Source organism: Carettochelys insculpta, chromosome 2, assembly GCF_033958435.1.
Source record: "Carettochelys insculpta isolate YL-2023 chromosome 2, ASM3395843v1, whole genome shotgun sequence".
Lineage (NCBI taxonomy): Eukaryota > Metazoa > Chordata > Testudines > Carettochelyidae > Carettochelys > Carettochelys insculpta.
This window is the reverse complement of record NC_134138.1, coordinates 217,171,107-217,294,568: the sequence shown is the minus strand read 5'-3', so window position 1 is coordinate 217,294,568 and position 123,462 is coordinate 217,171,107. Positions and strand designations below refer to the sequence as shown.

At 45.7% G+C, this 123,462-nt stretch overlaps 2 protein-coding genes across 2 annotated transcripts; both read right to left on the bottom strand.

The window, feature by feature from the left end:
- Nucleotides 1-7,575: 7,575 nt before the first annotated feature.
- SPMIP4 (sperm microtubule inner protein 4) lies at nucleotides 7,576-65,606 on the bottom strand. The gene is made up of 9 exons (XM_074986164.1): nucleotides 65,473-65,606; nucleotides 51,629-51,805; nucleotides 42,406-42,477; nucleotides 29,765-29,794; nucleotides 20,481-20,665; nucleotides 17,597-17,685; nucleotides 15,612-15,786; nucleotides 14,833-14,924; nucleotides 7,576-8,409 (listed from the first exon to the last, which is right to left on the bottom strand). Exons 1-9 carry the CDS (start codon nucleotides 65,604-65,606, stop codon nucleotides 7,576-7,578), a joined length of 1,788 nt encoding a protein of 595 aa, XP_074842265.1.
- A 17,293-nt stretch (nucleotides 65,607-82,899) lies between these two features.
- Nucleotides 82,900-91,506, bottom strand: NPVF (neuropeptide VF precursor). The gene is made up of 3 exons (XM_074986162.1): nucleotides 91,369-91,506; nucleotides 84,377-84,759; nucleotides 82,900-82,996 (listed from the first exon to the last, which is right to left on the bottom strand). The coding sequence occupies exons 1-3, from the start codon at nucleotides 91,504-91,506 to the stop codon at nucleotides 82,900-82,902; spliced, it is 618 nt and encodes a 205-aa protein (XP_074842263.1).
- Nucleotides 91,507-123,462: the final 31,956 nt, after the last annotated feature.

Genomic DNA, 123,462 nt, shown 5'->3' with positions numbered 1-123,462 from the left:
TCAACGCTTTTTGTTCCTTTAAAGTAAAGGTATTTAACGGTTTGTTACGTATCATGAGTTGTTTAAATTGTGCCTTGCAGTGTGCATAACGTGTCTCAATTAAATTTAATCAGCCTTTGTGTTGTCCAATTCATAGCGTGTTATATGCTACAGGAGTTCCTTACACTCATCCTTAGTCGTAACAGCTAATTTAGTCATCCCTTGTCTTAATAACCAAGGGCTCAATTTTCTCCATATGTAGGCAGTATGCATTTTAGGTTTTGCCCCTGCTCCCATGCACAAAGGGGCACAACGCATATTTTAATTGGACCCCTTTGTGCTTGCGAACAGAATAGCTGATAGGCTTCCTCAGGAAGGAGCCCGTTTAGGAAAACCCTGGAAAGAAAAGTCGAGTGAAATGTTGTCATCACACGGGGTTACAAATGTCCCAATTGCAGCCTTAGAGGCTAAGATGCCTGATCTTCAAGTGGTATACACTTTAGAAAAGGAAATAGTGGAAGTGATGCAGGAACTTTTGAGGCCTAATGGAGGGTGGCCCGAGTTAAACCCTCTGTACAGGAGGTTCTGACAGCACTTACAGGTCATAGAGGACGTCCTGTACACAGAAGGTCCTGTCCCTGTGTGTGTGGTCCCTAGCCCTTTAAGGAGGGAAATGATAAACATGGTCCATGACATTCCAACTGGGTGATACTAGAAGGTGGAGATCTGTGCATGGAAGGGGGCAGCACCAGGAAACACAATCCCTCTTGCAGTTGACCCCATCGAGTTCCATGGAGAACCCTGTGGAGTTCCCACACATAGATATTAAAAGTCCCTTTCTGTATTATCTTTCTGTCCCCATCCAGTGCCTAAGGCAGGGGTCCGCAACCAAAATAGTGAGAAGAGCCATTTTTTCAAATTCAGTTACAAAATCAATACCTCGAGAGTCACAATGTAGGTGAATACAAGACAGGCCTTAATAAACAAGGTCAAACCCTACTTTTGGTCACCCCTGTGTTAAGAACAGAGCACACACAATGATTTGTACCAGTTAGAAAGTGGTACCCCCGTCTCCAGGCTTTATTTGCTTCAGCCCCCAAATTTGTCCCCACATCCCCAAGCTTTACCACCATCCAGCAAACCCACCCCCATCCCCAGGCTTAACCCCCCTCAGTCCCAAACCCACCTACATCCCCAGGTTTAGCCTGCCTCAGACGATAAGCTCCATGTGCTGCTGCTGCTGCTCCTCTGTGGCTGCCACTTCCCCCTCCTTTTCATAGTGTGGCTGTGTGGCTCCAGCAGGGTCAGACTCAACTACTCCTTTGCCCTGCTCTCCTGCTCATTTTCCCTACCTGCTGTGCTGAAATAATGGAACTAAATTTAATTGGTTTAAGGGCTGGATCCCTCCCACCAGCCTGCTGGCTGTTAAACCAGTTAAAGTTAGTTCCATTATTTCAGCCACTGCTGGGCAGGGAGCTGCAAGAGGAGTGAGCAGCAGCAGCTTCCAGAACCACAAGTGGCTCCTCAAAGAGCCCCAGGAGGCTCCGGAGCCACAGGTTGCTGACCCCGGCCTAAGGAGAGTCCCAGGAGGAAGCTGCTAGGTGCATAAAGCCTTGGGCTGAGCTCATGTAGTCAGGGAGTGGGAAGGGAACATTGGGGGCACAGATTCTGATATTCTGCTAATCTCTGGCATCTGTTTGTGGGGAGCAAAGAGGCAATTCCTGCTCCTTCAGTGAAGCAGTTCAGCAGACTAAAGTGAAGAAAGCCTTGTGGCATTTCCACACTCCTTCATGTCCTCCTGGGGGCCTAATTTAATAACCCCTGTCTTAAATACCTAATTAAAAACCTGAACAGGGTTGTGTCATAAACAAATGTTGGCACTTTACAGATCCCAATCTGCCTCCTAGCTCCTTCATAAATTTACTGGGACCATAACTCAATACATACATAACTCAATAATTGGCACTGGAAAATCCTACTGTTTACCTCTCTCATCGCTCAGAATAGTAGTTCAGTTTTACATATTGGGTGCGTCTACACTAGCCGGCTACATCGAAGTAGCCGGCACAACGTCGAAATAGCACCCGTCGCGTGCACACGTGCCATGTGCTATTTCGACGTTGAAATCGACATTAGGTGGCGAGATGTCAAAATCGCTATTTCCATCCGAAGATGGGAATAGCACCCTACTTCAACGTTCAACATCGAAGTAGGGTGTGTGTAGATGATCCGTGTCCCGCTAGTTCGAAATAGCGGGGTTCTCCATGGCAGCCATCAGCTGAGGGGTTGAGATGCTCTGTCCAGCCCCTGTGGGGCTTTATGGTCGCCGCGCACAGCAGCCTTTAAAGCACCGTGGACCCGGATTTCCTGTGGCTGGAAGCTGAGAGCGTGCAGGCAGCAGCACATGCACGTGCTAGCCCTGCACGCCCTCGATAGGCCCCGACCCATCTACCTATGACCCATGGCATCAAACCAGCTCCCCAAGCGCCCCCAGGGCTCCCCTTCTGAGGGGCCCCAGGCACCCCCGGCAGCCAAATGGGGGCCAAAAAGAGGCGGGGCCCCTCCTGGTCAGAGGCCGAGATCCGAGACCTGCTGGGGCTCTGGGGTGAAGACTAGGTGCTCCACATGATGGGGAGCAAGCGGAAGAATGCAGAAGCATTCGCCCGACTGGCCGAGGGCCTGGCCGCCCGGGATCACCCTGCCCGCATTCCGGATCACGTCCAGAGTAAGGTGAAGGAGTTGCAGCAGGGGATCACCTGGGCCTGGGACTCGGCCAGCCGGTCTGGGTCTGCCCCCACCGCCTGCCCCTATTACAGGGAGCTCAGGGCCATCCTGGGCCCCCGGGACACCTCCTCCCCCCCAGCCACCCTTGACACCGCAGCTGATGAGCCCCAGCAGGCCTCGTAGCCAGAGTCCGGTCCGGAGGCCAGCCCCGCACCCTGGAACCTACCCGAGGAGCCCCCGCTCAGGACGGTGGAGGAGGGGTCCAGCAGCGAGGAGAGGAGGCTCCTCATAGACCGCCCCTCCCGGACCACCAGCTGGGCGTCCGACCACGGGGCTTCCCCCAACCGTGGCAGTGGATGGTCAGGTACTTACCCCACAGGGCACACACCCACGGGCCATGGGGCAGGGGCACCAGACACGACCGGGAGCCTCACACACCCCCAGCAGACCCCAACCCACAACTGCCCAGCCACAGCATGGTCCCAGGATGGCAGCACGGCCATCAGCACCCATCAGCACTTGCACCTATGGACAACACTGTGCCCTAACCCTGGCGGCAGGGGGACCATGCAATGGGGACAGCCAACAGGGACATCACACCGGCTGACGGGAATGGAGACCCAGCACCCAACAGGGTCCGGGGGGGAACAGGCCATGGGCCAGGGCACAGTACTAACAGACTTCCCCTCCCTCCCTCTTTGCAGCTGCACCATCCGACGCCCCCGGCAGCCAGGCACCCTCTGTCATCCCTGACAGCTCGCCGGAAGTCAGCCACTGCCAGCACCTGGAGACACCCCCAAGGCCAGCAGGATGGTCCCGCCACTGCTGTACCCTGGGGATGGCTCCTGTGGACACCCAGCTCCTGGCGGCTCTCTGGCGGCAAACGGAGGTGGTGGAGGAGGGACTCTGCTTTGACAGGGAGGAGTCCACCCGGCGGTGGGTGGCATGGGAGGATTTCATGGGGGTGTTCTAGGACATAGCTGGGTCAATCTTGGAGGCCGTTGCCTGGCTCCCACCATCCGCTGCTCTCTGGACCGCCCTCCCCGCCACTCCACCCGATGCCCCCCCTGCTGCGCCGCCTGCCGCCCCACCTGCCGCCCCACCTGCCTCCCCACCTGCTGTGCCGCCTGGAAGCTCCCCAGGACCAGAGCCCACTGGGGCTGAAGACTGGCCATTGGAGGCATCCCGGCCATACTGGCCGGTCCTCCCAGCCCCCAGCTGGCTGCACTGGGGACCGTGGACAAGGGGGGGGGGTTGCAAGTTGTACCCACCGGGGGTTGCGCCCCTCTACCCCCACCCTGGACTGATGGTCCAATGGCAGAGCCATCCACCGGGCCCCCATTTGCACTAGTTGTCCCCCTTGTTTATAGTAGTCCACCAGGTATATAGTTGTCCCACTTTGTACATTGGTTGCAGTTTCTGTTGTGCACAAAACAAAGTTAGCAGTTTTCAGAAAAAAAAAGGTTTTATTTTCCAAAGAACTGGAGACGTGTGCTTGTTGGGGGGGTAGCATGTGGGTGTTGGGAGCAGTGTGCGGGCAGTGCAGGCTGTGTGTGTGGGAGTCCTCTGGGGAAGGCCAGGGAGGTGCTCAGGGGTCTCCCTGATTGAAGTGAGCCTGCAGGGCCTCTCGGACCCATACTCCCTTGTGGTGGGCCTGGCGGCTGGGTGCGGTGGCCAGCTGGGGGAAGCCTGTGCCGGCGTCGACCGCCCACGCCTGGACGAAGGCCTCCCCCTTGCTCTCCACAATGTTGTGGAGTGTGCAGCACACGCCCGCAACCTGGGGGATGTTCTGAAGGCTGATGTCCAGGCAGGCCAGCAGGCACCACCAGCGGCCCTTCAGACGGAAGAAGGTCCTCTCCACCACCTGTTAGGTGTGGTTCAGGCGGGTGTTGAACTACTCCTGGCTGACGTTGAGGTGGCCGGTGTATGGGCGCATGAGCCAGGGCTGGAGGGGGTAGGCTGCGTCCACCACGAGGCAGAGGGGCATAGTGGTGTCCCCCAGAGGGATCTCCCTCTGGGGGATGTAGGTCCCCACCTCCAGCCGGCGGCACAGGCCTAAGTTCCTAAAAACACAGGCATTGTGTGTGCAGCCGGGCCAGCCCACGTACACGTCCTGGAAGCGGCCCTGACTGTCCACCATGACCTGCAGGACCATAGAGTGGTAGCCCTCCGCTGTGGTCCGGGGCACAGATGGGGATGGGGATCCCATCCAGCGCCCCAAAGCAGTTTGGGAGCCCCATGGCAGTGAATCTGGCGACGGCTGCGTCCAGGTCCCTGAGTCAGACGACCCTCTGGAGCAGCATGGCATTGAGCACACAGACCACCTGTGGGCAGGGAACACAGGCACCCATGAGGTTTGTGCAGGGTGCCCCAGGGCCCTCCCCACAGGTCCCCCTCCTGGGCACCTCCCCGGGTACCCCCCCGCCCAGCCTCTCAATCCCCAGCACCCCTCCCTCCCCAGCCCCCCACCACCCCCCCGACCCCCAGTGGATGCATGCCCAGGCCTCCTTACCTCCATGACGATGGCCCCGACCATGGCTTTTCCCAGTCCAAACTGGTGTCCCATGGAGCGGTAGCTGTCTGGAGTGGCCAGCTTCCAGACGGCTATTGCGACCCTCCTCTCGATGGGGAGGGCGCGCCACATCCAGGTGTCCTGCTGCCTCAGTGCAGGGGTGAGCCACTGGCAGAGCTCCAGGAAGGTCTGCCGGCTCATACGGAAGTTCCACAGCCACTGGTTGTCATCCCACTCCTGCATGACCAGCTGCTCCCGCCACTCAGAGCTGCTGGGGTAGCTCCACAGGCAGGGGAGCACCTGGTGGGGGTGGAAGAGGGGAGCCCGGTGGTCAGGGGCATCCCCGTCTGCCCCCGGGGAGGGCTCCTCTGGCAGGAACCACCGGGCAGCCTCCCAGGCAGCACCTAGCAGGGCACTTGCCTCCTGGATGACTACCTGGTGGGCCTCCTCCTGCTGCTGCTGCTGCTGCTGCTGCTGGGGGTCCATAGCTGCTGTGACTTGGTCTGCGAGAGTGTGGAGAGTATCCTGCGGACCTCGTGCTGTACAGGCCGGGTGTGTTTGGGAGGGGCCCTTTAAAGGAGCGGCTTGCTGTTGACCCAGAAGGGCTAGTCCAGCCTGTGACCCGGTCCATGGGCTTTCCTGGCCCCTTATTTCGACAGGGAGCGCTTGTGTGTGTGGACGCTCCACATTTCCTTCCGGGGTGGCTCCTTTAGACGTTCCCCGTCGCTACTTCAACATTGAATGTCGACAGCACCAGCCCTTGAGGACATGTAGATGATACTCATCGAAGCAGCCTATTTTGATGTTCTTACTTCGAAATAGGCTACTTCGACGTCGTGTGCTAGTGTAGATGTAGCCATTGTGTCCTTAGTATACAGCCAGTTCTTTACCCACCACAGGGCTTTACACAAAGTTTCTTTAGGGCCTCTCATTTTAAAGGAGGTGGGGAGGGTTCTGTTGAAGTACTTTAATGTTTAAATGTTTAAATGTATTCCGGTTAGTAGTTTGTCATTAACCTCTATTCTGCAAATGTTTCAATGGTTTCTAAAGCGGTAGTGAAGTGCAGTCCAGCCTTCCCACTTCAGTGCTGCTCTGTTTTGTACTCACAGTCCTTTGTACTTTTCTCAATCGTTTTTCCCACCACTAGCTAATTCCCTTAATCATCTTTAGGCCTGATTTTAAAAACAGCTACTATAGTGGCAGCTAGAAGTCCTTTGATGGTTGTACTTAATGGCAAATTACATATTTTACTTATTGGCTTACCTATTAAATCTATAAGAAGTCCTGTGGCACCTTATAGATTAACAGATATTTTGAAGCACAAGTTTCGTGGACGAAAACAACAAAAAATTTTCAAAAATATAACGCAAAGGGAAAGTTCAGAGCTGCAATTCATTTGCAAATTTGACTCCATCAACCAAGGATGGAACAGAGACTGGGAGTGACTGGCCCATTACAAAAGCAGCTTCCCCACTCTTGGTGTTCACACCTCCACATTGGCAACTGACAATGGGCCACATCCCTTCTGACTGAACTGACTTGATTTCGCCTCTCTTGATGTTCACAATTCCACATTAACTGCTGATAATGGGCCACATCCACCCTGACAGAATAAACCTTGTCAGCTCTGGCCCTCCCCTTTACTGAGACCCCCCACTCTTTAAATCCTCCTGTGAAACCCTCCCAGTGCATGCAGCTGATGAAGCAGGTCTTCGCCCACGAAAGCTTATGCTCCAAAATATCTGTTAGTCTACAAGGTGCCACAGGACTTCTTATTGTTTTTGAAAATACAGAGTAACTCAGCTACCCCTCTGATACTGTTAAATCTAGAGCTCCGTCAGAACCACTGGGTGAATGCAGTCCACCCCGGTAAGTCACTACAATTTAATTCTGTGTTCCATCCAGCAGTACCAATAGCTGCCACGGGCATAGGGGCAAGGTGGAAGGGGAGCCCAGCTCCTAACCCTGGATGGGGTGGGGTCAAGGCTGGGAGGGGAGGGGCTTAGAGCAGTCAGCTCTGGCCCTCCTCACGCTCACTCAGAGCCACATGCAGAGTGGCAGCACAGCAATCCATGATGTTTCAGAGGCGCAGCAGCAGTAGTGGGGCTCCAGGCCCCTTTGAAATGCCAGGTTTGGGGGCAACTGCCCCCTTAACCCCCTCATCAGAGGGCCTAGTTCCATCACCTTTGTTTTTTAAACATACCTGTATCTCAGACAATGGATATTCTTTTCATGATGTTACCAGTAAAATGGAGAGAAAAGAGTCCAAGCTGTAAGCCAGAAAACCTCAGATTGTAAATACAGAGAGAGGGTTTGAATGAGTCTTTTTAATTTTTAATTGACAGGGACAAAGGCACATGTCAGTTATAGAAATAAAATGAATTGAAGCCATAGAATGTGTGCCTTCTCCCTTCATGAATGTTATCCCGGAGGTCTTTTGCTTCCCCTTTAATAGAATTATGAAAACGTTGGTGTGCTCCTGTTTTAGAAAAGGAATCCTGAAGCTCAAGTAATGATGTCTGAGGTCGGGGCACCCCAGAATTAGGAATCCATTCAGGCAGTGCTACGGTGGGTGGGTAGCCCTCCATAGTCAGAGTACATTGGATTTCCTCTTGATCACAGTGCTCAAGTTGAAAAATACCACCTTCTCCACCAGTCTGACCCACTGGTAAGCCTGGCTTACTAAGACTAACAGGGTTGTGCCACACAATGTATTGGTCTAAGCGGCTGGGTTTCAGATCTTCATAATGAAGAGAATTCCAGGGTGGAGTGGGAGGATGTTCAGATTCAGGTCTGACTGCAAGCTGCCTTCTGTACAAAGCCTCTGTTTGCCACGTGTCTGTGATTTTCTGAAATTTGTTCACTGGAGATCTGTTATCCTGAATCTCACCTCTCTGGTACCATGCCTGAGGCAGATGAAGAGTCTGTAGTGAGACCTCCTCTCTTTTCTTGGCTTCATTTGCTGTATGTTTACATTGCTGATCCGGGTTTGTTGCTGTTTTCCTATTGTCAAGTACCATTTCTGAATAACTGGGCATGACAGCATGAACTGTGTAAAGAACTTGAGGCACAGGGAAGTCTGAGGAATCCTGTACTTGTAAAATTGATTTGTGGGGTTGCCGACCTTGCAGGACACGTGCAATGCGCCCTTCTAAGGGCCTTACTTGCGAGAGAGTAGGCAGAAATGTTTCTTTCTGTGGGAGAAAAAAATAGGATTAAGGCTGGTGTCTAAGCCAATGCATTTCACTAAGGAACAGTGCTCTATGGCTGATGGTTCTGATCACTGGGTTACTCTGCCAAAAGGGCCTGAGTGTGAGCTGTCATCCATAGCCCCGAGTTGGGGACAGTGTGGAGTCATACTGCCAGATATGGGCACAGAGTGAGGGGAAATATGGTCACACCACTGCTTTGAAAAGCCGTGTCTACACGTGCACGCTACTTCTAAGTAGCGGCACTAACTTCGAAATAGCGCCTGTCACGGCTACACGTGTTGGGCACTATTTCAACGTTAACATCGACGTTAGGCGGTGAGACGTCGAAGCCGCTAACCCCATGAGGGGATGGGAATAGCGCCCTACTTCGAAGTTGAACGTCGAAGTAGGGCACGTGTAGACGATCCACGTCCTGCAACATCGAAATAGCAGGGTCTGCCATGGTGGCCATCAGCTGAGGGGTTGAGAGACGCTCTCTGTCCAGCCCCTGCGGGGCTCTATGGTCACCGTGTGCAGCAGCCCTTAGCCCAGGGCTTCTGGCTGCTGCTGTTGCAGCTGGGGATCCATGCTGCATGCACAGGGTCTGCAACCAGTTGTCGGCTCTGTGGATCTTGTGTTGTTTAGTGCAACTGTGTCTGGGAGGGGCCCTTTAAGGGAGCGGCTTGCTGTTGAGTCCGCCCTGTGACCCTGTCTGCAGCTGTGCCTGGCACCCTTATTTCGATGTGTGCTACTTTGGCATGTAGACGTTCCCTCGCAGCACCTATTTCGATGTGGTGCTGCGCAACGTCGATATTGAACGTCGACGTTGCCAGTCCTGGAGGACGTGTAGATGTTATTCATCGAAATAGCCTATTTCGATGTCGCTACATCGAAATAAGCTACTTCGATGTAGGCTTCACGTGTAGACGTAGCCAAAGTGAGCAGTGAGTGCCAGCCAAGACAGTCCAACTCAGCTAGGTGAGGGAAGGAGCTGAGACCATAATTCTATCCCTGCACAGAGTATATTTGGAGACTAAACTCATAGACCTTGTGCTTGGAGGAGGCCAGTGAACATACTGTGCCCAATGTCTATATACAGGACACAAATGGGAGGTGGTTTCTTGTGCCCGCTTTCTATAGTTACTGTCTCTCTTGCTTGTGAATTTATGACATCCATGTTATAATGCTGACAAATGCATACATTAATATATACTTATCTTCTGTTAATATAATTTAGCAAGTGGAAACAATGAGATTCATTAACACCACATGGCCAGCAAAGTCTCTACTGACCATACTATGGAGAACACTGATCTATCTTCATTCATAATTATTTGTACTGCAATAGCACCAAGGAGCCATAACTAAGTCAAAGTCCATCCTTGCCGGGCACAGCTTGCAGCCTAAAAACGACTCAATAACCCAAATGTTTTATCTCTGGTATTTATTTTAAAGTGCTAAATGGAATAATATTTTTGGGTAAAACAGGTCTGGCTCTGAGTGGACCTTTTCCAAACACAAATTTTAAGGCCAGAGGGCAAGAGAGGCTGACCTGTGTTTGAATTAATGAGAACTGCCATTTGATTTTCTTTTCTATAAGCAAGTTGTTGAAGATACACTTTGAGGCTTTTTATACATTATAAAGGAGAGGAAAAGGGCCCAAACTATTTTTTCCAGGTCATCTTTGAGAGAAAACTGAGAAGCTTTTCTGTTTAAGATATGGGGTAAAATTTTTAGGACAGCCAAATGATTAACAAAATTAATCATGAGTAATTGCAGTTTTAATCTCACTGTTAATAACAGAATACCACTTTAAGTTTACTGTAAATATTTTAGATATTTTTCTACATTTTCAAGTATATTGATTTCAATTACAATGTAGAATGCAAAGTGCACAGTGCTTGCTTTATATTATTATTCTTGTTTACAACAATTTGCACTGTGGGAACAGATAAGCAATCTTCAAGTTTCAGAGAGGTAGCCGTGTTAGTCTGTAGCTTTGAGAACAACAAGAAGTCTTGTGGCACCTTATAGACTAACAGGTATTTTTGGAGCATAAGCTTTTGTGGGCAAAGACCCGCTTCATGAGATGCATCTGATGAAGCGGGTCTTTATCCATGAAAACTTATGCTCCAAGATATGTGTTAGTTGATAAGGTGCCACAAGACTTCTTGTTGTTCTTGAATCTTCAAGTTGAAATAGCAAGGGGTACACCACTGCTTAGCATATCTGGCAAATGAACACCTGGCAAGGCTGGCTACAAGAATGACATGGAAACACCTGTTCTCACTTTCAGGTGATATTGTAAATAAGTAGCAGATAGCATTATCTCCTGGAAATGTAGACAAATGTTTTTGTTTTAGCAACTGGCTCAACAGGAAGTTAACCTATCTATCTCAGAACTTGGAGGGACCCTCACAGGTCATCAAGTCCCGTCATCTGCACTCACAGTAGGACCTATCACCATCCTTGGCAGATCTTTTTTTTTAAACCTATTTTCCCCAGGGCCCTATATGGCTCCTTTAAGAACTGAACTCATCACCCAGGGTGTAGTAGGTCAATGCCCAGACCACTGAGTTATCCCTCCCTGTGTAGGGCTAAGTGAACTTGTGGGCTCTGCGTTTTACATCGTTTTGTTTTTGCGCTATGGGTTAAGATGTTATGGAGTACACTTATAGAAAAAATGGTTATTCTACATTTGTGTTGCGCTTTTATGATAAAAAAGAATGCGCTACATTATTTGTATGAGTTGAACTGAAAAATACAATACATATCTTTTTATGGCATAAATGTTTGTAATAACAATAATATAAAGTGGTCACTGTGCACTTTGTATTCAGTGATGTAATTGAAATCAATATATTTGAAAACATAGAGGGCATCCAAAATATTTATATGTTTGAATTGGTGTTCTACTAGGCTGTGTCTACACTTACTAAAAACTTCAAAATGGCCACATCGAAGAATACTAACAAGGCACTGAAATGCATATTCAGCACCTCATTAGCATGCCGCCGGCCACAGCACTTCGAAAGTGCTGCGATTCGCTTGCCTATGGCTCGTCTACATGGGGCTCCTTTTTGAAAGGACCCCGCCAACATCGAAATCCCCTTATTCCTATTTTGATGTTGGTGGGATCCTTTCAAAAAGGACCCCGTGTAGACGAGCCACAGGCGAGCGAACCATGGCACATTTGAAGTGCCGCGGCCGGCAGCACACTAACGAGGCGCTGACTATGCATTTCAGTGCCTTGTTAGTATTCTTCGTTTTGGCCATTAGCATGGCCATTTCAAAGTATGTAATAACTGTAGACGTAGCCCTGTTGTTTAATGAGGTGATTAAAACAATTGTGATTGAGTTACTTTGTTTTGACTTAATCGCTTGAGTTAACTGAAATTAACCGACAACTGCAAACATTTTCAAAAGCATCTAAGGACCTGTATTCAATCCCTAAATACTATCCCATCTGAGCCCTAAGTCTGCACGCAGGTGACTAAACCGTCCTGCTGCCTGTACCTAAGTGGCTAGCTCAAGCCAAACCAGTACATGGGTATCTACTTGAGCTAGAAATTACACTTCCAGTTGCAGTGTAGATATATACTAAATCAGTAAAGTGCCATTTTAAAAAGTGACATAGCCACTTAGATAATTAAATCCCACTGACTTTCACTTAGGCTACATCTGCACATCAGTATTATTTTGAAATAAGTCATTCCACAATAGCTGTTCCGAAATAGCATATTTCAAAATAACACAGCTACACACAAGAATGCATTTTGAAATAGCATGTCTGGACACAGAGTACGTGTGAGCAGTTTGCACCTGGGACTGAATGGCCTAGTGGCTAGGCCCCCTGGCTAGGGGCTGTCGGGTGGGTCTTCAGCCCCAACCGAGAGTCTATGGGTTAAGTTTGGGGCATGGCCCCGAAAGTGTAGTTCCCCCTTTGGTGGGAAAGGGGTTCCCCGGGGGGGGCGGTCCCCACTCCACTCAGTATTTCAGGGAGGGTCCTGGGCTGCACCCTCCAGTGGCTAACCGGGTGGCAGCTCTGGCCTGGGGCCTCCTGACTCAGAGCCACCTCCTGCCTCTTCGCTGGTCAGCCCCAAAGTGGACTGGCTTCCCACCCTTTATACCCCTCCAGGCCTGACACTGGCCACAGGTGAGCCGGGGCAGGGCTGATTGGGCCAACAGGCCTTGTTTATCCCCTGCCTTGCCTGGCCTCCCTCTCACACTCCTACAGTACCTATTTCAAAATAGGCATTATTCCTCCTGAAATGAGGTTTATAAAATTTGAAATGACATGCTTGGTATTTTGAATTTATTTCAAAATATGCTGTACGTAGAGTAGAGGCTTGCAAAATTATTTCAAAATAACTTATCTTGAAATAACTTTGCTGTGTGGCTTTTGCCTTAGGCTGTGGATAGACTAGCCTCCTCCTTTTGAAAGGGGCATAGTAATGAGCCACTTTGTCAAAACCAAATAGGAAGAAGGGGCTTCAGAAGCTCAATGTGTCCATTCAAAAGGCCCCTGGCTACATGGGTGGTGTGCTTTGCTAAAGCGGCTCTTTCAAAACACGCACAGCTGCCATTATGCTAATGAGGCGCTGCATATTCATGTCGCTGCCCTATTAGTATCTTCCTAACTGCCTCATTAACATGCCCCTCCAAAAGGAGCGGGCTCGTGTAGCCAGGCCTTTATGACTCAGTCCTCTTTTAAAATGGAATGAAGCTCTAGTAAATAAAATGCTTTTGAAAATGTTACCTGTTTCTACTCTGAAAACTGACTTTGTAAAAAAAAATGCTACCTTCTTACTTAACAGAGGTGTTTCTTATGCTATGCTTGTTCAACATCACCTGGATCGTTTAGTGACAAAAGGAGTCTGAATTAGTTTTATATTCCTACTAGCACTGCAGAACCATCACAGCTGTGGGAAACTGAAATGGAATCGATGCAGAAAGGTAGCGGTGTTAGTCTAGAATTGGTTCGTTCTTGTGCATTGTCAATGGAAGAGTTTACATAGTTCCAATCATTTACACCTGTGCAAACTTACTGAAGACTATGGGACTGCACAAGTGTCACCATGGGCAGAAACTGGCCTGCAGAACATTATGAATGATGCACAAGAAGAAAGTAATTCAGCTTGATTTTCATATCTGATGTTGAGTTTGCATGGCTGGCAGTTATGCAAACACATTTTCACTTGAATCAAGAGGACATTTATTGTTAAAATTATTAAGAGAAAATAACCTCCCACGGCCATTTTACCCTTTAAAGAGAGATGCATCTGATGAAGTGGCTCTTTGCCCACGAAAGCTTGTGCTCCAAAATATCTGTTAGTCTATAAGGTACCACAGGACTTCCCATTGGTTTTGGAGACACAGACTAGCACGGATACCCATCTGATACCTTTGAAGAGTAGAACTGCACTTTGAAATAGAATCAAAGAACTCTGAAGTAAAAGGCAAGTTACTTACATAAATGTAGCATAATGGATCATGCACAGTAATGAAAAACTATCTCAGAAACCTCAGCTGGCGGAGCTTTGTAGACAATAACCTGTGATGCTACAGGCACTTTTACCAAGGGGAAGCCATGTCAACATGTTAACAAAAACCATGAGTCTGATAAAGGCAATAGGCCAGCTCCTCAGCTGATGGCTTCAATGGAGCTATGCTGATTTACACTACAGGTTTAAGTTCTAGTCTGTCACTATCTCACTGGCAACATCCATAATCCAGCCTGATTTTAGATAGCCAGAGACCACTTATCATGGATGTGGCCAAGTTTCCCATGGTCCCATAAAGTTGTTCAGTCCCCAGTCCTGTCTCTCTATGTCTTGTGCTGTTATTTAGCTGTAATTTACCCTTAAGTGTCTTCTAAGAGCCCAGTAAGCAGTGGAAGTGTTGGTAATGCTGCTAGACAATATTGAAATTGTGTGGTCCGGCAAATTCTTTCATTGGGCACCAGTCCTGTCCCAAAGGTGCTGGACTAGATAGGTTCAACCTGTAGTTGAGGATCTGACCCCATGTTTTTCAGCCTCTGCACTGGTGCACCACTCACAAGAGACCTCCCTTCTGATTTTAAGGGTGGCATTACTAATGTTACTTGAGGCAAAAGGTACTGTTAAAGTGCTGTCAGAAACTGGTGACAGCTTTGAAAGGTGAGAGAGAAAATGCAATCAAGTATAGAGTCACAGTCAAGAAAATTAGTAACTGCACTCCTCTTTGATGTATTATACAATGTCTGTCAACAAAATAGACTATCACTGGTTTTCATTTGTGAATAGTTTATCTCCAGTTTAGGGTGAACCTGATCTTGTAAACACACATTATTAGAACTAGTGTTTACTACTGCAAGGCATATATACTCCACTTAATGGGAGCTATTTCCGGTTGCAGGCTGTGGTTCTTAGTAATTGTAGTACTTACAAGCTCCACGTCTTCCCCTAATTCTCCAGTTACTCTGCCAATTAGCTTCATGTCATAATCATCCAGTACCAAAGGGTTCATGGGACCTCTACCTTAAAAATAGAAAAATTATTTCCTTTCTTCTTTGATTAGACAAATGAGAAAAAAATGCTTAGTCACGTATATGGAAAAAAAACCCCTGATACCCTGTGTGACATTTAGCCTGTGGTTACAGTACAGACTCTGTCAACAGAAGTCACTGTCGGAAGAGATTTCCTGACAAAGCTTCTGTTCACAGAGTGTGGCCACACTCTAAAAGTGGATTGGAGGAGTGATCCACTCTGTCAACAGAGCAGCCGGACTGCCTGGCTGCTCTCGCAACAAAGCAGGCACCCGGAAGTGCAGCAGACAGAGCTGCCCATTGTTGTGGATGCGCCGTCTGCCCACAGAGGGCCCTCCAGAACATTCCCACAGCTTTACTGGCGACAGATTCTGTTGACAGTAGCGTTATGCCTCATGGCTGAGAGGCAGAACACTGCCGGTAAAAGTGCTGAGTTTTATTGAGAAACTGTCAACAAAACACATTTTGTGTGTGCATGCTCCCCAAGTTCTGTTGCCAAAACGGCGTTTTGCTGGCAGAACACACCAGTGTGACTGTAGCCTTATTGTATGGCTGCTTTTTAAAAATATCTCAAATTTTGAAATAGGACTCAAAATGGAAAAAAAATAAATCCACTGGATTAACGCTGACCTTGTGTTATCTTTTCTTCGTTAGCTCTATTAATTCACGCTAAAAATACCTGTGAAATCATGTCGATATGTTGTTATCCACTGGGCCTTCTCTACATTTTGTAGCATATTGGCTGTCCTTGGAGAAAGGTTAGCTTCCAGTGGGTTGCACATCGAGTTAGGAGCCACAGTCTTTGGTGGCTTGGGATAGTATATCTGACGGCTTCCCTCAACAAATTTAGGAAACTGGAGAAAAAAATAAAATAGATTAAGTATAAACATCTTGCTGCATCTCAGGGAGTGACTTTAAGACATGCGGCATTTGTGGGTAACTTAAAGGTCTGATACCAAAAAAGATAAGAAAATACGGGGTTTTTAAGTGGTAGCACAGGTGAACTGAACATATGTGTATTTCTGAAAGAGGCACCTATGCAGCCCTTACTCTTGTGAGCAATCCTTACTGATACAGCTCAGCATTAGCCATTTCCACGCTCTCCCTCCAGCTGTTTCTTTCTAGTAAGCTTATCTGATGGAATTACTCACAGGGATCGTTGGTACACTCTGTGCCACTAGAATTCAGTCCTGGATTGCAGTCTAATTAGAATATTTAATATCTGCATAATTCATCTGCAACAAGGCGCTTCATGGGAGGCTCTTCCTGGGTCTCACATTTTCAAGGGCACACCTATGTTGGACCCTATCCTCTATTTCTACACACTCATGTTAACAGCGTGCTTCAAAGGCATTGTCTAGTCTGGTGGCTTATATCATGCCATAGCTATAGAAAACTACCTCCTCCCAAACTGTATTTACTTCCTCCTTTTATTTCTCACTGGCTTCCCTTACACTCTTCATCTTGTCCTATGCATGTCTTTCAACTAACTTATGCTAAGCAGAGACCTTGTCTTTCTAGTCATTTGAAGACAAATAGCAGAAGCCTTTACAAGCCTGCCACAGGGATGAGGTGGGTTAAGGGACCGTGACCAGTGTTCCCTCTAAGTTTTTCCATCCATGTGGAGAATAAATTTTGTTATGTGCACTGCAGCATGTGTGGGTGCACACCACCAATAAAAACACACGCTGCCAGCTGCGGACACTCTGCTAATAAATGAATGGCATCTGAATCTCTTCTGGGTGGCTGCCCAAGTGCCCAGCTCAGAGGGAACACTGGCTATGACCCCATCACTTTTAAGAATGTGAGGGCTCATTTTACTGTCTGTACAGGCAATGACAAAGTAGAGAAGAGTGAGTGGGGGGACAGGGTCTTGGAGGGAAGAGATGTGACAAGGGTTTGAAGAAGGTGCAATGTGAGGGCAAAGGATTTTGGGAGTGTGTGCAGTGTGAGGGCAGGACATTGGGGGAAAGGGCGGTGCTGGGACTGGGGACATGATTTAGGTTCTTGTAGCCCTCAAGGAAGCCTTTGGCGCTCCTGAGCTTTAACATTTCAGGGCAAATCCATCTGCTTATTCTGTGTTCATGCGGGATGCCTGGCAATGGAGCCAGTGTGCTCCAGCTGTGTGAGGCAGAGCTGGATTCAGCCATCTGTCTACAGGATGTGCACTTCTAGAAAAACATGGAGAGGGAGAGGAGAGGGGTTCCCTGTAGGGCAACATGGGGACAGGACCAGAGCAAAGCCAGCAAGTGTCTCCTGCTGTACACATCCCCTGGTCATGAAGGGCTGCAAAACAGCAGCTCAGTAGCCATTGGCCACTTTGTTAATCTAGCACGAGAAATTCTTCCTCCTCCTTCGTGCCTCCTCAGGTAGTAGACTGGGCACTGGGAAAGAGATATTTATGCCTGAAGATGAAAAAGAGACATTACCTTGACAGCCTCTATCATCTTCTGGGCCTATTTACATATTTTTGAGGCAAATGAAAGATCTCCTCTCAAATGACAGAGGTTTGTTTTGATTACCCTGTGCTCTGTGCAGGGCTTGAATGGATCTGTAACACCATTCAGTCTGAAACACAGTCAGCCATCTTTATATCTTCAAAATCAGTTTTACAAGACACGATAAAAAAGGTGAATTTTCCTAATTGCAGTAATATCTACCTACGTGAAAGTAACCATGTTGTCCTGGCCAATGCAAGGCCTCCTTCTGGGAGTCATATGGAATGTTGATGAGTTCATGTCTATATGGATTACCTAAATGGTTCAGAAAAAACAATTAATAGGCTAATAATAACAATTAATAATATCTATCAGGCACAGCCAGGGACAGAAGGGAGAAAAGTTTATTGGGGGCAGAGGTATATACATAAATCATCCTCTTTAGGATAAGTTTTAAAGAGCTCTCACTTAATGCAAGGCAAGACTCACTGCATTCTTTCTGTGGAGTTTTACAAGCAATACTACAAAACACTGTAAGCATAAGTAAGATCTGGTGGATTGTAAATTTGCCCCTCTGCCAGAAAGCCCCTTCCAGATGTGGAACTGAATGGCTGTGATCAATGGAGTCGTCTAGCGGAAGTAGCTGAGCACAGGTCTGGAGCCCTGGTCTTAACTACAAACTTACGTTGCTGTAATTACATCACTCTGGGGTGTGGAAAATCCACATCCCTGAGTGATGCTGTTGTAGTGACTGTAGACAGAGGCATGTCAATGGGAGAGCTTGTCCCATCGAAGTAACTCCTGCCTCTCATGGGGGGTGGGGTGGGGTTAGAGTATCTGTGGGGACAGAAATTCTCCCGTTGGTGGAAGCAGCATCTTCACAAATGCTATGGCTGCACAGCTGCAGTGCTGTTCATGAAGACGAGGGGTTAGTTCAGAGTCTGGTTCTGCTGTATGGCCTCCCTGTCTCCATTTCCATCTCTGCAGAGAAAGGAATATTTACTCATTTCTACCTCATAGCAACTCTGCCAGGCTCAATCAATGAATGGCTGTGTACAGTGTTTCCTAAGATGAGCGCTTGTGCAGCTGCTCAAGAGACATTCACAGCTAGGTTTTGTGTTTCTATTGGTGGTGCGCCATTGCACATGCCTTGGTGCGCGTAAAACAATGTTTTGCACACTTGAAAAAAATCCACATATGGATGGAAAGATTAGCGGGAACATTGGCTGTAAAGCGCTTTGTAGATATAAAGTGCTATGTAAAGGCACGAAGTATGGGATTCATTTAGGTACACAGACACCTGAAGTCAAGCCACGGTAATGGGAGTTTTGTGCATAATACCTCTGTGAATCTCACACAAAGTATCCTTTTTGTCATTCAAGTGATAAAAGGTAAACAAGTTCAGTCTAGGTTACCTGAGCCCTCTGTCTAGATTTCCATCTCCCCAGATAAAAGCAAACTGGAGCAAACAGACCTGCCCACATAAGTTAGGTCAAGCAGAGGGAGCAATGAATGAAGTCAAAGAATTTTCAGTGCAGTTCATTTGCTGCTTCTAAAGTAATTCTTAGCCTGATGAACTTTGCTGGGAATAGACCATGGCCTCCTATGATACCTTGTTGAGTAAAGATAGGTTTTGCAAACCACCCCCACACATCTGATTAGGGTCATTTAACAGTAGAAAGCAGAAGAGAGAGCAAAAGTGCTTCCAATGTTACACATTAGGAGAAGGTTTTGTTTATGGCTGGTGAAAGTATCATACAGGCTTAGACATCACTGTTGAGCACAGGCACAGCGCATAGGGAAGGTGGCTGATTAACACAAATGGAGCCGCTGTTTAATGCCGTCAGAGTGTCCTGAAAAGCTTCTTCCACTCCAGCTGGATCTGGGCTCGGATCCAGCTCTTCCTCTGTTCTTTTAAGCACAGATTGCCAGACTGGGCCTGGCTAGCACAGACGGCAAGGACAGAAGTGCCGGCAACTACACCCAGAGTCTTGATATTCTGGAAGAGGAATGTGTACGCTCCCGTCCAACCTCCAGCCCCAGAAATTGTGTGTGGTGCTCACAACAATGTATGGGCTAGTAAACTCATACGGGAGAGCTGCCAAAAGCATACACGCTTCAGCAAGGAGATTGGGATCTGGAGAAACAGTGGGGGTGGGGTGGGGGATGCAGAGGCAGACCACTACATTTTACCGGTGTGCTGGGCCAGATTCTGATACCCTTACTCACAGTGAATACCATGGGGACCACTTGTGGAGTAAGATGCCACTCGATGTCAGTAATGAGTGTCAGTAATTTCCTGGTTCTCTGACCTGCATTGCTTTGCTGTTAGATACAATTTCACCTTGGTGGGGTAAAATGTGAGCACATTAGTGACTGTTGAAGCATACAGAAGTCATCTTCAAGCAATCAGTCTCTGGGCTTCACCTCAGCCCTGGCCTACACTACAAGCTTTGGTCAGCATAACCATGTCACTCATCTGCACCCCTAAGCAATGTAGTTACACCAACTGAACCCTCAGTGTAGACAGTGCTATGTTAGTGCCAGGGCTTAACCTGCTGACATCTCAGCTACTTTCCCTCAGGGAAGTGGAGTACCTACGGCAATGGGAGAACCTCTCCTGTTGGCTTAGGTAGTATCTTCACTAAGCACCACAGCAGCACAGTGCTGTAAGTGTAGATGAGTCCTTGGACTGCAAGGGGCCCAGAAAGGTTTGCCTCATGTTTTTGTACCCCATGACTTCTCAGTGCACATTCTCCCCTTTGTAAATGTCCGGTCTCATCTCTGGTATAGCTATCGTGGTCAGTGGATGAATTTATTTGGCCCAGGATTTGCAAACTTTGATCCCCGCCAGGGCTTTCTCTAGCCTTTCTCATTGCCTGTTATTATCAATGATTATTCCCATGCCTGGAAGACACTGTACAGTGAATTAGGTGCTTCAGCTCTGTAGGAAATCCAGAGCCATAATAGCAGTGTGCTTGGTACGAGCACAGGAGGCTCCAGCTTATGCCTCCGTTTGGTTCTGTCACTGTTGTTTTCACACACTGCCTTCATTTCAACAACATCACGGACATCTGAGAACAGCAAACAAATGCCCAGTGCTGCTTTACCTTTGGTCTTTCTCAAAACAATCATGTCATAAGCCTTTGTAGGGACGTTGGGATGAAAAGGCTGGTGGCTGCTTGCTTGGATGCCCGTGTCTTGATCCTCTGGTGATTTAAAATTGGGGAACATAGCATACCTAGAGATATGTGTCTGGTAGGGGTGTGAGACTGGAAATGGCAGGCATAGTTGTCTTGGATTGGATTCAGATGGAAAGAAGAGCAGAGAGAAACAAAGTTACCTTACTTTAAATACAAATTTGCCTTAACATTAAAACAACATATTCTCAGAGGGGTAGTTGTGTTAGTCTGTAGCTTCAAGAAAAAACAAGTAGTCCTGTAGTACCTTAAAGACTAACAGATTTATTTACTAGTTAATGAGCTTTTGTGGCTAAGACCAGAAGAAGTGGGTCTTATCCATGAAAGCTCATTACCTAACACATAAATCTGTTAATCTTTAAGGTGCTACAGGGCTGGTTTGTTGGTTTGTTTGTTTTTGTAAAACAATGTATTTTATATCCTACTGGGGCAACTTCACCCGTGAAATAAGTCTGCTGAAGTCATTGGAGTTACAGCTGGGAGGAGTGTGATCTGCTGTGTTTAAAACAGACATTGGATCATTGCGTGTCAGTCACTTGTGAGGAGGTGTAATAATTGCTCAGCCAAGAGGAGGCATGAGAAGCAAAGAGGGAGTCCTTTAGTCTCTCCTGCCCTTACCTGACCAAGAATTCCCCCCTGCTCACCCTCCGACATCTGAGGCCTTTTCCCCATTGCATCCCTTCTTCCTATAAAAATGATAAACTTCCTTTGTAGTTGTTGCAACCCTTGTGGCCAGCATTTGGGCCACAGAGGTGCCACTACCAGCAAAGGGGCATCTAATAAGCCTACAGAGTTTGCACATTTCTAGGACCAGCTCTGCAGCTCTGGCAGCATGAAGACCAAGACTAAAATCTGATCTCTACTCACTAATTGGAGATGGGCCGAAATCAAGAATTTTAGAGGGTGGTGGTGGTTGAAATCAGAGCACAGATCCAGATCAGAATTTTGTAAGAGGTCTCTATGAATATAATCTTCATGCTACCTACAACTCTACATGGGCCTATGCTGCCTTCTTTGTGGAGGTCATCCACAGCTTCAGCCTGTAGATTAATGCTATCCTTCCAGGCTCATGGACACATTGGCTACATCTACACTAGCACATTACGTCGAAGTAGCCTATTTCGACATAAGAACATCGGAATAGACTACTTTGATGTGTATCGTCTACACATCCTCCAGGGCTGGTGCCAATGACGTTCAACGTCGAAGTAGCAACAGAGAACATCGGAAGGAGCCGCCCCAGAAGGAAATGCGGAGCATCCACACACACATGCGCTCCCCATTGAAATAAGGGTCCAGCAAAGCCTCAAGCTGCTCCCTTAAAGAGCCCCTCCCGCACATACTTGCCCTGCACAGTGTGATGGAGTGGGGGGAGTGCATGTGTGAGACTCAGGCTGGATGTGTGTGAGACAAGCAGAGCAGCTCTCAGCGGCTAAGTATGACCCTGGGGCTATAACCCAGGCTGGCAGGTAACACCTCTGCCCTGAACAAAGAGAAGGGAGGAGCCGAGCTGGGTTTGATTCTGGGGTGGCAGTTAGAAGCTGGAGGGGAGAGGGAGCTGGAAGGCAGCCAGCCTGGCGAGGGGGGAAGCTACACCCCAGAGGGGCACCCCTCAGGCTCCTCTCCCCAGGACGGGTTGAAATGACTGCCTCTGACTGCTGCACTGACTCTTCTGTAAGAAACTGGGCCTCTGTCACCTAATAAACCTCCTGTTCTACCTGCTGAGTGAGAGTCACTCCTGCCTGCGGATGGGGTGCAGTGCATGGGGACCCCTGAACCCTATCACACACAGCACAAGATCCACAAAGCTGACAACCAGTTGCAGACTGTGTACACGCAGCATGGACCCCCAGCTGCAGCAGCAGCCAGAAGCCCTGGGCTAGGGGCTGCTGCACGTGGCGACCATAGAGCCCCGCAGGGGCTGGACAGAGCGTCTCTCAACCCCTCAGCTGATGGCCGCCATGGAGGACACTGCTATATCGTCGTAGTGGGACGCGGATCGTCTACACATGCCCTATTTCGACGTTGAACGTCAAAGTAGGGCGCTATTCCCATCTTTGGATAGGAATAGCGATTTTGACATCTCGCCGGCTAATGTCGATTTCCACATCGAAATAGCTCACGGCACATGCAGATGTGATGCGTACTATTTTGATGTTGTGCCAGCTACTTCGAAGTAGCCGGCTAGTGTAGACACACCCATAAACATATACTTACCCTCCCTTTAGAAACTAGCTCATGTTTCTATATTGGTAGATGACAGGAGGCTCTGCAGAGAGAGGTACCCACAATAGAGTGGGTAAAAGACTGAAGAACTCACAGTTCTGAGAAATTTTCAGGTACAGTATTTTCCTACATACTCAAGAACTGCCATAGGAGAAAGTGGAGTGGATGGAGGACAACATAACAAGACAAAAACGAGACAGAAGGAGCAGTGACAGAAAAAAATATGGAGGGAAGGAAAACAGAGAGGAGAAAATGAATTGCAACACAAATAGCTCCCTCCTGTCTCACAGACAAGTGAAAGCTTCAGAAAAGCAAACACAGGCAATAAGAAGTGTGGCACAGGAGGTGAGGTGGCATCTTATGTAGGAACATCAAAATCGATGGAGGTACTGTCAGACAGCCAAAAGAAGGATGAAAAAGAGGAGAGTAGGAAGTGAGACAGGGCCTGCTTAGTGGCCTGAGCTTTGTCAACATGGCAGGTTCTCTTCTTTTCTTTTCTTTTCACCTTACTTATTGAGACATTAGAACGTTGAAATAAGTAATGTTGGACAAGTGCGTTCGCACAGCCATGGCCTAGCAGAGTGGAGCATTCTCATTTACAGCCACCGTTCACAGCCACTGCATTGCTAAAGGAACCTTCGTGTGAGCCAATAATAGCTGTGCTTTGTGCACACCCATTCCTTTTCAACCTTGAAGGGGAGAGGGTAGCAAAAGTTGATTGCAGAGCTGGAGTAATTCTTTCCAGGGAAAAGTCTTCTTATCTCCAACTACCCTGCTTGGCTGTGTGAATGCTTCTGAATGGGTGGTGAAGGGGGAAAGTTCAGAAAAAAAGGTTTATTTCGAAGGAGAAACAACCAGTGTAGACAAGCCATAGTATAGTAGTAATGCACCTCTCCGACATTTGAGAGACCAAGGTTATATTTCCAGATGTAGGTCTGTATGTGGGAAAAAAAGGGGAATGTGTAATTGTGCCCTGAGATACGCGAGGGTTGTGTTCCACACAGCCTTTGTATACCTCAAATTTTGTGTTAGTTGGTGGGGGGGCATAGGTGGTGGGGTGGGGCATGGGAGGGGTAGGGGGGTTAAGCTTGGGGTGGGTTAGGGCTGCAGGGGGGCAGAGGGGTGGAGTTGAGATGGAGTGTAGGGGGTTGGAGCCGGGGTGTGGGGATTTGGGCGTGGTGTTGAGCTGGCTTCAGGGTTGGAGCCGGGCCCATGGGGGTGGTGGGCACAGGGTAGAAGCTGAGCCCCATGCATGCATGGGCAGTGGGGGGGCTGGAGCCTGAGCCCTGTGCATGGGTTGGAGCTGGAGCGCCCAGCGTGGCGGGGGGGGGCATGAGCTGGGGGTGGGGAGTTGAGCCTGGCGTGGCGGGGGAGGAAGAGGGTTTTATCTTCCCTAGCTACCTGCAGTGGCAGACAGCTATGTCAGCTAAAAGCCTTCCCCCACCTTCCCAGAGTGGTGCCTAGTGCTGGGAAGGCAGGGGGAAGGGGCTCTTACCCTGTGTAACTGCCTGCTGCTGTGGGAAGCGAGGCAGGCTGACAGCCCAGAAACGTCACGTTGTGTGAAACTCCCATTGAAGCGAGTTTCGCACACCGTGAAGACGCGTAAAGCGGGGGTTTATTGTACTTGTGTCTTTTGTTGGGCATGTGCTACTGCTTTCACCCCTTAGAGCACCATTATGCCCCGGTCCAACAAAGCTACGTGTCAGTAGTCCTGCTCAGGTAATTTTGCTGGTTCAAGGCATTGGTCAATACAGAAGAAACACCAAAGTGCTTCACTGCTTTGTTGGCTGCACACCTTAATGCTACAATTCAGCTGCAGGAATTGGCAGCTATTTTACTGGTGTAAAATAAAAAGGCATAAACAAAACTGAATGTGTGTTCTATAGTAATTTTGAACTGAGTACTGCAGAAAAGATCCTACACATTAGCAAGCAGAAGAAAGCTAGAAAATAACATGTTATAAAGACATGGAGGAACTCACATATGTATATAAAAAGGAATGAGGAGGTGCTGCTTCCTTACAGGCTATAGTGTTCTTTGGCTATGGCAATAAATGAACCTATGACTTCTAAATGCAAAGATCAAATCTTCTAAGTGCACGGACTTTGTACATAATGAGTCATGTTTACTAATGTTTATTTTTAGGTGGCAAATAGGAGCACATTTTATCCTCAGCTCCTAGCACAGATCCCACTTAAGCTAATGGATACCAGGCCTATGCATGTAAACTCAAAATTTGACCCAAAGAGAACATTCCTCTCTGTGTATGGGGTGCTAAGAGAGAGTGTCATCCTGCCAAGAACTGGGATTTCACTGAGTGCTTCTGATGTTGCTGGGGCTGCTATCTTCAGCTTTCAACTACAGAATGGTCTCAGAGGGGGAGCTATGTTAGTCTGTAGCTTCACAAAAAACAAGCAGTCCTGTAGCACCTAAAAGATTAACACATTTATTTGTTAGGTAATGAGCTTTTGTGGGTAAGATCCACTTCTTCAGAATGGTAAGGAAATCAAAGTACTAAATAAAAAATCCTAAAATATTATGGCTGTGGCAACACTATGCCTCCCTTTCGGAAGGGCACATTAATGAGGGAGTTTGGAAGATGCTAATGAGGTGCTGACATGAATACACAGTGCCTCATTAGCATAAAGGCATCTACACCCGATTTGAAAGTGCCACTTTCGGAATGCACCCCACCCGTGTAGCCGGGGGGCCTTTCAAAAGGACTACCTGGTTCTGAAAGCCCATCCTTCCTACTTGGTTTTAGGAAGAAGGGGCTTTCAGAGTCAGGGGGGCCTTTTGAAAGGCCCCCAGCTACCCAAGCGGCGCGCATTCCAAAAGTCGCACTTTCAAATTGCACGCATCTGTCATTATGCTAACGAGGAACTGCACACTCATGTCAGTGCCTCATTAGCATCTTCCTAGCTTGCTCACGACCATGCCCCTTCTGAAAGGGAGGGGCAGCGTGGCCACAGCCTATAAGCGAGATGACAGGGATCCAGGGATCTTTTCAGGGGAAAACAAACACTGGGATTTTCCTTCAATACATGAAAATAACATGATTTGGGTTCTCTAGAAAACTCAAATGTTTACAGCAGCTTACTGTGAGCAGACATATTTTCCAAACTGCTTTTAAGAAACACAGTCCACATACTATGCATAGGCCAAATTTACTGAAGTTGGATTCTACTAATCAAAATACCCATTATAAGCTGACAAAAAGTAGCTTAGCCAGGGGATCTCACAAAAAAATGTTGGTGGCCTCAGAGTACCATGGCCATGCTGGCAATTTTTCTTAAAATACTTAATTAATATTAGGAAAAAGGAATGAATAATGCACCTGCCCTCCTAATCATTATAATTTATTTATGTGGTTTTTTTGCAGGCTCAATTATAAAACTAATACGCAGTTGTCTCTATTCCTTAATGGACCTAAACAAAATACAAGCACGAATAAGGTTCCTTTCATGCTCTTGTCTTTTGTGTTGCTGTTTCTTTTGCTTTTTTTAAAAAAGACTTGTGAGCTAGTAAGCATGCTTCTGTGAATAGTGATACGTCTGTCAATACCACTTGTCACCACCTCCCAGCTAAATACCAATTACACAGTAAAAAGCCACTTTAATATAGCATACAAATCCCACCTTTCACAGCAGATTAACTCAGTCCTGACAAACCTGGGAACAAACCGAGCCTTGGATTGGGAAGTGGATAGGGATGCACTAGGGGCCAGGGCCAATGGGGAACCATAGCCTGACCCTGAAGCACTGAGAGGGTGAACAAAGGCCTGACCCCAAAATGTTGAGTCTGGGAGAATAGAACTCAAAGCTCTGTGGCCCATAGTCTAGGGCCAAAGGCCTGAGTCTGAAGCTGTGCAGCAGGAGAAGGAGCCTGCCACAACGGGGCAGGAGCCTGTTGCCCACTATCCCAGTGCAAAGTCCAATCCCACTTCCTCCATGAAGGTTGAGGAACTCACTAGCTGCCTCTTCCGTCAGCATTTGAGTCTCCAGAGTGGAGAAAGGCCCAACCCCTACTGGGGCTCTGGCTGCTGCTTCCCCTCCCCTCCCCTCCCCCCACCCCCTTTTTCATTGCCCAGGTGGCTGTGGCTACATGAAAAGTCCCTGGTGGTCGCATGTAGCCACAGTGGCTGCATTTGAGAAATGCTGGCTTAGACTTTCTGACCAAGCTCGGCTTTACCTAGGTCAGTGGTTTCCAATCTATTCATTAGTGTGGACCCCCAAACACCCTGCAAGCCCTTTGTGGACCCCCATCAACGCCACTTCTAGCTGCTTATGTACACTTCATTAAATGAAAAAGCAAACCACAGCATGGATTTTTAGACAGCAATTAATAACATTATTGGAAGATATTTAATTTAAAAATAACAATAGATTGTAACTTTGCAATTTATTTAAAATTTATTTTCTATCATTATTTTTATTTACCTTTTAATTTTTTTTCCCAGACCCCCTGCAATATTCTCACGGACTTATGGGGGTCCATGGGTCCCAGGTTGGCAACCACTGACTATGTACTTTCTGCACTAAATAGGACTTCCTCTCCTCCCTGCCCATATATCTATGGGGAGTAATGCAGTGTGGCCATAAAACCCTGGAAAAGGGTTCAATGTCAGACATCAGCTGACACACTCATTACACCTAATGCATTGCTGCCATGATATCTATCTATGAAGAGTGTCATGTAAGATATAAAATGAATGCTGGTGACACTCTGGTCATTAAAATCATCGTGAAATATGCGTCTTGACCCTATTGCTCCTGTGGGAATTCTGCATCCTGTCTAGGGAGCAGAATTCACCCCACCTGCAGATTTCTTGGCTCCCCTGCAGAAAAACTGGGGTGCAAATAAATTTGAGGGGAGCACACACTCCTTCTGCAGCAGCTCAGGAGCATCTGCTGGGAGTAGCCGGCAGCAGAGAGCAGATCGCGGGGTAGTGGGGGTTGTGGGAGTCGGAGGGAGGCTGGGCATGAGTGCATGTGTTCATGGAGAGACATTAAGAGGGCGTGGCTGGGCACCAGTTTGCATGCAAATAATCTCATAGGGTAGCTGTAGTAGTCTGTAGCTACACAAATAATCCCAAGCAATTCTGTAGCACCTTAAAGATTAACACATTTATTTAAAACAAACATTTATTTATTATCTAAAACCTGAAGAAATGGGCCTTACCCACGAAAGCTCATTACCTAATAAATGTATTTGTTAGCCTTGTGTGATGGGGTTCAGGGGTCCCTCTGCACTGCACCCCGTCCGCTGGCAGGAGTGACTCTCACTCAGCAGGTACAACAAGAGGTTTATTAGGCAACAGCTGCCCAGTTTCTCACAGAAGCGTCAGTACAGCAGTCAGAGACAGTCCTTCCAACCCGTCCTGGGGAGAAGACCCCGAGGGGTGCCCCTCTGGGGTGTAACTTTCCCCCTCCTCAGGCTGGCTGCCTTCCAGCTCTCTCTTCCCCTAGCCTCTAACTGCCGCGCCCCCCCACCCACCGATTCAAACCCAGCTCCGTCTCCTCCCTCCTCTTTGTTCAGGGCAGAGGTGTTACCTGCCAGTTGTAGCCCCAGGGTCATCCTTAGCCACTGGGAGCTGCTCTACTTGCCTCTCACATCCAGCCTGACTTACACATGCACTCCCCCCACTCCATCACACCTTGAGGGTGCTACAGGACTGCATGTTTTTTGTGCATGCAAATGAGTGAGAGAAACTCCTTCTGGCCTTGCTGTAGGTGCCTTCTGGGCTGGGGGGCTTAGGGCTTTGCAAAGCAAGCTCTGTCCCTGGGGTAGAGCAGAAATCTGACAATTAAAAGGGCAGGCTGCTAATGTGTGTTCATTGTTCCCATTCTTAGGCAATTAAGGCTCCTTTACCTTGCCAGAGTGATACAAAGGAACCTTATTGTAAATAACAGTAACAGGATCCTCAGCTAGGAAGGTGTATGTGCTTTCTGGCTATTTCTTCCTGTACCAGAAAGACACAATGCAGTCAGATTACACCCCAGGATCTATTTGATTTATCCGTTTTAAAAATGCAGGACACTCATTAGCAAAACAATATGACTTTCTTGTGTGAAAGTCTGAGGAATTTAAAGTGACATTCTAGTTTTCAGAGCACCGAACACCAAAACAAAAGTAATATAATTGGAATGAAAATCCAGGAATGGAAATGTAATGGAAAGTCTTGGCTACCAAGTATTTGTAACTTAACTTTCACGTGTTTCGGAAATGCTGATCAGCAGTGGTGCCCACAGCCACCATGGCCCCTGGGGCAAGGTGTGTGTGGGACCCAGCTCTGCGCCCAGGAAGCAGTGGGGCTCAGGGCAGAAGGGGCAGAGCTGATAACAGTTAGCCCGTGGCACTGCTTTGACTGTGGCACGCCTCCCCCACCAGCTCTCAGAGCAGCACAAAGCAGCACTCCAGTGGCAATTCAAAGGGGCCTGAGGCCCTAGCTGCTGCCACAGTAGCAGTGGTGGAGGCTGGGAGCTCCAGGTCCCTTTGAATCACCATGCCCCAGAGCAGGCAGGCCCCCAGCCCTGCCTCATGAATGTCTCTCCACGAATGGATGCACTCAGGTCCAGCCACCCTCCCCAGTCAGTGGGCTGCTGTACAGTTATTTTTTTTTCTGTGCAGTAGTTTAAATAAATTATCCTAAGTGAAACTGGACACTGTAATAAACTGTAATAAAAATAACATAAGGTGCTCACTGTACACTTCGCATCTAGCTCTTTGGTATCACTCACTCAGTATCACTCTGACGTGCAGAGAGGGTGGGGTGCTTTGGACAAACATGACTAAATTTAGCATTGTAAGGGTTCGTTCTGTAGTGAGATCTCTTTTTTCCTAATGCTGACTTCGATCTTATCCATTGTGAGAGTATTTCAGCTATTCAGTGTGGACATACAATAGAGCAACTGCCTTTCTTTGATGGCGTAAAGAAAAAACATAAAATGTAAGTGATATAAACTTACTTGAGTGAATGATCTGGCGGTTTAGGAAGCCTGTATTAGAGAAAAGGAAATATTAGGTGAATAATTTGGAGTGATCCATATTCATTGCGGTGCCCTTTCCCCTTTTTTTATCTAAATCAGTGAAATCAGCAAACATTAGTGATATGTAATTAGTGTAATGTAACATTAGTGATATGTAATAAACCTAGATGGATAATGCTCGCATTAATATCAGTCTCTGTCTGTGAAGCTTCTTTACATATATACATGTCAAAGTATGAACACTCCCCCTAAGCTGTGGGTGTATCATTTCAGAAGAATCAAGGAAAAATAATCCACCCTTAACACTTCCTTGTAACACGCTCTGCCTTAGTGAACATCGCTATACAGCAATGTGCCATCCATGGGCAGAATACATTTTGTTATGTGTGCCAAGGCGTGGACAGCTGTGCACCAGCAGTAGAATTGCATGCTGCCAGCTGTTGGTATTGTGTGTGCTCTGGTAATCAGCTGGGGGGCATTTGGCTCTCTCCTGGGTGCCCCCTCCCCACCCCACACACACAAGTGCTCAGCTTACAGGGAACACTGCTATACAGTACTTTTTAAAAAACAGAATCTTTCCTATCAAAAATGCAAAATGGAAATATCAGAAAATGCATCCACCCTATTGATGGTCGTAGTGGAGAAATTAGATATTAGTTTTCAAATGATAAATTAGTTATTCTGCATGGTAGAGGCTTATTTTTTACAGCAGTACAAAGGAGGACAACACTAATGTTGGAAAGCAATCGCTGAGTCTCTTGGTTCCACAGTCAAGCTAGGAGGAGTCCCTGGTTTATTCTGCAAGAATCAGAAAGCTTTCAAAACCTGAGAATGCACTATAACTATTTGACATAATCCAGCTGAGTGGTGATCCTTCTCCTGCCCCTTATGCTGACAAGCCTGGGCCCTGGTCACGCCCTCTTGAACATTCCTCAGTGCCCCCTCTAGGGGAGCAAACCCCACAGTTTGGAGACCTATGGTTTAAGTACATGCCATTTGGATTTCAATGGACAATTTATTAAGTTTTCAGGTCCTTGAAACAGTGTAAGTTGATTGTTCCCTATGTCTCGTAGGGGAGTATTGATCAGAATGAAGGCTGAGGACCAATGGGAGTTTTGTTGCTCACTCTGGGATGCTAATGAGCTACTTCAGTAGATGCTAATGAAGTGCTACCATGAATATTCAGTGTCTTATTAGCATAATGACAGCCACACGCATTTTGAAAGTGCCACTTTTGAAATGCACGCTACTTGTGTAGAGAAGGGCCTTTCGAAAGGACCCCCTGGATTTCAAAAGCCCCTTCTTCCTAAAACCAAATGAGAAGAAGGGGGTTTCGAAGTCCAGGGCTCCTTTAGAAAGGCCCCTGTCTACATGAGCAACGTGCGTTTCAAAAGTGGCACTTTCAAATTGCGTGAGGCTGCCATTATGTTAATGAGGCGTTGCATATTCATGACAGTGCCTCATTAGCATCTGCCAAAGTGGCTCATTAGCATCCCCCTTTCAAAAGGTGGCAGCTAATGTAGCTATGGCCTCTGTGGCCTGATGTTACCCTAGATACCAAGGAGACATTTGTCAGGCTAAACTCTTTTTCCAAACGGCTGTGCACAGCAGCAGCTTATTGTGATCAAAGCAAGTTTCAAAAATTCGTCCGCACTGGTGTGCTGGAACAGTTTGTAGAATGGTATGCTGAGAGCTATTGAACTGATGGAATATTTCTCAAGCTGGACGTGCAGTAGCGTTGTCGGCATGCCGAGTTCCTGCACCTGTGTCCACTTAGGAAGTCTGTCCCTTGGAAAAACGGAGAATGATTAAAGACTAACCAGGCTGGCTTCAGGTTGCAGTTAACTCCGCTGATGCTCATTAAATATGTTTCTTCTTGAGGGCAGGGGACTGGACTCGATGACCTCCCGAGGTCCCTTGCAGTTCTATGAGATGTGTGATGTGTAATATCATAAGAGAGGAAGCTCAGTGAATGCAGTGTGTTTAGGTTTCACATCCCAACTCTTGTACTTCTTCCAAAAGTAAGCAGAATGGATTCTCCCTTTTCTCTTGCTTTTTTTATCTTTTCTTTGTATTTTCTGACCCCTGTGACCTCCATTACTTTCTGACCGTACCATCTCTCCCCTTACATCTCCTTCTCACACTGTTTCTCTTTTGCTTCTCAGACATGATCCAAAGTCCACTGATGTCAAGAGAAAGAGTCCCTAGGGAGACAAGGCCCTGTGCTCCTGTGGTTGCAATGCCACACACAGGAGGAATGTCTTCACTACCCATCAGGGCTGATCTTTCGGGGTTCGATTTCATGTGCCTAGTGGGGACTCATGAAAATTAACTATCGGGGTCAACAGTTGACTCCTGTACTCCTCAGTCTTGCAAGGAGTAACAGAGATTGACGGGAGAGTTTCTCCTGTTGACCTCCCTCTGTGAGGACAGCCAGATAAGTCGATTGTAGATAAGTCAATTCCAGCTACACAAATGCCCTAGCTGGAATTGTGTATATACGATCGACTTTAAGGTCTAGTGCAGACTGGCCTTAGGCTTGGTCTACGCAACAGAGTTAAGTCAACATAAGGCAGCTTTTGTTGACCTGTGTCAATGTCTACACTACAGCCTTGTTCCCATCAGTGTAAGTGTCCTTCTACATTCACATCATAACTCCACCTCCACAGGCATATGTGGGTGTACTTAGGGTGACAAAGTGTGCAGACACTACCCCTTACATTGGCTGTTTGCAATCATTTATGTCAAATTCACAGTGCTGTGAAATCGACAGTGATGCAAGCTCCCAGCTGGGCAGCTGCTGGGTCTCCACTCCAAGTTGGGCTGCTACCCAGGCAGCTGGCTTGGGCTGGCCCCAGGTTTCCCCAATGTCAGCCCTGCTGTGCCCTGGCATCCTGGCTCTCCACTCCCTGCTGGGAGCACGGCAGCTGACTGGACCCCAGGCACAGCTCTCTCCACAAAGGCATCCTTCAGTCTGCATAGGCTATGGATCACACCCTTCATAACGCCATTTAAGATCGTCATTTGCAGTGTTGACTGTGACTGTGGAGGCCCACAAGAGAGTGACAGTCCTTGCTACATCTGCTGCATATGTAGTGGGTATCTGGCAGGTCCTTGCTGTCCTTTCTATGGGCTCGCTTCTCCTCTGCCAGCTGTCTGAAATTCATCTTGCCCTTTTGAAGACCCTTGTGTAGTTCCTGCTTCCAGCTGCTGCGGTTGTCTGCCAGCTCTTCCCAACTATCTGGGTCGAAGTCTACCTCCTTGAGGTCCCTCTTACAGATGTCTTTGTAGCGCAATTGGGGGCATCCAGGAGGTCTTTTGCCAGAGGCTACCTCACCATACAGGATGTCTTTTGGGATCCTTCCATCATTCATCCTGTGGACGTGGCCAAGCCAGCAGAGCCGCCACTGCCTGAGGAGGGTGTGCATGGTTGGAATTCCAGCTTGCTCAAGGACGGTGTTGTTGGGCACGCTGTCCTTCCATGATATCCCAAGAATGCGCCTGAGGCAGCTCAAGTGGAAGACATTCAGCCTCTTTTCCTGGCGGGCGTACAAGGTCCAAGACTCGCTGCCATAGAGGAGGGTGCTGAGGATGCAGGCTCTGGAGACTGGCATTTTGGTGTGAGTGTACAGCTTGTTGTTGTTCCATGCCCTCTTGCTAAGTCTGAACAGAGTTTTGGCTGCTTTTCCAATCCTGTTTAGCTCAGACTCCAGCGACAGGGTGTTGGTGATGGTGGACCTGAGGTAAGTAAACTCGTGGACGACCTCTAGTGTGTAATTGTCAGTGCTGATTGATGGAGGTTCAGCAATGTCCTGACCAAGTACATTTGTCTTCTCTAGGCTGATGGTAAGCCCGAAGTCCTTGCATGCTTTGGAGAACTGACCCAGCAGTTTTTGAAGCTGGCCTTTTGTGTGTGTCACTACAGCAGTGTCGTCTGCGAACAGCATGTCTCTAACGAGCAATTCCCACACCTTAAACTTAGCCTTCAGGCTTGCAAGGTTAAACAGTTTCCCGTCAGATCTTGTGTGCAAAAAGATGCCCTCTGCTGAGGATTAAAGGCACACTTCAGGAGGAGTGCAAAGAAGATCCTGAACAATGTTGGAGCAAGGATGCATCCTTGTTTGATGCCACTCCTGATGCTGAAGGCATCCAGTGATATGCTGTTATATTGGATGGTTCCTCTTGTGTCTTCGTGGAAAGACTGGATCATCTTGAGTAGCCGTGGTGGACAGCCTATCTTGTGGAGCAATTTAAACAGTCCATCCCCACTGACTGAGTTGAAAGCCTTGGTCAAGTTGATGAAGGCGACATAGAGTGGCTTCCTCTGCTCCCTGCATTTCTACCTGCAGCTGCCTCAGGGAGAAGATCATGTCAATGGTAGATTTATCGGCGCGGAATCTGCACTGGGATTCAGGATACACCCTCTCAGTGAGCTTCTGGAGTCTGCCGAGGATGACACGAGCAAACAATTTACCAGTGATACTTAGAAGGGCGATTCCACAGTAATTGTTGCAGTCACTTCTGTCTCTTTTGTTCTTAAACAAGGTTACAATGTTGGTGTCCCGCATATCCTGTGGAACCTCACCCTCTCTCCAGCACAGGCACAGCAGCTCATGTAGGGGTTCCAGGAGTGTGTCCAAGGCACACTTGATTACCTCTGGTGGAATACCATCCTGGCCTGGGGTCTTTCCTACTGCAGTGCTGTCGATAGCTTTCTTCAAATCAAGCACAGTTGGTTCCTGGTCCAGCTCGTCCATGACTGACAGGAGCTTGACAGTGTTGAGGGCTGTATCAACCACAATGTTCTCGCATGAGTACAGTTTGGAGTAGTACTCGACCCATTGCTCCATGTGTTTGGCTTTGTCAGTGATGACTTCACTAGATTTGGGTTTCAGAGGTGCTGTCTTGTTCTGGATGGGTCCCATTGCCTACTTTATGCCCTCGTACATTCCCTTGAGATTACCAGAGTCAGCACAGGTCTGGATACTGCTGCATAGCTTAACCCAGTAGTTGTTGGCACAGCACGTGGCTGTCTGCTGTACTATTTTTCTGGCTACTCTGAGTGCTTGCTGGGTACTCTGAATCGGTGAGCGTTTATACTCCAGAAGTGCTGTGCGCTTCTTTTCGATGACTGAAATCCTCTCATCAGAGTTAGCTTTGAACCAGTCGTTTGTGTTTCCAGCTCTTTTTCCAAACACTGACAAGGCCGTATTGTAGATTGTGTCCCTCAGATGCTGCCATCTGGATGTCGCATGAGTACCCCCAGGACTGCTGCGCAGATTCTCCTCAAGGGTCTCTCTGAACATTTCAGCTTTTTCTGAGTTTGCCGTCTTTCTGGCATCAATGCGGGGCCTTCCAGTTGGTTTAGAATGGTGCAGCCTCTTGAGTCTCAGCTTGAGCTTGGAGCAGACTAGCAAATGATCTGTATCACAGTCGGCACTATGGTAGCTGCGTGTCAGGAGGACATTTTTGATGTCGCATCTGGTGATGACCAGCTGTAGTTGGTGCCAGTGTTTTGAGCGTGGGTGTCTCCATGACACTGTGTGCTGTGACTTGGTTCGGAAAAATGTGTTTGTGATGCACAGATTGTGGTACGTGCAAAGTTCGAGGAGACGCTGTCCATTGTCATTCATTTTTCCCACACCGAAGTGACCTAGGCAAGAGGGCCATGAGTCATGATCGGTTCTAACTCTTGCATTGAAGTCACCCAAAAGGTACAATTGTTCACAAGCAGGTATTTGCACTATGGCAGCACTGATCTCGTCATAGAATTTGTCCTTTGCTTCTGGTGTGGTGTTCAGGGTTGGAGCGTAAGCATTGATCAGGTGGATGGGACTGGTGCAGGTTTGAAGTTTGACCTGAAGGAGTCTTTCTGATCTGCCCATGACTAGCTCCACCATTTGCAGAAGGGTGTTTCTGATGGGAAAGCCGACACCGTGCTTCCTGGGTTCCTCTTGGGCTTTGCCCTGCGAGAAAAAGGTGTAGTCCTTTTCCTTTAGGGATCCAGAAGCTGCGAGTCATGTCTCCTGCAAAGTGGTGATGTCAACTTGGAGCCTCTTCAGTTCCTCGTTGATGACAGCGGTCTTTCGGGTGTCGCTGATGTCCTGAAGATCTTCAGTCAAACTGGTCAACATGGTCCATACATTCCAACAAGCAAGCTTGAAACTTTGACGATTTCCTTTTCTTAATAATTTTCTCGTTGGTTTGTCTGGTGCTCATTTCAGTCACTTGTCAGGTTTGGGAACCTTAAGCCTCATGCACCCAGTGAGGCAAGTGAACTGTGGCGAGACAGTACCCTACTGGCTGGGGGCTACCCAGCTTAGGGCAGGCGGTGACTGTCCAATGAGATGTGATGATCTCTCCCACCATTGGAAGCAACCCCTGGCTCTCGTTCTCTACGCCGGTCGAGTAAGAGCTTCTAACCGGTATCTGTTACCTCCCATGTTGGTTCAACGCTGTTAAGCGATGCTGGAGTACCTCTCCAGGAGCGAGCCTGGGCAATTTGTATGGAGACCGTGGGCTGCCCAGACACCAAGCCCCCTCTCTCGGCTGTACTGATATAGTCCAAAGGAAAGGATAACCTCTACGTTTGGTACCAGCTCAGCTGCAGGAGTTGCTGGGACAGTGCCAGAAGTTGACACAGAACTGCCTTAGAACTCCACTCCAGATTTCCTGTCAGGATTTACTCCCTTAGCCTTGCTCCTTCCCAGGATAACCCACAAGGCAGTGGGGCATCTTCCTCCGCCTTCACAGGAGTTGTTGATTTGCAGCACCACACCTCCTGGTCCGCCGTTGAGACTGTGCATTAGAAGGGAGAAGGAACAAGTCCCTCCATAAGGTCGGTATGTGAGACAGACCAGACCCGCCTCACTGTGTTTCGCCTGAGAGCTGACGCAGTTGCCCGGGGGATGGTGTCGCTGTAATGCACAACAGCTGCTAGGAGCCAACAGTGAGAGTTGAGTGGTGGGTGAGGACCAATGCTTCCGTCCGCCTGAAAAGGTACAGCTGGCGGAGAGTCAAAGTTACTACCTCTACCCCAGACACCCCATATCCACCCAGATCTCCCCACAGGAGTTAGAAATCCCAGGAGGCTTTCCTCTATTCCTTGCTGGGAACAGGGAGGAGAGAAGTCCCAGGGGACAGATGGGTTCCCAGCGGTGAACTGAGCTCTAGCTCTCAGACCCCCACATTGGCCCTCTTCACTCAGTGGGAGTACTTCTGGGGAGGATGCACACCACCAACAGAAGGAAGGTAATGCGAACATCTGCCACCACAGTAATTACCGCGGTGGCTGTTAACTTAAGTGGACTTAAGACAGTAATGTAGACATGCCCTTACATATGCTACTGACACTGGCTCTTGTAATTAGATGGTGTGCCTGCTGTCCCACAGCTATGCCCTTACTTCACACAGTCACTAAGGGGGCACCCAAAGCTGTGTTCTGTTCCTGGCTCTGCCACTGGCTTGTTGGGTAACTTTGGGCAAGTCCCTGCACTTCTCTGTGCCTCAGTTTTCTCATCTGTAAAATGGACATAAGATACTGACTATTGTAGAATGCTGCGAGATATACTATAAAACACCATATGGGGTGCGTCTACATTAGGAACTAACAAGATAGGCACTCGTTTGAAGTAGCCAGCAGAGAGTCTACGCACATTTTTTTTTTCCCTTACTTTGAAGTTAACTTTGAAGTAAGGAGCACAACTTCGAAGTCCTTGCTCCATTCCTGGCAATGGAGTAGTGCCCTGCTTTGAAGTAGGGTGTGTGTAGACACTCAACTTCAATGTTGCTTACTTCGAACGTGTACTTCGAAGTAGGCAACTTTGAAGTTATTTTTATAGTGTAGACACAGCCCATGGAAGATATTATTATGAATTACTGCGTATTTAAATGAAGTACTGCCTGTCAGACAGTATAGGATAATCTAAATTGTACATTTGACTTTTGCATAGGGCTGCTGATCTCTGAAGCAGAAAAGGCTTAGAGAGAACACTGGCATATTATGAACAAAGCCCTGTACTAATGCAAAATTGATAGCCACTTCCACGCCTGCATCTGCAAGAATCAGTTGTGATTATCTATGGATGTGGATTTATGTGGACGGCAACCAGATATATGTGGATTTGCATGGCTCTTCTCATGAATTTCCTTGTGGTGCATGCATATACATGGGCATGTCTACCCAGAGGAGTTTCTGGAGGGATACCTGCTCTCTGGGCAAAAGAATCCCTTTTTTAGGGTTTTCTCCCTGCCCCAGAAACCCTGGGTTTCCATATTTCCCCTTATGAGGTAATCTTGGATTCCTGTTAAACATATGCATTGGAGAAGCATGTACATTTTCTTGTTAGTTCTGTTTCATAACTTCAATGCAAGGTCTGGTTATTATGAATCTGTTTTTAGGCCATTACACTTTTGATCACTGAATGTACAATGAGGGGAGGGGATTCTGTCACATGGTAACACTCAGTATAATCTCAGTGTGATTTGATATATTTCATCCTAAACTCTAACACTTGCCTTCATTAAAATGAACAAATTGCTTTTCTTTTTATATGTGATAGTTACAGATATCATAGGACTTCAACAAATGTCAAATTCTGACAATTATTCGTTTTTTATTTTTATTTACTGTTATTTTTGTTACCCCTTGGATTTTCAATCCTGTTGGTTACAACTCAGAGCCTAACACTGTGTCTGCCTTGAAAATCTAAGCAGCCACAGAAATAACTGTATTTACACAAATACAACTTTAAAATGTTTATTCATCCTATTAATACCTATATTTGGTTGCCTACCTCTTTGGTTAGATAAATTAATTTATTGACCACAGGCAGATAGAGTTGTGTAAACACCAGCACAGGGCTTGATTCTCCTTTCAAGTGCACTTATTTTACATGAGTGTAACTCCATTGGCTTCAAGGGAGCTATTTCTAATTCACACTCAGGTAAGCAAGAGGAGATTCAGTCCCGTATGTGCTATGGGGAGGGAGAATTATTTATTTGTAGAACTTCTATAGCACTCAGCACTGGAACATCTGAACTTTAGGTAGTAAGAAAGTAGCAGTAAACATGCCCTTTTAATACCAGGACATACTTTATAGAAGCTTTCAGGGCCTGTGCAAAAAGCTGCCAAAAAAAAGCCTGAACTCCACATATTCTAAAGCATCCACTAATTTTAAGTGCCTTCAATTTTCCAATTTCAAACTGGGGAGCCAAACACTGAAGACACTCAAAATTAATGGTGATTTTTGAAAGTATGAGCCAATGCCTTTAACTGGGAGGGAAAGGGAAAAATAATTGGGCCGGATTTGACTGTCACAATTCCACCAATATCATTACTGGAGCTGCTTTTGGTTAATGCTCATGTTCACAGGCATTGTAGCAGATTTGCACAGGTGTCACCATGACCAGAATTTGGCTTTATATGTACACGTCACATGTTCTAGTCTTTCTACTTAACCAGCTATATCAGAATATTAAAAGCAACCTGTGAAGAAGTGTATGGAGCGCCTACTTACTCACAACTTATAAGAGGGGAACAATGCATATGGTACAGTCAGTGTTTATGTGTAGTACATTTATGTGTTCATGGTGTTTATAGTCAGCCTAAACTTTCCTCTGGTCTGAAGTTTTGGTTTAATTTATTTCTCCTTTTTAAATTATAAGAGTGCAGAACTGAAGTTTTGTGGTTTCAGATTGCATAGACCATATACGCCACATATTTGTGCCGTCCACTCATCAGTGCATGTTACAATTCCCCTCCCTCTATGCTGTTTCAGCCCCCAAGTCACTGGGCTGGGCTCAAGTTGCAAAAACTGTGCTTGCTTTGTGTTTTTGTTGGTTGGTCATTTTTACAGCTCTAGAGCTCCTCAGTTCAATCCCTGATTTGTCAAACAGAGGCCGTCACACATGCACGGCAGTGAGCACGCAGGATTGCCACATCGATTTGTGTACATCTGGCACAGACTGTGGTTTCTTTTCAGAGGCAGTTAGTCTAGTCAAAGAATTGGCTTTGGATAGTTTTGCAAACCATAGCTCCTTCAGCGCCCTTCACTGTGGGGTGCGGTAGCTTAAAAGCGCAGAGGTACTGCTGGGGGACACAACTCCAAGACAGCTTCCTGGGATGTCTCCCCTCAACCTTCGTATGTATTTTGAGCACTTCTATAGAAACTGGGCTGTCTGGAGGCAATCAGCAGAGGGAGGCAGGAAGGGGTCAGGTTGTGGAGGGGGGAAGATGAACCTGAGGAATGGCGATCAGGAATGGTGCACTCCACCACTCTCGTATGCAAAGTCTATGGGGAGTATCTCAGAGGGGCAGCCCTGTTAGTCTATATCTTCACAAAACAAAAAAAGCAAGCAGACCTGTAGCACCTTAAAGACCAATAAGTAAAAACACCTAATTAATAAATGTGTTAGTCTCTAAGGTGCTACAGGACGGCTTGTTTTTTTGTAAACCTAAATATATTAGAAATGGTATTTACTCATCCTACACATTCAGTGAGCGCTTGCGAAGGATCACAGGTATGGCCTGCCAGTCAACAGTGCCACAACTGCAAGCTTGCGAGGCTGACACTGCAGTGGGGCAGGACCAGACAGGACAGCAGTTGGACATACCTTCATCTGGTGGGCCCTGGATCACTGGCTTGAGGAGAAGGATTTTCTACAAGGCTGACACGTATTATTGTGTTACCCGCCCTTCCACTGCATCCCTGATGGCCTCTTGGACTGGAGGGTGAATGTAGGTCTCTGGTGATATCTCAATGCTCAATTAGAGGTTGATTAGCCCTTCTCTGCACATTTTTTAATTGGGAGGGAAAATACAGGCTAGTGTTCATTCACTTTGAAAGACAGTTCATGTATATGTAAAACCATTCATTGTCATGCAAAACTACATAGGAATTTGTGGTTATGACAAAGTCACAGGAATCCCATTACAGCATACGACATTTAGTTACACAAATACAGTCACTTGGTTTCCATGACAGACTGTAATGATTCAAAAGAGCCAGCACAAGCTACAATGTCACTATGCTGAGTAGCAAGAGCTCCCAGATAGGTCTCCAGAGCAGCACTCAGCCAGTGACTTTCAACACACTTTGTGAGGCTATCACCATCACTTAGTTTGATACTGCAGGGAGTGTACTGAAAGCTACATAAATGTCTTCAGCGTGAATTGCAAGTGACTGTGAATGTAACAAATTTCCTATGCCTTTCTCATTTTAAAAGAGATCTGTTCTTCCCTTACAACATGCAGTGATATCATAACTCCTGCATGTCACTTGGCAGGGAGCTGTCACAACTGTAAGCTGTCTCTGTGTGCTGGCCCATCACCCTGCTGAGATAATAGCACAGGTGTAGTCAATAGGTGGACCACCAGCTAAACCTAGAGCCCCAGCTGCTTTTGAATGGACCTCAAAATCTTTTTTATTTACTTTTTTATTGTTGTTGTTGGACTTACTATTACTTTCTCTGGAGTCTAGACCATGATTAAACCTTGATCATGAAATTTGGACCTTAACAAAAAATAACTGACTCTCCCTGCTGAACCAGCTCCTTTCAGCCTTGGGGATGAGGAAGCAAGACAGACAGGCTCATCCAGCAGGGAAGGGAAGGGAATGGGGTATTGGAGGCAGAGGCTCCTGGAAGGGGACTGTAGTGGGGTTCCATCGACGACTGATGCTCCTGTGAGTAGGTGAGCTCATGAGTGTGGAGGCTGCGGCTCCTATCTAGATAACGGAAGAGGGCTGTGGCCATAGGGGTGGAGTATTAATTAGCTCCTGTTAGCACTAGGACCCTTCTTGTTGTTGCTGGTGGCATGGCCAAGGGCTAGTTTTTCTGAATGTTGGAGATGGCAACTCAGATTTACTGAGGATGAGTTACAGCGTCCAGATGATCAGGGGAAATCAATACAGCTTTAGCTCTCAGGTGCACATAACTGAGCATATAGGATATGCAGCATGGCTAAGTTAGTGTTGCTATAGAAAACTTAACATGTTCATTTCCTGACTTTGGAGTGTTTTAAACTCTCAACTTTAGACTCAACCTAAAGAGCCTGGGGTTTGAGCTGCATGTTTCAGTGTTTTCTTGGTGCCATCAAGTGGCAAAACGGTGTACCACAGGTTTAACCAGCAGCATTCAATCTGAAGCAAGCTTGCTACTTACTCTTTTAGATAGCAGCAGTGAAAAAAGGCAACAATATCTCACTCAAACCTCCTATTAAAATTCACTTAAAGATACCAGAGAAAACTTCATTATGATGCACACATGATATCATGGTTAGCCCAGTGCTATGCTCTAGTCTTTTACACTCTGCCCAGTAGGAGAGCCAATTTCTGAATGTCATGAACTGACACAGATTGACAAATCAATAAAACAAATTTCAATCTCTTTGCTTAAGAGATACTAAACTGAATGGGGCACTGATCTGTCATTCTTAACTTCCTTCCCAATTGTGTGTCTTTTCCATAGTCACTGATCAACCACACTTTATACAAAGCATCAGATTTGTATTTCATCATTAACACTAATCCACAACGTCATTACGGTGGAATGAATATTCAGCTTCTCCTTGCATTCACCACACTAAATAAATTATCCAGGTTTGCTGTAATGATACTCACAGATCATCATTCAAACGGACATCACTTTTTTTCAGCTGGGTTACATCATAATACTGCTCAATGGGAAGACCTCTGGATAAAGAGAGAAGAAACAAACACAAAGCAACATTTTACTCATTGGTTATGAAACTCCAGATAAACGCATTTGCTTTATCTTTTTCTTGTCAAAAATGGATTGTGTCTTTGTCTGTAAACCACAGACTGCTCTTACCACCACATTCAGAGATACTGGAAATTTGGGTAATTACTGTCTGCTTCAGACCTTAACATTTGAAGTACATAGGGCCTGATTTTCAGAAGTGCTGAGCACCTTTGCCCATGTCTTCTACTAGCACAGGATCAAGCCCTTGAGCCTTAGCCTATGAGCAGTTAAGCATTTTCTAGAACATGGTTTCCCAAACTGGAAGGCGTGAAGAAATTCCGGGGGGGGGGACATGAGGTGACCCAGCCCCCCCCATCATTCTCCCCACCCAAAGAAAGAGCTGGCCTTTGCTTCTGGTTCTCAGCCCCTGACATTTTATGTGGACGACCCAGCACAGCCGCTATAAGAACCAGGCAGCCAGCAAAGACCCACATGGAGCTAGCTGCCTACTGCAAAAGTGATTGAATGTGGGTTGGAGTGGGAGGGAGAGGAGGAGGAGGAGGAGCATGGGGTGAGATGGGGGGCTGGGGCTGGGATAAAAGCTGGGGCTAGTGGTGCCTGGCTTTGTGGGAGGGGAGGGGCTTAGGCAGGTGGCTCACAAGGCTTGTGGGGCTCAGGCTGGCAGGTGGGTGGCTGACCCTGACAGTACGGGGTGGCTTGGGCTGGCAGGCAAGCAACTGGCCCCAGCAGTGCGGGGCTTGGGCAACTGGCACATGGCTGGGGTGGGCGGCTGGTGGGCAGGCAGCTAGTCCTGGCAGTGTGGGGCTCGGGCAGGGGGGCAGGCGAGCAAGTGGCTCTGGCAGTGCAGCTCTCAGGGGGGGTGGACACCTGGAGTGGGCAACTCTGGCAGCTGGCATGGGGCTCAGGCACCCGCAAGGGCCCAAGAAAAACTATTTGTGCTTATTTTTAATTTTAAATAATATTTTATATCAAGTTTTTGGGTTTAGTTTAAATTACAAATTGAATTTTTTATTAAAGGGGGGTTGGATGATGGTAAAAAAGAGGTGGGGAGCATGAGGGTTTATCAAAAATCAAAAGGGGGCATGATGCAGAAAAGTTTGAGAACGACTGTTCTTGAAGATGGCGAAAATCCTCTACTGCCATCAACATCAATGGGCCTTTAGAGAGCAGAAGAAAGGACCTTTTGCAGTGATTCTTGTTGCTGCTGAAAAGACCCGCAACCTCTGAGTGAGATGACAACATCTTAGCTGCCTCGGATGGAACACATATTGGTTGGCAGCAGCTAACATGGGATAGTACAGAGAAAGGGAGAGTAAAAGGGGCAGCCCAATGGAAGAACACACAGGTAGAGTAACCAGTTTTAACGGGTAATGTTATCCATGGAATAAGAACAACCCGTGGGCTTCTGACCTGCACCTGCAAAGGCTTAGCTTGCACAGGTGCAGAGGAAACTAGGGCTGGAAGAAGAGACTGGAAGATGCTGGTTCAGAATGGCAGGGCATGTGATATGTTCTGCTTGGTTTAATATAGCATTTGGGATTGCTGGAGAGCTGACAGTCATTTCTCCATGAGTGTTTCTGTCACCATGTTGACTCCAGGGTATTAGAGGGACAAGGTGGGTGAGGTAATATCTTCTATTAGAAGTTGGTCCAGTGAAAGATATTACCTCACTTACCTTGTCTGCCTGGTAATCTGCCCATGACATTCAGAATACTCCTCACTGTTTCTTTCTTCTCCAAAACTAATCTGGATTGGGTTACTGTCTACCTCCATTTCACTTATCAGCCACTGCTGACATATGATGTCCATGTGAGACACCAGGATGCATGTTCCCCTCCAGCAATACCTTCAGTGCCATTGGTGGCATGCCCTCATGGGGAAGTCTTGTGGAGTGGTGATGCTTGCATAAGCTGCCCAACTACCTACAACCTTTCTCTGTTAATTGGCCAATTTGCACTCAGTATCCTGAGATACATTATAACTGGGCGCAGAGCTCAATGGCAACACCACACATAAACTATTTTCATAATGCAAATTCTCTTTTCAGTGTTAAAAATAAAAATGGAATGATGACCTGGAACTTCTCAGTTTTTGTCTAATTTATCCTTCCAAAATATTATGCTTCAAGGATGCATTTTTAGATATATGGACACAGCCACTGGAACTCCTCCAGAGGAGTGGAATAACTGTGTCACTAAATGAGGTATAGAGTTTGGGAATGAATGAACTTTGGTTCAGTGCGTCTGCAAGGAGTCATTAGTTTTGTCTCTCAGTGGGGACATTTGGCTTCTCACACATTTTGAAACAGTTGACAACTGAGCATTTTGCATTGGAAACTGCAAACTCCTTAGCAGTCACAGGATAATTTTAAATAATGCAACGCTTCCGAAAATGGTTTTCCCTGTATTATTAATGCACATTGCCATCTGCTGTTGAAAACTGCACATTACCTCAGGCTTTTTCCACATAAAATTTACTCTGCCAAAATATAATTTCTCAGAAACATAAACTTTCCTTAAGATGACTCCAGTTCATATATCAACTTCATCATGAGGTGTCACCCAGAATAAATTTAAAAGCCAGAAATTTGTTAGACAAGAGTGTGCTGGAAAACACTTTTTCAACCTTTTATCCTTCATAAACTTGATATTGAAAATTTATAAATTGGCCTGGAGAAATGAAGCAATGAAGCACTGGGTTATAACTGTAGATTTTGGAACTCCTGCACTTACACTGTTTATTGTGCTTCCTTATCAGTAGGCCGAACAAATGTACAGGCAATACCAAAGCAGAAGTATACTCACTTAAAAAACAAGTAAACCAACACCTAAATGTGGGATTTAAAAAAACAAAAAAAAATCAAGTGCTTTTGTGGTGGGTCTCATGACCAGACAAAGAGCTCCTCTACTAAAATTAATTATGTCAGATTCTAAATAAGTTTGGTTGGTATTTTAAATACAAAAGGCATATTTTTGTGTGTGTGCATATGTGCAAATAAATTCAGCCTTTTTGTACCTCTAAGAGGCATTCAGCCCATTATGAGCACAATCACAGATTTCTAAAGGACAGCTTTGCAATCCAAACAAAACTGAATTGCAATAATAACAGAGAGTAAGCTGTGCTAGTCTATACACTATCAAAACAAAAAGCAGTCAAGTAGGACTTTAAAGACTAGCAAAATAGTTTATTAGGCGAGCTTTCGTGGGACAGACCCACTTCTTCAGACCATAGCCAGACCAGAACAGACTCAATATTTAAGACACAGAGAACCAAAAACAGTAAGCAAGGAGGACAAATCAGAAAAAGATAATCAAGGTGAGCAAATCAGAGAGTGGAGGGGTGGGGGGGGAAGATCAAGAATTAGATTGAGTTAAGTATGCAGACGAGCCCCTATAGTGACTCAGAAAGTTCACATTCCGATTTAAACCATGTGTTAATGTTCCGAATTTGAATATAAATGTCAATTCGTCCACTTCCCTTTCTACAAAAGAGTGATAATTTCTTTTCAGTAACACACATATCTTGAGGTCATTGACAGAATGGCCCATTCCATTAAAATGTTGACTAACTGGTTTGTGGATCTGGAGTGTTTTAATGTCTGTTTTGTGCCCGTTGACCCTTTGTCTAAGGGAGTTAGAAGTCTGTCCAATATACAAAGCATCTGGGCATTGTTGGCACATGATGGCATATATGATGTTAGTAGAGGAGCATGAGAAAGTGCCCGTGATTCTGTGAGTAACCTGGTTAGGTCCAGTGATGGTATTTCCAGAGAAGATATGTGGACAAAGCTGGCAGCGGGCTTTGTTGCAGGGAAAGGTTCCAGGACTGGTGTTCCTGGGGTATAGACTGTGGCTGTTAGTGAGGATCCTCATGAGGTTGGGAGGTTGTCTGTAGGAGAGAACAGGCATGTCACCCAGGGTTTTCTGGAGTGTGGCATCCTGATTAAGAATAGGTTGTAGGTCTTTAATAATTCGTTGCAGTGGTCTGAGTTGGGAGCTGTAAGTGATGACCAGTGGTGTTCTGTTCTTGGCTTTTTTGGGCTGATCTTGGAGTAGCTGGTTTCTGGGTATGCGTCTGGCCCTGTTGATTTGTCTTTTTACCTCTCCTGGTGGGTAATTCAGGTTTATGAATATTTGGTAAAGTTCTTGTAGTTTTTGGTCTCTGTCAGTTGGATCAGAGCAAATGCGATTATACCTGAGAGTTTGACTGTAAACAATGGATCTAGTCACGTGTGCAGGATGGAAACTAGAAGGGTGTAGATAAGTATAGCGATCAGTAGGTTTTCCGTACAGTGTGGTACTGATCAGGCCATCCTTGATTAGTACTGTAGTGTCCAGGAAATGTCCCTCTCACGTGGAGTAATCGAGGCATAAGTTGATGGTGAGGTGTAGATTGTTAAAGTCTCTGGAATTCTTCTAGAGTGTCTATACCATGGGTCCAAATCATAAAGATGTCATCAATGTATCTTAAGTAGAGGAGTGGTAATAGGGGACGAGAGCTGAGGAATCATTGTTCCAGGTCAGCCATAAATATATTAGCACATTGTGGGGCCATGCGGGTGCCCATAGCAGTTCCACTAATCTGGAGGTATAAATTGTCCCCAAAATGGAAATGATTGTGTGTGAGAACAAAGTAACAGAGGTCAGACACCAGATTGGCTGTGGTGGCATCAGGGATGGTGTTCTTGATTGCTTGTAATCCGTCTTTATGTGGAATATTAGTATACAGAGCCTCTACATCCATTGTGGCAAGGATGGCGTTATCAGGAACTTTTCCGATGTTTTGTAATTTCCTCAGGAAGTCGGTGGTATCTCGGATATAGCTGGGAGCGTTGGTGGCATAGGGTTGGAGGAGGGAGTCCACTGTAGAGGCTCTGTACAAGTGAGCAGCAATAACCCCCCAAACCCCTAACTGATGTAGTCCCTGAATGTAGGGGAGCCAGCTCTATGGGCTCTGGGCAGGAAGGAGGGTGCAGGAGAGGTCTGGGGATGGGTGATCTGGGCTGTAGTGGGGTGCTGAAGTGGGCTGAGGGTGGGGGAATCCAGTCGAGATAAGAGTATAGGAGAGAGGTGGGTGTCTGGGCAGGGGACCAGGTGCAGGAGCAGGTCGGGGGTGTAGGTCTAGGGGTGAGGAAGAGTGCAGGAGGGTTTGAGGTGTGGGGTCTTGAAGGAAGGGGTCAGGGTGGAGGTGAGGGGTCTGTGAGGGAGGGGGCAGGAGCAGGGTGGGGTGGGCAGTCGGAGTGGAAGGGTGAGTGCAGGAAAGGGGTGGGTGGGTGGTCTGGATGGGAGGCAATGATGGAAAAGGGATGCTGGAGCAGTTGAGAGGCACAGGGTCTGGAAGACAGGTGTGCAGCTTACCTGCTTACCCCTGCATGTACATGGGTCTGTGCCCCCGCCCTCCGCTCCACAGCACCATACTCTGCTGCTCTCATTGGCTGGAATTCTGGCCTATCAGAGCAGCAGCATGAAGCCTCTGGTCAGCGTTGCCGAGGCTGCTGCTGCTTCCCCCACTCCCACATCCCCCGGCTAGGGACTGCATCTGGCCCTGACTTGCCTGATCTGGCCTGTGAGGCTTGGGCTCCAAAAACCTTCCATCCTGCCACAAGTGGGAAGCTATGGAGGGGAGCCCTGAGCCTTAGGGTCCAGATCCAGACCATGGGCTGGGGGCTCCCAACAGCTGCTGTAGGAAATTACCATCTTGCAGAGCCAAGTGAACGCACCAGTGCACGTTCTGAGCTTTGTTCAATTTCATCAGTCAGGGCTGAAAGTCAGCCCTGAAATATAGATAATGGGTTGCATTCTGGCAGTGCAAAGCAGCCAAAAAGCACACTTCCACAGCCACGTGGGTACTCCTTTTGCACTAAGGGGAATTCGTGGGCAGTAAGTAGTAGTGTAGCATTCTCCCCCTTCTCCACCTTGGGTGCAGGAGGCATGCCGATGGAAAGAGTCTATCCTTGGCTGCCAAAGTGGCCCCTGAGACTGGAAGAAGCTGGGTATAAATCAGAGGAGCTTTCAAAAAAATGTTCAGATCCTATAGTTCTCCCATCTTCCGTGGGATTTGTGGATGCTGGATCCTTCTGAAAAACCAGGCCGTAAGTGAGAATTACCTAAGGTCAGAGAGGACATTTAGGAGACTAGCTAACAAATACTACATGATTACTAAGCAAGAGGAGAAACTAACTAACTGCGGAGCTCAAAGGGCCAAGGGCATCAGTAAATACACCGACGGTGACTGTGTATTACAACTGAGGAACACTGCAGTCTAGAGCATGGTCCAAAATGGAGGCAAACTTAAAGTCTATCCCCAGAATGCAGATGATCTACACAGCTCTATCTGTATATTGTACCTATTGTATAAGGGGAAATAAAGACAACACGGGAAACTACAGGCCAGTGATCTTAACCTCTGTGCCAGGAACGATAATGCCATAAATCATTAAGGAATCACTCTGCAAATGTCTGGAAGATAATAAGGTAATGAGTAACAGCCAGCATGGATTTGTCAAGAACAGATCATGTCAAAACCACCTGATATTCTTTATAGGATAACAAGTCTTGTGGATAAGGGGAAAGTGGTAGATGTGGTATATCTAGACTTCAGTAAAACATTTGCTACAATCTTGCATGACCTTATCAATATAATACAACATAGACAAGGCTACTACTATAAGGTGGGTGGTGTGACAGTCAGTGTCACCCCCTAGGACACAGGCCTCTGCTCAGTCCACAGTCCTGCAGTATAGGGCCTGCTTTCCCTCCCCAGGGTTCAGGCTTTGGTACCTGTAGTTCGGCAGATTTACAGCCGTTGTGTCCTCATGGGTCTTTGGCTCTGTTGATGATAACCAGAAGGCTGCTTGTGTGTGTAAGTGAGTGTGTGCGCGTGTGTGTTCAATGAAGCAGGCCCACTGACTGCATATGAGGTTTCCCAAAAACCACAGACCAGGTAAGATCGAAGGCACCCAGCTGGGATTTATCACCAAGCAAGGTACAAGTAACAGTTGTTAGGTACATTACACTGTACTGATACTCTGTATATATGCACCTGCTGCACTGGACTGACATAAACTGAAAATTCCACTGTCCCCCTAGGTCAGACAAAGACAGTCCCCCCAAAACATCACGTTATATGCAGGTACAAACAAAGCACACCCTACTGCTGATGTTTCAGGTTTCCACCCTCTGACGCTGTCAGGTTACCACCTTCTGATGCTACTTAGATGCCACCCATCTCTCTGTACCTCCTGGTTCGGTTAGATCATCTCTATCCATCATGCTGTCATTTTAGACCCTTTCCTGACCCGGGCTCTGTATCTGTAAGGAGTAGGTACCGAGGTCTTATTTAATGAGCTGGTGAGACCTTGTGATTTCAACCAATTATTGTTCTGTCCTGGGCCAATTACCAATTGGTGTCCTGTACTCTTAGCCCTGTCTGTGCCAACTTCTGTTAGCAGAGGCCTGCCTCTTGCTCACAGCTTAGCTTTGCTTGGAGCCATGTTTTGTCCATTGTTGCTAGGTCTTAGGCCTCGCACCAGGCCTGTGCTGTCTGGGCTTAGGCCTTCCATGTTACTACAGCCCCTTGGCCCAAACGGCAGCAGGTAGAATCCCCCTGGTTTGATGGGGATGAGTGACCAGACCCATCCCTGACAGGCTCCAGGTAAGCCCTGGGGTTTACCAGGGGCAGGGAGCCCAAACAATCCCTGCAAGGGCTCCTCACTTCCTTTGCTGTCTCTGATGCTCTTCGTGTTCTGCTGGGTCACTTTCTAACACTGTACTTGTCCACTCTAAACTTTCCCCTTCTCTCCAACCTCATTCTCCTCTTTCTCCCCCCATCTCTGCTGTGAGAAGGCTTTTTAAAAGGCCTGTGGCAGCCTCAAGTGGGGACAACTGGCCCTTAATTGATCTATAGTAGCCTCTTCCCTGCTGCTTCCACCCTGACTATGCTGATACTTGATTCTCTGGGGCTGTTTCTGCTTTTTTTGAGCTGCCTCTGTCCTGACCCTGTCACAGTGGATACCTAGATGGATGACCGTTCTCTGAGAGTAGCTATCAGTAGTTCACAATTGTGCTGGAAGCACATAACAAGTGGGGTTTCACAGGGATCAGTCAAGGGGTTGGTTCTGTTCAATATCTTCACCAACGATTTAGATAATGGGCTAGAGAGTGCACTTATAGAGTTTGCAGATGATATGATGCTAGGAGGGGTTGCAAATTCTCCAGAAGATACGGTTGTTATTCAAAAGGATCTGTACAAACTGGAGAAATGGCAGTAAGTTCAATAAGGACAAATGCAAAGTACTTCACTTTAGGGAGGAACAATCAGTTTCATTCATACATACAGAATAGGAAGTGACTGTCTAGAAAGGAGTACTGCAGAAAGGGATTTAGGGGTCATAGTGGACCACAAGCTAAATATGAGTCAACAGTGTAATACTGTTACAAAAAAAGCAAACATAATTCTGGGATGCATTAACAGGAGAGTTGTAAGCAAGACATGAGCTGTATTCTTCTGCTCTACTCTGTGCTGATTAGACCTCAGTTGGAGTCCTGTGTCCAGTTCTCAATACCATATTTCAGGAAAGATGTGCAGAAATTGGAAATGGTTCAGAGAACAGCAGCAAAAACGATTAAAGGGCTAGAAAAAATGACCTAATAGAGACAACTGAAAGAATTGGGTTTGTTTAGTTTGGGAAAGAGACAACTGAGAGGGGACATGATAACAGCTTTCAAGTACCTTAGATGGTGTTACAAGGAAGAGGGAGAGAAATAATTCTCCTTAATTTCTAATGACAGGACAAGAAGCAATGGGCTTAAATTGCAGCAAGAGAGATTTAGGTTGGACATTAGGAAAAACTTCTTGTAAAGTTGTTTAAACACTGGAATAAATTGCCTCGGGAAGTTGTGGAATCTCTGTCATTGGGGATATTTAAGAACAGGTTAGATAAACATCTATCAGGGATGATGTAGGTGGTGCTTGATCCTGCTCTGAGTGCAGAAGAATTGACTGAATGACCTCTCAAGGTCTGTTCCAGTTCTAGTATTCAGTGACTGCATTCCATTAGCTGTTTCTGGATTACAATTCTTCAAAAACAAATCTGAGTGTGTGAAAATACCACTAACTTACCTTGGCCAGCAATCTCCACCATAACCATAATGTTGATGTCCTTTGGCAAACAAACATGGAGGCTCATTCTTTGGTCTATGATCTTCTGGCAGTGAAACCGGTGCAATTCCTCCATATTCTCTTTCACTTCCCCAGGGAAGCCTGCACCACTGAAGTGAATCTCTGAGCTCCTCATATCTGAAATAAAAAAGCGACATGCTTAAACAGCAGCAGTGATGATGCCTCAAATAATTTCATGGATGTCTTAAAAATGGAAACACTGGATTTATTATTCTCTTGGCTAGTAGCTACTCAGAACTTTTGACCAAAGCTGTCATAATGAACTGGATCCCACTGAAGTCAATGGGAGCAGAAGCAAGTCCAGTATGTTTTGATAGGCTGGAAGAAGAAGTTAGGTGAATGCATGTCTGACCTCCTGCAATTTACATTGAGTGCCTGATCTGCTGACACATGAATGATCCACTTTGTCCTGTAGGTGCTAAATCCCACCATACAAACTCACCTTTTCACAGAACCAAACGGCAGTGAACCATCCCATTCTCGCTGACTGTACTAATGAGCAACCTAAGCACAACTGTGCTTTTAAAAACCTTCCCTGACATCTCTAGAGAGTGGGCGAGAGATATCACTCTTCGGATATAGCTACTCCAGCAAGTTTTTTGAGAAATATTCTGTCAAACACCCAAAAGTCGACAACACAAAAATTTTCAAGGGGTGTTTACGCTTGATCCCTCTGTCAAAAGATCAGGTCCACACTGGGGGCATCATCATCCTCAGTGTGATCAATGCGTTATAGGTAGGTATCCCACAGCACAGTGATGTGAGAAGGCAAAGCTGAGGCCTGCACACCTTGGGATTCCCCCTGGGTTCTCCCAAAGCATCTTCAGCTGCTGGGAGTGGCATCATGAGTAGCACCATGAGCTCTCTGTGCTTAGGAATGTCAAAGCAGAACAGCAGCGTGCCCCTCTCCCTCTGCAGTAGCAGTGTGCCTGGGCTGCGGTCCTAGTGCAGGGCAGAACAGGAGCTCTCCAGCGATTTGTTTCTTCTTTGCTCCCCACATGGAACAGCTCACTCAGGTGTCAGATACTTCCCAGAGCTTTGAAAGGGGTGGGGCATATGCCGGGGAGGCAGCCGAAATTAAAACACTGAGCACAGCCATCAGGGCAGGCATTGCGGGACACTGGCGGAAGCCATTTCTTTTGACAAAACAAGCAGCAGAATCTACACTGGCTCTTTGTTGACAATAAAAGGAGAGGAAAAGAAAAAAGAAATCTCTCATGGACTACGTCTACCCCGGAGTTTTGTCAACCACACCGCGGTTCTGTTAACAAAACCCGTGGAGCGTCTACACACAAAATGCAATTTGTCAACGGTCAGTCGACAAAACTCAGCACTCCCATCGACAGCGTTCTGCCTCGCTGCAGTGAGGAATGACACCTTTGAGACAGCGTCTGTCAACAAAAAAAAGCCATGTAAATGCTCTGGGGGGGCCTCTGTTGACAGACAGGGCTTCTGGTTCACCAGGCAGCCTTGTTTGCTGAGCTTGCGGCTGGCTGTTCTGTTGAGAGAGTGGCTGGGCAGTCTGTCCGTTCTCTGTCAACAGAGTGGATCACTCTTTTGATTTGTTTTTGTGTGTGGACACGATCTGGCAACAGTTTTGGCAGAAGATCTCTTCCAATAGTAACTTCTCTTGACAGATCACTGTAGTGCAGATGTACCCACGGGATGGAAGTTTTTTGTCACAGAAACTGGGTCTTTTTCCCAACAAAAATTGCATTGCAGCGTGAACAAAACTTGGTAGTACCTGCTGCAGCCCGCCAAGGCATACAGGCTCTATCAGCTATGTTACAAGTTACTGCAAATAGTTTAACTGTTCCAGCATAATTTAGTGTATCCTTAGCACCAACACTTCTGCAGTACTTCAGGCTTCATTTACTTGGCTTGTTTCATGAAGACAAGCACCAGTGAACATTCTTCACAATTCCTTTTCCTCTTGTTGTTTGGCAGAGATTTCCCAGGTAAGAATACAGGCACAAAGCTGACCCTGTCATTCTTACTGGTGGGGAGAGGGGCTGCAAAAAATAGACTCAGTTTCCCCCAGGTATGGTGGTTTCTTCCAAAATCTCTCCATTTAACAGATCAATAAAAATACATCTGAAATAGCAGCAATGAATAAATCTGTATACTGGCGCTAGGAGTAGGAGTCCAGAGATTTCTCCCAAAAAGACTGGTTATGTTGCTGCGCTAAGGACAAGTCATCTTCGTATTTTGAGTGTCAGTTAAGTCAGAGAGACTGTTGTCTGGTTGGCAGGGCAGAGGACAAGGAGCCAACTGTCCTGGAGCCTCTTTCAAGCTCTGTTGCTAAGTGGGAAAGATTTTACTCTCACAAAAGCCACGTCTCCATGACAGACTTCTGCTAGCATGTTGGTTAGGGATATTATGTATGACTGGGATGGACTGACTCAAATCAAAGCAAATTAAATCACGATTAAATCACCAAGGGGAAAGCATGGATTTAAATGAACTTTTCCATTTGTACTTCAGTTACTTTCCAAAAAAAAAAAAAGGTGCATTCTCACGGGTTGATATAATCATTACAACACAGTGATCTACAACTGGATAGAGTCTTTACACTAAATTTGGTGCATCTTTGTGCTACCTAGGAAGGTACACAAGAAATATACATATATATATATATATATATTTAAGCAATTACGTAGCTTAATATTTACAGATGCTTATTACTTGGGTATTTTAGTATGTTACAAAATGATGAATGATCTCTTGCTTATTTACTAGATAATTAACTTTTTGCCCATGACTTTTGTCAAACTGTATTTGTGTGGTAACTGGAATCTATCTAATTAAATATAAAGAACAGCATAGTTTTTTTTTATTAAACAAAACAATGTAAAACATCTTGGATACATGAGCTTCTCTTGCCAAAATAAGTTTCACATGTATATATAAATGATATATTAAGCAGAGTGATTAACTGTAGTCAGTAAATTAAGTTGATTATTTCAGGTCAGCCTGGGAACATTTGCAAATAAGCATAAGTGAAGAGACTGGAGCTTGAGTTCCTATTTATCTGCAGGAATAACAGGAAGAATCCTGTGGCACCAACTCTCAGCACCCAGCCAACTGATTTGGATTCACGGTGCTTGAAAATTGTACTGGAGATGCTGGAGCCTGGGCTCTGAGAGACCTACCTCCCTCACAGGTTTTCAGAGGTCAGACTTCAGGCCAACTGTCTACACTGCAGTTTTCATCTGCAGGCCCCAGGCCCCGTGAGCCTGACTCAACTGCCCCAGCTCCACTTGAGCTTAAAAGATGCTATTTTCCCTCTGATTCTTTCTTTACATATGTCAGGGCTTGTCTGCACTAGCTCCCGACTTCGAAGGGAGGATGGTTAACTAGGGCGTTGGGAGTTTATGAATGAAGTCCTGCGCTGCATATGCAGCACTTCATTAAGCAAATTCCCCGCTACGGCAACTTCGAAGGGCTAAACTTCGCAGTGCTGGCTTGCGTGTAGCTGCGGCTCACCTGGGCACTTTGAAGTACCGGTGGGATAGCCACAGCTGCACGTGAGCCGGCGCTTCAGAGTTTAACACTTCAGAGTTGCCGTGCGGGGGGAGGGGAGGCCAGGAATTTGCTTAATGAAGTGCTGCATATGCACCACAGCACTTCATTAATAAACTCCCAACACCCTACTTAACCATCTTCCCTTCCAAGTAGGGGGGTAGTGTAGACAAGCCCTCAGAGAGGTAGTCGTGTTAGTCTGTATCTTCAAAAACAACAAGAAGTCCTGTGGCATGTTATAGACTACCACATATCTTGGAGCATAAGCTTTGGTGGGAACGAAAGCTTATGCTCCAAATATCTGGTAGTCTGTAAGGTGCCACAGCACTTCTTGTTGTTTTTGAAGATACAGACTAACAGCCATCTTCTTGTTTCTTTACATAGAAAGAAATATTTTATATAGAAATATTACCGTTAACTCCAAGATGTGAACAGAGATTCATAGTCAGCATATTTATTTTTTATTTAAATGTTCTAAGAAATAAGAATGAGTTTAGGCCTTAGCATATTTTGTGTTAAATTCAGATGCCACTGTAAGCAACTTTACTTTTTCAGAAGAAAAACTTCTTAAAATTTAAATAACAAAATTAAAAAAAATATTTCTTTAAAAAAATCTGATTGTTAATTTTTTCAAGAACAATCATTTATTTTTATCTACCCTGATCGTAACCCATATTGGATTGTGACTGACATTGCTGTCAGCTGGCCAAAGCCCTGATATAGATGAAGTTATACTTGCAAAACTGGCCTTTTGCCAGGATGGCTTATTTCTCTTAGGCTATGCAGTTATTTCAAAATAACTAACATGTCATCTACACTGTGCAAGTTATTTTGAAATAACTTTTCAAAATAACGTGCACATTATTCCATAATTGCTAACCCTCAGAATGGGAGGAATAGTGCATATTTCAAAACAGTAATTTCTAAATAAGTTCTGTTTAGATGGGGATTAAGGGGCCTCACTGGTCCTGCATCCCTCCCCCGGAGTCCTTAAAGGCACAAAGAGTGCAAGAGGCTGTGTGCAGCTGGCAGGCCCACAGCCAGCACACTGGTGCCAGCTAGCTCATGGCCCGACATGAGCCAGCATGGGAGTTCGGAGCTGTCTCCCATGGCTCTCCAGGAACCTGCGCTGGCCCCCCCAGGACGCTTCCTAGGCATGCAGGAGGCAGGTGCCTTCCTGGTTGGCTGCAGAGATCTGGGACCTGATTGAGGTTTGGGGGATGAGACCATCCTCCAGGATCTGCATGCCTGATTCAGGAACATGGCTGTCTATGGCCACATGGTGGACACTCTGGCCCCCAGGGCACATCTGCACCCAGGAGCAGATGCAGATGAAGATGAATGAGCTCTGCCAGGCCTACGCCTGGGCCAGGGAGGGGAAGTCCAGGTTGGGGGCAGTGCCCATGAGCTGCCCCCACTACCCAAACCTGAACTAGATCCTGAGGGGAAGGACTGTCCCATTCCCGCCCCGGTTGTTAACCCTGCCTTGACTCACCCTTCATCAACTTTGAGGCAGCCAGTGACAACGGAGTGGAGGAGGGGACCATGGGCAATGACTGGGAGACAGAAGAGGACAGCCAGTTGACTGAGGGGACCAGAAGGCTGATGACAGAGCCATCACCAGCATTGTCTGACGTGGGCAAGAAACCATCTGGTAAGTGCCATTACGGTCCCCTATACAGGGGGTGAGGGGACTGGCTGGGAGAGGGGGGCTGGGTGCTCCATGCTTGGCCTTTACCAGCCACAGAGCACACAGCAACCAGTGTGTTGGACCACGTGCTGTGCTGTTCCTGGGCATGTGGCCCAGGGAGGCTACCACAGAGGGCCCCTGGACTATGGGTCACAGGATGTCTAGAGAGGCCTGCCCTGTGTGGGACCACAGGGTGGGACATCCCTCTCCCCCACCCCCACAAGCCATCCAGAAACATAGCAGGGGAAAGTGTGACACACGCACACCCAGCAGTCCCACACATAGCACATGGGCATGCCCACAGTCTGGTGGTAGCCCCTAATTCTGGGGCCAGTCGGGGCCAGTGGCCAGAGTGCACATGGCCTGGCTCCCAGTACGGCTGCTACTGAGCAGAGAACCATTGCTCTTGTCTTGCAGGTGGGGCTGGGCCTCAGGAACTGTGTCCTTTGGGACGACTGGCCCTCCATTCTTGTTCTCCCAAGCCAGACCAGCTGCAATGTGGGGGCACCTCACGGTGCCCAGGACCACTGCCCAAACCTGGGAACACTACCAACACACCTGGACCCTGGAGGAACTGCACCGCCTCTACCTTGAAGAGCACCAGGCCATGACAGAGGTCCTCTGGGAGTGGGCACTGGAAAACCTGAGCCTCTGGTGGTGGAGTGTCAGGATGCAGGAGGCAGAGGTAGTGCACGGGGTGGCCCTGGGACATTAATGCCTTTATCTGGGCCACTGTGTCCTGCCCTGGTGCAGCCCTTGCCCCCCGCCACTGCTTTCTCCCCATCCTGCCACTCCCTCCACACACACCCCCCTTTGGGACACTGAGGACTCCGTACACAAGGCATATGACCTGTGGGGGCTGGTGCACCACACAGCCTGAGCCCTGAGCTTCCCCACCCCCTGACACCTTGTTGCAGCTGTCCCTCTCCACCATGGCTAAGAGCACCCCACTCCACCCTTTCCCCTACCACCCTGATTGCCTCCATGCCCCCTACCCATTTATCCTGACCTTCCCTTGTGAAAAAAGACCCTGTTTGTTTTCAAAACATGTCTTTTTATTGCATCTTTGGTACAGGAGGTAGTAGGATGGGAAGGATGGCAGGGCCAGGTGTAGCCGAAGCCCCCAGTGGGGCAGTCCAGGGGATAGTCTCACTGCTTTCCTGGGGAGAAGCTGTCCCTCAGGGCCTCCTGGATGCGTATGGCACCTCAATGGGCCTGCCGGATGGCAGCCATGCATGGCTGCTCATAGGCCCTGGCCAGGTGCCTTGGCCCCCCACCATGGGCGGGCAGGCCTATACCTTACATAGGTTATGCAGCACACAGTAGGCTGCCACCACCTATGAGATATGGTGCTCCCTGAGGTCCAGGTGGGTGAAGAGGCATCTGAGACATCCCTTGAGGTCAAGGGGTTGAGTTTGCCAGTGTAGGGCTTCATGAGCCACAGCACGAGGTGACAGGCCACATCCCCCATCAGGCAGACGGGCATGTACACATCCCTGATCCTGCTGGTTCAGCTGGGGAAGACAATCCTGGCATGCAGCTTGTGGTACATGCTGGAGTTCCAGAACACATGGGTGTCATGTGCCTTCCCCAAATACCCAACGCTGAGGTCCGTGAACTGTCCCTGATGGTTGGTCATGGCCTGCAGGACTACCCAAAAGTATCTCTTGTGGTTGATTTAGGTCAAGGCCCAGTGTTCTGGGGCATGGTTGGGGTTATGTGTCCCATTGGTGGCTCCCCACAGTTGGGGAAGCCTAGGATGCCAAATCCATTGATGATGGTGTCCACATCTGCCAGGCAAATGACTCTGCACAGCAGGATGCTATTGATGGCCCCATCCACCTGCGGGGGGAAGGGATGAGACAGGACTCAGCAGAGTGCCAGGAGGCCTGCTGGCTTCCCCCATCCCTCTTCCCCCCTCTTCACTGGGAGTAATCCCCTGCACTCACACCATCCTCACTCCCCCATCCTTCAGGGCCGCCCATCCCATCCTCCCTTCCCTCCACCCTCCAGTGTGGCCTGCTGGCCTAGGCGTGCCCTACCTCCATGAGCAGGACCCTGACAGTCAACCTCCCCACAACAAACTGGTTCCCCACAGATTGGTAACTGTCTGGCGTGATGAGTTTCCAGAGTACGATGGTGACCTGCTTCTGCAGGGGGGGATGTCAGGCGTGTTGCCTCAGAGCAGGGGTGAGCCACTTGCAGAGCTTGAGGAAGGTGGCCTTCATCATGCAAATGTTCTGGAGCCATTGGTCTTTGCATTGCTCCAGGGTGACATAGTCCCACCAGTCCACACTGGTGTCCAGACACTAGATGCAGCAGGGTATGGGGACTGGTCCCTGGCAGGCAGCCTCAAGCTGGTGTATCAGCTCCCACAGCTGCCCGTGTATGGTCTGCCACATAGGTACGGGGTGGGGTTGCAGCAGAACCTGGGAGTTGGCCTGCAGGAAGACCCAACAGAGGAGCATCAGGAGGTGGGGACCGGCCGGGGCCAGCTCCGGCTGCAAGGCAGGGAGTGCTGTGGTGTCCTGAGTCACTGTGGTCCCTTAAAGAGGTAGCCAAGTAAGAAGGGAAACGTGAGGAATGGCTGTCTGGGAGGGTCCCTTTAAGCACAAGCCTCAGATAGCCTCAGGCAGCAGCCACAAGAAGCAACTGCTGACCCAATGCCCTGATTTAACTCAGAGCTCATTTATAAGGGCCAAGTAATTAATGTTTATTAGTTATATTGTAAGCTTCTGATGACAACCACCACAGACATAAGGTTGAACCTCTCTAGTCCAGCACACTTTCATCCAGCAACATCCATAATACATCATGATTTTAGTTAGCTGGATGAACACTTAGCATGTGTGTAGCCAAGTTTCTTGTGGTCACTTAAAGTTTGTTTACAACCACCAGTCCTGGCTCTCAGTGTTCTGTGCTGTTATTTAGCTGACATTTACCCCTAAATGTCTTCTAAGGGCCCAGTGAGCAGTGGAAGTGTTGGTAATGCTGCTAGACAATATTGACTTCCCACGGTCTGGCAAATTCTCTCATCAGGTCCCAAGAGTGCCAAATTAAAATGATTCAACCTGTAGTAAAAACACAGCGCTGTGATTTGTTGATGGAATGCAATAAACAAACACAATGAGTAAAAAGCAATCAATGTTTACTACATGTGGGAGGTACATGCAAAGAGTTTTTAAATAATTCAGCTTTCCCCAATAAAGACAGGTTTGTACAGAACTGCCTTCAGATTTCTTCTGACATGCTTTGCAACAGGACTGATATTCTTCCCAAAGTACACAGGATTGCAGTGAAACCACTTAAAGTTCAGCAGGGGAATATGGAACCTTGTAATATAATGAGGGACAAATCGTCCTCTTGAATGTTTAAAGTGAGAGGAGATTTTGAGGCAGAAAAATTTCTGGCAGGATTTCCTTGCAGAAATTCCCTCAAATTATCTGATTAGCAAAGGCCACAGGGTGCTGACTGGAAGCCTGGAAGATTCCTGGAGGGGATCTCTGGGAGACCAGGGCCATCAATATGGACAGCCTTTGGTCTTTACCCTACAACATTCCTTGGCAGCCCAGCCCCATAGCATTAATAATTTCCCAGCATTTTTCATCTGTGTCGTGCCATAATGCTGTTGCAGTGCTACGTCATCCTCTTATGACATTGTGTCATGACATGATGCAACTTCATGAGGCAATGAACATGTCTTGCAAGACAAGCTAAAATAACCCTCTGGGCTTATCAGAACCCTGTGGGTTTATCAGAACATTTTCCTACATTTCAGTAGCTGAATAAATGTCATCATCTAATCTTAAACAGTTCTGTTTAAGGTTTTGTTTTTTTCCTGATGGTTAGAAGCCAGATATTGAACCATTGTGCATACCAGCGTTGTCAGTAAGCGGTAAGATAAACTGAAAAGAAAAAATGAATGATTCATGTAGACTCCAATCTACTGGTTACTAACATGCAGAATAACCACTTACCCCAAAACAGCAAGCAGTCCTGTGGCACCTTAAAGACTAACACATTTATTATCAGATGAAGTGGGTTTTACCCACAAAATCTCATGATCCAATAAATTATTTAGACTGTAAGGTGACACAGGACTGCTTGTTGTTCTGAAAGTAACAGACTAACACAGCTATCACTTTGAGACACTTAATTCAAGACAGGAAAGACAGCTGTGTTCAGCTCCTATTATTTACAGTCTTTCTCACAAAGGAAGAGTTATAACCAAAATTAATCCAATGAGATTGTGGTTTTCAAGGACACAAACAAAATGTGTCACTACAAGAGATTATGAAACTACAGCTAGACTGGACAAACTGCTGTCCAGATGTACTGTAGGAAAAAAGTCCTATACCAGCTACAAAATGAACTAGATGGCCTAACTAGGATTTTTCATCTGTAACTTCCATGATTCTAGAATTATGTTCACTTCAGAGGGCCAAGTTCTGGAAAAGTACCACTTCGAACTAAAAACTAATTTCCATCTTTTCATCACCTGAAGTTGCCAAGTGAGCCATCAGTTTGCTAATTTAAACTGTATGTTTTGCCAGCTAATTTTTCTTGCTTGCTGGTGTTCACACCAACAGTGTATGAATATTGAGCCACAGGCTGTGAGCTCATCAGATCTCAGAAACAAAACAGGTTCTGACGCGATCATTACTTGCAACTGCGTTCTCCAAAGGAAACCCAAGTGCTTCAAGAAGTTGTGTTGGTGGTGAGACTGGGGGCGGATTAGGGCCCTGAGTTAAACTCAGCACTGATTCCTAATTCAGTGGGCATAATTCTCCAGTAATGTGTGTGTCTTGCATCAATTTACAACAGTGTAAATCAGAAGGGAAGCATTTTATACCCACTTTCCACTGGTGAAAGGGAGAATCAGTACCTGGAGGTGCAAAAAACTGGTGTAACTTGCAGAGTGCTGTCTGAGGGGCATATACATTATGATACAGCTTGTGCTATGATGGGAAAACGAAGAGGCATTTGTAAGATCCATCAGAGGCCCCACAATGTCATGTCTGCACCAGATCCAATGCTCCCATTGCAGATTCCCAGGGCCTGATTTTGGACATCAGCAAGTGCGAGCCCTAAGAATGGTGGAATGAAGTAGCAAGTGTCCTGTGGAAGAAGCAGTATGTGACCATGTAAGCAAAGACTTCTCATTCCAGCTCCTCCCGCAAGCACCAAGCTCAGCCAATTTCAATCTCCAACCCAGCTCCTCATCCATTCAGAGACTTCCCCTAGCTCACAGTCCACTCTCTTGTGCCCAGCCTCCTTGCCCAGTCATTTCCAGACTCCCCACCTGCCCCAGCGCCTCAGTCTCCACCACCCCATCCACACTGGCTGTTCCCCACCCTGTAGCTGTCAGTCCTAGCATCCCTTCCCTCAGTCCAACGTCCTCTCCCCTCCAATATCTCCTTCCCTCATGGCAGGTCCCAGCTCCATTATTCTCTCTTTGCTGTGCTGCTCATCCCCTGGTGCTCCCTACATCTGAGTCAGTCTACCTTGGTGCTGGGGGACTGAGGGGATACTCTTATTTCCAATGCCCAGTACTTCAGCGCCAGCCAGGCAAGTCCAGCTCTGCCCCCCACTGTTCCTGGTGGAATATGCCAAGTACAGACAGAACCTTTGGAGAATTCAGCTGCCATCCTCTAATAAGTCTATACTGAGCATGTGCAAAGTGAAACTTTTCAAAGGCTTATCACTTGGCCAAATTTGATTTTTCCCCACTGTAGGAGCAGCAAATTGTATTTCTCTGGGACCCGTCTACCCAATGTCAAGATCCTGTCCAAGAACACGGCTATAATAGAGCTTCTGAAGGAAGTGACTTATTTAACATGAGCAAAACTTTCCATGTTCCCTAATCTGGCAAAAAAAGAAAAAAAATCATACTGAAGAAGACACCTTCACATGGAAAAGTTTAAACCAAATGGCTGAAGATGGACAGAGGCATAAATAACTAAGAATGAGGTCTTACAATAACAAGTGTCATGTAACCTTAACTATAGACAGCGCTACAAAGCTGTCCATAGAGACCCACTTAGTGTCCAATTAATTCTGACAACACTGAATTATTCTTCGGCTTTCCCCACCATGCTTCATACTCAATCTATGCGGATTGCTAACTCCTCCCAAGACTTGTGTAGTTGTAGGTTTCTTTGTTGATATTTCTGTAACTTTTTTTTTATGGAGAGGGTTGTTAACCCTAAGACAACCCCTTTGTCAAGCTCTCAAATGGAACCCACAAGGAAAATGCAAAAGAGGAAGACCTCAGACAACATGGAGAAGATCTGCTGAGCCTGAGAGACAAAGATTGGAGTACTCCTGAGGCCATCTAGAAGTTTTGTCCCAAGACAAAGTGAAATGGAGGAGACTTGTAGACGACCTGTGCTCCACCCTGAGTACAAGGGTTTAAGTCAAGTAAGTAAAGAATTATTATTATTATAATCCTATTGAATGCCCAGTACACTGTCACTGAAACTGATTATTTGATCACAAAAGGAAATCCTCAGGCTTTGGTTTCTAGGGGTAAATGAATTATCCCTTGATTAAGGTGTACATCAAGACACAGCTGTTCATTCTGTAGATGCAGTTTATAACCAGTATGCTAAAACTGTTGCACTCAGCTGCAATAGACATATAGTACATATATTCATATAGATGAAGTTAAATACAGTGAAGAATACACACTTCCTGTAATGGTTACTATGATTTAAACTAGTTGAGGCCAACTATTTTCTAATATTTTTTCTTGTCAGATGATATCTCTGCATATTTTTTAAAAACACCAAGATTACAACCCTGATGGATACCCAGGCTAAGATATATAATGCCTATAATGTTTGTAGCTCTGTGGTGGTCAGTGAAATCTGCATATTTAGCTTAGCAGAGAATTTTCTCCATGAGTGTGGCCATAACATAGATAAAACTATTTACAGAAACAAGAAAAAGACAAGTTATAACATGGCTGGCGTCACGATCATGGGCATCTATGTTTCAGTATTATAAAATTTTGCACTGGAGATGAAGTCTAACAATGGTGCTTATTTTTAAGAGTAAATGTTGCCTGCTTTTAGAGTATTTGTACCCTTTGATTTCTGGTCTTCTTTGTGCCCTGCCAATGCATCCAATTGCAGGGCAGAGACCAATCAAAGGGGGCTTTTGCTTTGAGCTCAGTGGGATTTTGACAAGACCTGCAATTCTCCCAGATTTCGAGTAGGTCAGCCATTTTAACTTCATATGCAGATTCACCTAACCTTTGATAATCTTACACACTCACAACACTAGCCATAAGGATAGTGAAACAGCCAGCACCTTGACTAAGCAAGGTACCTCAATCAGGTGAGTCGGCCAACAGTTTGACAGATAGGAGCGATTCAGTTACATAAAATATGCTTTTTCTGAAAACAAAATACGAGTCTGAGATCTAGTCTTCAAAGGACAAAATCTACGAAACCCAGTAAACCAGAAAGGTGTAAGTGGTACGGCGACTATGAATTTAGTTTCCTATTTCTGTAGATGACGTAGAGGAACAGTGGAGAACGTGAGACCTGCTGGAGAACTGCAGTGGGTGTAAAGTAAGAAATTTGGATCTGAAAACGATCACTTCCTAGTTAATGAGCAGCTGAGTTGTGCGGCTTTCCAGAGTTATAGAGTCACATTCTGTCTTGTGTGATACCTCAAGCAGGGCTGCCAATGGGGGTGGGGGCGTGCAGGGGAGAGGAGGCCAAAGGGCTAGTTGCCCCCTGTTCTGTCAATTTAAAAGGGCCCAGGGCTCCATGGTAGCAGCAGCAGCAGCCAAAGCCCCAGCTCCATTAACTCACTACTGGAGTCCTGTACTGCCCATTCTGAGCAGTGCTGCGGGCTGGGTGGGAGAGGCTAGACCTTAGCTCCACCACTTCTGTCCAAGGCCCCACCCCTTCTGAGGGACCCAGAGCTGAGCTCCCTTTCCCCACCTTGCCCAGGGCTTGGAGAAGTCTGTCCCCAGCTCTGATCCCAAGTAAGAATATAATTTGCCCCATCATTTGTATCTTGCAATCTGGATCATAGAGCACTGACTACTAAAGCAAAGTTGTAACATTTTAAAAGATTACAAACATTTAGATTAACTCATATTTTTAAAAAGGATCAAAACATTAGTAGACAACTGACAAAACTGAGACACTGGTTATTGAAATATATGCATCACCATCATCTCAAAAGGTGGAGTTACAACCAACTTTGCTACCTTCTGTCCCAAAACTGTATTATTTCAAGATGTAGCATTAAAGTTTTGCATACCCTGACTATGGTATATCCTATTTCACTAGTTGGGTTTCCATTTGTAATCAACACACTTGAGAGGTAATCTTCAGGCTAGTGTCTGAGGTAGGCTAATTCTGTTACAGAATTTTTGACAAGTCACAAAAATTCAATCTTTGCGATCTATTTTCTAAAGACAGATACTTAGGGCCAAGTTTTGCAACTCCATTGAAATCAGTGGTGTTGCAGTAGTATAAATGGCAGCAAAGTTTGGCACCAATACTTTAAAAGTTTCAGCAAAACACTTTTTCCTAGGGTAGGCATTTCTTACCGATCCTGGAACACAGTTGGGCGTGAAGGAATTTGCAGCGGAGTCAATGCCTCATTAGATTCTATGGTTTTTGATAATATGTCCGCTCCCTCTCTTTCTCTATAGTAGTATGGCAGGCCATGTAGCAGCTCCATATTTCATATTTGCTCTTTGAGGTCTGTAATGAAGCTACCTGGATAAAAGAGTCAACCATCAAAAGAATCAGTCAGTGCCTCAGGACACAGTCTGAGCCACTAACATGGATAGCTTCTGCTGGCTTCTGATGTCTTTCGGCAGAGGGAACAGTGGGTCCCACTTTCTTTATTGCAACTGATCCATTGTGTCAGAAAACAGCATAAAACAAGGAAAAGTTGTTTACAGACAAAATAAAGCACAAATTACAGCTTTTTCAAGTAGTGAACAATAGCCAGAAATGAATTTCAAGCAAATGTCAGAGAAAAGAAAAGCTTCCCATGGAATGTGGTCTCTGAAAAGACTCAGCCATTATTTTTCAGTTATCTTTAAAAGCCAAGGTCTTGCTTGCTTTATATGTACATTAATGATCACATGACACATTTTGTAAAAAAAGGCATTTGCACACTGTACAAAGGTGGGAGGAGAAAAAGCTTGTCAAGGGAGCAGAGTGGAAGGTGTTTTAGAGGCATTTGCATTTCAGTGCTATTTCATAGACTGAAGAGCACAGAAAACACTTTGGGGTGAAAGGTGATGTGACAGGATTAATATGGGATTCTCCTCCTCCTGGAACATTGTGTAGTCATTTATGGACAGCAGAGCAAAGCACTACTATTCTGATAACGTAGGAGAAACTCAAGCATGCAGGAGATGACGGCAGGGACACAAGTAAGCACCTGTGCTTCTCGTTTCCACACCATGAAACCCCTCTGGCTTACAGTGCAGGAATCCTCTTTGAAAAGTCCCACATCCTTCTTCCTCCTTCTGCATCATAAACTACATGAGTACTCCTGGCAGAACCCTCATGCCTCTCCAAAGATCTCCATTCCCTGGATGTTCCCATGCCCTTTGCCCCAAGAGAGGGTGGAGGCACTCAGCAGACGTTCAAAAGGACAAGATGTGGGAAGCACTAGCATTTCTTCCCTTCAACCCCAATAAGCCTTCAGGTGGTTTATAGCAGCAGGATTCTCTCCCCTCCCCAACTGACAACAGAAGGATCTTTGGCCACAGAAGGCTGGGAGACAACTAGTGTTATCTCTCTTAAACCTTCTGCACACCAAAGCTCTCCCAAACACCCTCCCCCACCTACACCCCCTGCTCCTGTGAGCCTTCCAACCACTGGGTGTGAGATATACCAGGGGAGAAGGGATCTTAAAATGGACACAGGCAGGAGAGAGGATACATACAGGATATATGAACCAGAGAGAAGATATGTCTTTAGGTGGGGATCAGGATAGATGAGGCATTGGGACGTGAGGGGAAATGGGTGTTTCTTGCTATGAGGAATGGGAGAACTCTGGGTAGCAGAGGGATATGGGTGCGGGGAGAAGCAATTCAAGGCAACTCAGTATCAAATTGCCCCTATCTGAATCCATGGTATTCCTGCATCTTGAATATTGCATGTGGAGGTGGTCTCACCTCAAAATAGGTATATTTGAATTGGAAAAGAGCAACAAAAATTATTAGGGGTATGGAACAGCTGCTATATGAGGCCAGATTACCAGTAGGGACCTTTTAGCTTGGAAGAGGGATAGCTAAGGAGGGATGTGATGGAGGTCTATAAAACCATGACTGGAGAGGAGAAAGTAAATAAGGAACAGTTATTTACTCCTTAGGTTCAGAAAAGGGCAACTAAAATGATTAGGGGTTTGGAACAGGTCCTATATGAGGAGAGGTTAAAGAGACTGAGACTTTACAGTTTAGAAAAGAGGAGACTGAGAGGGGATATGATAGAGGTATATAAAATCAAGAGCAGTGTGGAGAGGGTGAATAAAGAAAAGTTATTTGCTTGTTCCCATGATATAAGAACTAAAGGGCACCAAATTAAATTAATGGGTAGCAGGTTTAAAACTAATGAAAGAAAGCTCTTTTTCACACAGCGCACAGTCAGCCTGTGGAACTCCTTGCCAGAGGAGGCTGTGAAGGCCAGGACTATAAGAGAGCTCAAAGGAGAGCTAGATAAATTCATGGAGGTTAGGTCTATAAAAGGCTATTAGCCAAGGGTAGGAATGGTGTCCCCGGCCTCTGATTGTCAGAGTCTGGAGACGGATGGCAGGAGACAAGTTGCTTGGTCATCGTCTTTGGTTCACCCCCTCTGGGATACCTGGCAGTGGACACTGTCAGCAGACAGGATACTGGGCTAGTTGGACCTTTGGTCTGACCCAGTAATCGCCATTCTTGTGTTCTTATGTTCCCGTAACACAAGAACTAGGGGTCATCAAATGAAATTAATAGGCAGCAAGTTTAAAACAAACAAATCACGTATTTCTTCATACAATGCACAATCAACCTTTGGAATGCCTTGCTAGAGGATGTTGTGAAGAGCACGACTTTAACAGGTGTCAAAAAAGACCTAGGACTGTGGCCGCACTTGGCCAAAACTTCGAAATTGCTGGCCATTTTGAAGATTACTAATGAGGAACTGCATTGAATATTCAGTGCCACATTAGCATTTAGGACGCTTTAGCGTTAGACACTCGGCGCAGCTCCACAGGGGTCCTTTTCGAAAGGACCCCACACCTTTCGAAATTCCCTTATTTCCCTTCGCTGAGAGGAATAAGGGGATTTCGAAAGGTGTGGGGTCCTTTCGAAAAGGACCCCCGTGGAGCCGCGCCGAGCCACACGTGTTCAAAACCAGTGCTTTCAAAGTGCTGCAGCTGGAAGCGTCCTGATGCTAATGAGGCGCTGAATAGTCAATTTAGCGCCTCATTAGTAATCTTCAAAATGGCCATTTGCTTGGCCATTTTGAAGTGTTGACCAAGTGTGGCCACAGCCTAGATAAATTCATGGAGGATGGGTCCATCAATGGCTATGGCCAGGAAGGGCAGGGACAGTGTCCACAGTCTCTGTTTATTGGGGCTGTGAATGGGCAGCAGGGAATGGATCACTTGATGATTACCTGTTCTGTCCACTCCTTCTGGGGCACCTGGCATTGACTTCTGCTGGAAGACAGGATAATGAACTAGATGGCCCTTTGGTCTGACCCAGTGTGGCCATTCTTATATACAGTATATTATTTTATGTATTATGGAATAAGAACATATATAAGAACTGTCAGATCAGATTCACAGTTTGATAGCCTTTCTCAGACCGTAGCTAATATTGTAATCTTAAAAGCAAAAACCCTCCTGTAATATACCTGGGGAGAGCTTGGTAAGCTTTCTGATTGGTATGTGGACTTTCTGAGAGTTTGGCACTCAGGTACAAGGACCAGACACGTCGGCAAGCTCAGGGAAAGCAGGGAGGAGGGCCTGGGTCCCCACCCCTCAAAGGGGCAGGGCCATGAAGAGAAGGGGCGGGGCTTAGGGCTGTCAGCCCTGGACGTCCTGCCCTGTCGAGCAGCCGCACACGGCTCTGCACTATTTCAAAGGGGCCAGAGATCCAGCTGCTGTCACTGCTACTTCGGCCATGGCGGCAACCAGAGCTCTGGGCCCCTTTGAAATGCTGGGCCTGGGGGCAACTTGTCAGGACCTGTCAGCAGTCCTGACAAGGACCTACTTAACTACTACTATGACCCCATGGTGACTCATGAGATTCAGTTACTTACTGTTAGTAACAGAGAGGTGGCCATGTTAGTCTGTATTCTAACAAACCTGCTGATGAGCTTTTGTGGGACAGACCCACTACAGGCATTAGGGCAGCACACAGAGCCTCCCTGACCGCCCAGGCACCGCAAGGTCGCAAGGACCTGGCAAGCGCTTCCTGGGAGCTGTGATAAGCTACTCTGGGACCACACGCATTGAGCCACCTCCCACCCGCACCCTCCTGCCCCAGCCTGATGTTCCATCCCACACCCAAAATCCTTCTCAGAACCCTCCCCCAGCTCAGAGTCCCTCTTACACCCAAACTCTGGCCTGGAGACTGCAACTCCCACCACAATCCTATCCCCTGCCCCAGCCTGCAAGACCCAAATTTCTCATCCATGGCCCACCACCCCACCTGGAGTCCTCACCCCACTTCCTCAGCCCAACAACCTGCCCCAGCCCAGTGAGGTGGGTGATGGTAGGGGAAAGCTAATGACAGAGAGTGGGAATATGGAGTGAGCAAGGGTGGGCCTCACAGAGAGGCAGGGGCAAAACCTCAGCATAGGGTGGGGACGGGGACTGGAGCATGGTTGTTGAGTTTTGTGCAGTTGGAAAGTTGGTAGCCACTGCACAGCTTCCCAGATTCTCCACCTGTCCTGAGGGACACACCCTGGGGGCTGGGGATGTGGGGTAGGTGTAGTTCTTGAGCACACCAGCCTCCAACCTAGGGCAGGGGGAGTGTCTGGGATTCCCCACGGCAGCCTAGGTGGTGCTTAGCATGGCCTGTCTCATTTCCAAAGGAGTCTGCACCTACATTTGCAAATGAAAAAAGGTTGAAAACTACCAGTCCCTGGGGCCCCCTCACACACAAGGTCCCCAAGTCCTTATTGTTCATGGGGAATCCCTCTCCCCTCACCCCTGCACAAACATTGGGCCCCACCAAGACCCTACTGTACAACAGGGGCTGCAGGGTCCTCTCTATGTCCACAATATGTGGGAGGGAATCCAGAGCCGGGAGTAGCAGCCCCCACTCCTAAGCCCCTCTAATCCATGGGGAATCCTTAGCTAGAGGAATTGGACCCCAATCCCAGTTTATGAAGAAGCTTCAGTAAGGCCAAGTACCCCCTATGGTGGGGCCCAGCCACCTTTCATTCCCTTTTCTCCTTTGCTTCCCTGTTCCCTCCACACTCCAGATTCTCATTCCTCTTACTGAAGGCCTCCTCCATTGGCAACCCTGACAACCCCAAGGGTTTAAAAATCATGCCAGGCCCAGCACACCGTAAGATTGGCCTAATGTTCTGTACAGTCCCACAGGAAGTCTACTTCTACACAACACCATGAACTCAAAATAGCATAAGCAATTTGCCCTATGCAAGTTTGGAGGCATCCCTCACTCCTCCTGCAACAAGATGTACAGGGATGCTGAAATAGCGCACCTGTTATTTTGGAAAATATATTGCAAAATAACAGGCATGTTTCAAAGACATGGAGTAGCTATTTTGGGATACTGAGGTATCCCAACATAGTGCTGTCGTGTGGACATAGCTTAAGAGACAGTCCTTGTCTCAAAGAATTTTTATTGCAAATAAAGAAGACAAACACAAGGTAGGAAGGCCCCTTTAGATAAGATTCTCCGCTGAGAAAAATAGTATGTGAGACTAATGGTTGTTTAAGGAAATTGATTTGTTTGGGGTAAAGATGGGCTGGTTTAACTGTTCACTTGCCATATTTTGTTTGTTCTTCCTATATACAGTGGGCCTAATCCTGATCACACACACCAATCTGATTCTAAATAACTTACTTGATGTGATTCTTGACACAAGTGTGAGAGAAGAGACTCACTACCAGCAAAACTTACAGTCTTACCTTGAGTCCTGCCCACCAAATAAACATGTCTGTTTTACTCTTGATTTAAAAAAAATAATAGAAATTTGCCCAACTTCAACCACTTGCTGTTTATTTACCAACATTACTATAGTACAGTAGGATCCTCCTCCGAGAGGGGAGAGAGAGAATGGGTTTTAAAAACATAACAATTGGTTTCAGGCTTAAGGGATTGTTACGGACTGCATAGAGGGACAGAAATTATGCTGGGTTTTCTGAAGAATGCTAAATTGTGGTGTCCTTTGAATAAATACAATGAGCTGTGTGAACTTAAAACACAGAAGAGCTGCGTCTACACGTGCACGCTACTTCGAAGTAGCGGCACCAACTTCGAAATAGCGCCCATCGCGTCTACACGCGTCGGGTGCTATTTCGAAGTTAACTTCGACGTTAGGCGGCGAGACGTCGAAGTCGCTAACCTCATGAGGAGATAGGAATAGCGCCCTACTTCGACGTTCAATGTCGAAGTAGGGACCGTGTAGACGATCCGCGTCCCGCAACGTCGAAATTGCTGGGTCCTCCATGGCGGCCATCAGCTGGGGGGTTGAGAGATGCTCTCTCTCCAGCCCCTGCGGGGCTCTATGGTCACCGTGGGCAGCAGCCCTTAGCCCAGGGCTTCTGGCTGCTTCTGCGGCAGCTGGGGATCTATGCTGCAGGCACAGGGTCTGCAACCAGTTGTCAGCTCTGTGTATCTTGTGTTGTTTAGTGCAAGTGTGTCTGGGAGGGGCCCTTTAAGGGAGCGGCTTGCTGTTGAGTCCGCCCTGTGACCCTGTCTGCAGCTGTGCCTGGCATCCCTATTTCGATGTGTGCTACTTTGACGTGTAGACGTTCCCTCGCTGCGCCTATTTCGATGTTGGGCTGAGCAACGTCGAAGTTGAACATCGACGTTGCCGGCCCTGGAGGACGTGTAGACGTTATTCATCGAAATAGACTATTTCGATGTCGCAACATCGAAATAAGCTATTTCGATGTTGGCTGCACGTGTAGACGTAGCCAAGGTGTTGCAAACAGGGTGATAACCCGTTCTCCAGGGAGCTCTCAGTCCAAAGGACCAGTTTGCAGAAGTCAGTCCCACTTCTTCCCATCTCAGTGTCTAGCAGACTGCAGAATGAATAGGTAATGGGAAATGGAATGGGGGCAAAGCTGTAAACTCAGACCTACCTTCTGACTCAGTGCAGTATCCTGTGAGCATATTCTGGCCTACATTCAAGGTAGGCTCTGACATCACAATGACGGATGGCTGCAGCTTTTGGGTATGCACTATATTACAGCTTGTGATGTAGGCAGCATCACATCCAATACTAGCCCCTGTAGTTTGAAGAGGCATATGCTGCAGCAGTTTTCTGTAGGAGCTTACTGGTAGCCTCAGGATCTGGAGATGTATAGGAAGAGATAGCTGATGATGTGTTTCACTTCTGCTGAGACAGTACAGGTTACTAGGTATGAACAAGCCGGAAGCATCAAGTTAGCAGACATGGTGCTGAGATTAGCAGTCAGTAAGCAATAAAACAAAATCACATTCATTATAAAATCCTATCATGTTTGTACATGAATGAAGAATCAAGCAGCTTCACAAATGGGATCATGTACACAGCACTTCGTAATGTAGGCAAGCCCCAAGACAGCAAGGTTTCTGACAAGCACCATTCCTTCAAGCCCAGGACAGGAAAGGAGCAGAGTCTTTTCCAGCTGGATTCTTATGTCATCCTCTGAAGGCCCATGTCCTAGTCACTCTCAGAGACAGGAAACTGGACTAGATGGGTCCTTTGTCTGATCCAATATGGCAATTTTCGATGATTGGAAGAGCTCCTTTGGTCTTTTGATGTGCTTTGCTTTCTTTCTTCAGTGTGTCTTCCTGGAGTTGAACTGGAGCCAAAATACTCCGATAAGTTTAAGAAGAAAACTGTTCTTTTGTATTTCAGCAGACAGGGTAGGAGTAGGAGGTTCTACTTCTGTACACTTTGGCAAGAGATAATAAATAAGCAGCTTCTCTTAAGGCATACCAGATACTCTCTTATTCTATCATTCAGAAGAACCAGCAGCTAGTTCAGTACACTTTCAGAGCACTGTATTACTTTTCACCAGGCTGGACAGGTGAACTATATTTTAATGTTACTTGCTAATGCCTGCTCAGACATGGAAGTTTACAATGCAGTGTAGACACGTCCTCGTAAAACAGAACATGAACTTAAAACAAAAAAGCAGTCATGTCGCACTTTAAAGCCTAACAAAATAATTTATTAGGTGATGAGCGTTTGTGGGACAGACCCACTTCTCCAACATGGACTTAAAAGCAGATCTGAATGGCAAGTAGAATAGTCATCTATCTCTGGGTAGCAATAAATCAGGCACCCTGGAAGATGTTTCTTCTTAGGTCACAGTCATTTCAATCTCACCATTACCTAATGCAGAAAAAGATCAATGATTTTAAAAAAAGATGAGGTGGCAGAATTTAAATAGCGACCCACTCTGTTTGGAACGGAATGCATTTAATGTGGTATAATGTATTTAATCAATGGAATGCTCATTTCTCATCAGACAAAATAATGTTTCTGTTGCTTAGAGGAGAATAAGCTACAGGAAGTAAAAGTTTGTTAAATCAAGAGAAAACTCACTACATTTCAAAATCAAATGTATCCCCATGTCTGATAAAAGAAACAGAAGTTAGGATTTAGATGGAATTATTGAAGGATCATTATCCTGCCATGGTGCCGACTTCTTCTTTTCTTTATGTGGAGAGATTTATACAGACTTCAGTTTTCAAAAGGCAGCTGCAGCAGACTGCTTTTTCAAAAGAGAAAAGTGGTATTATTATCCAAAGGTGATGTATTTTATGGCCATGTCTACACAATTGGCTGTTCCCAGCAAAACCGGGCTTTTGCTGGAAAAAAAGCACGGAATGTCTACATGGCAAATGCACTTTGTTGACAAATTGTGGCACATCTGCTGGCGGTGTTATAGCTCTCCCTTTCAGGTAGAATGCCTTTTACGACAGTGTTCTGTTGACAAAACAGCCATGTAGATGCGCTGGAGCCCTTTTGTCGACAGACAGGGATTTTGGTTCACCAAGCAGCCCTGTTTGCAGAGCTTCCAGTTGGCGGTTCTGTTAAGAGCAGTCTGGGCAATCTGGCTGCTCTCCGTCAACAGAGCGGATTGCTCTTTCCATCTGCTTTTGTGTGTAGATGTAATCTGTTGACAGAAGTTTTGCCAGGAAATCCCTTCCAACAGTGATTTTTGTCAACAGAGGCTTCTCGTGTAGACGTGGCCCAACATACTTATTCCAGAAGCAAAAGATAGAAGATAAACAGTATTGCTGACTAATCCATTCAGGTATGCAGCCAAACACTGTGGTTTTGAAGCCTATATTTTTTTAGTTACAGGTTTTGGGAAATGATTGTAACGTGTAAGCACACAAAGATTAATATAACTGGACTTCATTTATGCCAGTCTTAAGACAGCCAGTGTAAAAATAATTGTATGTGCGGTTGCATTTTCTTAAGTCGAGGGCCTCCTTCAGAAGTCTCCTATCCCAATCTACAGCACCAGGTGAAAATACTTTAAAACACTTCATATTGTCTGAAATAGTAAATGAAAGCTTCGAAAGCCTTCTGTTTAAAAACAGTGCTACCTCTGCCCTCTTGTGGCAGTAGGCTAGTCTTGCAGATAGGCTGAGCTCATAACTGCAAATGTATGGATTAGTATTTATAATTATAAAGCCCTTTATTTTACTTTGTGGAGTAGACCTAAAGAACTGTGTTTATAACCTGCTCTGCTTCAGAATTATTGGATTTTGTTACAAGCTTCTGTTATTTTATGTCATGAAAAGGGGAAATGATTAAATAGTTCTGCACCATTTTCTTAACCTTGCTACAAGTTATACATGTATAAGTCATAGAACTGGAAGGGCCATGGAGTCCAATCCCCTGCACTCTTGAGAAGACCAAGCACCGTCCTTGACAGATATTTTTAAAACTTATTTGCCCCAGATGTCTAAATGGCCTCCTCAAGGATTGAGCTCGCAACTCTAGGTGTACAAGGGCCCTGCTCAAACCACTGAACCTCTCTAATCTGGAACTCTCTCATACCACAACATTTGTAACGTGGCATGATTTCAGTTAGCTGGATGACCATATAGTATGGGTGTGGCTGTTTCCTGTAGTCTGAAAGTTTGTTTACAGCCATTGGTCCTGGCTCTCAGCATTCTGTGCTGTTATTTAGCTGTAATTTACCCCTAAATATCTTCTAAGAGCCCAGTAAGCAGTGGAAGTGTTGGTAATGCTGCTTACAATACTGACCTCCCAGAGTTCAACAAATTCTCTTGTCCGGCACTTGTCAGGTCCCGAGGCTGCTGGACGAGAGAGGTCTGAAAGTGTGAAGAAGTGTAAGAATAAAGGGCTTAAGACCATTTTTGTGGTCAATACCATAATTTTTGCTCAACTGTCTATGCCCACTTGTTGGGTAATTTGCACAAAGGATAGGAGCCATTTTTACACTATCTTTTTTAATTATTCTATAGCTTAATGTAAACCCCTTTTCTTCAGAAAAGATGTCCAGTGTTAGTGTTTGGACTATCAGGGCCTGATTCTTGTCTCACTTTTACACAAAGGCCACTTCACTGATTCCAGAGTGGAGTTACTTTAGCTCTACCCATGCATACACACAGACTCAGTCCAATGCTATCTATTTATATTAAAAATTTTAATATATTTAAATTTTAAATATACAGGTTTATGCATAAGGTGAATCAGCCTTCCAGACAAGACTTGCAAATGGTGTTACTTTTAGAGGTTCTGAACAATTGAAAGATCAACGAATATCAACTCTGGCTGCAGCAGCCCATCCCCGCAGCAGACCAGACCCATCGACTATATTCTTTGGGAAAGAAGAAGAAAGCAAAATTGTACAGAAGTGGATGGCAGTGGTCAACTGAGAGAACCCAGGAAATACACATTGACAACTATTGCCATTTCCCCCACACTGAAACAAAATTTAACTTTTGTGTATTTCCCTTTAGCTTTAAATCATTTCTGAATGTGCATCAAAATCAAACATCTCTACTGACATTTGCAATCAGTGCCTAGTTTCATTTGACATGCCCAACAGGGAAATGTCAGGGTTCCTTCTTGAACTTCTGGAGGTCGCTTATTTCCTAGCAAAATTCCAGCACTTGGCATTTGATTACATCCTGAATAGCAAGTGTGTATACGCTTAAGAACACAGCTAGGGTTACAGTCTAAGTCAACACAAATCACATACATTTATCTTATTTTTTATTCCCTGAGCCTATTTTTCGTAGATTATGGTTTGGGAAAAATAGTCTCATTTCCCGTTTTGAAAGGGAATACCCACAATATCCACATATCAGTAGTCTGTTGTGGTCTGGCTATGGTCTGAAGAAGTGGGTCTGTCCCACGAAAGCTCACCTAATAAATTATTTTGCTAGTCTTAAAAGTGCTACTTGATGGCTTCCTCTCTGTTACTAAGCAGTAATACAGTGTAGTTTACTCTATCCACTTTGAGGAACCTTTCTAGCCATCAGATGAAGGTGACATTTGTTTTTAGCAACTAAAGAAGAGGTATTTCACACGTGAGATAGTTTAAAAACTTCTCTCTCTGCATTTGCTCATTAATTTGCTGAAATAAATCTCACCATTGGACCAATTCAGCCATCTGGGGCATGAGTACAATTCTCGGAGTAAATTTGGACCCATGTTTCTAAATTGTTGCAGGTGACTAATAGTTAATCTATCAGTCTAATACTGAAGAATTTCTGATTTTTAAAACCCAAATTGCCCATTCTACCCCAGGATAAAGGTGTGGCATATACATCTGCATCTCATTAAGGTTAAATCAGGATGGTAATGGAGGAACTTACTTAATTAAAGGTCAATCCCAGAAGAGGGTTTCAAGGGATTCCCCCATTTCTGCAGCAGAATGCTGTGGATTTGATCCAGAACTGTATGATTTCAGTTCCATGTTGGGGTGAGACCACTGATTTAGCCCCTTTTATGATTCAATCACTCATGGTTGCACTGTAAATGATTTGCCCTCCTTCTACTAGTGGTATTTACATCTTTTTTTTTTCCTGGGTGACTGTGCCCCTGCTCTGGGCATCTCTCTGGAAAGAGGTGATTCCAAAAAACCTGTTCCTTTACTGCACTGCAGCTCTCCCTTTCTGTGAACTTGGAAAAAAATAAAATAAGATGTTTCAGGGTAAAAGCATGCAGATTAAACATGATCCTCCATTGGTTGCATTGCAGGTCGATGAAGCATAAGGATGTGATACACAGAGTGCAAGATTTTGCTTCTGTTTCTAGTACTATTGAGCATTTTAGTAATTATTTGGGAGAATGGGTTTGTGGAGGGCAAAAGAGGAGGAATTGTTAAATAGACAGATTATGGTGGAGAGAATGATAGATTTTCCTAGGATTCTTCTTCACTCTCTCTTCCCAGCACTACAGGGACCTGGGATTACCTTAGAGCAGTGGAGTCCAAAAGAAATTGAACCAATCACCGCAGAACCCCCTGCCAGATACCTCTCCCGCAGTAAGATTACTCACTGGAGCTGTGCAAGCTGCCTTGGGCTGAAACCACACCATGCTAGCAGCCTTGTGGCTGGAGCCTGCCAGGGCCAGAGGATCCACCTCTGCCACAGTCTTGTCTCACCACGTGGTGGGACACATGCACAGTGCAGCTGGAGGGGTGCCCACATGTGCGGCTCTCCTGAGCTGCATTTCACCACAGTCTGCTGCCCCACTTGCCACATGTGGGAGCATATTGGACATGGGGGCCTCAATGTTTTGGCTGAAAATTGGTAGCTCTGAGATGGAGCTCAAGAAGGAAGTTCAGAAACAGGCTTTTTCACCCTACTGAATTACCCTTATCAGAGGGGTAGCTGTGTTAGCCTGTATCCACAAAAACAACAAGAAGTCCTATGGTACCTTATAGGCTAACTCGGGGAGGGAGAGCTCAGTGGCTTGAGCATTAGCCCGCTAACCCTAGCGTTGTGACCTCAATCCTTGAGGAGGCCATTTAGGCATCTGAGACAAATAGATTTAAAAAATTGTCTCGGATGGTGCTCGGTCCTGTTAAAAGGTGGGGGACTGGACCACCTGAAGTCCCTTCCCGTTCTATGAGATGAGTATTTTTATTTGATTTTGTTTTTTAACCAGAGCATAAGCAGATGCATTACACTTGTTTCTTTTCAGTCTGTTGCAGAAAGGAGTGTGGATGGAGGCCTTGTAGAGAAGAGGTGAATGGCACTTGATAAGTGATACACTGGCTCACTGACTGAGCACTTCACCTGTTATCAGCCCAAGCTTGGAAGCTCCAAAGCGAGGATAAATGCTCTAAGTGTAGAAGCTTCAAAGACAGGCTGAGTACACACTGTTCTAAATGCCACCACAGTGGCACAACTCCTTGATAAGTCAGTGAATTTCTGAAATGGAGAGTAATAAGATTACTTCACCCTCCTACATTACAGCCCTATTGTTCATTCTATTACTCAGTCTTCTGCTGTAGAGGCAGAACTATATCAGATTGGCAAAGGGGGACATTTAACTTGCTCCTATTTTTTAAACCTAAGAAGATGAATATGCATGTTTTTCTTGACGTACATAGGCACTAATCATTCTGGTTGCTTTTGGGATTGACGGAGAACAGAAATCAATTTAACCCCATACTTCTCTATCTACATATGTGTTTTAGACTCTGTTTATCTGTCAGTGCTACGTTTGTTTAAGAGCTCTTCTTAAACCATAAGAGCTAAGACCACAAAATTTGGTAGGCAGCTTCCTCATACCCTAATTTAAACCAAGGTCAGGGGCTGGTTGTGCCTGGAGAGTGGGAAATGCCTGAAACTCCAGGATTTCTGAGAACATGGAAAGGGAGGGGGCAGAAAAAGGAGGGAGGCAAAAAGGGAAAGGCACAGATGGGAGGGATGCAATATTTAGAATGGCCACTGGCGCAGCTGCGGCACCAAGAGAGAGGCTAGCAGGGTGGGGCTCTGCCACATTGACTGCCGCAAAGACCTGGTAAGTAGCTCCCAGTCCCAAAGCCAGAGTCCCCCCCTGCCTGTGGGGAGTCTACAGTCCACAGAGCTGGCTGCTGGAGTGGCAGCAGCCCCCAGAAACTTGCCACACCCAGACAGCCTGCAGGCCATGCGGGGACTGCTGGAAGGAGGGACAGCTGGAGTGGGGGCATCCTCCAGAGTCTGGCCCTCCTCACACAAGCTGCAGGCCACAAGTAGTTAGCCTTCTGCTGCCTGCCCTCCACCAGACAGCCAGCAGACTGTGGGGGTGAGCTGGAGGAGGGCAGCAGGAGAAGCGGTAGCTCCCTGGAGCCTAGTTCTCCCAACCCAGACGACCGGCTGGCTATTTGTGGGGGAAGCCCCCAGATCCTGGACCCCTCAGACAGCCTGCAGTCTGTAGAGAGCTGCTGGAGGGGCACAGCCCCATGTAGCCTCGGTCCCCTCCAGATAGCTTGTAGGCTATAGGGGTACCTAAAGGTGGGAAGCTCCTGGAGCCTGGTTGCAGGCCACAGCAGGGCTGATGGAGGGCAGGGTGACCCTGGGAGCCTGGATCCCCCCCAGACAACCTGCAGGTTGTGGGGCAGGTGGAAATCCACTGAGGCTGGAGGCAATTCCTAGATCCTTAGCCTCCCACAGTCTGCAGGCCAATGGGGGCCAAACACAGCTGGGGGCAGCCTCCAGCACCTTGCCCCCACTTCAGTGGCCTACAGACCATGGGAGGAGGTCTGCAGAAGAGAAGGCTGCCCCCAGAGCCCGTTCCTCCACATCTCCCACCATACAGCCTGTAGGCCGCAGAGATCATTGGGAGGTGGGTAGCAGTCCCTTGAACCTGGCCAGTCCCTGGAGTGTTTTACCAAATAGGCTGAAGGATGGAGGGGGCCACTGGATGCTGGGGGTAGCCTCCAATGTACCCCCTAGACCATTGCTGGGCTGAGGTGGGGGCAGCTGGAGGCCCGGATCAGCCCATGGAGCACTGCCTTGCCTCCAAAAGGGGCTACTACCCCAAGCAAAGCCCCCCTAGAGAAGTTGCATGCTTGGGGGCTGCCCTGCAGTGATGTGCCCTCCCACAGACTGCAAGCCAGGGGGGCAGCTGGAGGTCAGGGCCAGCTCGCAGAACCCCAGCCCCCACCTGATTAGCACGGAGCCCCAGATTCCTCCCTCCCAGTAGGACTTGCTGGATGGGGAGCGCAGCCTCGGGCACCTAGCATGAGCTGCCACTGTAGCAACATCACCCATACCATCAGTGGGGGACCCAGTACCCCACTACGCCTCCCAGCCCCCTGCCCTGAGACCCTGGCCTAACTTCTACACCCCCACCTGCCTTGACTTCTGTACCCCACCCCTGCTGTGAGCCCCCACCAACCCTCTGTCCTAAGCCATCCACCCACTGCCTCTTCTCACCTATATACCCTCTCTCCAGCCTTTATTTTCCTTCATTTTTGAAAAATACTATAATTGCAAACAGCATGTACATTTTTCATGTATTTTCAAAATATGACTTCAGTTATAGAGCAGAGCAATGCTGTCTCTCTCTTATTTTTCTCCGGTTGAACAAATAGAATAACCTATGCAGTTTTATTTTTGCTTAGCCTCATTTTCTAGTCAATTTTAGTTTACAGTTCTTGTGCACTAGCACAATGTAACCTTATCTGGGTTGCAGTGACAACAGGGCGGCAGAATGCTTATTTACTTAATTAAATCGTTTGGGCAGGAATTTTAAAATTCCTGTTGATCTCATATTTAACAAAAGGTGATTTCTGTGAAACCTAATGGTTAGACTGTGCCACACTTAAAAAAAATCTAGGCTGTTCTATGCCAGAGTCTCAGCAGGTTTAAATCATTGGGACTCCACAGACCAGGTCAGAGTCTGGCCCTCTGCCTTTTGCAAAACAGGAGAGACTGATTTCTTGTCCCGGTGAAAGCTGCTTGGGAGTCTGTGGCTTCTGTTTGCAACTGTTGTCTCTACTAAATCTCTTCAAACAATACATGGAAGACAACATGTTGAGGCCCCAGACCTTTGAATTTGGCAGTAAATTGTCACCTGTCCACTTTATTAGCTCAGGTAGGATTTTAAAATGAGCATGTTGGTTTTGCCTGGTGAGTTTAATGATAAGCATGAATAGTGTTTGTACATCAGGAAAGCACAGGAGCTCCAGAACACTGCTATAATTAATCCCTGTGAGTTTGGATGGTCTGCTACTTGATTTACATTCATCCCTTTCTTGCTTTTCCCAATTCATGCATAATATCAGTACGTGGCTAATAAATAATTGGGTGAGTAATAGGTGTAGCTATGTAGCTATTTTTGTCCCTTTACACTTACCAGTGGTTGTTTTCCTGGCTCACACTCTCAGACCAAATCGAAATTTTGCATGGCATCAAATAATTTGCACATCCTTTCTTATTTGCTGGGGGAAAATAAATCAGCACCCCACCTCTCTTGGATGCACGCTGCAGAGCCTGTAGTAAGAATGCATCCTATTTGCATTTGTAGCAGGGACAGCTTTCGACTACTGCTTTTCTGCCATTGCAGTCATCATTAATGTCAATGTGTGTCTGGCCTAACTTTGCTGCCGGATGGTATGTCCCTGCAGCAGACGGTTGCTATTGCTGTTTAGGGATTCCTGCAAATGGAGTTTGCTTTTTGTTCTTCTGATGGACTAGAAGTGTTGAAGGGTTTGTACACAACTCACCACACTGGGAATTTCATTTCTGATTTTGATTTGCTTAAAAATCAGTAACATATCTTTTGTTTTTCCTGATCATGGAAAGGGTGAAATTCGGGCCCTATTGAAGGGAATGGCATAACTGTGACTTCAGAGGGGCTAGGATTTCTCCGTATGTGTACACTTTGCAAACCAACGTCCCTAACTATGACCATGGCAGAACTGATTTCTATGATTACTCTTAAATCTTGTCTTGAGCAAGCTTTGCTCTACCAGACACTTGCAGGCATATTTCATTCTTATAAACACTGCAAAGATCAACATTGATTTCCCTTCATCATACAAGGACTTGCTACACAGAGCCCAGGCAGATCCTCATTGATTTCAGTGGTAAGTTGGAATGCTCAGCACAGTGTAGAATCAGGTGTCCAAAATGACCATAGGAGCCTGCCTGACTGTAGGCTCCTGCTTTTGAAAATCTCAGCCTACAATGTTTTACTGCTGACAAAAATAACTGCACACTGACTTTCACAGTGTTTATTTAATATGGATGAATTTCTATGTAATACTTAAATACTCCCCACTTTGCTCTCTTTGTTTAGGGTCAGGTTCTGCCACGGTTAAGCTGAGTAAAACCGTACTCTGGAAGTAGACCCATTGAATTTGGGGTGGTGCAAAGGGTCTGCCTGCAAGTCAGGATCTGGCCCTAACTGTGAAATCATCAGAGGACACATATGAGAGCTGTTCTTTTTCCTGCTCATATAATTAGAATACTTCACCCGATGTTGTTTGAAAATGGCTCAAACTGAAATGTCAGATTAAAGTATAAGCAAGACATAAGATGGCAGTGTTTTTTTTTTTCTTTCGGCCTTGTTTCAGTTTGCTATTCATGCACAAGCCCCTGCTAATTGTAGTATGCTTCTTTTTATTTTCTTAAAATGTTTCAAGTTATACAACTGTTCTTCAAAAATTTGTGACAGGACATCAGCCAAGCAGCAGTCATTAAAATTTATGATATCCTGCCATTGAAGTGAACTAGTACAACAATCACTACTATTATCATTGCAAAATACACACAAGTGTTTGGACAGCATCAAACACAGTACAACGGTATTAATGTTATTATGAAGGTAAACCTGGATTTCTGTTTCCTTTACATCATTTTTTGGTTTAAATATAGATCCCAGCTCTTCTGGTTTGAGTCATCATCATTTGATTCCTTTTTAATATAGTTGTTTGAATACAGATTTCTAAAAGATAAAAGAAAAACAAACAAAATCTGCTATAATTTGGTCAGATAATCATGGAGGAATGAAAAATGGCAGGTGCAGATAATACCGTCTGTCTCATTTTTCAGTGAACCGTTCTGAGCTGGACTGTTCTTCAGCTTAATCCAGGCAAAAACGTGGTTTCAGAGCAAGACAACCAAAGCAGAATCAGGTCCGCAAATTAAGAAATAGTTTGGATTACAGATACTTTTCAGAAGTTATTATTGTGTGTAAAAATCAAATGCACAGTAAAAATAGTTGTTACAGATAATAGAAAAAGTTGGGCAGGAAATGGTTTTACTACCACAAGGAAAAAAGAATTTTTAAAAATAGTATTTCCTGTCTTGAATCCAGATGGAAAACTGAGATCTCAGAATGTTTTCACAAGTTACCAAATCAATTTCTTTTCTATGTTTGGGTGAAGTCAGTTGAAATGTTTCATTTTGACATTTAAAAACATTGGTTTTGATCTTTAAAAACAATTTGATAATTAGCTTAAATATCACACCAAAACCTCATTTCCAACTGAAAACAATGGGGATTTTTGTTCTGAAAATATTAACATGGCAAGCTTCAATGATTTCAAAACATTTTAAAAGGAGAAGTTTATCAAAACCAAAACTTTCCTGAGATGTTTTAGTTTTGATGAATTGGCATTTTCCAGCAAACATGTTGAAAAATTCCTGACTGTATTAGTAATGCTTTTAATTTTATGAATGCTGGGCCTGATTCTGCTGTCCTTACTTAGGGTAATCAAACTCTGATCAAACACCCAGTGGAGATAGCTTGATTAAGGCTGGCAGAATTCAGAGGTCATTCACCGTACTTTAAAACTAGGGCTGTCGAGCAATTAAAAACAATCATGATTAATTGCACTGCCAAACAATAATAAAATTCCATTTAAATATTTTGGATGTTATCTACATTTTCAAATATATTGATTTCAGTTACAACTGAGTACAGAATCCACAGAATACAAAGTGGACAGTTCTCACTTTATATTTATTTTTGATTTCAAATAGTGGCATTGTAAAAACCAAAAGAAATAGTATTTATCAGTTTCCCCATTAAACGTGTTGTAGTGCAATCTCTTGACCATGAAAGCTGAATTTACAAATGTACAAGTAAGTATATAAAAATTACATTAAAAAATGAAACCACATAAAACTTTAGAAACTACAACTCCACTCAGTCCTACTTCTTGTACAGCCAATCACAATACAACTGATATTCTATTGTTTAACAGTGCAATTAAATTGAAATGAATAATGATGAATAATGATTTGTAATCATGATTAATTTGTTTGAGTTAATTGTATGAGTTAACAGCAATTAATTGACAGCCCTGTTTTAAACACTTACCTGTTATTATCTTGCTCAGATTCTTGAATCTCTTGTGAGGGGTGGGCAGGTAGTGATTTCCCAAATCTTTGTGGCAAGTTGGCAAGTGATTGGATGGAACTTTTAAGAAAAGGAGATCTGCTGAACCTGGGTAATAAGTTAGGGGCACAACTAGAAATACCGCCTTCAAAAGCTCTCCCAAATCTCAGAGGCAAATTAGCCACTGGCTTAATGATTCTTTTTTCTTGAGTGTTTCTTCCAAACCTCAGTGGTAAATTAGCAACTGAATGTGGCATCTTGTTGACTGTAGAAGTGCTCATTTTAATGATGTTTTTTGATCCCCAATCTTTCAGTTCTTCAATATTGAGACTTCTCTGCTTTTCTTCTAAGAATTCTTCCCTGGACTAAAAATAGAAATAATGCTAAAATCATCTTGTCATACTGAAAACTTGTCTGCATACATCTCACATAAGGTATTATTGTTCAGGTTTCTGTAGACACAGTCATGGGGGAGGAAAATATAATTTCATAATGCTTTTGGCTGCAAATTCCCCCAAAATTTTTCAGTGTGAACTGTTTCTTGTAGACCGACTATCTTGGAGATGACTCCTCCTGCTAGCTACCAGAGCAACTTCTGTCGTAGTTCATAAGACAAAATAAAATAAGAAATCATTTCTCTATCTTTATCTGCTTGTGATATCAGGTATCTGCAAGTGATACCCATTTTACCCTAAATGTCAACACCACTATCTCCTTTTCCTCATTTCATCTTCCCCTTTGATCTGTTCTGTTTCTTTCTCTCTCCCCACTCTTGTCCTCTTCTCCTCCTCTTCCTCCACAGTTGTTTCACTCCTTACTGGTCTCTCAGTCCCACTACATGATCTTTTCCCCTTGGTTCTCATCTCCCCAGCTTTCTGCCTATGCTACCTAGCCACTGGAGAATTTCCCTGGCCTAAAGAAACTAAACATTACTGAAAAGCTAGCAGAAGCCCTCTTAGCATATTTAAGCTGTGTCTACACGTGCACGCTACTTCGAAGTAGCGGCACTAACTTCGAAATAGCGCCCGTCACGGCTACACGTGTTGGGCACTATTTCGATGTTAACATCGACGTTAGGCGGCGAGACGTCGAAGCCGCTAACCCCACGAGGGGATGGGAATAGCGCCCTACTTCGACGTTCAACGTCGAAGTAGGGAACGTGTAGTTGTTGCGCGTCCCGCAACTTCGAAATTGCGGGGTCCTCCATGGCGGCCATCAGCTGAGGGGTTGAGAGATGCTCTCTCCAGCCCCTCAGCTCAATGGTGGCTGCGTGGAGCGGCCCCTTAAAGGTCCCCACCCCCTCCCTTTCTGTGCAGGAAGCTGATAGAGCGTGCAGGCAGCAGCAATAACACGCGGCTCGCCTGCACGCTCTTCTTCAGCCACCCAGACCCCCAAAGGACCTCATGGCCGCCCAGCAGCCTCACCAGCGCCCTCAGGGAACCCCCCCGAAGGGGAGCCAGGGTAGCCAGGGCAGGAGCCAGGCCGGGAAGCGGCAGCGGGGCCCCTCCTGGACGGAGGCTGAGCTTTGTGACCTGCTGGGGCTCTGGAGCGAGGAGGAGGTGCTCCAGGTAATGGGGAGCAAGAGGCGGAACGCGGATGCGTTCGCTCGCCTGGCTGAGGGCCTGGCCACCCGGGGTCACCCTGCCCGCACTCCGGACCATGTCCAGAGTAAAGTGAAGGAGCTGCGGCAGGGTTACGCCCGGGCCCGGGATGCGGCTGGCTGATCTGGGGCCACCCCCGTCACTTGCCCCTTTTACAGGGAGCTCAGGGACATCCTCGGCCCCCAGCACACTTCCTCCCCTCCAGCCACACTTGACACCTCGGCTGAGGAGCCCCAGCAGGCCCTGGAGCCGGAGTCCGCCCCGGAGGCAAGCACCGCACCCCGGGGGCCCCCCCTGGAGCCCACCCCCGGGGCACCGGAGCAGGAGGAGGAGGAGGAGGGGGACTCCTCCTCCACCGACACCGGGTTCCAGATCCTCCTGCCATTGAGGAGTAGCAGCCGGGCGTCCGCCCCCTGGGTGTCCCCTGACTGTGGGAGTGGACCTACAGGTATGTACCCCCCCTGGTGTACACCCCCGGGGTTGAGGGGCAGGGGTAATAGATATGTGGCCAGGGCCCTCCACATGCCCAGATGACCATGGCCCCAAGGACAGCAGTGGCATGTCCCTCACAGGAGTGCATCAGCCCCTGCCCCCCCCCGCATGACAGTGCCATACCCCATCCCCAGGGCAGTGGGGAGCAGAACCCCTAGGGTCCCCCGGGAGGAGGGGGTGGGACACCCAGCAGCAGCAGCAGCAGCAGCAGCATGTGATGGAGTGGGGGGAGTGCAAATGCGAGACTCAGGCTAGATGTGAGCAACAAGCTGAATAGCTCCCAATGGCTAAGGATGATCCTGAGGCTACAACTGGCAGGTTACACCTCTGCCCTGAACAAAGAGGAGGGAGGAGCCGAGCTGGGTTTGAATCGGGGGCTGCAGTTAGAGGCTAGGGGAAGGGAGAGCTAGAAGGCTGCCTGCCTGAGGAGGGGGAAAGCTACACCCCAGAGGGGCACCCCTCGGGGTCGTCTCCCCAGGACGGGTTGGAAGGACTGTCCCTGACTGCTGTACTGTTGCTTCTGGGAGAAACTGGACATCTGTTGCCTAAGAAACCTCTCCTGTCAGACCTGCTGAGTGAAGTGAGAGTCACTCCAGCCAGGGGTCGGGGTGCAGTGCAGGGGGACCCTTGATCCCCATCACAGCAGCATCTTCTGGGGACAGGGATGGGGAACCTGCAGCACAGGGGTGGGGGGACAAAGGCCACGGCTCAGGGCCCACACTAACGGCTGTCTCCACTCTTCTTCCCCCCCTCCTGTGTTCCGCAGCTGCACCATCGGAAGGACCAGAGAGCGCCGGCGAGGCTTCAGTGGTCCCAGAATCCCCTCCGGGGCCATCGCTCCAGGCCAGCCCCTTGGCGGAGGACCAACCGGCCTGACGGCGGGCAAGACAGCGGACCCAGCAACAGCAGCCACCGGCGACGGACCCCCAGCTGCTGGCCCTCCACCGCTGGCAGGTGGAGGTCGTGGAGCAGTGGCTGCGGGTGGAGCAAGGCCGCCTACACCTGCAGGAGCGGGCGCTGGCCTGGCGCCAAGAGGCATGGGGGGCCTACATGGAGACATTCAACCGCATAGCGGATTACCTGGCCTCCCATGCCGCGCCGTCCGCCGCTGCGCCCGCCCTGCGTGCTCCACCCGCTGCTCCACCCGCTGCGCCACCCGCTGCTCCTGTCGCCGCACCATCTGCCGTCGCCCTGCCACCGAGGGCCATTCTGCCGAGGGAGACCGGGGGCCAGCTGACACTCGCCGGCCGTATCTTCTGGTCCGCCCGGCCCCCAGCCAGCCCCGGCCAGGGCTGTGGCTGAGGCGGGGATCCCGGCCGCCCACCCCCAGTGCTGGACTATAGGGGCGTGAGGCCCAGGACGTGGCCCCCCCCCCGTGTATATTCCCCCCACTGTTTTGTTGTTCGGCCTTGTATATAGTTTGTATTTATTTATTTGTGACTCCCGTTTTCACAGTCTGATCCTTCCCCCCCCCAGGTAAATAGTTCTCCCCTTCCTTGTTATCCCTGGTTTTTTTTGTTAATATATACATACATATATAATATTAAGTTACTTAGAAGTTCCTTTAGTTATTATTAGTAAGAAAAGAGTTGCAGTAAAGAAGTTTGATTTCACAAACAAGTGTCTGCTTTTATTTGTTCAAGAAAAGTGTGGGGCGGGGTGTGCTGTTGGGTGCTCCGTGGAGTGGGCGTAGGGGCAGGGAGTGTTGTGGAGGATGGGGGGGTGCAGTGGGGGGCCTGGCAGTGTTCACCCTGCAGCCTCATCGAAGTGGGCCTGCAGGGTCTCCCGGACCCGGGTCCCTTCGGGGTCCACCTGGTGACTGGGGGCAGTGGGTGGCTGCACATCGGCCCTGCCGGCCTCCACAGCCCAGCCCTGAAAGAAGGCCTCCCCCTTGCTCTCCACCAGGTTGTGTAGGGTGGTGCACGCACCCACAATCTGGGGGATGTTGGTGGGGCCCGCATCCAGGCGGGTCAGGAGACACCTCCAGCGCCCTTTGAGGTGGCCAAATGAGCGCTCCACCACCTGGCGCGTGTGGTTCAGGCGCTGGTTGAAGCGCTCCTGGCTGGCAGACAGATGGCCCGTGTTGGGGTGCATGAGCCAGGGCCGGAGGGGGTATGCCGCATCTGCGATGACGCAGAGGGGCATGGTGGTGTCCCCCACAAGGATCTCCCGCTGGGGGATGTAGGTCCCTGCCTCCAGCCGGCGGCACAGGCCCGAGTTCCAGAAAACCCGGGCGTTGTGGGTGCTGCCAGGCCAGCCCACATAAATGTCCTGGAAACGGCCCCAGCTGTCCACCAAGGCCTGGAGGACCACTGAGTGGTAGCCCTTCCGGTTGATGTAGCGTCCTCCACTGTGCTCTGGGGCGCGGATGGGGATGTGAGTCCCATCCAGAGCCCCGAAGCAATTGGGGAAGCCCAGGGTGGCAAAGCCCACGATGGTGGCATCTGGGTCCCCAAGCCTCACGAGCCTGTGGAGGAGCATGGCGTTGATGGCGCGGACGACCTGCAGGGGAACCACATGGGAAAGCACCAATGAGGGGTGAGCAGAGTGTGTGTGGCCCTCCCCTGCCAGGGCCCCCCTCCCCTCCCCTGCCCTGCCCTGCCAGGGCCCCCCTCCCCTCCCCTCCCCTCCCCTGCCAGGGCCCCCCTGCCCTGCCAGGGCTGCCTCCCCCCACCCCCCCGTGGGTCGTCTTACCTCCATGAGGACAGCCCCAACGATGGCCTTGCCGACGCCAAACTGCTGTCCCACGGATCGGTAGCTGTCTGGAGTGGCCAGCTTCCAGACAGCGATGCCGACCTGTTTCTCCACGCTGAGGGCATGCCGCATGGCGGTGTCCTGGTGCCTGAGTGCGGGTGTGGGCCAATGGCATAGCTCCATAAATGTCTGCCGGCTCATGCGAAAGTTCCTGAGCCAGTGGTCGTTGTCCCACTCCCCAAGCACCAGCCGCTCCCACCAGTCGGTGCTGGTGGGGTAGCTTCACAGCCGCCGGCATATGAGGCGGCGGGGGGGTCGGGGTGCTGCAGGGTTGGGGGTTGCGTCCTCCTCCCCTGCGGACATCTCCTCCTCTGTGGCAAGGAGGTGGTCAGCTGCCTCCTGCATGGCATGGAGCAGGGCAAGCACTGTTCCTGCAGGGGCGGCTGGGTGGACCTCTGGCTGCTGCTGTTGGGGGTCCATCATGACTGCGTCGCTCGAGGTGTGCGTGCCTATGGCTCTGCAGACCGCGTGCTGTGCAGGCTGAGTGTGTCTGGGAGGGGCCCTTTAAGGGAGCGGCTAGCTGTTGCCCCGGAAGCGCTAGTCCGCCCTGTGACCTTGTCTGCAGCTGTGCCTGGCACCCTTATTTCGATGTGTGCTACTTTGGCGTGTAGACGTTCCCTTGTTGTGCCTATTTTGATGTGCTGCGCGACGTCGATGTTGTACATCGACGTTGCCAGCCCTGGAGGACGTGTAGACGTTATTCATTGAAATAGCCTATTTCGATGTCACTACATCGAAATAAGCTACTTCGTTGTAGGCGTCACGTGTAGACATAACTTTAGTGTGTTAGAATCGTGCTCTATTCCATTACAATAATCTTCCATTGACATAGGGGCATTAAGGACCTTTAGTTACTTTGTGGCTTAGATCATGTTTGAGCTGACCAGTAGAGAAGCGCTTTTACTGCACTCAATCCCCATTGTTGACTCCACTGGAGAATTGAGCCCAGTATATTAAATGTCTTTTGAAATAAAGTGCAGTTCTCTGAAAAGTGGCCATATAAATATTTCTTATGCAATGGTGTTCTCTGTGCACAGGTGACGTTCTATTTTATTTTTGTGATGTTTATTGTTGAATTTCTTGATCTTAGAAGCAGACCAGTGCAAAGAAGGTAACAGATTTAAGTTAAAAAAACAAACATTAACATTGTCCACTCCAGTCCAAAGGTTTTTAGGAATGTTCACTTCTCTCAGCACTGCAGGAATTAGCACAGCTATTGGAGAGAGGGATGGAGTCTCTCTTAGATCAGATGTTGTTAACAGTTCCCCTCTAATTGTGGTAGCATATTCTATCTCTTGTTACACCTCTGCAACCCCACTGATGTGTACAACAGGGGCTAATATGAAGACAAAGGGGGCTGCACAGGGAGATGGAACAATTTTTATAGTGTGGGTGCTGAATGTGGAAACCATTTGGTTGTTATTACTACATCAAGCCAGTAGTGCTGTCATACCTTCAGCACCGCAGCTCCAGAAGCCCTGTGCATAGGTATAATTAATATAATATTTTTGCTTGCAGAACTTTGATAACTGGCTAAAGCATAGAAGGCAAAAAGAATGCAGACTCTCAGGTTCCAGGGACTGCTTCTCAGCCAGACAGAAAAAAAACCCCAAAACACTCTATATATAAACTGGATAAATTTGATGTGGCAGCGACTGAGGCACAATAAAAGCATAGACCCCACAATGATATTTTTATAGTGACATTTCAGGATTGAAATTTAAGTCCATTTACCACATCAGATTTATACTACTTCCTGTTTCTCATTATTTGAACATCACAACTGTTCATTTATCAATTTTGGATTAGTAATGCATCTTTTATATTACAATAATCAAAAGCATGACAGTGTCTTACTACATAAGCAAAAATCAATTCAGAGTAAACAACATCCCACATCCTAAGGTTTTACAGCAAGAATATGAAATCATGAATTGGTTTATGCAGAACATGTGAGCCAGAGGATAGATTTAATGAAAGTTGTCTTAAAGAGCCTTCTTTATGCTAGAAATGTTACAGGACCAGATCCTGTGCCACTGAAATCAATGGGAACTTTGCCACTGATTTCAATAGGCACAGGCTCAGACGTGCCATTCTCAAACTAACATCATAACAAGTAAATCTTACCTCAGAATATTTATCACCATAATCTCTGTTCTGCAGACTGGACACTGCGGATGCATCGTGGCACAATGTATTTGATGTTAAAAAACCAAACATGGCTAAAGTAAATAAAATTAACCTCTTGACTGAGAGGATTTTCATTTTTTCTTAAATTAGGTTTATGCAGAGAGCTCAGAATCACTATAGTAGGGAAATGCTCATCTTTTTATATGTTTAGAAAACAAAAAGATTCCTTTAGCTGTGACATCAACTCCAAATGCTTTATTTCTTAATATTAATTAGGGATGCAGTTTTAAATATGTATTTGAAAAATGTTGGGAATTTGTTTTGCAAACATATTTAATAAACACTGCTTCCTGCTGCAAACACATTGCCTTTACAAATATTTTCTGGGCTGTGAAAGAGCTTTTTAATTAGCTAACTTTGAACACCCCACCAATCAGCACTCCTAATAACCCTGTTTCATTGCTACATTTTAACAAAAGCCTTTGTCCCTGTTTCTCTTATCAACTTTCCGTTAAGGAGGTAGCTACAAGATTTCAGTGTGTGCATTTTTCTGATTACCTTATATTTTGAGGATGGTTTTAGTGCTTATTTTGAGACTAACAAACGTACAAACATAGGAGCCATTGAAATCAATGGCTTGTCTTTCTATGAACTTCAGTGGGCATCGGACAGTCAGGGAGAGACACTTAGCACTGCAAATCCTGCTGAAATCCCTGGGTATTTCTTTCAGAGTCTGGCCCAGGTGTTAAAAATGTTCATCTGTATTGGAGCTAAACAAGGAGCATTCCATTAATTACCAGGCCTATCTGCTGTGTTATGAAAAAATTTCAGAAGGACATGTTGGTTGGGTATGGTGCAATGATGTTTTAGGGCCATATTTTTCAACACGAACCTTTAAAACAGCATCTGTAGGTTTATTTCAACAGTTGTTTGCATACACTGAATGAGTTGATAGTCAGCTAGCTGATTTGTGTGCAAACCTGACTCTCTGGGCTTGCACTAGTTGTAAGGCTGATTAAAATATGGCCTATAACCTTAATACATGATGGAATCTTCTAACGGACATTTTGATGAACAAGAATGCACCATAAAACCTGCAAATATTTCAAAACCTAGAGGCAGTCCTCACATATGAGCACCTACATAGACTGTACATATTCTATATTTTGGTGTTTAAATGGATATATAGATACATTAACTAAATACACAGGTGCATAGGTACGGGAAGCATCAATCTGAGGACATGAATTAGAAACTCATATTGGAAAATTGGACTCTATAGCTGCATCTACACTGAGTCAAAATGCTGGCAACTTCATGTAAATGAGTGGTCTCAAAATGCAAAAGGGGGCTCGTTTGCATATGTGTACAACTCATTTGCATATTTGCATGAGATCGCCTTGTCGGCAGAGGCTGCTGCTGGCAGAAGTCAAGTAGTGGAGACGTGGTTCAGCTAGCAGAAACCCCCTTTGTCGGAAGCCCCTTATCCCTGATTTTTTCCAGGCATAAGGGGATGCCAACAATGGGGGGTTTTGCCAGCAAAATGATGTCTACGCTGCTTGTTTTCTGCTGGTAGCAGCCTCTGCTGGCAGGGCAATCTCACATTGATATGCAAATTAGCCACATGGCTATGCAAATGAGTGGCTATTTGCATTTTTGAGACTGCTCATTCAAATCAAGCTGCCGGCACTATGGCTGAGTGTAGATAAAGCCTATAAGAATAATTTTTGATCTTTTATGCCGTGGTTGTGTAGATGAAAAGTTTCCTCAGTTCCAGCATCGTATCAGCAAAGTTCTCAGAAGAGAAGATGTTTTAAGTTGTGAACTATCTGGATTATATGGACCATTTACATCCACTATAATTGTATGTTCTTCACTGGGAGGTATTTTTGAGTTTGCTGATTGGAACTAGGCTAGTTGTTTCTCTGGGCGCAAAGCTCTAGCTGTGACAAATACATAGTTTTCCCTGATTCAGCTTTTGCTATCTGAAGTCCTGGAGGTGTGTGGGGAGTTTTGGTTTATGACCCTTCTCAGGCCTCAGGCCACAGATCTTATATCTGCAAGACAGATGGATTTTCTAAATTCTAATTCTTTATAGAAACGAAGGGTCCTGTGGCACCTTATAGACTAACAGAAAAGTTTTGAGCATGAGCTTTCATCAGATGATGAAGTGAGTCTGTGCTCACGAAAGCTCATGCTCAAAACTTTTCTGTTAGTCTATAAGGTGCCACAGGACCCTTCGTTGCTGTTACAGATCCAGACTAACACGGCTACCCCTCCAATACTTAATTCTTTATAGTAGCTATACCTAGTGGATTCTCCATAACTGGCAATTAAATCAAGCTTGGATGTTTTTCTAAAGATATATTCTAGGAATTATTTAGGGGGAGTTTTATTGCCTGTTTCACAGGAGGTCAGATTAGATGGTTATGATTATCCCTTCTAGCCTTGGAATTTATGAATTAATGATAGTGAATGCACGTCAGGTAGTAGCATCTAACATTTAGTGAGTGTGTCATCAAATTTTCCTTTTATTGGCCATTGGATTTTGAACATTCTCAAATGGACATTCACTTAACGGCTTAGAGAGTCTTAATCAAACAGAGTTGGCAAGAACTAAACTCTTTAGTATACTTTGAGTGAGGTTCCATTTTATCTAGGCAGGATAGGGACTATGTCTACATAGTGATCGCTATTTTGGGACACAAATGGGTTTTCCCCATGCTCAAAATAGCACTGACTTTTTGAGCACAGTATTCTGGTTCCAATACCCCTCATTGTACAAGGTGCAATGGAACTTTCAGAATAACCACTTATTCCAAATTTCAGCACTGTTTGGATGGCACCAAGTTTGGAATAAGGAATTTTGAATTAATTTGCATAGTGCAAATTCCATAAATTATTTTAAAACTAACTTGCCATGTAGACATAGCCTTGGTCTGCATTGCCCATGCTGCAACAAGCATCTGTGAATCTCTCTCCTGCTCATCCCTTCTTCAGTTAAAGGAGAGTTCTTAGTATGTTATGTGCAGGGCAAGCAAAGAGTAGCTGGCTCCTGTGGTTTAACTTTCCTGTCCTGGTTTATAATTTGTTTCTGGTATACAGACAGAGAAGTTAGATGCATTTGCTGGCAGATTGGAAAGTAACACTATTTTATTTCTTAGAATTCAGCCTCCTAACACAGAGGTACCCAAAAACAGAGAGGGAGAAAGCAGGCTGCTCCCTAAAACAGAGAGCCACAACTCATTCTACCTTGTTATAGGATGACTGTCTTCAGAATGACTGCTACTATGCCTGGATCACACACTTTCATAGAGAATCCAGCCTGCAAGGAGGAGCTAGAAAGCTCTCTGAAATTTAAAGGGACAGCTTAGAATTTTAACAGTTTTCAATATGTAGTCAACAATTTGTAGTTCCCAGGGCTGCTCCTGAAGCACACTGGGCTTTGCCTACTAGAGTAATAAACAGGAGGGGCTATAAATACATCACAAATTAGTCTTGCCTGTGACTCAACTAATTCCTGAGGACATGGGGGATGCTGAGTTCCCAACATCTTAGCTGCCCTGTCAGGGTGTCTTTACTACACAGCTAACTCCAGCTCAGTCCCAAGTGGGAATCCTCCCACCATCCACACAGAAAAAACTTTGAGTTTGGTTTGGAGGTGCATTAAAGCAAGGGGGATTAGTTTAAAAGTGGCCATCTGCTTGTATTTTAACTATCCCGATTCCTTTTTTGCATTGCCTTTCTAGTAAAAAGATTCAATGAGTCAGAGGCTTTTTATTTGAGACACCTCAAAGTGCTCTGCAATTCCTCTCGCCCCATGCTACAATAAGGCGAGAAAAATAATAAAATAGCAAAAAGATCCCACAGAGCATCTACACAAAAATAGTGTTCTTTCGAAAATAAATCAAAAGAATGAAGTGCTCCTTTTGAAATTGCTCTTCCTTTCCTGTTTCAGGAAGCGCGCCCCCTTTCAAGACTTCTTTCGAATGAAAACATGTGTAGATGCTCTTCAGGCCCATCTTTCGAAAGAGCAGTCCTCGCGGGGCCTGATTTTTCGATCTCTGGCCCATTCCTTTGAAAGAGAGAGGGCTGTGTGGATGTTCTCTTAAGAAATAGCAGATCACTCTTTTCATCCGCTTTTTTGTGTGTGGATGCACTCTTTTGAAAGAAGTTCTTTCAGAAGAGCTCTTCCACAAGGGCTTCTTTCAAAATATTTCTGTAGTGCAGACATAGTCTGTGTGTCTGTGTCTGTGTCTGTGTGTAAATAATGGTTCTCCAAACATTTTAGTAAAAATTAGCTATAGCTGGCGGTTAGGACCCTTTTGGCAGGGAGGTGGCCAATGACCAATTATTCAGCATCTCAGAAGTGGCAATGAGTTAGTAGTTAGGCTCTGCTTTAAGTTGAACTGGAATCCACCCATTCCATAGCAAAGAAGGAGGCAAAAATCATTTAGATGCCAATGGTTCTTCAAAGCCCTTTCCACCATTCCTTGGAAAGGCAATTGCTTGTGAAAGTTCTAGAGACCTGTGGATTGCATGCATGGTTACTAGAGTCAGGCGGTAGCCATGCCACTCTGTAGCTTGACAAATAACAAGCAGTCCTGTAGCACCTTAGAGGCTAGCAAATTTATTTCTTAGGTAGTGAGGTTTGATGGGTAAGACCCACTTCCTCAGGACATGGATGCTCATTACCCACCAAAGCTCATTGCCTAATAATTGTGTTAGTCTTTAAGGTGCTACAGGACTCCTTGTTATTTGTGACACATGCATGAGTGAGTGTAGATCATAGAAATGTGGGTATGGCTTTGTAGAGGGGATGCTCACGTCTGGGCCAAGCTAACCTGGGTGACTCAAACCCAGCTGCCAACCACATGGGTTAACTATGCAGAGAAGACACACCCTGAGAGTATTCAGCAAGCAGAGTGTTCAGGGGACTTGGCTCGGACTAAATTCTGGTTCTGAAAATACTTAGAGTACTCAGATATGCATTAGTTCCTCATCTCTGTGTCCATCAGGCACGTGAGCTGAGGCAGGCCTTAGAGAACACTGACAACAGTGTGTTTGCGAGCTGGGATAGTTCCTGGTGTTTTCCTGAGTGCTGGAAGTGAACCTTCCTTGCTGCTTCTGCAGTGGGGGAAGCGTGGGAAAGAGCCCTCTTTTGCATTGGAAAGAGTGCCCACATTTCTGTGAAACAAGGAGCACGATCTAGTCCATGATTCTCATCTGTAGTGTTCTACAGAACATCTTGTTTGATAATATTTAACATTAGAGGTGATCAATAGTAATGGCATAGATTACCCAAACTATAAGCAACTTGATACACAATAAAGCTACAGGATTCCAGTGAAAGAACCTCGTTCCATTTCATATACTGATAAACCCTTATTAGCAACCTATTATGTGAAGATTATGTGTTATGAGTGATGTCGCCAATAAGCATCCAATCATTTCCATAGTGATAAATGATTCATAAGCTCTTTCATTTTGCCATTGCATGTTATGTGACGTATTTTATGGCTCATTTTAAAGAGCATGATTTAAAATGCTTATTTTTTCCACTGGAAAAATATCTGGTTGGTTTTCAATCGTATGGTGTTCTAGTTATTACTGTGTTCAAGTTCTGCTATGGGGTACAACAGTTTTGTACACAAAGCAGTCAGGTATATTCAATAAAATCAGAATTTCGTTACTGTGTGATACAGTGGGCATGACTTTCCTCATATCAATATAAACAAGAGTGACTCCGCTGAAAATACTTTGGTATAAAAATCCCACTTAAGTAAGATCGGAATTGGAAGCATCATTTTGGCTATAATGATCATTTCCATCTTTATTAAGTGCAACATTCTGTTCTGTGTGCTTGTGCAGAAGAGCAGAGCTTGTGCATTGTGGTTCACAGCACAATGGAGAAAGCAGCCGCCTCCTCTTGCTGTGCTGAACGAGGGCCTCCTTTTTAAAATATCCCCCCTGGGGGTACATAGTCGAGAATTTCCATTATTTAGGCAGTCTTATGAATCAGCCTCCAGTGCAAAAGGTTTGTTCTTGATTAGCCAGCTCCAGCAAATACATGTATAATATCACATTTTAATAGGCTCTTTTTCTGGATGCTGGGGCAATGAAACAGTACAGGAGACCGACAACAATTCGGGTGGGAGTGAGTTTTGAAATATCATGCTAACAAGCTGAAAATAACTTCATCCTTTTGGTAAATAAGGTGTGAATAATAACTTCAGGTTGGACAGGCTCTTCAATTATGCATTCATTGTAGCAATAAAATAAACATGCTTCTGCTAACATTTGGACTAGATTGTTCTTTTTAACTAACTACTCTGCAGAGTGTAATACTGCACTTACAACACACAACAGTCTACTGGTATCTCTAAACCATTCTTGTCTATTAAAAATTAAGCCCTTTTACTATAAATTTTTAAAAGTACCTTCTCTGGCTCCAAATCAACAATGACTTCATAAAGTCTTACCAGAAAGAGAGCAAAATCTGATTAATCTGGATTGGCAGGCATTGATTAAAAGAGTCTGAGGAAAAAATATATTACATTTAAAAACACTTTCAGGATGTTGAAAAATTATTAGTAGCTTTTGTTCAAGCTAACTGTTAGGCAAAGGGCTTTCAATATACACATTATGCCACAATTTATTAGATGATCGTGCTACGCTCCAAAACTGGTGTTATGATTAGCACACATTTTATTTAGATATTTCCACCTTCGTTTTTTATCCCTTTTCCATTGCAATCCTTATAGAAATTGTCATTTCTGCACCCATCTTATCCATTTAAACATGATTTTGCACTTGAAATATTGTTCTTGGTTAGTTAATATTTTGTCTACGTGTGTTCAGTGGAGGGAAGTGCATGGAAGGGTATGAAGACTGTCCCATTTGCAGACTGGGATGGCTGTAGACAGTCAGTGAATGACTGTCACATTGGGCAAATATGAAAGAGAGTATTTAGGTAAACAGTTGTATTTCGTGGTACGAGGAAGAATCTGTATTCATTCTACTGCCACAGCTGAACAAAACACGTCAAGTTTAAATGTGATGAAGTTCCTTCATACTGCATTCCATGAAGCTTTGGAATAGAGGTGGGAGGGGAAGGGGATTGTCTTTTTGCCCTGTGCTGTTTTATGACATTTGGGGAAAAGGTTGGAGCAGAAAATGGCATTTTACTGAACAGTATGGAAATTGGTGTGTCATAGGTGAAGAAGCTGATTGTCAAAGTGGCAATCCATCTTGCATTATCACATAGCTTGATCTGAATATTATGTGCATATTCAGCAGCACACTGGAAAATTACAGGGAGGATTAGGTGCAAAGATACTGCAGTATGGCTCTGGTCCATGACTGGGTGTCCTAGTTGCCCACTACTACAATAAACTACATAAAATAACAAATAATAAAGAGACATTTAAAAAGGATATCATCTGCAACTCAGCTGCCTCTGGCCTTGGTTGCCTAGCAACCCAGTTCTCTGGCTGGACCCAATAAACCCTCACCATGTGACTATACTCTCTGATTAGTCAGAAGAGCCAACAGATCACCATTTAAACCCTGTAGCACAGTGGCTATTCAATGCTTTTTGGGCCTTCAGCTGCACCAGACTCTACACCCTGCCTAAGCTTGTAGGTACTCAAGATGTTAAGGGACCTGACTTAACCCCATCCAGGGGCTCAGGATGAACATCAGTTCCTGGTGGACTCAGGTCTCTACTGGTCTCTTAGGCCTTTTCGAAATAAAAGGGCACGCACACAGTGTTTATCCTGAAATGTGTGCAAATATTTGTTAACCATTAGCAACAAATCAACCTGCTAAACATCATTTGCACAACACTACCAATAAAACAGACAGATGTCCCCCAATAGTCAGCAGTGTCATGCCATCTGGAGCAGCAGCTTCTATACAATTTGGGCATGCAGGGGGTAAAAGTTTCTATGAGCTTTGGCCTTGAGCTGTATCCTGGAGTAAAATTCCAATGAACTTGTTTTCTGACCCTTATTGAATAGGTAAGCAAAATCGTCACTTTAACTATGACTTAACCAACTATTTTATTTAAAACACAGCTATGCAAAACCAGCCATTTTCATTGCACAGAAGTTCACATGCTAACACTGCCCACTCTTTAGCTATTATGCTTTTCAAAGTTAGTAAAGACTTCTTAAGGCCTACTTATCTTTATGATTCACTAGCAGATTTATCTGGCGTTGCTCAGGTCCTGCACTCACAAGTTTGTTTTTTTAAATAAAATGTAAATGTACATGTTTTATTTAAATGACTGTACTTTTCAAAACTTAAGGGAGAAGAAGTTTGTATTAATAAAAGAATTACAGTGATTCAAACATTAAATAGAGCTTGTTGATAGACAATATTTACAGTTTTTTTCAACTTCCCATTCTTGGTATAGTAACATGTACAGCAGGCATGTCCAACCTGCGGCCTGTGGGCCACATGCGGCCCTGGACAGCTAGTAATGCGGCCCCACAAGATCGTAAACTTTTAACATTATTATGTGATTTATATACATTAACTATATTATATATTTTGTAAGCGGCCCAAGACTATCTTCACTCAATGCGGCCCAGGCAAGCCAAAAGGTTGGACACCCATGGTGTACAGGTTGAACCCCTCTAATGCAGAACTCTCTTATTCAGCAATATCTATAATCTGGCATGATTTTAGTTATCTGGATGACCGCTTCTGGGTGTGGCCAAATTTCCCGCAGTACAATTAAGTTTCTTTACACTCACCAGTCCTGTCTGTCAGTGTTCTGTGCTGTTATTTAACTCTAACTTATCCCTAAATATCTTCTAAGAGCCCAGTAGGCAGTGGAAGTGTTGGTAAGGTGCTAGACAAAATTGACTTCCCATGGTCCGGCACCAATATGGTCCCAAAGGTGCTGGATGAGAGAGGTTCAACCTGTAGTTGTCCATGTCCAAAGCACTCTGTTGTCTCTCATATGCTCATGCACCAATGGCCAGGGACTGTTTTCACTTTTGTAGCTTCTGAGGTCGGGAGGTAAGTACAAAGGTAAACAGCCCAGGGAGGTTCTACTTTGATTTCAGTTTCCACAGAACTGCTCAGGGCTCTAACAGATGGCTCAGATAACTGCATCTGTGCAGACCCCAGTGGTTAGAGAGTCAGAAAAAGAACCTCGTGGCAACTACATAATGCCAGTCAATACCTCCACAGGACTCTAGAGCAGGGAGTGAAGGGAGGTCCTTCCCCCTCCCTTGGGTGAAAACACTCTGAGGGGGCCCCTTGTGTGTGGTTTTTTTCCCAAGCCAAAACACATTTGTTGTGTTGCTATGTCCATCTCCAGACTTATCCTATGTACATCAGCTTCCTGGTAAGGTGCTAGAGAGCAAGCTTGGAGAAGGAGGAATACGTGTAAATATTGGGAGATGGGGAATTTGTTATATTGTTGATGTTGTAGCTTGTTAGTTACACCTCACCCTTTCCTTCTCTAGAACTTTTTCCTGCGCCCAGTAAAGTGGCCGTTTGTACACTACTGTTTTCATGTGTGGCATTTCACGTGTCGGAGTTTGTATTTTTGTATTTCATTTCTTGAGAATTGGGTTATACTCCTTGTATTATTTTATTTTGATTTTTTGTTGAGTAATAAAGGGAAAAACAGGCTGTCATCAGTTTGGTTCCCAATAACGTTTTCTTCTAGTTTTCAAACCTTAAACTTTGATCTAGGTGTACAAAACAGAGCACTACTTCAAATTTCTCCATTTTATCTCTTTTCTGTCAGGTTATTGTGAGGCAATTCCATTCCAGCTTCATCTTATTTTCTGGTTCATCTTGGTTCATTCCGTTTGAGCATTCACTCAGTTATGTCAATTTTTAGGACCATGTCAGCTTTGAGGGTTCCATCTCTTTTCTGTTTGGTTTCATGAGAAACAATCCCCTTCCTCGAACACCCCTTTTTCTCCTGGCACAACTGAACACTTCTGTTGCTTTAAGTTACCATGAGAAGAAGCTGTATGCCAAACTTAGCACTCCTAGCTCCTAGGCTGAATTTATACTACCCCTCCCTTTCGGAAGGGGTATGTAAATGCAGCTGATCAAAATGCAAATGAGGTACTTGTTTGCATATTCAGTGCCTCATTTGCATAATGATGGCCACTTGCCGTTCCAGAAGAGCTGCTTTCAAAATGCTAAATGGCCATGTAGGTGGGGTTCCTTTGAAAGGAAGCCCTACTTTCAAAAGCACCCTTCTTCCTGAAAAATTTGGAAGAAGGGTGCTTTCAAAATTGGGGCTTCATTTAGAAGGAACAACATCTACATGGCTGTTTTTCTTTCAGAAGTTTCTCTTTTGAAAATGCAATTATCCAAATGAAATATGAGATATGTAAATCGACACTTCATTTGCATTTCCAATTTACCTCATTGCATCCCCTTTTCGAAAGGGGACTGTAGTGTAGATGCGGCCTTGATTTTAGGAGGATTCCTCAATCAAACAGACAGACAAACCGTCTAAAATATACAGTGAACCCTCAATTTAACAGACTAATATGGGAGATGGGGTGTCCGTTAATGCTGAAAGTCCGCTATATCTGAGTGGTTACACTGTACGATGATGCACTGACCTGCCCAGCCCGCCACTCACTCCTGTCCTCTGCCCCACCTCTTTCCTTTTCCCCTCCTGCCCCAGTCTTCCCCTCACACCTCCATCTCCCTCTCCCAGTTACCAGGAGAGGAGCTGAATGCCGGCCTGGTTCCTTCCACCTCCTGTAGATCTCCGCGCTGTGGCTCCTCCAGTCCTTGGTTCCGAGCCGCCCATGCAAAGGTAGAGTATGGCTGGCCCCAGCCTGAGAGTGGGCAGCAGCCTTCAACACCATGGCTGCTGCTCAGCACCATTACAGGCAGCAGCAGCTGGGCATCGACCTGCTCCGTGCACATGGGGCTGTAGGAGGAGAGCTCCTGTGCCCTGCTGCAGCCCTCTCCCCCACCAGCTTCTCTGGCCCCAGTGGCCCCAGCCACTGTGATGGTCCCTCCAGCCTCAACAGTGGCTCTGGTGAGTCTCTGGCATTTATTTTGGGGGGGGGGGCCGCAGGGGAGCTGTCAGACAAAGTCTTTTATTTCCAAAGTCCGTTATATCAGGGTCCGTTAAATCGAGGGTTTACCTTATAGTACTTGGTATCAGCACAACTCCCAGTGGTTTTATAGGCCTGACATAACACTAGTTAGCTGCTTATTTTTAAACTTACTACGGTACGTCACAAGAGATACTGATCATTAACCTCTTTTACAGCACCGTGTTCTGAGCACTCTTGTATGTGGGTTTGGAAGATCTAAGTTATTCTTTGAGAACTGGCATTCACAGAGCAGCAATGGGTTCCGCCTAAGTACCTTTGTACCATTAAGGAGGCCCCTGTAATTTAGTGGTGATCTGTCCAGACACAGGAATTGCTCATTGCTGATTTCACTTGAGAGGGCATCAGACACCAATGGGCGCTGAGCCCACCACGGTTACTGATGATGATGACGATGATGATGATGATGAGTTCACTTGACTACAGGACAAGCAACCTTCTGGTTACAAATTTTTGCCACATTTCTTTTTTGCTTTTTTACCCCTGCAATATGCTAATTTCTCATCTTAATCTTATCTCACCAGCTCCCTGATATAATCTATGAGCCTAATACAATGTTCAGCCTCGTAAAGCAAAAGGAAAATTAGAAAGATACATGTATGGCCACAGTCATTAGCATATAAAGTGCTGTGCAAACTGTTAGGCATGAACAATTCATTCACTACCTTTAGTCCTTTTTTATGTTCTAAAATTATTTCAGAAGGATTTTGTTTTGTTTTTTTCCCACAAATTTAGTTATCTGAGATGATTGAACAATTGGTTTGGATTGTTTGTGAATTATCCATCTTGACCAACACATTGAGTATTCATTATTTATAATTTGCTAGCTATAATGTGTGATTAGTCAATCTGATCATATAGTATTGTTTCAGCCTTTGGACTGAATGTTTCCCAAACACAAAGGGACTTTAAACGAAGGTCATGCAGTTAAAGTACTTGATTCGTAGAGCCTTGTGTGGACAGGAAATTTGTATCTGCATCCGATCTACTAGCTACAGAAATGGTCCCTGGGTATCCATGGATTTTGAGGGCTCTGTGAATTGGCTCTCAATTGGGTTCACTTCCTGCATATAGTAGAGGCTTCTGCTGTTGTTTCGGTCAAGTTATTTAAGCGCTTCTTCTGGGATTTAGTTCCCCATCTGTAAAATGGGATAGAAACACTTTCCTACCTTATGGGGGTGTTGTGAAGGTAAAGCTACTAATGTGTGTATGGGGTGTTCAAATATTAAAGTGCTATGAGATATAGAAATACCTTAAAAATAGTCACACAAATGCATAAGCTGAATGTGTGTTCACGCAACACACTTTCACTTTTGCAAACAAATATTTGCTCATAAAGTATTTAGAACAAGGAAATAGAATTGGTTATGTATATTGGCAAAGTGAAATAGTTCTAGTTCCAGTTGATTAATGTGCAGAATCCACTCAAATTTAATTACAATTCTGGTAGCTTCAGGGCATCAAAATGGTATTTGAAATGGACACTGTTCGTTTGAAATTTTTGAAAACATCTTTTCTAGAGAAGCATAGCTTCTTGGATCTGGCTTCACTACTGTTACAACTCCAGTGGAGAGAGAGGGCTCTGTTAGCTCCTGTGAATTCTCTCATTTTAGCTTTTTCTAGTGTGTGGTGAGATGTCCCTCTAACCACCACTGCCTTCTGGCTTTGCTCTTTTCTCAAAGACACTCCAAGCTGTTCATTGATTCAAGGCCAAAAGGAAACTTTGTGATTGTCTAATCTGACCTTCTGTATAACATGGGCCATAGAAATCCCTCACAACAGTTCCTAGAGCATATATATTTAGAAAGGACATCCCATTTTAACTTAAAAATTCAGTGATGGAGAAGCCACCACAACCCTTAGTAAATTGCTCTAGTGGATAATTGCTTTCACTGCAATACTTAATACTGGTGTTCAGTAGCACACCCCTTCTCTCCTTGTTATTCGAATTCTTCCATGAGCTCACAGAGGGGTTTGAAGGTAGATGATTTCCACCCCTGCTGCCGTGTGCTCTCCCTGGCTCATGCAGGATCGGGCAGTGTTTCAGTGGTGGCAGTTGTGCTCCTGTTGCTGACATACCAGATTTGGAGGAAGATTGATAGGTCGCAAAGCTTGAGTTTTGCACGTCATGGATGTGCTCTGAGGGATTTACGTGAGGTCTGATCAATGATGTTGCGGTATTAAGGTGAACGCTGACAGCGATGCAGTTACTGTCAGTCTTATTTGTGAGAGCCTGGGCTGGAACTCGCTAGTAACCCACAGAACTCGAATGTGTGTGTGCAGGTGAGCTGACAGACTTGCTGGACCCCTGGGAAAAGTGGGGAGCCAGCTCTGTGACACCGGAAGAGATGGAGCCTTGGGCAGAAGGAACCAGGGAGGGGCAGCCAGCTCTCAGTGCCATCTGGAGTGAGTTGCCTGGGGCTCCTGTGGTGATTTAAAGGGCCCAGGGCTTCAACAACCACTGCAGCCGTAGCAGCAGCGGCAACCGAAGTCCTGGGCCTCTTTGAATCACCAGGCCCTGGGGCAACTGCCCCCTTTGTCCCCCCCACATCGGCAGGCCTGTGTGTGTGTGTTCGCCTGTGTGAGCGCACTCAGATCTTAAAGACATACAGCCTTCAAGGAGGCGAGTGTCATCCCAGAATCTGACCTTCCTGCATGTACCCTAGAACTTGACAGTACTGCAGTGTGTTCTACCAGTGCCAGCTGAACACCAAACGTCCCATAGCTAGGAATAATCTTAGGCATTTGTGAGACAAGATAATACAGCTGCATGTTTGCAATTTCTTAATTACAGGATGGGATAGAAATTTATGGAAGAGACTTAGTGAGCAACAACCTTGCTCTTAGGCATGGGTGGCAGGTGAAGGTGCATGTAGGGAAGGCAAGCCCCAACCCTGCCTTTTCCGCCCCAAGGCTCTGTCCCTTCTACAACATCCCCGCCTCTGTATAGAAGGTACAGAGATGCAAAACGCTATAGATACACTGGGAATGTTTATCAAGCTATCATTTTTCTATGCTATGCTTTAAGCAGTAATTTCATATATAAGCATTTTATAAATGAAATATCCGAAACTATCTATTTATGTCAGTTACAAAGGTTTGTTTGTGTGTGTGACACTGCAAATATTGCCAAAAGAAAGAATAGGAAAGCCATCTCTTACATCCTTGTCCAGCAGCCTCTCAATGTAACCACATGGGGGCATACGATATTTATTTAAGAGAAACGTTGACTGGAAATTATACAATGGTAGTAAGCCTTGCAGGGAAGCAGGGATCCAAATAGTCCTATTCTTTAGCCTCTTGGTATGAAAAAAGAATACTTGACTCAAAAGTTTTGAAAAATGAGACTTGTCTGAAATAATTCTAAAAGGCAATGCACCATAGGGTAATATGTTTGGGTGGGGAAAAATATCAAAACAGATTTTTAAAAGGCTGAGTAATTAACCTGAATCTCAGATCTGTATTTTCTTTATGCTCTTTTGAAATATAGTGGTTTTGTAAATAATATCTGAAATCCTATATCTTTTCCAGCACAGCTGACTTCTAGGTAACCTGTACTTTTTTGTGTGTTTAAATTCAATGGTACAATTTTTTGGACACCAGTCTAACTCTGGAGCAAGTCCACAGAGTTTTAACTTCTTACTTCCTGTGGATTTGCTCTGGTGTAACAGACAACTCTGTGCCTGCATGATATACATTTTATTTGCTCCTACCTATTGTTTTAAACAGAGTGGAAATTTTTTTAAGAAAATTTTTCTTTCACTGGTTGCTTAGGAATTATTTCTATCTCCATTACTCACAGTATAATACTAGATGCATTTAGAATCCAGTCCTGCAAAGCAGGTAAGCACATGCTTAACAATGTTAAGTACTTGACTAATTTCTTTGTCATCATTGAAGTGTGTGCTTAAAACTAAATATTGCCTTAATCAGACTGGGGGATAAGGTACCTCTCAACACAAGGAAGGTGGCAGGATGAAGTTCTTAGCTTTTAAATATAAATGAACATTCAATGCAATTCCTTGCATTGAAAAAAGTGCATGTGGTAGCAATACTTATTTATCCACTTTGGTTTCCAAAGGGAGTGGACATGAGGCTGATTGTTTATTGTTGGTTTCTCTCCTAAACTTTTGAATTTAATTGGCCGTATTAACTGATTTGTTAGCCAAAATTGGAAATTTGTGTTTTTAAATAATTTGAAAACCAGGGCTGTGCTGGTACTGCAAATTCTGATGTAGAGCCAACCATCCATAACAGTGACGTTTGAAACAGGTTTGCTGGTTTCAGTGTTTGTTAATGGTCCACCCTTGCATCTTGCACCCTTCTTCAAAGGATATGGCCATTGTCAGGCCATGTTTACACTGGAAGATCTCTTCTGGAAAATCTTCTTTCAAAAGAGCCTGTCCACACACAAAAAAAGCAGATCAAAGGAGCAATCTGCTCTTTCGAAAGAGAGCGTCCACGCAGCACCCTCTCTTTCGAAAGAATGGGGCAGGGATCAAAAAATCTGGCACCACAAGGACCACTCTTTCGATCAAAGGGCCCCCAGAGTGTCTACACGTTTTTTTTCGAAAGAATCTTTCGGAAAAAGGCACTCTTCCTCTTTTGGGAGAGGAAGAGGGCCTCCAGAAGAAGGGCCGCGTCCTTTTGAAAGGAATTTGAAAGAGCGCTTTTTGTGTGTGGATGCTCTGCTTGTTCTTTTGGAAGAGGGCCTGATTTGCTGGAAAGACTTTCTAGTGGAGACGCGGCCTCAGAGTCAGATGACTGCACTAGATGAACCATAGGTGTGTCCCAGTGTGACGCTCCTATAGATCTGTATGAGAAGGGCCGACTGTGTTTGACTCTGAATTGCAGTCCAAACTTCACCAAAATCCAGAATTGTGTGGTTCATGGGTTTTGATTCAGACTCATCCCTGTTGAAAAGCTATTACAGCCTAGCAAGTAGGGTGATAGCCCCTTGCACAAAATTGTTTTTGAAAATGGCACAGTCAATAATACAGTACAGTAAAGGGTATCATTAGACTAGTAAACTGCAGATGCCATATTTTTCTATACTTTGAAACCTTCTTCTTTCAATATCCAGTATTAGAAATCTTTGAAATAGCTCAAATATGAATTCAGTTTGCTCGAGACATATTATGCTTTAAACCAATGATACTGAGCCCTCAATGGTTCAGGAGCCAAATTAGCAATCAAGAGTACCCAAAAGAGCAACAGTAATGTGAATGGATTGTTTCATTTACTGTATGTGTAATAAATGAAACAATGAATTCACACTATATATTCACACTCATGGCGAAATGACTGACCAGGCATTGTTAACTTATCAATAAACTATGCAATTACAACTTAGATGGGGCTACTATAAGGTGGGTGAACAACTGGCTGGATAACCATACCCAGAGAGTAGTTATTAATGGTTTTCAATCTGGCTGGAAAAGTGTAACTAGTGGGGTTCCGCAGTGGTCTGTTTTAGGACCGGTTCTGTTCAATATCTTCATTAACGATTTAGATATTGACATAGAAAGTACACTTATTAAGTTTGCAGATGATACCAAACTGGGAGGGGTTGCAACTTCTTTGGAGGATAGGGTCATAATTCAAAAGGATCTGGATAAACTGGAGAAATGGGCTGAGGTAAACAGGATGAAGTTTAATAAGGACAAATGCACAGCGCTCCACTTAGGAAGAAACAATCAGTGTCACACATACAGAATGGAAAAGGACTGCCTAGGAATGAGTACAGCAGAAAGGGATCTGGGGGTTATAGTGGACCACAAGCTAAATATGAGTCAACAGTGTGATGCTGTTGCAAAAAAGGCAAACATGATTCTAGGATGCATTAACAGGTGTGTCGTGAACAAGACACGAGAAGTCATTCTCCCGCTCTACTCTGCGCTGGTTAGGCCTCAGCTGGAGTATTGTGTCCAGTTCTGGGCACCGCAGTTCAGGAAGGAGGTGGAGAAATTGGAGAGGGTCCAGAGGAGAGCAACGAGAATGATCAAAGGTCTAGAGAACATGACCTGTGAAGAAAGGCTGAAAGAATTGGGCTTGTTTAGTTTGGAAAAGAGAAGATTGAGGGGGGACATGATAGCAGTTTTCAGGTATTTAAAAGGGTGTCATAAGGCAGAGGGAGGGAACTTGTTCTTCCTTGCCTCTGAGGACAGAACAAGAGGCAATGGACTGAAATTGCAGCAGGGGAGGTTCAGGCTGGACATTAGGAAAAAGTTCCTAGCTGTCAGGGTGATCAAACACTGGAACGAATTGCCAAGGGAGGTGGTAGAATCTCCATCACTGGAGCTATTTAAGAAGAGGTTAGATAGATGGCTTTCAGGGATGGTCTAGAAAATGCTTGGTCCTGCCATGAGGGCAGGGGGCTGGACTCGATGGCCTCTCGAGGTCCCTTCCAGTCCTACTCTTCTATGATTCTATGATTATTTTACCAACCACAGTTGGTTGATAACATAGTAAATGGTTATCATAGAAGCTTAGAATCATAAAAGATATGGTTTGGAAGAGACCTCTCAAAGCAGGACCTACAGCAATTAACTTAGACTATTAACTAAATTAGTTAACTTAGACTATTAACCAAGTTAATACTTAGATTAGTTAATAATTCAATCACACCATGCTTTCATATTAGTTGCAGCAAAGAGCTGCAGGGGACACATTAAAGACGCGCTTGTGGCTCTTGAGCCTGAGTCCGAGTATCTCTGTTTTAAAATGTCTGAAAGAAGGAAAAATCTTTAAAAAAAAAACCAAAACAATTCGTGTACATTAAATGCTTAAATACTGGGAGATTAATGATCAACCTGCAAAACAAAGAAACACAAATACAATCCCTGCTATATTAAGTTTGAAAATTAAAATTAAATGAGTCTTCAGGAGAAAAAAAAACCATCAACACAACAATGGTCCAATCCTGCAGTCTTGCTCAGACAAAATTTCCACTGAAACAGAACTGGAGGATTTGTGTCTAAATCAGTGATTGTGGGTAAATCTGGTCACATCTCTTTCCCATTCTGTAACATATCTATCCCTTGCTGGCAATGAAATATTTGTAGTTACTGTTTAAAAAGCTCGCATCTCGTTTACATTGTGCTATGAATACAGTGTAGGACACTGCCTGTAAGCTTTTCTGATCTACTAATGACTCGAATATATTTGAATTTAGTACCCACATAACTTTTTATGGAACTCAATTAAACCAATTTGCTTGATAGCCACGCTAACCTTTGTAATATACTGCAGCAACAATGAGATTATTATTCCCGGATGAGGTTTGCTGTACCGTGAGCTCTATGTGGATCCCATGAAGTCCTTGCGTGAAGGAAAACAGGGAAAAAGATTTTTTAAAAGGTTGCTTGTTCTTAAATGGACAGCTGAGTCATAAGAACGATTTACTAGCTCCCTTCCTTAAAAGCAATGGAAATTTGGGAAAGGATCAAACATTCTCTCCAATTTGGCTACAACCTTCCTTGCTTAATATTGTTTTTAAATTAACCATCTGACACGTTTTCCAGCAGGGGTGTTATTTTGTTCCTCATGCTGAAATGTTTGAAAATTGACTGAAAAACAGGCTGAATGGAAGAATTTTTTCTACCTAGAGACATCTGGAGCTTTCTTTGAAAGCTGATGTGATCTTTCATCTGGACAAGAAAGGCTTTGATCCAAACTCTAAGATCCCCTATCTCCCAGTTAATTGGTGTTAGTGAGGTAGGTTTGACAGTCTCTGACACTGGTCTCTGGAATGCCTTACTCTATTAAGACCGGTCGGTTTTGACTCAGTCAACAGAAAGACATCAGCATTCTCTCATTTGACTTCTACCCCTCTGGGAATGGTTACAGGTTTTACCTGCTTTCATTGTTTTTCCTTGTAAAGCCATTGAATGTCAAGAACTAAATACAAGTTTGAAACCAAGCACAAGGCACTCAGAGGCACCTGTAATGAGTGATGTTTTTACAAACTCTCCTAGTTTATGCATCAGAAGGATAGCATAAGGGAGAGGGAGGTAGAAATAAATTCCGAGCATCTTCCTGATGGGTGCATAGGTATGTTTATTAAAGGATAACAAGCAAAATTAATTTTGGTGGGGAGATATGCACTAATTGCCTGTCTGAGCTACAGTGTAAATCATTCTAAAGCATTATTTGCTCTTTGATGTGTCATACCAAAATAGGTTTGGGTACTTTTAAGGCAGGATTATGACCAGTCCTTTTGAAGCAACACAGGGGAGAAAGGAAAACAGTGCTTACTCCCCTGCATGGGCTATTCACATTATGGCAATAGCTTGGTAAGAACAGTAGTTTCCACATGAGAGAGATTTCTCTTCCTGATCAGATAGGATGGGAGTGGCTGGGCAGGTACAGAGAGAGGGTAGAGCTGTGGTTTTGTCCCACCCAGCCTACTGATCTGTAAACATGGGCTGGCTTGGCGGGGGAAGTGGTCTGTTACTGGTGAAGAACAGGGAAGAACCAGGGAATGCATTGAAACAAATGCTATGGCAGTACTGACACGTGCTGCTCCTCATTTGGGACAGACTGCCATGTCACCTTCTAGACTTTAGATTACAATGTGTTTTGAATATGAGCAGTGCTGCTGATAGGCTCTCATTACCAGAGGTACAGAGCCTAATTTCCCAGGTAACTCCCCACTTCTCTGCAGTCTAGATACTTCTTAAGCTCCTTCACCTGCACAGCGGATAAATTCCACCATCTTCATGCGTGGGTGTGTGATTCCATCGACTGCTTGCGGTTTTGGGTCTGTCTCCTGAGAGATGCTGAGTGCTCCTGACCATATGGGAACCGTCTGGAGATCGTTATTTTGTCTCACTATGATACTGTCAAAAGATCCACCTCATTTTCCAGAGGGTTTTTAGGAGCCAACAAATGGATAATCCTTCAGCCTTCAGCACCCAAACCAGTGAGAATCTCCCTTTTTAAATATCAGCTATCAGACAATACAGTCCCAGTATCAGTTCAGTTCCCAGTACTCAAACCCCAATAAAAATGCTGCTGGGTGGAATCTAACACTGAAGAGGGCACCTGGTTCTGTGATGTTTTGTCCCAGCCTGACAGCTTATGGACAATACACAAGATCTGTGAAATGTGTTGTGTGTGATGCTGGGGAAAAAGGGTATTCAGAGCCCTGATATCTGACGACAAGTATATATTTGAATTGCCAGCTGGAAAATATGATGGATTCCTGGTCCAACAGAGTTAAAAACTGTAGAACAAAACCATTGTTGGTTGTTCTGCTTAGAAAGTAGGTCCAGCTGTATGTTACCCTGGAAATGTGAATTGGTTTTTTATTGCATAGAAGTTGAGGTAACAGTGCACTTACATGTCAGTCTTTCTCAGAAAGTACAGCCCATCTTTGTACTTTGGAGCAAAGATCACAGAGTTCATTGACGTACTCCATGAAGGGTTCTCGGTGTCAGTTTCCAACACCTGAGTTGCGGCATTTTTGCCAAAAATATATTAGAATGCAGTGGCTTTGAAAGCAGTTTCAGTGCTTGTATGGATGGGAAGTGTAAGGTTTGACAAATTAGGGATGACTCTTTGATGAAAAGCAGAAACACACTGAAAACAGAATGCAAAATCCATTTTAGAAGCAGCAAATGTAGTGTGAGTAGGTGAGCCAGGGAGTAAGTAGATGCATGACCTTGTTGAGAATTTTTTTGTTGATGATCAGGACTGAAAAACAAAAAAAGTTTGAAATTCCAACCCTCCACTTGCCAAAGAGTAAGCAGATGTTCAGGGCCCAGGCCTGATCTCCTTGAAGTCAGCATCTCACCATCTCCTGTATCCGAGGTCCATAGACAGTGGAACTGTGTGGATTCACTATTGTGTTACTCCAGTTTTGCAGCAGTGTGACTCTTGCGTTATGCAGTGAATCAAAACCAGCGCTGCTCTTGAAAAAATAAATCAACAATAGTGCAGTGGGTTAGGCAGGCATTTAGTGCCTGTTATTGGTGCCCATGTTTGAGGTTATTTTACCATGAATCAAATGCAGATTTTTTTGTTTATGCGCTATGATATTTTTCCGCCGTCAATGAATTCTTTAGGAAAAGGGATTTTTTTTTTAAATGAGGCAAATGAAACTACTAGAATCAAATGCCAACCTGTTTTCCACATCGTTAGAGGACTCCATGAAGAACTGAGTAGGGAGGTCAGTTGTTAAGTTACATATATGAGCTCAGGCTATTCCCCATGTTTAAGCACTGAGAGCTGATTCACTGTGACTTTGATGGAATAACCAGGCTTTATGCATTAGACTTGAAAGGCATTTGAATAAATTCCAATTCAGTGCTTTATGTCTGCCATTTCCAAGATTTACCTCTAGCTTGCTTCCTTTCAAGAGAATTGCAACTGCTTCTTCCCAGCTTCTCAAACGTGCCCAGAGAAATACCTCTGGAGAAGAGAAATATGGTTATAAGGACTTAATCACTTCCTAGATTATTCACCATTTCAGCAACAAATACAAGCAGCTTTTCATTTTTAACCCTAGAAGCACTGCCAGTGTGAGAAAATTCCTGGCCCCAGCTGACAGGGCTTTCATTTACTCTGCTCTAACAGTATTAGATGTAATCTCATTAGGTGATCCAAGGAGACCTGCAGGCTGAGGAAAACAGCATCTATTGTTTATTCACGCCGTATTTTGGGATAATCGAAGAGGGCCCTAATGGAGTTGTAGCTATGCACATGCTGATTGGAGGCATTAAGAAGATTAACAGAAAGCTCTGTTAATGGCATCAGGGAATCTAAATATACAAAAAAGCCACAGTGAGCAATAAATGTTAGCCTACAAAAACCGCATGACTTTCCTCATAACTATGCTAATTAATTACTACACAATGAATAATTTTATGATACAACTTGGGCATTGGAGGACATAGTTTAGTGGGCTAAGATTTGTATTTGAAAAGGCTCCAAGGGACAGATAGGTTCAAATTCTAGGGGGTTGCTCTTATTCTTCCAAAGCATAGTAGCTACACTGAATCCTATGCCTTAAACTGTATGTGGTTCCTTGGGAATAAAGGACAAATCCTTCAAAAAGGAATTTTGTTCTGGATTTCTGTGGGAGCAGGGCCAGGCTTGTGATCTTCAAAACCAAAGACTTATTTGCTCTGCATTAAAGGAACTGCAGCACTTTTTCTTCAAAGTTAGCACTTGCACCAAAATTCTTAGCTAAAACATTGCTTTTTCCCCACTGATGTGCAGGCTGTCCCTCAGGGTGATGCCTTCCAGTGAGGAGGGAGTGGAATTTCAGCAGTGCCCCACATATATATCATGAAACCTGCTTTAACCATAATGGAAATGGCCACTCAGTAATGATGACACAGAATTGCATTCAGTGCACTTGAGAGCAGAATCTTGAGATCGGCTAATAAAACTGATCTTTTGTGTAAGAGGTGGAGAGATAGCTTGGTGGTTTGAGCATTGGCCTTGTAAACTCAGATTTCTAAGTCCAAGCCTTAAGGAGGCAATTTACGGGTCTGGGGCAAATGGGTTTAAAAAAAAAAACTGTCAAGGAAGGTGCTTGGCCCTTCTAAGAGCGTGGGAGACTAGACCCAAGGTCCCTTCCATCTCTATGGCTGTGGCCAAACTAGTCCCTCCTGGAGGGGCCGTGATAATGTGGCACTTTAGGATATGCTAATGAGGCACTGTCATGAATATGCAGCACCTCATTAGCATAATGGCAGCTGCACGTGCTTCAAAACTGCTGGTTTTGAAACACAGCCGTCCGTGTAGCTGGCGGGGGAGTGCCTTTCAAAATGACCCACTGATTTCAAAAGCCCCTTTTTCCCATCTGGTTTTGGAAATAAGGGGCTTTTGAAATCAGGGGGCTGTTTCAAATTGGCTGCGTTTCAAAACTGGCAGTTTTGAAGCATGCGTGGCCACCATTATGCTAATGAGGTGCTGCATATTCAGGAAAGTGCCTCACTCGCATGTTCCAAAGAGCCACATTACCATAGCCCCTCCAAAAGGAGGGGCCAGTGTGGCCACAGCCTATGAAATATGTATATCTCAATATTGTGGCTGTTTGGGTAGCCTGTTTTCTACCTGAGGCTTGCTGGATGAGATTTCATGTAGAGCCTATTATAACTGCTCCTATGTTGGTGAACAAGGTCACTCAGACTGGGAAACAAGGTAGTTTCCTCTGCTGCCCTGGCATGAAAAATTGGAATTGAATAAAAACTTGATTTTGTAAATTGAAGGGTAGAACGTGAATCACAGGGTCATCAGTCATTGCAGCGAAGAAGAATCAGACAGCACGCTATCCTTGCTCTTCTATGTCATGACTGGCCCTGTTAATTGTGTTAAAGTTTGTCTGGCATTTCCCTCCTTGTCTTTCCCCCTCCCCTGGCTCCCTAAATTAAACGTGTGATGAGTCTTTGGTACCCAAATTATTCTGAGTCTAAATATCCAGGGTTTATCTTGAGAGGAGAGGTTTCAATTACTCTCCTATCTTTGAATAGTACCAGACAGGTAGATGTGTTAGTTTGCACTCCAACAAAATACAGCAGCAGAAATGTAGCACTTTAAAGACTGACAAAATGATTTCCTCCACTTATCATTTATACACTTTGACCAAGATTGTTCTTCTAAAAAATCAATGGCTAAAGAGAGGCTTCACTATCCATATTTAGGCTCGTCAATAAGTGTCCAGAGATTCAGAAGTGCTGAACAACCACTATCAACTCACACTGGATGTTTATTTTTTCCCTAAAGTTGGCCTTTTGTACCTGTTATTATTCTGATTATCATTCGTATTGCAATAGCACATAGGACCTACAGGCCACGGACCAGGACTCCATAGTTGGGTGCAGCGCAAACACAAAAGAAAATATATCGATGATTCAGTTCTAACTAAACATTTCTAAACTGTTATAAACCCAGAATATGTACAGTGAACACAGGTATTCCTTATTTAGAACATGCCTGTTTTCTGTGAGAAAACGTCACTGCAAAGCTAATTAACAAATAGGCTTTGACTAAACCAATTGACAGCCTTGCCCTTCCCTCCTGGCCCCTCCCACCATTCTGTGATGATTCTCTGGCCCCAGGGCTAGTGCCCCTATCTGTTCCTCCCATCATTTGGTATCTCACATTCAGTATGAGTTGAGCACGATTTGCCAGCTCAGGACTAGTGTCTGTTTTGACTAAAATGACTGGCCCTCTTATGCTTGAGGGTTTCTTTTTCATTCGTGCTCAAAAAGAAAATGTTTAGAAAGGTGCAGCCAGGGGATGAGGCAGAGGGGAAGAGGAAAAGAAAAGAAATTCAATTTAGTCAGGAAACAATTTAAATGCTTAATTAGTAAGGGGGAAAAAATCCAAACCCCGAACAGGTGGTGTATTATTCTGCCAGGGATCTTCAATGAGAGTCGGTGCACATTGTTAGCTTGGTGCAGAATGAAAAATGTGAAGACCTGCGGTAGATGGATACATAATAGCATGTGAGCTGCCGAGATGAAGCCATGATGATTTGAAGAAATCCAATCTGCATTAGAGAAAACCCTCCTGTTTGCCCACAGTTGTACTCTGAGATGTGACATTAGCAATATCCTCATTTCGCTGCGCATACCCAAAGGAACAGCAAAAATGATGGCCCAGAAGAAAACTGCCACATTTCAAACACTCCAGCTGTGCCCTGCCACCCTCTCTGCCTTCCTCTGCCAAATCCAGTAATATATGATTTTGTCTTTTGCCACTACAAAAAATGTTAATTTTCTAGAATGAGGGAAAGACTCAGGAAGGAATAAAACAGTTGCTAAAGGGGCACTTGTGTTTTCTGTTAACTGTGTTACAGTTTTTCCCCCTCAGTCTTGTAAATATTACTAAAGTTTATATGATTGTTACTGTTGTGTATATGATGCTTTAAAATAGAAGAGCAGTGCCAGCAAATAACAGTCTCTGTTTCAAAGAGATTGGAGTCTTAAAGGCATAGTAATCCAGCTGGCACTTACAGAGGGCAACACAATGCTGAATACATAGATAATATATTTTGAATCATAGTGCTTTTTATAACTGAAGCCCAGGGAATGTGGTCTGAAAAAGAATAATTCTTGTTGCATTTGCACAAGAAGATGGTGGCAAGTTAACTCATCGTCTGTGGGACAGAACTCATGGGGGCTATGGGGGTGCTGCTGCACCCCGGCTTGGTTTCCACAGTATACAGGGATTATGGTTTGGTTCAATGGCCCTCAGCACCATCACTATACAAATTGTTCCAGAACACCTGCCAGAACTGTGTGTGTGTGTGTGTTTGTGTGTGTGTATAGATATAAACACTAGAGTTACGTGGGGTTCGTGTTCGTGCAACCCCTGTGTAACTCGAATTTCTGTGCAAGGGGGGGACAGGGAAGGGAGATGGAAACCAAGCTTCCACTTGGTTCCCAGATCCCCTCTGCTTGTGGACCTGGGAAACTGAACAGTCCACTAGGTCTGTTCATTTTCCTGACTTCTTCTCCCTGCCTTCCACCAGCCGTGCGACTGTCAGTTGGACAGCTGCATGGCTGGGAGAAGGCAGGAGGAAGGGGCTTTTAGCTAGCACTGCAGCTTTACCCTATCTTCCCCTGCCTTCTCTGAGCAGTGTGGCTGTCAGGTTGACAGCTGTGTGGCTCGGAGAAGGCAGGGGGAAGGGCTGCAGAGTAGCATCAAGTTGTGCTTAACTGGAGTTAAAGCGAGATACGTGCAACTTGAAGCAGCGTATTTCGAGGGTTTACTGTATCTGAATGCAATAGCATGATGCATATCTCTATCTATCTATCTATCTATCTATCCATCTATCTATTGGAATTAGCTGGGTGATGGGAAGTCCCTGCAATGGCTCCTGCTACCAAAAAGGAAAAAAATAAATAAATAAATGTTGCAGTGCTCTGCCTGCTTTGTGACGAGGTGTATTTCAAGTCAACATGTGACCCGTAATAAGGATCCTTAGTAGCAGTTCTTTTATTCTTTAAAAAAAAAAGGGTTGTGTGTGTGTGTCCAGAAATCAAGTCCAGCCAGTAGCTGCAGCCCTGCGTCTGGGAGCTGGGTAGGTGCAGAGCCCTGCCATCTGCCTCAGCCGCAGGAACCCCGGCTGGGGGGTGGGGGACTCAGTCCCATGGCTGGGGGCCAGCTGGGGCACAGAGACCTGGCCAGCAGTGCCAGCTGTGGGAATCCTGGCTGCAGATGACGGGGCCTTGCAGCCCTGTGGCTGGTAGCTGGCTGGGGAGAGAAGCCCTGCCGGCAACCTCAGCCAGGGGAACCCCAGCTGGGGGAAAAAAGGGGCTGGAACACAGTGGAACTGAGTTCTGGCAGAAAAATAGCCCTGCTTACTAGTCTTTTCTCTAAGCCCTGCATAGATGAATTTGTTTAGCCTACTTTCAAGGTAGTACAGGACAGGTTACTAGGCCAGTGCCTGGGCAGCATTACCCCCTCCTCCACGGCATCCCTGCAGAGTTTATGGCTGGGGAACTCAGTCAATAACAGCATGTATTATAGACAAGAAAATAGCATCATGGCAATGCCTGCCCTTGCCTGTCGTGACGCTGTAGCCCTGCTTCTAATGGGGAAAATGTAACGGAGGTGCCGAGGCCAATGAACCGTGGATTTGTACTCCTCCTCCATGTCCTATAACATGGAAAAGGAGGGGTGTAAGCCCCAATGTCTAGCACTACAAACACATGTGCTGTTCAATACACAAAATTGGCTGCTGTGTGTGCGCGAGTGGTTATTGCACTTAAATCACCATCTATAATTATTTGTTGACTCATGTCTCGCTATGCAAATACTGCTATGCCTCATGGCAGCGAAGCTTCAACAGGGCAGCCTGTCATTTAAATCATGCTGATATTTCTCCTTGTGCCTTATTCTAGAGGCTACACATCAGCATGCTACACAGAGAACTGCTGCCTAGAGGCCAATATTTCTTGCAGGTCCAAGGGCTAAATTCTCAGGACTTGGAGCCTGTTTGTGACACAGAGGGTATCCTCACCCTCTCTGCCTGCTACTCATGCTTCATCCATTCATTTGAGAAGGCCTGGACAGGGCCCTATGCACCAAATAGAAGAGCTCTAAAGGCAACAGAGTCCTTCAAAGCTGTCTGCTCTGTCACGGTAGCCATCCCACTAGGGAGGTTGCTGAATCAGGCGGTGACAATGAAGGAGCTGGCAGATGACTGTGATTCAGTTTCTTAAATTGAAGTCATAACTGTCCGGTTGGCCGATGATCTTACTGGCTTGTAGCACATAGCCAATAACTCCTTACGTTGTGCAGGCAGCCACATCAGCAGCCATCGTTTTCTCTGTCTTTGGGCACCCCTCCTGCTGCATTTCCATACAATAAACATATCATTTCCATTTTGACATGCATTTACCCACTTTTCCAGGTTTCTGAATGTAAAAGCTGGATTGCGAAGTGCCTCGAATCAGGTTACAATGGACGATTTTCTTGTTGAGGTTCTGCTTTTATTCTCCTCTGAGCTAAGACAGTGAGTTACGACCTTGCAAGTCACTCACAGGTATTTATGATCCTGTGTATAAAAGGTCATGTTCTAATGGTCTGTGTGAAATATGCGTGTGGCTCAAGATCAGACAGCCTTGAAGGATAGGTCTTAAGCTGCGATTCAGGGGAAGGGGCGAGAAATGAGAATCATGACATGCATTAGACAAGTCCAAAAAACGCTCGCACAAATGTGAGCGGATGGTGGAAATGTGCCAGTTCCAGCTGGCTTGCTGGTCCACATTCTCACCACTCAAATGTCACAGCAGGCTGAGAGGAGACCTCAAATCTGAAAAGCTCTGAGAGCTTTTTTGTTGTCGAAAGAAGTCTTCTGACTACATAAGGTACAGTACTCATAGATTAAAAGTACTAGTGCTTAGAGCTAACGCCTCAGCCCAGCCCAGCCATTTTGTAACACACCAGCAGTGCAGAGACCAGAAAACGGCCCCTCCTGCCCACCAAGTTTACTCAATAGGTGGCGTGAAGCTGATATTGATGCTTCTGTGCCACTCACTTCCTGCCTGTGAACTTACGATGTGTGGCCGGGGGCGGGAGAGAGAAGACTGGAGGACAACACTACAGCTAGTCCTCTGTTGCTGTATACAATTCAGAAACTGGGGGGGTGGGATAGCTCAGTGGTTAGAGCATTGGCTTGTAAACCCAGGGTCATGAATTCACTCCTTGATGGGGCCTTTCATGGGTCAGGGCAGGTTACGTTAAAAAAAAAATCTGTCAGGGATGGCAATGGGTCCTGCTGTGAGTGCAGGAGACTGGACTCAGTGACCTCTCACGGTCCTTCCAGACACCCATATTGTTGTTTTTGTCACAGGACCAATAGTCTGCACAGATATGCTTCCTAAAAGAGCAGGCAGTGCGGCTATAATTGAGTGATAAGATTATTTAGCCCATGACTCAGTGTTAGCGGATGTGAGGTGGTGGATACACGCCAACTGGAGAAGTGGGAAAGCAGGAACAACTGAGGCCTGAGAAGCCCTGCCGTGATGGGGATGCTCCAGCTGGAACTCACACAGAATTTCTTGAGCATAGCAGGATGGTAGGAGGAGAGAGGCAGATTGCACTCCCAAAGGACGATGCCAGGAAGACTTTCCAGGGAGGTTGATCAGTGGCATGGATCTGAGACTCCCTTCCCTGCTCAGAACTGTGGACCAGGTGGGCAGGAACAATTGCTGTGTGCCATGATGTGTCCCACAGGGAGGGACATGGCCATAGGAAGAGGCCAAGGAGTAAGCTTTCACCAGGCCACAGACAGCGAGCCTCCTGCATTCTAGTGCTCCAGAGAGCCCCTGAGTTGGAGTTTGGTGGCATAGACGGGGTGAGTTCCCATATCTCATAGCCACCATGTGGGACTACCATCAAAGCTAAATGGAGAGGACCACCCTGCTCACAGAAAAATATTTATGTTCTGACTTAAACCTGTTTAAAGTCTGGAAATTCAATTCCCCCTGGTTTATGCCTTGTGCTCAAATTACAATATATAAAAAATGAGAGAGCAAGGATTATGACCAGCTAACATTCAATGACAGCAGGCTGCAGTGCCTACTGATGACAGCCGCCTGGCTTGGAGAAGGCAGGGGGAAGGGGCTGCAGAGTAGCATCAAGTTGTGCTTAACTTGCGTTAAAGCGAGTTACGCGCAACTTGAAGCTGCATATTTCGAGGGTTTACTGTATCTGCATGCAATAGCATGATGCATATCTATCTATCTATCTATCTATCTATCGGAATTAGCTGGGTGATGTGAAGTCCCAGTAATGGCTCCTACTACCAAAAAGGAAAAAAAAATGTTACAGTGCTCTGCCTGCTTTGTGATGAAGTGTATTTCAAGTCAACATGTGATCCATAATAAGGAACCTTCATAGTAGTGCTTTTTTGCTTTTTTTTTAAAAAAAAGTGTGTGTGTCCAAAAGCAAGTCCAGCCGGTAGCCACAACCCTGTGTCTGGGAGCTGGCTAGGTGCAGAGCCCTGCCATCAGCGTCAGCCACAAGAACAGTCTTTCTGTAAGAAGAGCTGAACTGGTGATGGTTATGAAGTTCATCATTCAGTTGATGTTTCCCCTGGATTCTCTTGCTCTCAAAACAGCTCTGCTTATCTCAGTTATATCCCCTCTTACACTTTTGCTTCCTTTGCTAGTTGTTGGTATGATTGAGTCATAGAAGTGACCTCCAGATCGTAAGTCTAACCTCCAATACATCACAGTCCAGCAAGCCCCACCCAGTGACCTGTGAACTGAGCTCAGTAAGACTGAGGTGTTACAGCACTCTGGGGACAAAGCAACTGAGGACAGGAGGAACCAGGGTGCACCAATGCTTGAGGCCTCTGATTTGGTGAGATATTTCCAGATTATTTTGGATTTGAGTCTCTCCTGCTCCTAAATTCTTCATTGTACAGGAGAAGGAAGTGGGGGTTTGACACAGGAGAGGACATCAAGGGGCTGGGTCCAGCTCCCGGATTCTCATGCTAACCCCAAACCCCATGTGAATGAGAACAGCTTCTGGCCAGCTCTGGTTGCAAGGTCTTTAATCAATCCTATGCCAGATGAAGACCACAGTTGCAGAGCTCCACTCTGTCATACCACTTCCTGATCCCCACTTGACCTCATGACCAGGAACAGAGATGCAGGCACCCCTTGCAACACAGATCTATTAGCAGGAAATTTCACCTGTGCCCAGGAAACCCTCTGCTGAAAACTGGAAGCTGGGTTGCATGCCATTTATGCCATTTTAATGGAGTAAAGAAGTCAAAACCCAGCTTCATAATCTTGCCCATTGCTTATTATTTGGCACCAACTGTGTTTTTAGCCTTGTACAAAATGCGACCTGAAGACCCATCTTGATTCACCAAATAGCTTCCCACATTGGCCATTGTCCTAAGAAACATGATTAAATCATATTAGGAAGCACTTGCTACAACCTCTTGTGTGACAGCAAAGCCATTTTGTAGTCAGCCGAGTACAATGATGTCTGGAGGTATCAAAAGTATCTTTCCCACTAATTCCTGTTCCAGGAGGGTTGGACCAAATTATTTCAGGGGAATGGGTAATTGGGTGGCAAAAAACAATTTCATTTAACATTGTTTGCAACACTTTTGTGTGACATTTTTTGTTACATGTGACTTTGTTGGTGAGGGACCCCATCATTCTTTGAGGATATAGAATTTCTTGCATCAGCTGTGCTCTCACTTTCTTAGTGGAGTGCATTGAGAACCTCATGAGGACCCTAATGACTCAGTATAGCAGAGAAATGTAAGAGCTCAACACTGGATTTCAGAACATTCTACCTTGGTGCTTTTTTTGCGAGGATTTTCCATCCCTCGCCCCACAGCCTCCCCACCAGCACCCTTCACCCCCTACTGCCTGTTCCATACCAGGATATTTTGTGAATTCTTTTCTCAACAGGTTCTGAACATGAACTTTCTACACTGTTCTTACAAAATAACAAACAACTTTGGGCTATAAAACTTCTCAGATTGTTTTCTACAGAAGGAATTTGCATGCTGACTCATTCCTGCTATATTTATAATCTCGTGTCAAACCACCGCAATGGCAAGATTTCTAATAAAGCAATGGAAATTACATGCATTGCAAAGGGAGTTGAATAAATTTACATTTGTAGTATTTTACCATTTCACAATTTATGGCAGATTACCTTGTTTGTGCATGTCTGGGCCTTAATGGTTATTTTTTATAGCAGGAAATTGTAGTTTATGATGGTATTCCTGGTAGAAATTTATTACAAGTTGGCTGTATGGAGTATTGCATAAAACTAAACTTGTACTGGTTGTTATTTTATTGTTAGGTAAGATATACTCTGCATTACTAGGAATTAGTGATTACAAAAATGTTACAAAAGTTGAAATTAATATTTTTCACCAGGATTTTTAGCTCAAGTTAACAATTGATCAAATGCCTCATTTCTTCTCAGGAAAAATCCTCATTGACTGTCAGTGCCCCAGTCCTGAGGATTTAAAATTGATAGTATAGGTAGAGTTTAACACAATAAACACTTTTTCTTCAGAATACCTGGCACAGTCAACAATGTACTATGAGATCTGGAAAAGAACTGTCAGCCTTGTGATGAAACACTCTGAAGATATGGAGTTGAGGGATTTTAATCTGAGTCCTTCTTGATTATTACTTATCTTTATTTACCTGCTCAATTTAGGGCATCCTGCCTATAACATACCAAATTCTCAAAGCGTAATCCAGTCAATTTAGGCACTCTCCGTTCTTTCTGTTCTGAGGGTTTATGAATCACTCATAAGGAACCCTCAAACAGACACTGATTAAAAACAGTAGTTTTTACATATAAGTTTCACATATAAGTAATCCCTGCTTGTAACTAAAGTTAGTTCAAGCATTATTTACCAAGGGATGCCACTGCATAGCCAGTGATCAAGAATCACCAAAAGCTTTAGTGGCAAAATAAGCTTGCCAAAGATCTTTTTTTTTTTCTTTTTTTGGCGATCACTTGA

What these genes read in the sequence shown, in the direction of transcription:
- SPMIP4 (XM_074986164.1), bottom strand. Translation starts at nt 65,606, where the DNA reads ATGGAGCTGCTACATGGCCTGCCATACTACTATAGAGAAAGAGAGGGA. An exon ending in GGTGGAGATTGCTGGCCAAG is followed by an intron (nt 42,478 to 51,628) that starts GTAAGTTAGTGG and finishes CTCTTTATCCAG; the next exon opens with AGGTCTTCCCATTGAGCAGT. An exon ending in TGTTTTGAGAAAGACCAAAG is followed by an intron (nt 17,686 to 20,480) that starts GTAAAGCAGCAC and finishes TGAACCATTTAG; the next exon opens with GTAATCCATATAGACATGAA.
- NPVF (XM_074986162.1), bottom strand. Translation starts at nt 91,506, where the DNA reads ATGAAAATCCTCTCAGTCAAGAGGTTAATTTTATTTACTTTAGCCATG. An exon ending in ATGGTGATAAATATTCTGAG is followed by an intron (nt 84,760 to 91,368) that starts GTAAGATTTACT and finishes TTCTATTTTTAG; the next exon opens with TCCAGGGAAGAATTCTTAGA. An exon ending in TCTGAGCAAGATAATAACAG is followed by an intron (nt 82,997 to 84,376) that starts GTAAGTGTTTAA and finishes TTTATCTTTTAG; the next exon opens with AAATCTGTATTCAAACAACT.